Source organism: Quercus lobata, chromosome 4 (genome assembly GCF_001633185.2).
Source record: "Quercus lobata isolate SW786 chromosome 4, ValleyOak3.0 Primary Assembly, whole genome shotgun sequence".
Classification (NCBI taxonomy): domain Eukaryota; kingdom Viridiplantae; phylum Streptophyta; class Magnoliopsida; order Fagales; family Fagaceae; genus Quercus; species Quercus lobata.
Genome location: NC_044907.1, coordinates 54,994,967 through 55,127,456, shown reverse-complemented (window position 1 = coordinate 55,127,456; position 132,490 = coordinate 54,994,967). Strand labels below are relative to the sequence as shown.

Here is a 132,490-nt window from a genome sequence, read left to right as displayed (position 1 = left end):
GGGAAAAATGGCGGGATTAATTTGCGGGTTGATGAATTTTTCATGTTTGAGATTTGTTCCATCAAAAAAAAAAAAAGAAGTTAGATCCCTTTGTTTCTGACGTTAAGGATCACGGCATTCCTAGGCTTATCCCCTTTTCTGTGTTTATAAAAGAGTAAGTTAATGGACTGATGATGTGGCAGCATCTTAAATAATTAATTTTAATTGAGAGGTAAGGATTTAAAGAAATCTTCTTGGTAGAGTATCTTAAAAACTCTAAAAGATCTGAATCCGAGAAGGAGAAGGAAAAGGGAAAGAAAAGAAATTTTCAAATCAGAAAATGAAGTAAGGACATGTGGCACTACAAGGTTTAGTCCCTAACTTTTTTTTTAAAAAAAAAATTTTAGGAACACCTTTCTTTCTTCTTTTAGTCCCTGTCCAATATCCATCATTACTATTTTGACATAATATGGTTAGGGGACTAAATTGATAGGTTTGAAACGCAATGACTAAATTGACACACAACCTAAAAGTTAGAGACCAAACTCATAATTTATTAAGTTTAATATAAGATAAACTATCCGCATTCTCTCCTCTTACACACTCCAGAATCCACAACCTTTCACGATGTTAATGCCATTCAGCCATTGCCATCAGCGTTTTTGAAGTAGCTCTTCCACCTTTTCCTTAATTGATACCATGTGAATATCTTCTTCTTTTGAGGCAATCCTTATGTTAGAAAGTTTTTCCAACTTCCTCATCCCAATGTCACCTTCAATAAATACTGTGGATTCGAAGCAATCCTTGGCCCAAAAATAATGACTATAAAGTTATCAGGGTTGCCACCTTAGTGGAAATGTATGGCTTTCAAAGTTATCGACCCAAGGTCAATATTTATTCACTCTCCTCTTTTGAATGGAGACTGGTTAGGCCTCGTTCGGTTCCCAGATGTGTTGCCTAATGTTCCACATCTAGAGCATTTGTCAATGGGCCCAATGGGGCTATACATTGGATTGCTGTTAGGAAGGCTGTGTAAGAGAAAATTTAGAGTGCAGCGGAAACAAAACAAACATAAACATACCTCCAGTTATAGTTGTTTAAGTTTTTAGAGAAAAATAAGACTCAATATATGATAGTGTATCTATAAATTGTGTCTTCTAGTCTATGGCTTTTACTTCACATATATTCTATTAATGGAGACATGCTATATATAAGCTAGACTAGGGACTCTTTTAAATTAAGATTTGTTCCATAACCTCCTTCCATCAAGGAGTTTAAAACTTGTAACTTCAACGTGTTTATTAACCAAAGGAGTTATACCAATTGAGATATCTTCCAGTTTGTTGTATCTTGTGTTGTGCTCTATCCCATATTTTCATGTTCTTTTTTATATCTCCATAGTAGTTTATATCATTACTCAACTTCCATAATTTTCCTGTCTCCATAATCTTCTTACACCCTCTCCTCTCTTCTAGAGTAGTAGTAGTAGCAGTTGGTATCAGAGCCCTATGATCAGTTTCCACTCCTTTGATTAGTATATTTTGATTATTGTCCTGATTAGTATGCTCTGTGGTGTGCAGTTGCCACATTCTGTGGAACCTCTGTATTAACCACATCAGAACACTGGATTTGATAATCAAGTAGAACACTAAGGAGTTTGTTCTCAAAAGTCCTTAAAGAATTTTATTTACCATAAGTTTCCTTGTGGACGTCTAAGCCTGAAGTTGGTGTTTTAAGTCCTGACAGGTCTTTGGTAAATAGTTCTTTCTATTAGAAACTATCATGGCAAGTTCATCCTTAGAAGTAACTGATACCACTAAATCTGTTTTTGATCTTTCTCTACGAAAATCCACTGCAAATAGGCTAGATTACTTGTATGAAATTTCCCATGTACCTGAAGATAGTAAAATACCAATTACTGATTTTCCTATTGTAAATCCTTATACTGTGTTTGATAAACCCCAAGTCTCTTTCAAAAAATCCATAAAAAAATTGTTAGGTCCCACTCAGTCTTCTACTGTAAAAGAGTATGTTCAAGCCTCTAAGTTTGACCAGTATAATATTCCAGCAAGAGAAACAGAAAATTTCATCACCCTTGCTCTCCCCAGAGAATTTGTGATCCCATGGCAAAAACAAGGTTATACACACCTTCATTTTGGCGCAGTAAGATTGGCTTTGACTTTCCATGGAAGAAAGGGACTCCCTGTAGTCTCAAGAATCTTACTTCTTGATTCCAGATTTCTGGAATATCAAAATGCTGTCATAGGAACGGTTCAAACCACTCTAAATGCGGGAACAATCTTTGTTACTCTCTTTCCAAACTTCAATATGTCTTTAAAAGACTCCCATCTTTGTGATGCTCTTAAAGTTCAAGTCCAAATTACAGGAGCCTCTCAAGTGCAAGATACGTTTGCTGCCACACTTCACTATCAGTTGGCCTATCGGCTGCAGAATCATGCTTTTGATATGGCGGTTCCGGATATAGCCCAATCTAATGATGCATTGTTGATCCAGGTTGATCCAGGAATGACACCCATGTGCACGTTTGTCCCAAGACAACTTACCAAAGATCAGATGGCTTCTCTTTTCCCAGAATCGTGGATTACAAAATATGAGATGCTTCATCAGGCAACCAAACCAATCCAGTCAAAAGACCCTCTCTTCATAAGAAAAGCAAATGGTGAAGTAGAGACGAAATTTCTGACAGAACAATCAGAAAAGAAGGATGTAACGGTCTTCCCAACCCAAATTGCTATGCTTCAACCAGTGTCTTATGTTAAAGAAGATGGTCTCCAGATCAAAGCATTTCGGGAAGATGGAAAGCCTTGCTATGAAGGGAAATCACCCACTGGACACATATGGTGGGATATTTGTGATTGTGCTGATTGTCAAGAAGAAGAAATTTTTGAAGAAGATTATCCCAGGAGAAAGAAAAAATCTTCTCAGCAAAAGCTTAAAGAAAGGTATGAAGCAGGAGACCCAGAAGTTGACCTTCTAGGAGAACCCTCGGGAAAATTTGACTACTATGTTCTTTATCCCAGAACCAGAAGACAAAAATCTCTCTTTCCCTCTCCAAGTAAACAAAATCATGATCAGGACCAGAAATCTCCATTAATCCCATATTACCAAAAAGTCCTTTCCCAAAACCCAAAATACCAATCTCCCCCTACCGTCCTTTCCCAAAACCAAGAACTGTCTCCTTGTTATATGTTTGACCAAGCTTCACCTTCCTACTCCCAGAACTTTCCTCCACTAGAAAGTTTTGACCACCCCCAAGCCAATACCAAACATGTCTGGAAGATTAAAAATCCTGTTGGAACTAATCCAGATGGCACCAAAAAACAGGTCTCTTCAGCAGAAGCAGCTTTGAACTGGCAGGCGGAGAATGCTGTAGCACAAAACAAGGTTCTTTCAAGAATTCTAGATAATCAGCAAAGGATGGCTGAAGCAGTTACTCATACCTTCTCATCCTCTAATTCTCTTATTGAAGATTTGAAGAAGAAAATCAAGGAAGTAGAACAAGAATTGGCAGTCATAGCCTCCACAGTGAAAGACTTGTCTGTTTCCTTTCCACTCATTGGACAAAAGGAAAAAGAGAAAAAACAGTTGCTGGCACAACTCCAATCTATGGAGAACTCACAGAAAGAAGCCACCCAAACTCTCCCAATGCAGGTCCATACATCCTACCAACCTCGGCAATTATTATATAAAGACCTAGCTTTGCCCCTGACCTCATCATTTTTACCAGCCTCCCCTTTTCAAAATCCACAACCTTTAGCCATGACATATCCTAATCCTTTTAGAACAAGTGGAATCTTCCCAAGCATCACAAATACCGCACCATTTCAATTAGACCAACAATCCAGCCCTTAAAATAATCTTTCTAGGAAAACAGATAAAGAACAGATAAACCAATCTCCAAATCCAATTGTTGGTGCTTCTTCTAGACCTCCAGATATGAATATGTTGGCTGTAGACCCTGATCCCCCAAATCCAATTTCTTCATTCCTGAGAACTCTTACTCTTAATGATTCAAGAGAACCTTTGGTGCTTCCAATAATTGAAGATGCTGACCTAGACCTATCTGACCTTGGCCTGGAAAAGGTGTTCATGATGGAAGAGGAACCAAAAGAGGAAGAAGATGATGTTCTTCGTCCTAAGAAACCTCCATCCCCTCCACCGATTTTTCCTCCACCTCCTTTTATTCCAGAATATCAAACAAGGTTGGCCTACTCTCCGACTATAGATTCAAAACACTTGTTCACTTTGGATAATACTCCTCCGTCCAAATGGCATGATGAGATCTTCAGCATGTATTCTTGGTGTATTGTTGAGCTTCAAGCTCCAAATGCTACTATTGCCCAGACCATTGGTAAATTCGTAGCAAGGATTACGGGAAGATTAAGAGAATGGTGGATCAATCTTGGAGAATATAGACAAAGGCAGGCAGCCCAATGCAAAACGTTGGAAGATTTTTTCACCATTGTTCATAACGAATTTCTGGGCTCAGTGACTCATTATACAGAAGTAGCTCGAGAAGAATTTCTCTTGATGAAATGTTGCTCATTTGAAAGGAAAGATTTGGAGAAACATTTTGACAAAATGTCAAGGAGATACTACTCTTTTAATGGTATGGATGATGTTAATGCCAAGCATACTTTTCTCAACTCCCTTCCAGAACCATTAGGAGATGAAACTCTCCGTATGATGAATCTTCAAAAAATAACGTTGCAACAATCCTCCTTGGGAGAAATCTACCAGCATGTGCTGATTGCTTTAGAAAAGCTCTGCAACCAAAGAAAATTCCTTTCCGAAATTGACAAAGTCCATAGCAAGCTAAAAGACAATTGCAAAAGGAAAGACTTGCAAATCAAGTGCTATGAGAAAAATTGTGCTTGTCCACAGAAAAAGAGAAATCATTTCAAGAAATATTTTGGAAAGAAGAGATATTATGCAGGAAAAAAGAAAAACTCTTTTGGGAAGAAGAAATGGAAGTTTCTCAGAAGGAAGCAGTTTAAAGGAAAGACCTCAAAAGTCTGCTTTGTATGCAGAAAACTAGGACATTTTGCAAAAAATTGCCCGAAAAAGGAAAAAGCAGCAAAGCTTCTTGAACAAGCTCAAATCCATGCAGAAGATATTCCTTTCTCTGATGTAGAGTCACTCTTTTCATTGGATGATGATTACTCTCCTCAGGCCTTGGCAGTTCTAGCCTATTCCACTTCAGAAGAAGACTCAGAGCCAGACAGTGAATATGATTCAGAACAAGAAATCCAAGCCATTTTTACATCCCAACCAATTATAGCTCCCTTGACTAACCCAACACCCATAGCTCAAGTACACCTTCTCCTTGATACCTACTCTAGACCTATTCCGGTGATAGCTTTATTTGACACAGGAGCAGCAGCAACAATCCTTCATCCCAAAATTCTGCCTGAAGAATGTTGGCTACCCCATCACCAAATGTTTAGAGCAGCAAATGGAGAAACATTTCTCATAACCTTAAAAAGTAAGCCTATCCTCATCAGAATCTTTCCAACCCTGACCATCAAACACCAAGTTCTTGGATCCCCCCTTACAGGCAGAGACCTTCTCATAGGATTTGATCTTCTTCACCAGATACCAAGTCTCAGATGGTCTTCAAAGGGACTCATGCATAAGCAACACCTTCTCACTTGGACCCAAGTACCCCATTTATTCACAGTTGACCCCTTTGATTCTCTAAAATTCTAGATTATCAAAGACTGTTGTGCAAACAGCCATTCCGAATTTCTACTTAAAAATCCAAACCCCTTGTGGAAAAATCCAAAATTCTTCATATACCTCCCATTCAAGAAAAATGAAGATGTCAACCCCACCAGAGCCAGCCACAGAGGAATGAATTCAGAACACTTAGCTTTGGCCACCCAAGAACTATCCACTCTCCTATCTGAAGGCCTCATTGAACCTACAACTTCTCCTTGGGCATGTGAAGCCTTTTATGTCAATAAGCATGCTGAGCAAGTTCGTGGTAAACTCAGATTGGTAATTAATTACCAGGATCTCAATCACTTTCTTGCAGATGACAAATTTCCTTTGCCAAACAAGAGTGCCCTTTTTCAGCATCTTTCAAATGCAAAAATGTTTTCAAAGTTTGATCTCAAAGCAGGATTTTGGCAATTAGGCATTCATCCAGAAGAAAGATACAAGACGGCTTTTTGCATTCCAGATCACCACTATCAATGGACTGTGATGCCTTTTGGTCTCAAAAATGCTCCCTCTCAATTCCAAAAAGCAATGGTAATGTTATTCCAGCCACTCTTGACCAATGCACTAATTTATGTGGATGATATTCTTTTGTTCTCAAAAGATGAAGAATCCCATGCCAAGTTGCTCGCTGAATTTTACAGTTTAGTAAAATCTCAAGGAATAATGCTTTCAGAAAAGAAAATGGTCATAGGGCAGTCTTCTATAGACTTTTTGGGAGTAAACATTTCAGATGGAAAATATACTTTGCAGCCGCACATAGCTGTCTCTTTGAGTGAATTCCCAGACAAGCTCACAAGTGTCAAGCAGATACAACAGTTTCTTGGAATTGTGAATTACATGTCAGATTTCATTCCAAAAGCCTCCAGATACAGGAACTGTTTGGCCCAGTTGCTAAAGAAATCCCCTCCTGAATGGAACTCTGCTCACACCGAAGCAGTCCAACAATTAAAAAGGTTATCTGAAAAGCTTCCTCCCCTACAGATTCCAGGACCAGGCAAACGAGTATTGCAGACAGATGCAAGTGATGAATATTGGGCAGCGGCTCTTTTTGAAGAAATTGATGGTAAAAGGAGCATTTGTGGCTATAAAAGTGGTGCATTCAAGCCTTCAGAACTTCATTACCATTCTACTTTCAAAGAAATTCTTGCAGTCAAACATGGAATTGAAAAATTCCAGTTCCACCTTCTTGGACATCATTTTTTAGTAGAAATGGACATGTCTTCCTTTCCCAAAATGCTTCAGTTCAAGAGAAAAATGCTCCCACATCCCCAGTTACTCAGATGGTCAAATTGGTTTTCACAATGGTCTTTCCAAGTCAAGCATATCAAAGGAAAAGATAACCTCCTCACTGATTATCTCTCAAGAAAACCTCCAGCCCTTAACACCATGATCCTCTCTCCACCCTTATGTGTATATCCTGTTACAGATTCATCCTCATCCACAAGCCTTCCTCCTAATGATATCCTTAGCATGATTGAAGACCTTCCCTCAGAAATAAAAGACCAGATAAAGACCTTAACTCTTAAAGCTAGAACCCAAAGAATCATTAAAGCCCTCCATGATTACCTCAAAAGGTGCCAACCTCATTTTCTGGCCATCTTCCCTGATATAAACCAGCCATGGAAAACACCTTTTGCCTTTTGGATAACAAATTGGACGGTTGCACATTATCTTTACATGTGGTATTTACTTAATGAATATTACTTGTGCCTCCATTTTGAGCCAGAATTTTATGCATATATTTTCCCACGAGAAAACAGGTATTTTCATAAATTCTGGTTTGAAATTTTGAAGAATGATGCTCATGATGGACAGTGGACAAGGTATCTTACCACAGAACATCCAAGATTTGGAAGAAAGATTACTTCAGCATGTGTGATTGCAAAGCTTAATTCCAAAAATGACATCCGTACAGAAGGAATTTTTCAGCCGGCAGAAATCCATTGGGTAATCAATCCAGATGGCACTCCACATACACATCGAGACCCATCTTGGGTATCCTGTTACCATGCTCTCACAATGACAGAATCCCTAAACAAAGGAATCTTCCCTGAAATAGTACCTATGGACCCAGAAGTGTGTAGACAGCAATGGCCACATGATGATCACTAGGAAATGCACAATCCTCTCATTGGATTTGATGACCCCTATTATCATAACCATGATCCAGATGCCAATATTGAAGAAGATGAAGAATGGTTCCAAGGAAGAGATGGATGGGACTAGTTATCTCTAACACTTAAAAAAAAAAAAAAAAATTCCAGAATCATCTTTAGACGTGGCATCCTTATCCACAACAGTAGCATCCCTGCTCCCTCCTCAGAAACTTATCCAAGGACAGATCACTCCTCCATCCAAAATGGACACTTGTTCATTAGCTCTGAAACCTATCCTGGCATGCACAATTATGGTGATAGCAGAACTCAATCAGGCCCCTACCATCCTGCCACTTGTAGACCAGACATTTCGGCCCCTACTATCTACTGAGACAAATATAGTACATTATCTCTAAGCTTTGTATTCTATAAATAGCACATTTGTAATTCTGTAAAGGCAAGAGTGAAAAAAGAAAGAAATCCCCTAGAAGCCTTGTATGATCACCAGTCCTTGTAAGTCTTTATAAGATGTTCTCCAGAGTCTCCAATGTCTAATGTAAAAAAGTTGTTTAATCTAATAATATCTTCCAGTTTGTTGTATCTTGTGTTGTGCTCTATCCCATATTTTCATGTTCTTTTTTATATCTCCATAGTAGTTTATATCATTACTCAACTTCCATAATTTTCCTGTCTCCATAATCTTCTTACACCCTCTCCTCTCTTCTAGAGTAGTAGTAGTAGCAGTTGGTATCAGTTACTTCTAAGGATGAACTTGCCATGATAGTTTCTAATAGAAAGAACTATTTACCGTAGCAGTTGGTATCAGAGCTTTTCTAAAGCAATCAGCACATGCTGGTAGATTTCTCCCAAGGAGGATTGTTGCAACGTTATTTTTTGAAGATTCATCATACGGAGAGTTTCATCTCCTAATGGTTCTGGAAGGGAGTTGAGAAAAGTATGCTTGGCATTAACATCATCCATACCATTAAAAGAGTAGTATCTCCTTGACATTTTGTCAAAATGTTTCTCCAAATCTTTCCTTTCAAATGAGCAACATTTCATCAAGAGGAATTCTTCTCGAGCTACTTCTGTATAATGAGTCACTGAGCCCAGAAATTCGTTATGAACAATGGTGAAAAAATCTTCCAACGTTTTGCATTGGGCTGCCTGCCTTTGTCTATATTCTCCAAGATTGATCCACCATTCTCTTAATCTTCCCGTAATCCTTGCTACGAATTTACCAATGGTCTGGGCAATAGTAGCATTTGGAGCTTGAAGCTCAGCAATACACCAAGAATACATGCTGAAGATCTCATCATGCCATTTGGATGGAGGAGTATTATCCAAAGTGAACAAGTGTTTTGAATCTATAGTCGGAGAGTAGGCCAACCTTGTTTGATATTCTGGAATAAAAGGAGGTGGAGGAAAAATCGGTGGAGGGGATGGAGGTTTCTTAGGACGAAGAACATCATCTTCTTCCTCTTTTGGTTCCTCTTCCATCATGAACACCTTTTCCAGGCCAAGGTCAGATAGGTCTAGGTCAGCATCTTCAATTATTGGAAGCACCAAAGGTTCTCTTGAATCATTAAGAGTAAGAGTTCTCAGGAATGAAGAAATTGGATTTGGGGGATCAGGGTCTACAGCCAACATATTCATATCTGGAGATCTAGAAGAAGCACCAACAATTGGATCTGGAGATTGGTTTATCTGTTCTTTATCTGTTTTCCTAGAAAGATTATTTTGAGGGCTGGATTGTTGGTCTAGTTGAAATGGTGCGGTATTTGTGATGCTTGGGAAGATTCCACTTGTTCTAAAAGGATTAGGATATGTCATGGCTAAAGGTTGTGGATTTTGAAAAGGGGAGGCTGGTAAAAATGATGAGGTCAGGGGCAAAGCTAGGTCTTTATATAATAATTGCCGAGGTTGGTAGGATGTATGGACCTGCATTGGGAGAGTTTGGGTGGCTTCTTTCTGTGAGTTCTCCATAGATTGGAGTTGTGCCAGCAACTGTTTTTTCTCTTTTTCCTTTTGTCCAATGAGTGGAAAGGAAACAGACAAGTCTTTCACTGTGGAGGCTATAACTGCCAATTCTTGTTCTACTTCCTTGATTTTCTTCTTCAAATCTTCAATAAGAGAATTAGAGGATGAGAAGGTATGAGTAACTGCTTCAGCCATCCTTTGCTGATTATCTAGAATTCCTAAACCATGATGATAATCATATCAATAAATTTTTAAGAGACTTCATATGGCTACTCCCATGTCATTTTGATATTCACTACTTCATATGGCATCATAAAGATCAACCAATCTTAATATTGATCATGTTAATTAAAATAAACCATAATATGATATTTAAAGACAAGATAAGTGTAAGAAACTATAAATACACTAAAAATATCATATATTTTAATGATGTAATGATCAGATTTTCATATATAGTCACACACTTTATAAAATCATTGCACACTATATGCAAGTCAAAAAGGATAAGTTCTGCTAGCCCAAACCATGTTTCATTTCTATAAATAAAAAAATAAAAAAATAAAAAACATAATAATCTATATGCAAGAAGTTATCATGACAGATGTCCACTTTTATGAGAAGCTTAAATTTGAAAAACCAATTATGATCTTCATAGAAACATTTGGCCAATGCCAAATGCAAAAGGAATAATTTTCCATAGATAGTCACCTATATCTGAAAACTATCACATATTAAAGCCATCTAGCCCAAATGATGGTATATGCTATTTCAATGATAAGCTTCAACACTATATTCTATGACCCATGCATGAGATACATGGCATAAAACTTAAAATTATTTCATGCCTCTTAAAACTGAGTTTGCTAACATTGGTTAAAAGGCTAGATTTTGATGGCATAGTTAATTTAGCCGAAAGGTCCCAACACAAAAGAATATGCAATGCAAATACTTTATATCCTTAAATTCATATGTGCATCAAAAATTTAGTCAAATCATAGAAAAACCCATGAATGAAAAATAACTAGATAACATAGCATGAAGGAGGCTCTGATACCAAATGTAAGATAAACTTTAGAGTGCAGTGGAAACAAAACAAACATAAATATACCTTCAACTATAGTTGTTTAAGTGTTTAAAGAAAAAAAAGACTCATTATATGATAGTGTATCTATAAAATGTGTCTTCTAGTTTATGGTCTTTACTTCACATATATCCTTTTGATAGAGACAAGCTATATATATAGGCTAGAGTAGAAACCCTTTTAAATTAAGATTTGTTCCATAACCTTCTTCCATCAAGGAGTTTAAAACTTGTAACTTCAATATGTTTATTAACCTAAGAGTTTATATCAATTGAGAGTTACTTAGAAATTCTTATTCACCATAATGTCTTTCACAAATAAAATCCTTAAAACATGAGTTTTCATTTATCATTTAAATGTGAGCCATATAAAGTTTTCTTAAAATCTTACAGGCTAATGATAACAATTATAATCATTTTGTTTTGGTGTTAGATTTGGGCGACGAGGTCTTCCGCAAAATATTACTGCCAGAACTTCCAACTTATACCCGTGAATCAAATAGGCTGTCTGCTTTTATTTTCGTCTATGGGAATTCCATCGCCTTATTTCATATCAAGTATATGAGTTGCCTTCTCAATATATGGGTAATGAAAGAATATGATGTTGTTTCCTCGTGGACCAGAGCTTTAAGTTTAACTATGACTTATGACTTAGCTTCAAGATACGACATACCGAAGGTAGTACGTTTTACAAGGAGTGGCAAGATTGTGTTGGAAATGGATGGAGGACACTTGGTGTCAGAGGATCTTGAGACCCAGGAGACTAAGGATCTTAAGATTATTGGATATAAGTATAGTTTTGTTGATGCTTATGTTAAGAGTCTCATTTTGCTCGACAAATCTACCGACGGTGTAGTTACATACTAAGAAAAATAAGTAAGATTCATTTCATGCTTTTTTTAATTATTTTTTCCCAATTTTTGTTCTTTATATATACTTGGTGTTGATCATGCATTAGATATGAATATATAATGTTTGATATGGCACTGCTATAAATTCTTATTATTGCTGATTGATTGCCTTAATTAAGGTGCTTTATCTTCCATTCTCAAAAAAAAAAAAAAAAAAAAAAAAAAAAAGAGTTGCTTTATCTTTAGTGTAAATAGCTTATTAAAGTTGTGGTAATTGTTGGTTATATTGAAATGATATTCGAAAACATAGCATGTATGCATAAAATTGTTTATCCTCATTTCAAATTTTCTTTAATATAATCATTTATTACTTATATTAACATAAGTGGTCAATGTTGGCTATCAACTTTGAGCAGTCTTATTTATCGAGTAAAGTTCTTGTTTCCTGTAACTTACAATTTACAATGAATAAATAGATATGCTGGAGTTTTTCTTTGTTGGAAATTTTATAGTGACCTCTTTTAATTTCATGTTTTCACACTCATACTAAATGTTCTTCATATTCTTCTTATATTTTTTATCTAAAAGTTTCTCATTCTGTCAACTATGATGTGATATGCCAAAAGATTTGCTTGTACATTTTAAATCTTCTATTGCCTTAAATGACTAAATTTTACTAAAAAACATTGCCATAGGGTCATGTTCATTGCGAAAGCAACTCACCCGCGAGTATTTGCTTGCTTTGGGTGGTTAAGAATTGAAACTGACCTTTTTATACTCCTCTTCCGGAACTATTTTGTTAGCTTTTCTTATCATAGTTTGAGTTTTTTAGCCCCAATAAAGTTGCTAGGCTTAGATGTATTATTGTGCTGACTCCATTTCATATTATTACTTTTGTTCCCCTTTTCTTAATCTCTTATGAATTTGATAGTATTTTTCATTACACAATGATATGAAGTAGAAGCAAAGGCCAACACCAGTGGAAACAATAAAGAGAAAAACTAGGTAGACATCAACTCAGAACTACCATACTTGCAAAGAATAGAATTTGATTCCATAAAAGCTAACATAAAACCCCAATTCTTGCATAAGATTCTATTTATTGTCGAATGAATGTCTTTGTCCAACCAATTACACAAGGTCCAATGCCAGCCTTTTTTTTTTTCTTTTTTTTTTGGGGGGGGGGGGGTTGGGGGTGTTGAGGGGTGAAACAACAATCATGTTTAATGCCATTTTTCTAGTAGCCATTTTCATGAAGCCCTCTGTTCCATTACAGTTGCAGCAAGTTTGACATTTGTTTGTGGTCACTATTGGTGGTGAAAATAGTCAAATACCACGTTTTGGCAAAATTTGTGGCAAATTAGCACAATTTCAGAAATATTTAGCAATCTACCACTTTTTTAGTACTCGAGTTCAGTGAACTTGAGTTCTTAGTGAGCTGCCAGTGTGGCACTGCTAACCTGGAATTTGTTTAATTAAAAAAAAAAAAAATATATATATATATATATATATGGTACTCGATATTACTGAAATTGAGTATCTTTTTATAGTACTCGAGCTTAGTTCAGTCGAGTACCCCTTCTTCTTCTTTTTTTTTTTTTTTTTTGGAATGGCTTGAATAGTCAAACTTAGTGGCTTGACATTAGCCAACAAACCATTAAATGGCTTGCATGCCCATGTCAGGAAGATGCATGATATTCAAGAAGTTTCATGCGTGAAGAAATGAAAGAGCTTGCATTAAATGTTCTTCATGAATTGTCAAAGAAGATGGCCATAAACAACACCTGACATGCAAACCAAATTCATGCTTCTCTTCTTTGGCCATAAATGCTTGCCAATTTCTTTATTTGACAAGTTTCTTTGACTTGCAAGAGTGAGTTCCTACAGGAGATTAAAAAAATAAAAAATAAAAAAAAAGGTACTCGACTATATGAAGCTCGAGCACTATAAAGAAGTACTCAATTTCAGTAATATCAAGTACCACATTATTTTTTTAATTACACAAATTCCAGGTCAGCAGTGTCACGTTAGCGACTCACTAGAAACTCGAGTTCACTGAACTCAAGTACTATTTAGAACTCGATTTTGTGGACCTTGAGTACTAAAAAAGTGGTAGATTGCTAAATATTTCCGAAACAGTGCTAGTTTGCCACAAATTTTGCCAAAACGTGATATTTGGCTATTTTTGCCCACTATTGGTTATATTGAGGTGATAGTTTAGATCATAACATGTACACTTAAAATTTTTTGTCTTCACTTCAAATTTTCTTTAATATAATCATTTATTACTTATTAAAAAAAAAAGTGGTCAATGTTGGTTATCAACTTTGAGCAAGCTTATTTATCATGCAAAATTCACGTTCCCAGCCACTTATAATTTACAAAGTATATATAGAAGTGCTCAACTTTATCTTTGTTGGCAATTTTATGGTGATCTCTTTTAACATCATGCTTTCACACATACTAAATGTTCTTCTTGCTCTCTTTGTATTATTTATCTAAAAAGTTTCACATTCTCTCAATAATCTATTTATGCAAAGATTTTACTGGTAAACTTCTTACTGGAAAAAAATACTCACATAAGAATCTTATTTAATGCGGAATGAATAATCTTTGGTTAGCTAGCTACACAAGGTCCAATACCTCAATCGTTTTGTTTTTGTTTTTAGAATTTTTTTTTTTTTTTTTTTTTTTTTTTTGAGAGAGAGAGAGAGAGAGAGAGAGAGAGAGGAGGGAGGGTGCTGACGTTAAAGCCACAATCATCTTTTGAGCTCCAAATCACGGAGATACCTGATCTTATGGTTGGCCAAGACCAATCTTCTACTTAAATGATGTGGAAAACTTTGCATGTCAATGTGTTGCAGGTTCACATAACCCTCAAGGACCATAGGTTTGCACTATTGGTACCTTAAGGTGCCATATATCACACTTCTAAAGATTATATGCTTTCATTGGTTTTCCCTTTTTCCTTCTTTGTTACATGGAATATTTTAGTTTTCTAGTTGTTAATGAGGTAGCACTTACAGTACCCTGTGTGTGTATTTGTCATCAAGTTACAACATTTGCCATTTGATTACTAATGTTTTCTGTAAATATTTATATAAGCATTAATTTAGTTTGACAATTCTTCTTGTATGCAAGCATTCAAGAGGTTATGCCTCCATTGTAGTTCACTAATGAATATATTACATTACTTGTAAGGGAAAATTATTGAATTTCATAGATAGTAAGCATCTTTTTAGCCTTTTATTTTTCTGTAATTGAAAACATGTTGAATGTGTTTAGATCATTTACCCTAGTCCCCCATCTCTCTTGGTGCACATGTTCATGTGGTAAAGGCTTGGAATACTTCATCATATTGTACATTTCAAAAACCCACAAATATTTGTATAGGTCAGTTTAGATTTTTTTTTTTTTTTTCTTTCTATATATTTACTACACTAATTGGTGTTACTTTCTCTACTTCTGGTTAAATCACAAACAATAATGCACTTAGAGGTTTTAATTTCTTGCAGGATCTTATGCGATCATGGTTGGTGATGAGTTGTAGTAACAGATTTTAACTTAACAAAAGAAAAGATTTGTAACAAAGCTTTTCTATGGTGTTTTATTTCTTAGTATGGAATTATTTTATTATGTCAAAATGAATTGTAGTTTCTTATGTTAAGATTTATTTTGTAGCTACACCATTCTTATATTAGTATTTCTAGATGATTTTTAGTTTGGTTTTACTGTGTTTTCATAAAGCACTTAATTTTGATTGTCATGCTTGCATTGTGATGTAGATCCTCACAAACAGTGTGTGCGTGTGTTGGGGATATTGATATCCTACCCAATTGTGTTAAATTTCTCCCGATCCATTACGGCTAATATATAATCAACTATTTGACTTAGAGTGAAAATATATACATTTTTTATGGATACTTGAAATTAGGACCATAAACAAGCCAAACTGAGCCATGTATTAAAAATTCAGACTTATTTATTTTATTTTATTTTGAACACGAGCCGAGATTGAGCTCACCAATAAATATGATTATATGTTCAAACTTAGTTCATTTTCTTACTCAAGTTTGTTCACAGGTTATTTGATTAACTTATTATATTCACATATATAGATAAACCATGACCAAATTTTTTTTATCCATTAACAAATCAATAAATTTTTACAACGAATGGACTTATTATATTATTAATAACTTATAAATAATAATTTAATATTATATGAACTTATTTACAAAGTTACACAATTCAATCTCAAATCTATATGTGGGTTCTAATTAACTCAACTAGTAAAGTCTAATAAGAGATTTAGGATTCAATTTCCGTCTACACCAAAAACCAATTGCTTTTTTAGTCTAATTACAAAAAGCACAATCATCAAAAGAGGACTTCATAGATTGAAACTCTATTAAAAAAATCTCAAATCTATCTAAGTATATTTTGAATCTTTGATATTAGTATGCATAAAAATATGGGAGCGGCTCACTTACAATTTCTGTTTCTCCTGTTTCCTCCCATTTTTAAATAGATGAATGACACCTAGCGGACCGACCATCCAAAGGTGTAAAAAAGGCCATGTCAAAAATAGTTTCTCTCTCAATTTGTGCGTTTTTTTCTCTTTCTACAGTTACCCATCCTTCTTTGTAGCTTTCTGGGCTATAGCCCACCTAAATCTCCCTTCTCTCATTTTCCCTCTCTTTCTCTTGTTTTGCCCCCCACCCCCCTCTCTCTCTTAAAAATATTCATTCAGATTTTTATTTATTTTCCTAGAAGGTAGAAGATTTAAAGATTGAAGGTAGTTTTCAAAATTTAAAAATCTCTCAATTTGTCAAGCTGAATATCATTTTAAAACTAGAGAACTAAACACAAGAAGAAGACTAAAAATAATTTGATTTTCACTATCTGAAAAAGAAAAAAATAATAATAAATAAAGAGGCGTGTAGATCTGAAAACTTTAACGATGACTAATTTTAGCAGAGACAGAGATGTGAAATATGACAATCGAAATCTGACAAATTTCGTGGGTAAACTTTTAAGGTATGTTTGGTTGGAGGTGAAATAGAGTGAATGGACAATAAATGAGAGAAAATAAGAGTGAATGTTGTTTGGTAAGGAAAGAAGGTGAGGAAATTTTTTTGTGGGACACAAGCATTTTCCACCCGAGCTCACAAAAGATCCATCTCTTCGAATTAGAGAGAAAACAAGAGTGAAAACACTTGTTGCTGTGGAAAGACAAAATTGCCTCGGCTTTTTAATACTCTCACCTGCCTCCAGCTACTTTCCACAGCTCTCATTCTCTTTGCTTTGCTCTTCAGAGCTCAATAGTAAAGACCCTGACGGAGGTTTGGAAAAAAAATTACAAAATTAAGCATAAATCTCCTTAATTCCCCACCCCCCCCCCCCCCCCCCCAATTTTAAAATCTGACCTCCAAAATGAAAATTTTAAAAATTTTCAACCAGTCTAGAAAACCCCAGAATAATTAAAACGATACAAGTTTACAACAAACCCAAAGCCAACATTACCATATCTTCTATGAAAAAAAAAAAAAACTATATTTGGCCCATGATGAGGTTTGAAACCAAATACAAAACAATAATTTTTTCAAAGTCCAAATACAAAACCCCTCTTCTGAGATTTGAAACCTCAACGACGACAAGCTCACTGGTTTCCAACCTGATTGGAAAATCGGAAACAGAAAACAAGTGATTTTCTTGCAAGCATATGATAGAGCCGTCAATGGTGAGATTTAACTTTTTACCGATGGTTTGGGATTTCGGTTTGGCTAATATTGTGGGTTTTGGCTTTTCAGTTTATGCTGTATTTTCGGTTTGTCGCGGTGATGCTGCATAATTGCAGAGTGATTGGCTTGTCTTTTCAGTTTATGCTGTTTTTTCAGTTTGTCGTGGTGATGCTGCATAATTGCAGAGTGATTGGCTTGGTGATGCTGCACAATTGCCCAGTGAAGAGGAGAGGCAGAGAGGAGGAAATTACTTTTTTTTAGGTCACTATAGTATTTTTTCATGTTGGCGTTTTAATAGTCGGATCAGTTATTTTCCATCTGTTTCTTCTATTTAGAAAAGGGAGGAGATTTTTTTTTTTTTTTTCATCCATTTAAAAATGGGAGGAAACAAGAGATATAAAAACTGAAGATGAGCCCCTCCCTAAAAATATAATATTATATAGTTAAATCAAGCCTCTTGTTAATTATTATTTTTGAGATTGGTTTATTTAATAGTCAAGCCTAAACTTTAGTTTGAATTTGATAAGTTTGCTAAACAAATGAATATAAATGAACTTTTCACGAGCCGAATTCTAACAGTTCATGAACAGATCAAATGAATGGAAACCTATGAAGAGATGCTTCAAATTCTTATATGAATATTAACATTTAAGATATTCTTATTTGAATATTAACATTTAAGATAGTATCAATGTGTTCACCATCAACCCAACAATATCCACGCTAAAAGGCACGGAGTAGTCAACGGGTGCTAATTCCCTACCCTAACTTGATTTTGAAAGGAGGGTAGAAACTAAAAACTAGAATGGCTTCTTGACTCGGCAAGACGGGTGGCCAATTCTTGTTCCTATCTAGAAAAAGAGCAATCATCAGTTTTCTAGTAGCATGATACCCCATTTCATTCTTCTTATTCTATGACCAACTCGTCCATTGGACTTCCTCAGTTCAGTAGATACTCTGATTTTTCTTTTAAATTTGACAACAAAATCAAAGCAAAACAATAAGTGCAAGTGCGAGAAGCATCCATTAATTACACTAAGCTACCTAATTCCCTCATAAAAGAAGCATATAATCCCATGATGCAAGGAGTTGCACATCCAAGCAAAAGATGTTGAATACATTGCCATATACACAAGCACAGTTAATGGTCAACTATCTATACCCAAAACCCATGTCCAGTTCATTACCATACATCCCCTGACCCGGGCCACCAGTGGCAAAAGGCTGAATCTGTTTGGAATTTGACCTGAGCCCCATCTCGAAAAGCCTCTGGATTGCCTCTGGATGATTGCTTCCACCGCCAGCATCAGGAGCTGAAATTCAACAATGAATAAATTAGAAAAAATAAGATAGACATGCAGTCTTTTTTTTTTTTTTTTTTTTTTTTGACAATTAGATAATTGCAATTTGCAACAATGGGGGTGAGGGATCTAAACCCTAGCTCTCCTAATAAATAAGGGCAAGCTATGCCACTAAACTATAAGGCTCTTAGTAAAAGACATGCAATTTCTTGCATAATGCAAACATATATAACAATGATTCAAATGCAGCTGCAGTCTCAAAATTTTTATCATTGCCTTTTTTCTCCTTCCTCTAGGAGCATATCAAAGAACAAAATGGAATGGTATGAATATTTATCTTAAATGGAAATGGACTGGAACAAATATGGTGTATTTTCTCTAGCGTGTTGGGACATAAAAGAAGGAATAGAAGGAAAAGAAACGTACGAGCTAAGCATTATGCTCTTCACCTTTTATTTGCATTTTAACACAGTAAATCAACATTTCACCTCCATTTCAATGAAAGGCGAAAATGGTATTTTGCTGATGGCATCTCTTGGAAAAGAAATCATAAAAAGCTGGTCTAGTTGGCCATCTAAATTGTCACAGTAAGGCCAATGAAGTTGAGAGGACATCAATGATTTCGTGTCCACATTTACCACCATGAATAACTTCACATTTTATTTGAAAAAATTAAATTAAATTAAATTAAATTAATTGTTCATGTTCAGGGAATTTTTTTTTTTTTTTTTTTTTTTTGGAGAATCGTTCAGGGAAAGTTTGATAAAGCGAAATTCTAAGAGGGGTCACACTTTTTTTTGATAGGTACAATATAATTTCAACCTATGGCATCAACTCCATGATAATTTCTCTTTATCATCAGAGGCCAAGACATCAATTGGATTTGGTGTAGACAGAGTTCAAACCCCAAATCTCTTGTTTGACGACAAGAGACTTTACCAGTCCAGGGGTCATACATAATGTGCTAAAATATGGTTTAGGCTGATTGAGAAGTAGAATTTTAGAATCCTACACCAAGAAAACTTTGGGATTCCAAGAGAACCACGTTAACACAATTTGGGCTCAAATGAAACCATTGCAGTGAAATCTACCACAACCCAATCAAATTATATAAGGAAAGCAGTTAGCCATGGTAAAAATTAAAAAGCAAGAAACAACGTGAAAAATCGCATACAAAGAACGATAGAGGAGTGAGAGATTTACCTGGTGGTGGCATTCCAAGACCAGCAAAGTTTGGCTGCCGGTGACTAAAAGGAAAGCCTTGCAGTGGGTTCATTTCAGGCATAAAATTGTTCATCTGATTGTTGACATGAGGAGGCAGAGGTGCACCCCTGTTTGGTGGAGCTGGCATGGGTGAACTCCTGGGAAATCCTTGAAGCAGGTGAGGTGGAGGAAAGTTTCCAGACATGTGCATCTGTTGCAGCATAGGGTGATGACTGGGGGGATCAAGCCCACTCAATCCAGTGCTGGGGTGATGGAAAGGAGGACGAAGCATATTTGCAGGAAATTGACGATTTGGTGGAGGATCATGATGGATGATTCCCTCAGGGGCCATAAATTTCATTTGGGCATTAATATTGGAAGGATGAGAATCTAACTGATGGAACAGCGGTCCCAAATGATTAGAATGAGGAGGGTGAAGCCGTGGAGAAGATGGTTGAACACTCAGACCCTGATAAGGAATATCAGGCTCCCTCAGATCATAAGGGCCACGAAGAAAGGGTTGACCTTCTTGACCTCCCATAAAAGATCTCTCGTCTTTGAAGATAGAATTGAAAGCTAGTTTTTCAGCAATGCCAACTTGAGTGTTTGGGGAGGGTGACACTTCAGTTTTAGCTATATTCCCGGCAGTCGCATACTTTTGAAGGCTCAAAGGATCATTTACCATAATCAAGCTATCCTCTTCAGGAAGCCGAAGATCAACAGGCCCATCAAAGCCACCAAGCTTAGACTTTAAGCCAGTTCGAAGCTGTGATGAATCCAGTTCAGTTTGAGGATCATCAAAACCTAACCATTGCTCTTCAATCATTACCGGTTTGGTTTGCACTCTTTGCTGGGAGGTTAAAACACTGCTTTCATAACTAATTGTATTGGACCCAATTTCATTTGTAGGCATATGGCCATCATCCATGCCAGGAAAAGGGAACTCATGAGGCTCCAAATTATCAACTCTTGCATTCCCAACTGAGCCCCTCTGGACAGAAACAGGTGCTCCAACTGATTGCAGCTCCTTCATAAAAGCAGTCCCAAAGAGTGTTTCAAGAGTCAGAGCCTGCCCTGAATTGGAGGCATTCTTGGTATTTAACTCTTTTGAATCATGAACTGCAGAGTCAAAACTTGCTAAACTTGCTCCTTCATTGTTATGTAGTTTCTCTGAAGATTGGATTTCTAGATTTTGGGATGGTTCAATATCTTTCAGGCTTGTTCCCTTTTGTAACAATGAAAGGAGGTGCTGAGATGCACTATCATCGATTGTAGCTTTTGGCGGCTCAATCTTTTTATCAGGAATGCTCACAACTTGAATAGGTGGCTGCAAAGTTGCGACATTTTCACTAATTTCTGACAACATCGACTGCTCAAGATCTTCACAAGTAATGACAACTGGAACTGCCTGTGGTTTATTCTTGTACAGCTCAGAGTTTTCAACTATGGCCGATGTTACATTTGGTGTTGCATGCCTGTCTGCAGGTTCAGAGCTTTGAAAAGGAATATTAGGTAAAACATGGTCGGTATTCTTCACATCAGAAACCTGCAATCCACCTTTCTCACCACTGACAATCAATGAGAGCAAGTCATTCCGCCTGCTGGAGAGATCATCAACTGGTTTCTTTTCTGCAGCAACATGGAAAGAAAAATCAGAGCTTAACGCATATTATTTAACATAAATCAAAAACCAGTTTTAAGTTGTAACATATCCAAACACTTAAAACCTGAACATTGACACTAGCATACCTTCTTCAAGAAACCAACGAGCAAACTTGGAAGATTGGGTAGCAGGAGGGATCAATGTCTCATCTACTTTACTATCATGATGCTATAAAAAAAACAAATAAATTTATGAGAGAGATACATCAAGGTGAGGACTTTGTAGTCAAAAACAAGAATATGAGCATCCTTCCAAAAAATAGCAACAATTCTACTTTTAGAAGGATATATATATATGTCAACCAAAAAATAGCAACAAATACATTCTCTGGGATAAGAAGTGAAGAACCCATGCAAAGTACAGTTAAAAAAAACTGGCAAACTTGTTCAAGGCAGATAATATAGTCAAAGCTAAAATTCACTTAATAAAATTCATTTCAAATTCACTTGGGACTTAAATTAGAACCAAAAGATGTTCCACCCATTCCAACGGAGTATAATTTTGAATCAATATTCACATGATCCTCTAATTGTAATTTATGCAAGTATTTATCAGCTACTCAACAAATTTTGGTGATGGCAACGCATACCTGTATTCTATAAGTATTATTTTCATGTTAACATGGCATAGTAATATTCAATGAACCACAAATGGATTAGAAATCATCGTTTTATAAAACTACAACCTAATTTTTTATTCACACTCATGAGGGAAACAGATATCGATCAAATATCAGTCAATCAAATTAAGTACACCCATACATCAAATGTCATGGCAACAGCTGAAAGAATGCCAAGGCATGGCAGAAAGAAAATTCTGAATAAATGAAACCTACTCCCCTTGCAAGAGAAATGTATAGGGTGAGGTCATGGATTCAAGACCCACCAGGTGCATAACTTACCAATCAAAAAAATAATTTTATTCATTTAAAAAGCCTGAAAATTTAGTTTAAACAAATATAAGGATTGTATTGATACTGATAGTGTATTAAAATTACAGATATTTTTTCATATTTATCAACATAAAAAGGGCACAGAAGGGGCATTAAGAAAGTTCCATTAGAAACCATGATTACCTCAATGAAACTAGAGGGCCCACCACCAGTTATTGCAGCGCCAAAAATTTTATCTAGGATTGAAGTTGAGTGATTTTGATTGGATTCTCCTACTATTTTATTCCCAGTAACCTTTTCAGCATTAAGATCAATAACTTCACTTTCTGAAGCTTCAACAGCTTCTGAATGATAAGAATTCTTGTACAATTGACCATCCATGTCAGTTGTTTTACTAGATATTGCATTTAGGTTCTTTTCACTCATATTATTTATTGACATATTAGTACTTCCGAGTTGGTGCTCAGTCAAACCCTTTTGTTCAGATGACTGTTTCTCCACTTGATTATCAGAAGTCCCATTTAACACATGGTTACCTTTGGCATGTGCAAGGCTATTCCCAAGTTCAGGATTCACAACCTACAGAAGCAACAGATGCATGTACTATTAATGAGAGGAAAAGCAAAAGATGACATCACATATGATTACATGATTCAATCATGGGTCAACATATATTTGCTATTAAAAAGAAAGAAACAATACACACACACACAAAATATATATATATATATATGCTAAGCCAGCACACACTAAACCTAGCAGACTGGTCAGCAAGTGGAAACTAAACCACATGATATAGCCAGACTTACGACTATTAAATGACACTGTACACAAGTGACAGGCTCATTCCTTAACAAGAATATCACCCTTTCAAAATAAATTTTCTCTTGCATTCTAAACAATACTATACAGGCCCATTCCTTAACAAGAATATCAGCCTCCCAAAAATACATTGTTCCTGCATTCTTAACAATACTATGACCTTTATATTATTACACAGATCTAATTAATGAATTTTCTAGAAAATATCTTTCATGAATATGTTAGAAAACATATAAACAAGCATGGGTGTTCAAGTCATAGCCCAGAGTTCTTCTATGGACACAACAAAATCTCAAAGCATTTTCACAACAAGCTAAGGTGTCAACCCACCATAGGTCGGAATAAAATAAAATAAAATATATATATATATATATATATATATTTACATGTTAGATGTTGTTGTGTCCCTAGACTTTTTCTAGCATATTAGAATGTATTAGGTAGTAGTTCAAAGGCTTACAGGTTTTGAAGCCCATGGCATCACAGATAGGCAAGAGAAGAGAGTGGGCGGAAGAGGAAGAAAAGAGTGATCAGCAAATCAGCAAATGTCCCCTTTCCTTCCTAGAATTTTCTATAACACTCATAATTGGAAAGTGTCAAGTGATCTTGAATTTGCATTTTATCATTACGACAAGGGTTTCCTCTTTTGTGTAATTACTGAATTTAGGTAGAATTACTCGATATTGCTACTGAGTACTGACTTTTCAGCTTCTTCCTGGTGAATTCTCAAACACTACAATATTTCCAATAAACTACAAAAGTCCAAGCACAACAAAAATTTAGGTTTAAACCTTCAATAAAGATGGAACAACACTTCCAAATCAATAGAAAAAGTAAAATGCTTACTAAAACCCCTTTATCATAAAAATATGGCAACTAAATGTTTGGATCAAATTCTTGTGACAAAAAGAAACATGCATTACCAGCCAACTTCAGTATGCACTTTTCTTATTTCCTTTTTCAAATAAATCACTTTTCCATGCATACCAATCAGATTAAAATGAAATATTGTTACCTCCACCGTATGGGGATGAATTACAGACTTTGGTCCAAGATTCCTTTCCACATTTGTGCTTGTAAAACCTGGAGGTACAAGTGGTCTGGCTGCTGGAGTTTGTGGGGGTAAAGAAGATTTTTCAGAATCATTATTTGAGTTTTTTAATATCACAGAGTCACCAGACTCGTTGCTTCTATTCAAAAGTATCTTCTCGTCTTTGGAATCCTCCATCAGTGTGGAAATGTCGAACCCATCTTTACGCTTTTCTGGATTTAACTTCTGCTTTTCTTGAAATGCTTTCTGCTGTTCCTTCCTCATTAACTCAAAGGAAGCTGAAAGGAAAGTCATCAAATTTTAAACTCGCAAACTTAGAAGAAGTAATGTAGTTACTCTCTCTCTCTCACACACACACGAGTTGCCTCTGCCAGTCAATCCGAATTACCTCTTCTCTTTCTTTCCTCTTCTGCTCTGTCCTCACTTGTATCCTCTGAAGAACCAAATGTTTCGTCATTGAATGAGTCATTGCCCTCCCTTCGTGAATGAGGTGCTGCCTGGAGAATTTACAGTAGAAAAAAATCACATCAGGGGGAGGTTCATCTAACATGAATTACAACTGGTCTTTCATTCTTTTTGCATTACATTTACTCTTAAAGGTATATAAAATCATACAGAAGCACTGTAAAAGTGCCGCATGACTCCAAATCCACAACTATAGGCATTATGGTCTGACATTTGCCTACAAATAATAGTCAAGAACATAAATAAATATGATCCTAACCTTATAAGGACGGGGTGGATGATAGGGCTCATTAGTCTTACTGAGCTGGTATTGATCATTAGCTCGTAACTTTGGAGCAGAAACTCCTGCTGCATATCCAGATGGTCTAGGAAAAGAACCACTACCAAGAAGTCCATCATGCTCAGGAACTTGCCAAGATCGCCGGGATTGGTTGCCATAACGCCTCCCAGACTCTGAATGTTGATATGAAATTATGAATAGTAAAAAGATACAACAAAAAAAATATATGACAGTTGCTTATTTCAGACAAACCCACAATCTATCCAGATCTCAGCACTTAAAAAATATTCCGTGAAATTTAATGAGCATTAAATGCGAATGTTATATGCGGTAACAAGGTAGGCATAGATAAAATACACTACTAAATTATAGAATGACATTAAAACATTTGTCATAGATACCTAATTCATTTGTTTTCAAGACATACATATGAAACGCACAGGCATGAAGAAGGGTGTAAACCAGGTTGATTAGGTGACAGACATCAATTGAACACCAAGAAGCATCATTCCCTACTAATCCTCTAGCAGGAAAAGACATCATCAAGGATTCAGAAAGTGCATTGAGCTTATCAAGGTTTCTGATAAGTCTCTCCATAGCAACACATAGGCCATAGTGATGCAGGAAGCCAAGGAAAGATTTGTTTTGATAGATAAAAATTAAAAAAATAATAATAAAAAATAAAAACCCTCATCAAGTACATGGGAGTATACAAGAGGAAAGAGCTCACAAAAACAAAAACAAAACAAGAAAAAACAGAACAGTTAACTAGAACCCAGGGAGTCCATGAAATCGAAGGGTTCTTCGATCAAAGAAGTCATTGAGCATCACTTGTATAAAGACTTCCAACAGCCAAAACTTCAACTTTCATCAGACAGAGCTCCTGGTTCTCAAAGCATCTTGCATTTCGTTCACACCAATGTACTCAATGGAAACACTAATGAAGCTCCCCTGCTGCCTCTCCTCCCACTTTACCCTGCCCAACTCAACAAAATTTCTTTTACTGAACACAGCATCACCCAAGAGACACCGAACAAACAAAATATCATGGACCACAAATCCTGAGCCACCGAATAGTGCAGTAATAAGTTATTCACATCCTCCACACTGCGTTTACACATGAAGCACCATTCTAGGATGATAATAGCCCTATTTCTTAATTGATCGGCTGTCAAAATTATCTCAAGAACCACACACCAAACAAAGAAAGCCACCCTAGGTGGGACAGGAGTTTTCCATATACTCTTCCACTAAATCTGTGGCCCACCCCCCTGCATAAACTTGTAATAACTTTTCGCTAGGAATTCATTTTGCAAAATGAAGGGACCCATATCAATGTCCCCCCCCCCCCAACACCACCTGAATCTTACTGCTGTAATGATCCCCCAATATCTGAGTCACCTCCTCTGCTTCCCAATCTAGCACTGCACAAATGAACAAAGGGTTCCAATAAACCTGGCCCTACCTTACCTCCATGTAATTTGCAATTGTTGCATTTCAATCCCTGGCAATAAGATACAAAGCTGGATACTGATCCTTCTTAGCATCCTCCCCATGCCATACTTCATGCCAAAAGGACTCTAATGCCATCACCTACATCACAACAAATAAAACGAGAAAATCAAACCTACCCTCTGCAGATGTGTTTCAATAAACTCACTCCATGAGACCCCTCACCTCTCCCAAGCAACAAGGGCTGGATCCATATTTCACATCCACCGCCTAACACCATAAAGCCACCTCTTTGATCCATAATGCCACAACCACTTGCCCAAAAAAGCTAGATTGAAAAGACAAAACTCTTAATTCGCAAACCCCCTTGACTAACAAGGGTGCAACAAGATCTCCAAGTCTCCAACCCACTGAATGAAATTTAGGGCTCATTTGGTTTAGGGTTGTCTCAATTTTCATAATTCAGTACTCAGTTTTCATAACTCAAACTCAAAACCCATAACTCATAACCCAAACCCCACTATCACTCAAAAAATCCAACACTTTTGCTTGGTCACAAAACTCAGTCATATATCTCAGTTTTTAACTCCATTTTTTGACAAAATGGGGGACCCACCCATTGACACTACACAGAAGGTTATGGTTGCTACCCGCGTCCCTTTTCTTTTCTACTCTTCATCCTCTCTCATATTCTCCCATCAAAAAACCCATAAAATGCAGAGTAGCCGATACTCCCAAACCCAGCTCCACCACCACCAACGGCAAAAACCCAGAAACCCACACCCACAACCACAACCTCCACCAAAAATTCCGAATGAATCAAAAATCCAAACCCACCAATAGCCCTCAACCAAAACCACAACCTCCACCAAAAAATCCAAACGAATGCACAGAAAACCCACAACCACAAGCTCCACCACAGCCCAAGCCTCAAACCACAACCACAACAAAAAACCCAAACTCAAATCCTTAGATCAAAGACCCAAATCCTTAGATTGGAGACCTAAATCACGAAAATACGAAATTAAGGAGAGAGATGAACCGATCTGGCAAAGGGGAGGAGAGAGGGAGAGAGAAAATGCTCACCAAAACTCAAGAGAGAGAAAATGATCTAGCAAAGGGGAAGAGAGAGAGCTCAAGCCGGAGTGAATGAGGCTGAGCTTGAACCAATCTAGGCTGCTTGAATCGAGAGACTTGATTGAGAGCCATCTCACGGTGGCTCATGGTGGTTTATGGAAGAGCAATGGAGGTTTGGCGAGGAGAGAGCTCTAGGCAGAAGAAAAAATGGTAGGGGAGGAGAGACAACAGGCTGGAGAAAAAGAAATGAGGTCAAACTAATTTTTGGAGAGAGACTTTATGTGATGGGACAAGTCATATGGGAGGGTCCCATTATTTGCTTAATTTTACAAAAATGCCACTGAAACTCAATTCTCAAAAACTGAAAATATCAAAAATTTGTTTTCAGTTTTCATAACTCAAACTCATTTTTTTTTTAGTATTATGGAAATTGAGTTAAGAAATTGATCCAAACAAACAAAGTTGGTGTGGGGCCCACAATTTGGAAAATGAGTGATGAAAACTGAAAATTGGGTGATGAAAACCCATAAACCAAACAGGCTCTTGAACTCCTCACCCATGCAACCCCAAAGGAAATCTCTCTAGAGTATCTCCATTTGATTTGCCACACCCACTGGAAGAGAAAACAAAAACATAAAACAAGTGGGGAGGCTTGATAAAGTACTTTTAATGAGAGTGGTAGAGCCCCCTTTTGACAAATACAATTTCTTCCATCCGGCCAATCTCCATTGCATACAATCTAATATAGGATCCCAAATGGATTTCGTTTTAAAAGCTACTCCTAATGGAAGCCCCAAGTGCTTCAAAGGGAGAGTTTATACTTGACATCCAAGATTACCCACGAAATCATCAATATTCAAAACCTCCCAACTAACACAATTTCAAATTTACCCAGATTTATCCTCAACCTATGACACTGCCTCAAAGCAATTCTGTAGAATTGGCCTCACAGAAAACAAGAGTATCATCTGCATAGAGGACATGAGAAATTACCAAAGATACGCCACTCAAGATATCAACAGAGACCCCGTGTATACAATCTACTGACATTGCTTTTGTAATCATTCTACTCAATACTCCATGACAAAGACAATAAGTGAGAATTTCCCTTGTCTTTGTCATGGAGTATTGAGTAGAATAATTAGTATCCTAGAGCAAGGGAAATTTTATAATTCAAATAAGTGAGAATTCCCAAGTAATTTAAAATTAGGTTTCCTAAGTCAATTAGAATTAGGGTTCCTTACATCAATTAAAACTAGGGTTTAGTAGTCTATAATCTATATTAGCACAATAATATACTCCTATTAAAATGGTTTATTTTGATGATGAACAAAATTTCTCTTGGAATACTCCCATTGGTCTGGTGCTGGTCTGGTGTTGACTCTTAGAGGTTTTTTTTCTTTTTGCTTAGTGTTGACTCCAATCAAGCCTCAATTCCTAGGTTACCTATCCTTTATTTTCTTGCTACATCGTTTTGGTTGTGTCCTACAACACATAGGCACTCACACCTCGCACCTGTCAAAATTCTGTTCAAAAACCTTTGTGAGAGAACTTGTATAGAGAATGATTTGCCACTGTCCCTCCCAATCGCTCAATATGATCACCTAAAACTTTCTTTCTTTTTTGACAAGTCACCCAACATTTTCATTTTACATTACAACTTCAGTAAGTCTAGATACAAAAAGAGGCCAAGTAAATTCTTATGACATCTTAGAGGCTGAGTTTTGAAAAGATGATAAATCTTCAATCAACTGAACACTGCAAGACATGATTAAATTTTAATAACTGATTTTTATCTTTACAACTTCATCTATGTCTATGCTTAGTGTCATATATTTTGTTCACAGCCAATAATAAGCCCGGGAAAAAGAGGGTTGTGGAAAGTTGACATTCAGTCTAAATTAGTCAGGATCCACTACAATACGCATCAGGGAGTCCCCTATTAGTGACATGCTGCATTGAACCCCAAATATAGTGAAAAGTGGGCAATGTTTAGCTAGGGTGTTCCCTTTAAGTGGCACACTACATCGGCCCTCCGGAGTAGTGAAAAATGGGCAAGAGTTCCCACACTTTGATGGACGGGTGTGGTAAAGAAGCTAGTCCAAGAGAATAGGATTCATACAGGCACTTGGAATATAGGTTCTTTAATTAGAAAACTAACGGAAATAGTAGATACAATGATTAGGAAGAGCATAAACATAATATGCCTTCAGGAGACTAAGTGGACTAAGTGGGTAGGTGAGATATCTAGAGAAATTTCACATACAATATATAAAATATGGTACACTGGAAAAGATAAAATTAGAAATTGGGTAGGATAATCATAGATGAAAATCTTAAAAAGGAATTTGTCGAGGTTAGGAGGATTGGGGATAAATTCATGTTTACAAAACTCGACAAGGGTGTATTGACCTAGAGGAAGCATATGATAAGGTCACTACAAAGCTTATGTGGTGGGTTTTGGAAAAGAGATTCTCTAAAATATATTAAGTTGATTAAGGATATGTTAACGAAGTTGTAACTAGTGTGAGAACAAATGAAAGCATCACAAATGAGTTTCCTATCACTGTAGGTTTGCATTAAGGATTAGCATTATGTCTATATCTCTTTGCACTAGTAATGAATGAGCTCACTAAATCAATTCAAGAAGAAGTCTCTTGGTGCATGCTGTTTACTAATATAGTTATCGTGGATGAAACTAGAAATTGAATTAATGCCAAGTTAGAAATTTGGTGAAACGCTCTAGAATCAAAAGGCTTCCGATGAAGTTGGACTAAAACAAAGCACATGAAATGTAATTTTGGTAAAAGTAAAAGCATAGATGAAGGGGTAGTAAGACTCAATGGTTAAGAGGTACTAAAGAGCAAGAGCTTTCAATATCTTGAATCAATAATTCATAAAGATGGAGAGATTGAAGAGGATGTGAATCGTAGGATAAGAGCATGGTGGATGAAGTAGAGAAGTGCATCAAGAGTATTGTGTAATTGTAATATACTTATTAAGTTAGAGATGGGTTCAAGTTACACCTGGTGCAACTCCATAAGAGTTACACCTTTTTTAAACCATTGATTTTCATTAGATCTAATGGTTAAAGAAAGACTAGTGTCATGTCATTAAGTCATTAAATTCTTTTCTAAAAATAAACAAAAAGTTATTAAATTCTTTCACCCTCCACCGTTGTCTTTTCTTTCTCTCTCATCTGCTTGGACCCCATGAACTCCTCCAATGGAAACACATGACTCAGTCCCAAATAGAAGCTCCCCCCACAACCCAAATAAAAAAAAGAAAAAAAAAAAAGCCATCGAATTGCCTTTTTTAATTTCTTAAATTTACTCTACTTTTCCTAACCTTTTTCAATGTTGTAATCCATCAGGTAGTTCGCCAAATAAACAAATGGCCTTCAAATATTTGTCAAATGAATCTAAATAATCATTGTACATGTAATCAATTAGAATGTAATTAGCCTCTTCATCATGTTGGTTACAACCATTGTGGACCATCTTGTTTGTCTAAATTCCTTCCTTCATAATTCCAGACCTGCCTTTAAGAAATTGACTGTTCCTTTACATGCTCTTTTGGGTCTTCAATAAATGCCACTTTATAGGAAAATTAGAGTAAATTTAAGAAACAAGGAATTAGGTACAGGTGTTTAGGTTTTTAGGCTGAAAAGGTTAAGGTGTTATCTAGTTCTCACAGGAACACCATTACAATGTATATATGGAACCTTGGAACACCTTTTTTTTATTTTGGGTTATGGGAGGAAGAGCTTCTATTTGGGACTGTGAGTTATGTGCGACCATCGGTGGAGTTAATGCAAGTCTAGGCAGATGTGAGAGAGAGAGAGAGAGAGAGAGAGAGAGAGAAAAAGAGAGGTGAGAGAGGAGAGTTTAATGACTTTCTGTTTATTTTAGAAAGAGAATTTAATGACTTAATGACATGACACTAGTGTTTTTTTTACAATTAGATCTCATGGAAATCAATGGTTTAAAAAAGGTGTAACTCTTATAGAGTTACACCAGGTGTAACTTGAACCCATCTCATTAAGTTAAAGGAAAAATTTTATAAGACTCCTATAAGACTAACTATGCTCTATGGTACTTAATGTGGTGTTAATAAGAAACATATTCATAAAATGAATGTAGATGAAATGAAAATCTTAAGATGGATAAGTGAAAAAGTACAAAAAGATATGATTCAAAATGAGGAAATTTGCTTAAAAATAATGATATCCCCATTGATGGAAGATAAGGGAGCATCGCTTGAGATCGTTTGGTCATGTTCAAATGAGAGCAAAGAATACATGTCAATTATTCTTGAGTTGATTCAACTTGAGGGAGAGAGAAAAGGTATGATGATAATAATAATAACATTAGTACTAGTAAAAAAAGGACATGTCAATTAAAGAAGTAATTGAGAGTGACTTAGGATATAATAGCATGGCAGAAGTACATGTGGCTGCCTTGATTAATCTGTTGAGGTCCTAAGGGCGGGCCCCAAAAAATTTGGGACTAAAGCTTGCTTATTGTCATTGTATTGTTACCTTTACAAACGTAGCAAGCCTTTTGTCACACTGTATTTAACATGTTAATTGGTAGTTTAGTACACAAGGAAGGAAGCTAAATATAGTTCTAAACCTATCCTTTTCACTAAAATGTTAGAGGAGATTTTCACCGACTCAACCAGACAAATTGTACAACTTAAACCATGGTGATAAAGCACACTTTTTTTTATTGGAGACTTACAAATGTACACAAGTGGTCTTGAACCCACGACCTAATTGTCCATCGCATTCTAATGAGAAGATGAAATACCATTCGAGCTAGAGCTCACTGGCTAAAATACTTTTAAAAGCACCAATATCTTATTGGCTAGTAAAACATACAAGCATGATGGACTCATCAGCCACTTCTCCCACATGTAGTTTTGCAGGTTAAAGCCTACTAACTATTGGTAAGAACCATATACGGAAAGTTATCATGGACACTTGTGCAAAAAATATCTAAATACACACACATATACATAAGAGCAAAAATATACAAGCAGGTCCATGTTGGTACATAACAATTAAAAATCAAAATATTGATTCTCAAAAAAAAAAAAAAAAAAAAAATCAAAATATCAACATAAGCATAAATTAATCTAAAATCTCACCTGACGGGTCCCAATCAGATTGCGAGTCACTATCTTTATCACTCCGTGTAGACGAACGACTTTCCCATCTTCCATGGACACCACGAGAATAACTATTCAAATCCCCTCTGGTAGGTGGCGATGAACCATATTCATTACGCCTGAAACTATTGGCTGACAGGTTGCCAGAGATTCTTTGCCGATCTTGGGAAGAATCCTCAAATTCACTAATTTTTTTTTACAAAAGTATATACATATTAACAACAACGCATAACATGGTGCATAGTTAAATCAGCAGCAATAACGCAGCAATACCAGGCACTGCTAAGCAAACTAAACACAACGTTTTATCTTCATAATTTACAAATTTGGACTATGAAGACATGGATTTTTATTTGCCCATATAAAATAGGCATCTTACCTTAGAATTGATTGGTCAAACGCACTAGGCAACTTTTTGCAAACATCCAATTCACTTAATGAAATTAAAAACTCCCTCGTATAAGTTTTCATCTTCCTACATGTATTAAAACAAATATAATTTGTCAAAGCTCACTAAAAATTAAAAATAAAAAAAAAACAAATGAAATATTCAATAAAGGAAAATTCCACCATTTAAAACTAGATATAGCAAAAAAAATTCATTACTTTTGTGATTCGTGATTCATTTCGACTGGCTGATCCATAGAACTTTGTTCTTCAATCTCCAAGCTCATTTCTGCAAAGTTTGGTACAAACAATTTTCGAATATTCTAACAAAGGCTAAGCAGCGCGCGTTGTCAACCACAGAAAAATTCGCCAACTCTAGTACAATCCCTTGCCCAATAAGCAATACCCAGATATTGTAATCACCATATGAATCACTAAAAGCACTCCCACCTCCACAAAATTTCAATAACCATCTCCATCCAACGCTAATCCAATTCCTAATTCAATATGGCACGCTCACAGGTAAAACCCTTTAAATTAATGCAAGCAAATTGCTAATCCCTGCTCATCTATCACCTTGTTATGGCATTTCCAAGCCTTAACTAATTAAAAATCAGAGTGAAATCCAATCCGCTAGCTCGAAGAGATTGATTTTCTTTTCCTATTTTCTCTTTTCTACGATCTAGCTCAATCTACTCAGAAAACCCAAACGAACCCAAAGATTTAAAAAAAACCCACCTGAACTCCCTCTTTCTAAATTTACGCTATTCCTATCGATCTTCCACAGCCCTAATCCAAGAAATTCAAGCTCAAAACACAGACATGTACACAGAAAATCACTCTTATTTTTCACAAATCAGGAGCTGAATCTTTGCATAATAAAGGAAACGAACCAAGAAAATATTATCGAAAAATATTATCGAAATTCGATCAGATTAGCTCCGGATTATCGTAGAGCGGGTCGAATTCTAGGGTTTCGGTTTAAGCTATAAGCATCGAGATTAGGGTTTTGGTGTACCTGGATCACAAAGCAGAATGAGAGAGAGAGAGAATTACAGTAACGTGTTGTGAAAAGTGAAAATTAGGGTTTCATCTGTGAGTTTTTTTTTTGTTTTTGTTTTGAATCTCTTTCTGTTGGGAGCGATCGATGAGAGAGAGTTTCAGAGTAAGGGCAAAGATGGAGAGAGAAATGAGAGAGAGAGTGGCAGAGAGTTTCAATTCCTCACCCTGTTGCAGGAAAAAAACTTCAAATTGCTCAGAGAAAAAAATAATACTAATTACGCAATGAAGAAAAAGAAAACGCAGTCGCTTGTTTTGTTCGTGAAGAGCACGCTCCTTTTTCTTTTTACATTTTTTTTTTTTTGGTAATAATTCGATTGTTTTTATATTTTTTTTCGTAAACTATTTTAGGTTGAAATGCAAGACATACCTTTTATATTTCACAAAAATTCATTTTAGTTCCTTCATTTTACTTTTGTTCATTTTAATTCTTTAAATTTTAATTTTATACAATTAAATTTTCTCTATCAACTTTTGTTAAATGCTCCTATTAATTGTCTAAATTTTTTTTAAACAAAATTTTAAATTAAAAAATCTAATTAATAATTGAAAAATATTTATATATATATATATATATTTTTTTTTTTTTATGGAATTTAACAAAAATGCCTTAACTGAATAAATTTGAAACTTAAATGATTAAAATGAATGAAAGTAAAGTTAGAAGACTGAAATGAATTATAATAAAATTTAGACGAAAAGTTTTACCGTTTAGTCAATAATTTATGATAGTTAGAAGAGAGAAAATTTGAACAAGACTCTTGACAGCATACTCTTGTTCAACTAACATAACAATACAGTTGTTTCTTCTCCAAAAAAAAACAAAAAAAAAGTACAGTTGTTTATGAACAAGTCAAGCTCAAATTCGAGAAATATAATATTTATATTCATTTATTTAACAGATGAATAAAATTCAATTTTAATTTAAACTCAAATACTAAACGAATTAAAATCAAATATAATAATGTGTTCATAAACAAACTTGCAAGTATAAGGCCCGAATTTTTTTTTAATCATAAGGCTCGGCTTTTTTTTTTTTAGGGAAAAAAAAAAAAAAAAGATTCGTGTGTGGCAGTTATTGTCCCACACCCCACGGTACATTTGGGTAAGCTTAAGGGTACCATCAGCTCGAACCAGAGCTCGAAGACCCTGAATCCACGCACACCCCAAGCTCTATTAGTTTCTAGGATTTACTAGAAATTGCAATTGCAATCATTGTAAGAACTCGAACCTAAGATGTGATGAAACCTCAACAGTCACCTACAGATGTATTGAAGTATGTAATATTATATGTTTATTACATCCATAAAATATACTTTTAGTTTTATATATGGGTGTACACAATTTGATGTGGCTAATTTGGAGGCATGTTTTTTCATTACACAGACCAGGTCACTTTTTCTTTAAGCATGACGATGCTACATTGCACCAATTCAAGGCAGTGTTGAACTCTACTTGGTGTGATTTATAATTTTGGTTTGATGAGTCGATTAGCTTTTCTCTTTAAGCACATATGCATTAATTCATAAATATAGTGTCTGCTTGGCATGATTAATTTTGCCAATTTATTTTACTATTTAGCTTATTTTTGTTACTATTCATCAGTCCCACTACACTTTTTAGTACTATTTATGGATCCCACTACACTTTTTGGTACTATTCATGAGTCTCACTATACTGTTTCAGCTAATTTTTATCTTTATCTATAGTATTTTTAATAAAAAATTTTCAATTTTAATATAATAAACAAATCCCAAATAAATCCATATAGTTTATTAAACATGACGAAATTAACACCGACAAATGCATACATTGATTTTTGTAACATCAAAGCATGAGTCAAATCAAGTTAAATAAAAAAAAATCAACTAATATTTGTAACATCAAACTCATTCGTAAATAGCATTTCTTAAATCTCTATGCGAATGTGCAAACAGTAATTTTGTACAATGCATTTAGTTTGCTCAACTCGCACTGTTCATCAGGGTTTTTTTTTTTTTTTCTTCGTCGGTTTTGTTTGTGCTTTTTTGTCTTTTCTTTTAAATATTTGTTATTTATATGTGCATATACAATTACACCGACTTAACAAATTATTACAATATTTTTATAATTATTTGACAATTTGCACTATTTATTGGCCTTTTTTTTCTCATAGTACACCGGTTTTGCTTGTGCTCTTTTTGTCTTTTCTTTTAAATATTTATATATGCATACACATTTACACTAACACAACACATTCTTACAATATTTTCATAATTATTAAAGTGTCAATTTTTTAAAGGTCAAAATAAAATAATAAAATAAGAAACTAAGAATTACTACCATCTAAAACTCAAAAATATGTGAAGAAAAAATTTTGGATGTTAAAATTTAGTGGAAGTATTTTAGACATTATAAAATAAATATTTTAAGAATCATAAGATTTCATTAGGGTTTATCTGAGAGAATAACAATATGACATATTTGCTATTTTCCAAAATATTAAGGGAAAAATTGCTTGATTTTAAAGTTTAAGGAGTAATGCTATGTCCACAACATTTTCACAATAATTTCACAACAAATTTTATGTGGCAAGGTATTTTTTATGGATAAAAAAGTGATATCAGTAGTAGGCTTAGTTTAAAACCAATAACAACTTGTCATTTAGAATTTGTTCTAAAAATGTTATGGATGTAGCATTTCTCTCAAATAAAATATAAAAAAAAAAAAATCTATTCGATTCGTAAAAATGAAGGTATTGTGAAAATATTGTGATATTTTTTTGTATTCTTAGACTTCTTTTTTAGTATAGTCAAATTGGGTGAGCCAAATATCACAGTTTCACACACAATTTTCTTCTGTTGTCTTTTTGTTTATTTTTTTTTTTAATGCATAATTTTAAAACCAGTAATAATTTTTCACTAAAGATTTGCTATAAAAATGTTGTGGATGTAAAAAAATAAAATAATAATATCAAACTGAGACCTACCATAGTTGTAAATAATAAAAAAATATTGCGAAAATGTTGTTACATTTTGTTGTGTTCCTAGGATTTTTTTTTGTGTGACATTTTGTTGTGTTCCTAGGCTTATTTTTTTGTTTAGTCAAATTTGGTGAGCCAAAATTCATTTTTTTAGGCACAATTTTCTTCGATTGGCTTTTTTTTTTGTTTTTTTTTAATACATGGTTAAAAGTGGTTAGCCAAATTTAAAATCAATATCAATTTACCACTTAGGATTTATTATGAAAATGTTGTTGATGTAACATTACTCTAAAATAAAATAATAAAATATCAGACCAGAACTCACCATAACTAGAAATAAAGGTATTGTAAAAATATCGTAATATTTTGTTGTGTCCCTAGACTTCTTTTTTGGTTTAGTTAATTTGTTGAACCAAAATTCATTGTTTTATACGTAATTTTTTAGGTTGATTTTTTTTAACACATTGTTTCAAGTTATAAATAAATAAAAAATAAACACATTGTTTTACACACATACACACACAAAAATTGACGAAGCAGCACTTTTCTCCTTTATGTTTGAGGTAGTTTCATTCCCCCCAAAACTAAAGTTGAATAATTTCCTCCTTTATATTTTGTAAATGAGCATATACTCCTATTGTTACTTTCTTAATTAAACCCTAAAGAAATTTTATAATTCCTAAAATATTCCATTGTGCAATATCTAAAATACTCCTACTAAATTTTAATGTCCCAAAAAATTTCTTCGTGTATTTTGAATATTATGTGGTAGACTGGTAGTTATGCTTGAAAAGTTAGAATGATGATATATGGTATTCTATTTGTTACCTAGAGAACACTAATTTATTAGGTTTAAATCTTCTAGATTTATAATTTTATCTAATAGAAACTTTGATAACAAATGTCTTTTGTTATTTTGTTCTTTTTTTAATTTCTTTTCCTACTTAAAAGGGTGTTCATTAAAAATAAGTAAACTAAACATTGTAGTTAGACTCATTAAATAAGATGATAAAGAATGAAATATGAATAACAAAATCTTCATTGTATATGGTTACAAGTATTTAATTTGATGAAAATCTTCAAAAAAATTGTAGCATATATCTTCATTCATTGCAAAAAATTTAAATATTGTGGAAAGATGATGACATTCATTATCATTCTTTGTAACATTTTTGATGAGTAGATATTACATTTAGTAAATAGGTTCTAAGAAATTGTCATAGTAAATAGATATTCAAATAGTTATTTTGAATTTAAGTACATGGTTTCATACTTCTTCAACCAAAAAAAAAAAAAAAAAATCTATATTAATTTTCTCCCTGAAGGAGTAGCACGTGTCTTGCACGTGCAACCCACACTAGTATATATAAAAAGAGCCAATTCTTATAGCTACAGTGTTTGGTTTATTCAACTCATCCTGTACTGGCCATTTTTCTTTCTTCCTTTTTTTGTTTTTTGGTAACATCATTAGTTGAACCTTTTTTTATTTTTATAGATATATGAACTATTAGTTACCCGGTTTATATACAATTAGTTAGTAACACAATAAATTGTCACAATATTTTCACAATTATTGAAGTGTTATTTCCATGTAGGTCAAAATAAAATATCATGCTAGAACCAATCGTAACTAAAAATAAAGGTATTATGAAAAAAGATATGATACATCTATAACATTTTTCACAACACTTTCATAACAAATCATAGGTGATAAATTGTTATTGGTTTTTGTAAGAACCAAATTTGAATCCCTAGCCCAAGAGGGTGGATAGACTTAGACCCAAAAAGCTCAATACAATGAATTTGTAGAGAGTGGGTTGGAAAAATGGGTTTTAACGAGTTGGACAACAAATGTAACATGTTTAGAAGACAAGAAAATGAAAATAAATTGATTCAAACTAAAGAAAATCGTCTTCGGTACAGTCCGAGGAGATTTGTTCTTATATATTTCTTTCAAGTGTGATTACAAAGTCAATTCTTGATGGCTACAATGTTTTTCTCTTAATTTTTCCATCTCCCCTGTTTTTAGGGGTCTCTTACATTATATATCTCCCTTTCAATGATCTTGATCCTCCAGTTGTTGACCATCTAGGGCACTACTTGAGTGCTTGTCCCATCGAACACCCCTTTTGACCCTCTGTGAGTTGGGGTAGTCAAGGCAGCACTGTTCAGGGGTCTTCTCCACATAAATGTGACCAAAAAGTTAGCTGCAGAGCATTCAATGCAATGACAGTAGTTTTTCCTTAGATATTTCTGAGCTTCCATCCCTCCTATACGTTCATAACACTCATCCCCATCGGTGGAATTTCCTGGAGGGTCACCTTGAATGATGGGATATACATTTGATATGTGCTTTATTTATCCGAGGAGATGCTTCTCCTCGAACCACCTTCCCCTACTTTTCCACTTGCAACCTACTTATGGGACTCTAAGTTTAACACCTCTACTATTGTTTATTTATTCTCGGACCAACCAACATCCTTGGTCAAGGCCCAACACATAACTTTGGGCCCTTATCCCTATAATAGCCCTTCAAAACTCTGGTTTTTTCCCTTCTATCTGAGGATAAAAAGTGGGGTTTTGATTTTTAAGAGTTTAAGACCATTTATTAATTTGATTTGCACACATGAGACCACCGTTTCATGCGCTTCATAATTATTCCTGACGCTTCGGAGCCCGCGTTGCATCACTAGTTGCTCTAGGCAACGCTTTATTCTCCACATCCTACGATGAGATGTAGATCTAACGGTAGGCGTTTTTTCCTTGAATTTTGAGCGGGATAACTCCCACTCAATTCCACCCTCTATATAAAGTGCCTGAAGGGTTTATTCTCTCTTTGCTTTACAAATCTTCGAGCTCTCAAGAAATTCATAATTCCCAAACCTTCAAAGCTTCCCAAATTTCTAAAGTATCCAAGTCTTTTTTTTGAAAAATTCAATCCTTTAAGAAGTACTAGAAGCAACTAACGTACTCATCCTTGTAAGTTTCCTCTCTTCTAGGTTAATTTCTTCTCGACTGATCTCCTCGGCCTTCTATTCTTTGTTTCTTTCCTTTGAAAATTTCTTTCGCGTCCCTTTAGTTCGCCTAAATGGGTAGGTTCAAGCACCTTGTAGATTCTCTAACTGGTATGGAGGGTTTTAGGGCTAAGTATCACATTTCGCAGGGAGTAACCCTGCAGTATTGTGCTCCAGACCAAATAGTCACAGATAAGAAGGAAGGGGAAGTTGTTATTCCTATGATCGCTTTCATAGAAGGAGGAATGACACTTCCCATGGGTAGGGTGACCCGGGACTACCTAATCAACCACAGGTTAAGTCCTCACCAAAGCACCCTAACCTATTTAGGGTTTTGGGTAGCGTAGATGCTCTTAACGAGCAGATGGGTTTGGGACTCTCGTGGTATGATGTCATTCACATGTACGAGTGCCACAAACTCTCCGACACGGGATATTACCTCAAGTCCCGGTCCACCACCGTTAGATTGGTATCGTATCTTCCTAAGTCCAACAAAGGCATGAAGGATGACTATCTGATCGCCTCCAGGAAATGGCACGACGGTCTTCATTGCCCAACTCGGGAGGGAAAACCAGGTGGGGTACCCTAGGATTAGGTCCCTTGTCAAGGGATTTAGCCCTTTTAATTTTACCACCTTTTCCCTTTAACAATCCATCTTCTTTTGATAATGAGTTTTGTTGGTCTAACCATGATTTCTTTCTCGAATGTTTTTGCAGATAAAAGGCACGTCGCTCCAAGACTTAGCTTGGTTAACGTTCAGGGTCTCAACACAGTACTAAGATCAGAAATATTTATAAGCGAAGACAGGCAACTGCGAGCCATGCACTTAATACTTGATTACGAGCTTCTGTCAAACATATTCCAGGACACGAGTCAGTCATTAAGAGCCGGAGACCCTAGAATCTGCAGAATAGACGTTTCTGTTCTCGGATTTCTTGCTCGTGAAGATATCATGCCAGCTGGGATTCCTCTTGTCCCCATTCTTCCTGCAGCAGTGGCTTCGAGAGAAGAAATCGCCTCCTTGCCCCTATTCCTTGAGGAGGAGATAGACAAGTTTCACCTCAAGGAAGAAGAGGATTAGGGGGCCCAAATAATTCCCATATCAGACGCCGAAGATGAACCTGACAAGTTTTCAGGTGTTTATGCCCCAATTCTCGTCGTAGTCCGTTCGGATAGCTCATTCGAGGGAGAGGAGGACGAAATGGCTTTGAATAAGAGGAAGGGTCTGAGGGACATTATGGCTGGGAAAAACAAGGCGTCCACATTGAAGGAAGTTCCCAAGTCCCAAATTCCTCCCAGTCTCCCCCCTTCTCCCCCCTTCTCCCACAACTGACCTCGGCTTGCTCCCTATCTCAATCTCAAGAAGAAGAGAAAAGATCAGGAGCTAGAGGAAGGGGAGGTGGTGCCTCAGAAGGGGGCTAAACAGCAGAAAACTGCTAAGAACCCCAAGGATAGAAGGGCCACCTCCGCTAATAGTAAGGAGGAGCCCAATGGGGCTGAGGTGCGCATTCTGTAGCACATACGATCTCCTCGGCTAGAGGTAGATGGCGATGTCATTCTTTGGAACTCCTCCATTAGGGGGTTCCAGGGAGGGCATTCTGCCCACATTGTTGAGGCCTTGGAGCAACCCCTTCTCCTGCCCAAGGACATAGATGCTTTGAGACGTGTGAGGCAGCCAGACCTCTTCTTATCCCTAAAAAGGGACCTTGCCATGGTAAGTTTACAATCACATCTTTTAATTAAGTATTAATATGTCTTCCCTCCTTTTTACATGGGGTTGCCTTATTATCTTTGTGTAGATTACCCAAAAGGTCTTTGTGGCTGAAGAATGGGTCAAGGAGGTTCGTAATGATGTTAAGAACGAGGCCCACCTCCACGTCAAGGCTGAAAAGTCCTTGAGGGCCACGAAGCAAAAGTGCAAGGAGCTAGCCTCCAAATTGATTGCCGAGGAGAGGAAAAGGAGGAGTGCTGAGGCCGGACTAAAGAACGCCCAGGTCTAAGCTGAAGACCAATGCAAGCTACTCTATCAGACTGAGATAGAGTTGGCCACCCAAAGGCAGCTGGTCCTGGAGTTGAAGTCAGACTTACAAAAGGCCAAGGAAGCAGCCCAGGCAGAGAAGGAAGCGGCAGAGGCATCAAAGCAAGTGTCCTACCTCCTCGGTATAAAGGAAACTGAGATTAGGCTAGCCGAGGAATTGGTCGAGGTATGTAAGGATTACTGCAAGGTAACATGGGAGGAAGCCCTCAACCTTGCAGGAGTCCCTACGAATTCGAAGTGTTAAAAAAATTAGAACCATTGATATTGGGTGTAATATAAAGTGATGTGTTAAAATAGATAAAGTGAGTTTTTGAGATGCTAAAAGTTAGAAAATTTTAGCTTCACCATTGTGAGTGCTCATACTTGGTCAAAGAGTGGTTAAAGCTCTTAAAAGCTAAAAAAACTATTTTTAGCAACTCATTCCACAAAAAGCATACTACAACAATGGTGTTATTCTTAACAAATTTGGCAAATGAGCTACAATAGACTACCATCTATGGCAGTCTACTTTAGCTCAAAACTTAAAAAATAATAATTTTATATTCCTTTGGTCTTTTGTTCAATTAAAATAACCTCTCTCTCTCTCTTCGTGGTTTGTTTCTCATTCCTCTCTCTCTCTCTCTCACTGGTTTCTCATGGGTTTCGATTTAGGTTGTGGGTCACGGTGGTAATGTGGTGGTGAATGATGCGTTTGGGTCGTGGGTCACAGCGATGGCAAAGATTTGGTGGCGGATCGAATTTGGTGGTGGTTGAGATTTTGTGATGGTGGTGGAAGAGGAAGGTGGCAGGGTTTTGTGATTGTGATGGTGGTTGTTTTGTGATTTGGAAGAGGAAGGTAGTGGTTGGGTTGTAGTTTTGTTTTGTTTTATTTTTTATTTATTTTTTTGGGGTCAATTGTGGTTGCCACTATGGTAGAGCAGAGATGGAGGTGGTTGTGGCTGATTGCTATTGATTTTTGTGGAGGTTGTTTTTATTTTATTTTATTATTTTAATGAGTTGTTTATATTATTATTTTTTTAAAAAAAAAAAACTTTTGATACAGGTTGTATTATAAAGTAAGATGTTATAAAGTAAGATGTTAAAATAGATTAAGTAAGTTTTTGAGTTACTAAAAACAAGTTTCGAATGCTCCATCAACTGTTTCTAGTGCTCCATCAACTGTTTCTAGTCTGATATATGGGATGCTAGCTGAATGTAATGAGTTTAGGAAAGTGTCCTTCTCCCATGTTAAAAGGCAAGGCAATAAGCCTGCTCATTTATTGGCAAAACAAGCTCTTAGCTTGGATAATTTCTTTGCTTGAATTGAAGAGTGTCCTTGTTTTTTAGAACAAGCTCTTGTCCATGATGTATCTGTTTCTTTATCTTCATAAATAAAGTTTTAGTCTTTCTATCCCAAAAAAAAAAAAAAAAAAAAAAGCAAAATTTTTTTGTTACTTTGAGGTGCTCTTAGCATCTAAATGTTCCCATTCTCAACGACAATGTCGTATATATACATACGACTTGTAGCAGAATACCAAAACGTGCAAGTGCTTGTGGATTAAAATTCATCAAGTCAAGCTCCCCTTATCCTCTTCTATTGAGGCCAAAACACAACCACCACCTTCCTTTTCAAAATATTTACACAAAACCCACATCAGGGAACCAAGCATTCAGCATTCTCGTAAATAAACTCCAATTGAAGCCCCCTATCACCACCCCTAAACGCACAAAAGAGAAAAAAACACAGACTCTCACAGACACTGTGAAACAAACCCAACCTCACATCATCATCATCAGTATCACCATGGCGAGTCCTTCTCTCTTAGGCTCCGCGACGTCGTCGTTTCACGGCCAATCCCCACTTTTCAAATCCCCAATGTCAGTACGGGCGGTCCCTAGAAATGGGGCGGTGTTGACGACGGTGAAGTCGGCGGCGGGGGCTGCTGTGCTGGTGGAGAAGTCGGAGGCGGAGAAGCCCAGTCGTCTCAAGGCCACTTACATCGAAAAAATCATTCCCAAGCTCAAGGAAGAGTTCTCCTACCAGAATATCCTCCAGGTAACCCCATTTCTTTTATTAACTTTCTCTATCAAATTCATTGTTTGAATTTCTATTGGGGTTTGAGTTTGGGGCTGAAGAGTGTTATGCTATAATATATGGTTTTTTTTTTTTTAATGGAGAATGGTCTTTTGGTTATATGAGAAAATGTCACAAAATATTTATCAACTGCTGAGATGGCTGGTGCCTAGTAGTGGTTAATGGTAGCTAAAAAAGTAATCTTATAAGAACCATAAAAAATTTAAAAAAAATTAAAAAATGAACTGTTGTGAAAAACGTTGTTTATGTAGCATTACTATATCCATTTGCGCAAACTCAAGAAAGAGGAATTAAATAATTCAACTACATTGGAGTAGATGAGCTTATATATATATATATATATATATATATATATATATTCAGTTTTTTGGGGGTCAGAGTTGCTTGTTTTCTTGGTGGCCAAGGTACACTTTCCATTGAAAAATAAAGGGGGGATTAGTACTTTGGTTGCCTTTTAATTTTAAGTTTGGGTTATGATTCATCTTTTTGGGTTCAGAATAAAGTGTTTTTTCTTGTTCAAATTTGCAATGTAGGTTCCGAAGATTGAGAAGATTGTGGTGAATTGCGGTATTGGGGATGCTCAACAGAACTCAAAGGGTTTGGAAGCGGCAATGAATGATCTGGCACTCATAACAGGGCAGAGGCCAATAAAGACACGGGCGAAAAATGCTATAGCCACGTTCAAGATCAGGGAAGGACAAACACTTGGGATTGCTGTCACACTCAGGGGAAGTGTAAGCATGTTTTGTTCTCTCAATTGCGGTTTTTTTAATTTTTATTTTATTTTATTTTTTATATTATTATTATTTGAGTTAGTTTTAATGATTCCTTCAATTTAGAATTTATGGATTTATTAGTTATTACTAATCGAAAAAAGAATTTCGGGATTTTATTGCTTGCAATGCTTAATAGCTAGAATTAAAGACTTAAGGCTGTTATTTTGAAATATTTGTGCTTCCTGGTGTTTGCGGTTGTAATTGGTAGTAGCAGTAGTAACTTGGGGATGAGATGCCATTGATATGAGTAAATCGTAAATTATCACTTTTGAAGTAAATAGTCTAATAGTTTGGCTAAAAGAAGCAAGTTTTTCCCCTTTGGCATTTGGAAAAGTATTTACAGATTCTTGGAACAATAGAATTTTTGGCTCTCTTTCTCTGCTAAATTACAAACTACACCCTCTAAGTTTGGTCTGTTTTCATTTTCATCTCTACCGTGATTAAAAATAGAAGATCTTGCTCTGCCCATGAGTAAATATTTCATAGTGGACTCAGTTTTTTTTTTTTTCCCAATGTTAGTAATTCGTTCAAATGGTGGTGGTGGTGTTTGCAATGTCATTTGGTGTGGGAACAAGTCATTTGGAGCTTGAGGGCTTCTCAATCTCAACCCCCATACGGCCATACCCATAAATCAAACCACCGAGCTGTTCTCAACAACCCAACCAGCACTTATGGCCAACGTCGCCTCTCTAAGCCAATTGGCCACACAATAAACCCTTAATCACCACCACTGTTGCCAAGGACGCATTCCAATGTGAATTAACCAAACCCAGACCAAACTTACTACCTAACCAATTCACCATTGCCCAAGCTAGATTGTACGTCACTACCCACCTATGTTTCCCAATCAAACCCAAACCAAGTGCTGCCGTTCATATTCACTGTTGTTCGAAGCCACCCACGCCTCCCATCCCAAGCTGTTGATTCAACTCTTGTTTGCCGCACTACCTTGAAGCAATGGAAATAGAGAATGAGAGGAAGTTATGGCAAAGAGACAGAATGAGAGGAAAAGTTCTTTTTTTTTGGGAAACTGAGAGTTAGCAAAATTGCGTTGTTTTGGTGAACTCCACAAATTAGATGGAGGTGGACAAAAGCGCACATTGGAAACAGGATGGAAGTTGAGGGGCTCAATTGAAAAAATTGAAATTATAAAGTTGAAGATGAAAACAAGTCAAACTTGGACAGTGCAATTTATAATTTAGCCTTCTTTGGCGGTTGTTTCTTGCTAAAAGCGTACTGTTGACTTGTGTTATTGGAATTTTTGTTCAAATTCTGGGTATTCATTTCTTCTCATCGCTTCTTTTGAATGTGTGAGATCATGTTGTGCATGCTGCAATCAAAAATCCTGTAATCATCAATTATCTACGTAAATTTGACTCAAGTATACAAAGAAGAAAAATTTACTGAGACAATGGTTATGCTCGTCAATTTGACTTAATTGCTAGAAATTGATGTTCGTTATAGTTTGATTGTCTTTCAGATAGTCTGTATGTGCTTGTTTTCTGGTTCACATGTTTATGTTACATGTAATGGGATTGCTTGTCACAAATCATTCTATTTTTGTAAAATATCAATTATTATGCCTGCCATAATTTACTTACCATCAACTACTAAGTGGTGCATCTTTGTGCCGCAGGATTCCAAAATGTAATTTATAAGTTCCCCACGGTCCAAACTAATTGAATCTTGTGATGTGGATGTTATTTGATTTTGACAGATGATGTACTCATTCCTGGATCGGCTAATTAACTTGGCTTTTCCTAGGACAAGGGATTTTCAAGGTGTAAACCCAAACAGCTTTGATGGGCATGGGAATTATAGCATTGGGATTCGTGAACAGAGTGTATTCCCGGAGATCAGGTATGATGCTCTAGGTAAGCCGAGGGGAATGGATGTTTGTATTGCAACCACAGCTAAAACCGATCAAGAAGCCCAAAGACTTTTAGCTCTCATGGGCATGCCATTTCGAGAGGGTGGTGGTTCAGAAATGGTGCGCAAAAAGAAGCTCAAGGCTCACCATTTTGGTTCAAAATCAAGGGGCAGATCACGGAGATAAATGTTATTTTTTGATTTAAATCTTGTACCATTTTGCTATTTTGTAGCATGTTTGCAAATTATGTCCATAACGATTATGTTAAATGGAAACAATTTGGAGTTGTAAATCGTATTGTACTTGACTTGTTACCCCTTCACAGTGCACTATTTTGGCTTATCCATTGTCTTTCTTTTTATAATGAATATACTTCTTAACCCCAAGGGTTAGTACAATCAATATCTTATGAAGTAAATGTTAATAGTTCGAATATCTCATTTTTCCTATTTTCTATATAAGAACTATTTTAAAAAGTAGAAATAGAAATACTTCTATATAAGAATTGTTTTCTGTTCCTTCTCAAAAAAAAAAAAAAAAAAAAAAAAAAAAGAATCGTTTTCTGTTTATTTATTTATTTATTTTTATCACATTATTTAGAACTTTTGAATGGTTTTGAAGGAAAATTGATTTATGTTTGTTGTTTAAGAAAGTTCAGCATCATACTTCTCGCTACATTCCATTGATCTCAACATGGAAAGTGGGTGGTCCTTTCCTTTGCTTGTTATGTAGGCCTTATACCTAGTGAATGGATAAATTTATTTGGGTAAAATATCATCATTTTACATCCTTAAACTTTCACAAAAGTTTGTTTTTCATCTATAAACTTTGCAAAATGTTCAATTTTCATCTTTCCGTTTATATCTACATAGCCTAACAGAGTGACGATATGTTATCTGACTTGGACTAAACCATTTTATTTAAAAATTTATGGACACATGGGTGATTCGTTGATTAAATATTTTACCCCTCACAACGATTTGTCCCTCCTTTATTCTCACAGCCAACTACACCTTCGCTTCTCTCAGGTCAGATCTCGACGCTGGTCATGGCAACAAAAGCAAGATAAAGTTGTAGTTTGACTTTGGCTTGTTTTGGGTTGGGGCGGTTTTGGGTGCCTAACACCTTCTTAAGATTGTACCTTAACTCCGAGCTCATATCTTTGGTAGTAAGATCAAAAGGTTCTTCCTCGAGAGGACGCTATATGTATAGTTCCTAGGCCATTGCAAAAATTAGGTGGCGACTCCCCCATTGTGTCCACAGGCGTCATATCAATTTTCCTAATGTGTAATTATAGTATCTTATGGCAATGGAGGGCGTAGGATTTCCAGCTTGAGCATTGTAGCTGCTGTGATGTGTTGAAGAGCCTAAGCTGAGTGCTGCTATTATAATAAACTGAATAACTGTTTTGATAAGAGCAAGTGATGGAAGTTATACGACCTATAAGATAAGTTAAGATCAACAAGTGCAGCAACTAATGTCGTGTATTCTATAACAAGTGCAAATTCTAACTCAGCATGTGAGAGATTAGAGTTTGTTAGAATAATGTTAGTAGTTTCAAGCAGTTGGTTACTTGTTAGTAATGAAATATATAAAATGTCTTGTACTATAAATCGAAGATATTAATGAAATAAGTCCAATTTTTTTGTTGTTCTACAATACATTTCCCTCTTCTTACTCTATTCCATATTTCTAAGGAGATTGGTTCCTTTGAAGAACCATTGCTTTCATTAAGAACTAAATATGTTCTTAATAAATTAATCAACTAAAGGATCCTACCACTAGACATTGTATTATGATTGATAGCTTTTTGGACATTGAATAATTTGAATGATTACTTGTCTAGAATCATGCACTTCGACAGATGCCTTATTTATAAATTCAATTGTAATTTTCAATTAGATTTCTTTAAAATAATATTTTAGTTATGGCAAATAGTAAAAAATAGAGGCAAAGGGAGCTATGAGAGAAAAAAGAAGTATTTCTTATAAAAACTGATTATTTACAATAATATTACAATCGTTCAATTTGATTTTTCTAAAATAATATTACAATCGTTCATTCTCACTCTCTAAAAAAATTTAGTTTTTATCCATAATGTTTAAGCATTAACTTCTTCTTAGTCACAAAAGGTCTTGGACAAGTGAACAAATCATCCATTAGACAATTATGCGTAGCAAAAACGAAACAATGTCATAAGACTAAGCATCAACAAATTGCAAAAACATTTAGGCTTGGTCAAATGTTGATCTTAACACCAAAACATATTAAATTAAGATTCATCTAAAAAACACAATAAAAAAAAATGTAATCTAGTTACTGGTTAGCAAATTTTTACTTTGAACAACAATAAAAGTTCTTTCAAACAGTGTAACCAAGTTAAAGTTCAAGACTTTACAGCAAAAAAAAAAAAAAAAAAAAAGGCTCAAGAATAACCATAAAAGGTGTGGGGCCCAATAAATTGTGGCCTTGGCCCATTTATTCATTGGGGCCCAAGGCCCGAGCCAAGGAAGGTTATAGCCCAGGCTCGGTAATACAAGTACGAAATAGTATTAGGACACAGCCGAGAACGATTCAATCCTCGGCATGTCCGAGGTCTCACTGAAAGGAAGGGCAAAAACGGTATAGGAGTAGCTTGGAAAAAATCTAAAAATATCTAAATCAATCGAGAAAGATACGCTGGAAAGTATAACGACCAGGGAAAGCTGCCCTTACTGCCATTCAATACTCTGCACCTGACAGAGCCATACTCTCCAACTTTTACAACCACCCCCAACCACTCTGGATATGGGCTAATGGGACAAGTATCAGTCTGGGAAAAGTCGATCTTACACGTGGACGAAGGATAAGGAACACATGCTAGTATAAAAGGAAAAGTAAGCAATCCAGAGCAGGGGCTGGGAAAAATGGCCAAAAACCAAAGCCTTCCAGCTCACCTCCAAGAGAAAGACTCCTAGGGCGAACACGATTTAATTATGTATGACCACCACGGAAAACCACCGTCTTGTGATTGAGACCTAGCCTTTCAAATCCACGCTCTACAAATGATATTGTTTGGGCCTTTTTACATGCGAACCCAACACTGTTACGGGTCGTTACAAATCGTGTCCTTACAAAAGGAATGAAAAGAAAATTTTTGGAAACCCCTAAATTTTTTTTTTGGTTAGTGATCCTATTTTGTAGAGTTTTTATTTTTTATTTTTTATTTTATATATATATATATTTTATTATTATATATATATAATTTTTATTTTAAAGATCTAATTTATAAGTGGGTAAAACAATTTAAAAATTAACAGGAGAGTGGTTCTATTTTTTAAGCAATGTTTTAATGAAAGTTAAAGTTGTATTTTTACCAGATTGTTCTTTAGTTTTGTCTCTACTTAAACATAAGGGTGTAAAAATATTTTTGAATTAAAAAATAAAGAATCCAAACAATAAAAACCCCTTAAATAATAGTATAGATTATGAATGCTTCTTCAATCTTCTAATCAATTCTAGCAATAAGCCTTAAGTTTTAGCAAACCAAACTATCCAACTTGAAGTCAATACTTCTAAATATGGAAAAAATCTGAAAAAGAAAAATTTAGCCAATTTTGTAAAGAGCAAAATCAGAAAGATAGAAAAGATAATTTTGTTTTAATCCATCCTTCTACTTTACTCCCAAGATTTGTTTTTCTATTTACTTTTCAGTGAAATCAAATCCAAACTTAAATTTCATCCAAAAACCCATTGCATCACCGGTAATATCATATCCAAAATCCCAAAATACAAAAATTGAAACCAATCATTCCATAATTTCATCCCATCCCATCTACAGAGACAAACCCCAAGCCCCAGCATACCATCTCTTCCCTAAACCAAAAAAAAAAAAAAAAAAAAAAAAAAAAAAACCCAAATCTTGACCCATGATAGGCCTCCAAGAAGCTAGCTTTGCTAAATGGAGGAAAAGGCCAATCGGCAATGCCAGACAGTGGCTGTGCCGACGACCCAATCGAAATGTGAGAAAAATGCTAGATTGGACTATGGGAGCATTGAAGAGTGTAATACAGGGGGTAATTTCGACTTTTTATTGGAGTTGGTAATACAGAAACAGCGTATACTTTTCCCAAAGAGAAAAGAATTAAAAAAAAAAAAAACTAATAAAAAAAGTCTTCACAGCAAGTCCTCAAAATCACCGCCGGAGGGCCATTAAGTAATTAAGAGTGCCTAATTACGCCTCTAATCTAATCTAATCTCTAATCCATTTGGTAAGAAATGTATACGAAATCTCTCTGATAAAAAGTGGCGCTAAAACAATCAATCAATCAAGCAGTAAGAATAGAATAGGATAACATAACATCACTATTAAAAGAAGAAAAAATCTACTCTAAAAGGCAAAGTAGCAAGAAAAGAAGAATGTCGAGTATTTACTACTATCATCAGATAGCATTTGGAAGAGTAGCAATGGCCGCTAAACCCTCAGTTTTCAGAGCTGACCATCCCTTCCCTCCCGATCTCTCCACCGACCGTTCCATTTACCCCCGCGGTGGCGGTGGCGGTGGTGGTCCCTCCTCCGCATCTCGCCGCCGCGACCTCGTCTTCGTCGTCAATCCCCGAGGTCTCTCTCTCTCTCTCTCTCTCTCGTGCTTGAATTAATACGTAGTAGTAATTTTGTTGGTTTTGGGGAAATGGATTAGGTGCGAACGGTAGGACGGTTAAGGAATGGAAGAAGTTACTTCCCTATCTCAGGTCCCGCCTCGGTGCACACTGCAACGTGAGTTCCAGTCGTTTTCACTTATACCACATGCTTGATTTTTGTACATACACACCACGTGTATTTGTTCTTTTTCGTTGTCTTCATCAGCTATCATTTCGAAAATTCCAGTAATTTCAAGGTTATGATTATTTTTTAATAAAAATTTTAGAGTGAACCTGTAAAATAATTAGTCACATATATCTATATCTATATCGATATTGATTCAAGTTATTTATTTATTTATGTTTTTATAATTAGTTTTTTTTTTAATCTCATATACAGGCAAATACAAACTTTTAAATCATATTGAAAAGATATGTTGTGGTAATTTTTGTGACACTATAAAGAATGTTAAATGCAGAAATTTTGTAGAGTTTTCTGATGTGAGTTTTGAATTTGTATGGTTTGTAGTGAGCTGAAAATCTATAGATGTCTTGAAAAAGTTAATCAGGATGACGTTGTTGACAGCATATTTGTTCAATCTCAATTGTTTGGCTTGAGATTTGCTTAGGTTGTGTTGATATTTCCATTTTGTGGCCAGATATGCGAATCCTTGACTTCAGGTCCTTCTCATGCAATTGACATAACTAGGGAGGTAGGCATTTGGGGGCCTTTCTTATGTTCCCTACTTAAGGATTGGTCGATACTAATTCTTCTATTGGTAATTTGCTCGTATGCAGGCTATACGGGAGGGTGCCAATGCTGTGGTTGCAGTTGGAGGTGATGGAACCCTTCATGAGGTTCGCAACGTTACATCTACTGAAAACTTATTTATTCATTAACTTGTTTCTCGTAACTCCTCCATGTAGTACATGTGACCATGACTGGAGGGAGATCTAGCTTGGTATTTGATTATAAACAACTTACAAAGATGCATGCCATTAAGAATTTCGGAATTATGTGGACAATGTGCAAACTTGATTTTAAGCAATTTTAGGATGGGGACTTCAGGATAGTCACATTCTTTCATACTAAAAATGCCTATTGAATCTACTAATCTATTTTGGATTGCAATAAGCAGGTTGTTAATGGCTTCTTTTGGGATGGGAAACCTGTTGCTAATCCTGAAGGGGAGCTTATGCATTCAACTGCACTTGGTGTAAGTGATGCCATCAGACCATGGTAGTTTTGATTTAGATTGTGTCTTGTTCTCTCTCTATCTTAGCTGCAAAATTCAGTTGACAGTAATGTGTTGGTCTGACCTGTGAACTGGTTTGCATGGATTTTTCAAGAGAAGATATAATTTTATTGTATCTTTGTACAGCTCATACCCTTAGGGACTGGGTCTGATTTTGCCAGAACGTTTGGATGGTTAGTTCATGGTACTCTGATCTCATTGCTCTTGATTCCATTTTTCCTGTAATTAGACACACACATACACATTACTTGTTCTATCCCATCATAGTATGTATTTCATTCATTCTTTAGGAAAAATGATCCTCATGAAGCTGTTGAACGCTTAGCTAAAGGTAATCTTCAGTTTATTGTGATTCTTCTTTCCTTCTGTCATGCTTGTGTTGATTCAAGAGTTGAGGAGCTTCCACTAACTAATTGTTCCTATACATGCCTAAATTATGTCATTTATATTTTGCTAAGGAAGGTGTTTTTCAGGGTTGAGATCAAGGGTAGATGTTGGGGTTATTAGTGGAGAAAGTGGAGAATCACATTACTTCATAAATGTTGCTGACATTCATTTGTAAGGTTAACTTGATGATTTTCAGATTGAGTGTTAAAGAAGGCATGTTGATCTTAAATATCTCATTATTTTGATCTGTAAAATTTTGCAGGAGTGCAAAGGCAGGCTATTATGCCTCTAATTACAAGAGATTTGGAAATTTGTGCTATGTTCTTGGTTCTTTGCAGGCCTTTATGGGGCACCGTAATGAAGACCTCAGAATCAGGGTTAGCTCAATTCAAAGCTCTCAAGTGTAGCATTTTTTCCTTTTCATTATCATTACACAACTCTGTAGTATTTTAATTAGTACTACAAGTGCTATTTATATAATGTTGTGATAATAGATCAATTTTTGATATTTATGTTGTGAATTGTGATCATAGATCAATGAGGGTGAGTGGAAAGTATATTCCCAAGTGACAGCCCTTTGCATAGGAAATGCTAAATATTTTGGTGGTGGCATGATGATTACACCAAATGCTGATCCTTGTAGTGGAAATTTTGAGGTAGAATAGTTTTCTGGGAATCTATTCTTTAACTTGCTACCTGTTTTGAATAATCAAAATTAAGTGCTTTGCCATTTACTTTGAATTTTTCAAAACTCTCTGTGCAGGTTGTGATTCTTCAGGACTTCAAGTGGTATGACTTTATACTTAAACTACATAGGCTATACATGGGAACCCATTTATCGGTGAAAAATGTATCTTCGAGAAGGTATATTCTTTCTTTTTTTTTTTTTTTGGGATTAGTTATATGGGTTTTTTTTTTGGCTCTTTGCTGTCTCTCTCTCTCTCTCTCTCTCTCTCTCTCTCAATATTTGCACTCTGTTGCCCTTTTTCCCCCTGATTATTTAGTGAATTGTATTGAGTATAGGACTAATAAAATGACAAATATACTTGACAATCTTGACTTGGGGGTAATTTATCAACTCAACTTCATCTCTCATGAAATCTCAAAATGGCATAATGTTGTTGCATCTTGTGTGCTATTGACCGAACTTCCATGTAAATATAAAATTTTATGCAGATGTTACTATGCCAACATCAGCAAATGTTGTCTAAGGTGTTTTTCTTTTACTTTCTATTTGTTTGTGTGTGTGTGTGTGTTTTTTTTGGGGTTGGGGGAAGGAGGATTCATGTATTACTTCAATATGAACTGGTTTTAACAACTCTGCTTGTCATTTTTGGGCCCCCAACTTACTTTTATACTGGCCACCAATTTGGTACATTTATCCCTCTGAAACGAATTGCCTTAAATACTGGGCTGTTTCGGTCATCTTTTTGCATCTAGATCTTTTTGTTTTCTTAGTATATAATGAATATATAAACCTTCATGTTGCCGTGTTTTATCTTTTCATTATTGTTAATGTTAAGAAGCTTGAATAATTATTTTGAATTGAGATGGTTTTTGTTAAGTATTCTGAATTGAGATGGTACGAGTCTATTGAAGAGTTAGATGAAGCTATTTTGAGTTATAAATAAATAAATAAATATATATATATATATATATGTCAAATAGCGGTAATTCTGAAACATTATTAAGGTACTGAATTATTTTGTTTTCCAAGCCAAACTGAAATGCATCCAATATGGTATTTGACTATCTGTAGCCGTGACTCCGATGCCTATATGAATCATACTCTTTTAAGACAATGACTAAACCTTTTGTAATCCTCAACAGCAATATTTTATAGAGCTTTCTGTAAGTTATTCCATCGAACCTATATGATCATCACATAGATTTAGGAACAGCTTATTGTGGTAGGCACTAGGCACTACGCAACAGTTTTTATTTATTTATTTATTTATATGGCTCACCTTCACCTGGCTTATAATTGACACTCATTTACAACTGTTAGTGTCTTTGACTCAAAATGTGCGCCATTTAAACATTCTTGTCTCTGGTGCAGTGTGCATTCCATTGAAGTGGAGGACCTCTCAGGCCGTGGCAGCATATACATTCAATCTGATGGGGAACATTTAGGTTTCCTTCCTAGGAAGATTTGTATTTTACCTTCTGCTATAGAGATGATATGCTGATACGAGGTCTGGAGTACTGTCTAATTAATGCACAAGGTTACTCATCTCATTTGCTTGAAGTGATTCATTTCTCCTGCGAGTCTTTAGATTCCTTTGTCCTTAGATGTATCAGGGGAAAAGCAGATTGAGAGAAACAAACAACTAAACCAAAGGAAAGTAATCTGTGGGAGTCCTTTTGAGGAGAGGGAAAGGAAATCACATGAATGGAATTGATTATAAGAAATCCCTAGCCCAAAAAGAGAAGAATAAAGAAGCAGTTCTAAAATTTTGTCTGTTACCGAAGATACAAACAAAGCAATTTTTCTTTTCGTTTGGATTTGGCAATTCCAAGTGGGTGGCCCAGTAGTTTAGGTTTGGTGCTTGCTTTGACAAATGTTGTGAAATGTAACAATGCCTATGAGGCTATGACATGGCTTCTAGCAGAAACGAGCTGTTCTTGTCACTAGAAATAAATTGCATTTCAATTTTCTCTCCTTTTCATTTTTTTAATCAAATAGCATAGCCGATTATCCTTATTTGCCTAAAATGATTGCTATGAAACTCTGTGGCTCTTGAATATTGTCGAGATGTGTCATGTGTGCTTAGTGAATTGGCGACTAGTGAAAACTCATCATTTGTAGGATTTGGCCAAGTTTATTCGCTTAGAGTTGAGGCAAGAAGTGACTTAAGTAAATATTTAATTTCTATTTGTTAAAAATCACTTTTTTTTTCACCTCTGTTTGGATTGAGAAGTAGACTATGGAAAAAGTGTAATTTTCAACTAACTCTACTTTACTCCCGCTCTTTCCAAACTGATCGTTAAGCAAATGGTAAATAAACTAGCCAAATGCTTAATTGACTTTCTTTTTTTTTGGTTTCAAAATATACGTGGGGTGAAGGGTGTCCATTGAATGGTGAGTGAAAAGGCCGTTGCCTATCTCTAGCAATTTCCTTGCTGAATGTTGCTTGAAAGAAAGTATGATAAATGATGAACCGTTTATTCCATTTTCTAGACATTGCTATCGGTTGCACAAAACCAGAATTCCTTCTATCAACACTGGGTTGAGATCCCATCAAAAAGAAAAGAAAAGAAAAAACATTGGGTTGAGTTGAAATCAACCCCTTTTTTTTTAACGAATTTTACTTAAATCAATCTACTAAACATGATTAAGGGTTCCATTTTTATTTGTGGGCCTAGTTCGTATTTATGCTTACAAATGTTAAGCACTGAAGCCCATCAACTGGACCCTACCTGAGTTTGCCACTTTGCCTGGAGAAATTCTACATTTGGTTTTGTATGGCTGCCATTTTTTGAGGCCTTAAAGATATTTTAAAAGAAACCGCGGGAGAAGACTCCTACATCTAACTCCATTTATCAACTGCCATTCTCTCTCTCTCTGTCTGAAAACATGACAACTGTTCTCTCCTTTGCTTCCATCACTCCCAACCTTAATTCCCACAACCATAGTCTAATTTTCCGACAAAATTATCACCCCAAAATATACAGATTTCGATGCAATAGAGAGAACCCAAGAAGCAATTCTTCTTCTTCTTCTTCTTCTAGTCCAGAATCATCCGAACCTGAGGCTGAGAATGCGCTGCTCAAGGTAGCTTGGTATAGCTCCGAGCTTTTGGGAATTGCTGCTTCATTTTTTCGTTCCCCTTCAAATGTTGAAGCTCCTGAAACAGTTGTTGAGCTTTCTGGAGATGGGTCTGGAGTGGCTGATCGTTCTCTAGTAGTGGAAACCATCAAAGATGATTTTCAAAGATCATATTTCGTCACAGGTTAGAGAAACAAACTCCCATTAGAAAATTCACTGAAACTTTAACCTTTTTTTGAGATTTTGATTTTCATTTGGTGTTGACACAAACATAATGCTCGGATACAACCTTCTGCTGTTTCAGAAGGGTAATCTAGTTCTAACTTTGTTGGCTCACGTTCTTGTTTTCAGATTGAATGCAAATTTATTTAGTCCAATTTGACTGTATTTTGGAACTTTTCTTTACCTTTGCCTCTTATCTAGTATAAGATGCTGTTCTAATTAGTCCAATACTATAACATTGTTAAGTGAAATTTTGTTAGTGAGGAAACTATGTAACCAATTGGTAGCCAACCTTACACGCATGGACACCGGACACCAACACGACACCACAAGGGACATGACGACAGGGTAATTCTTGAAAAATTAGTACATGACACGGTGGGACACGAAGATTAATTAAATATATATTATTTATTTTAGGCTTTTTTATTTTTAAGTTTTCCAAAAAAAAAAAAAAAAAAACTCAAAATCTTTGAAAACATATTCGAAATAAAAGGAATTTTCTAAATAAAAAACTTTTTTTTTTCATTACACATTGAGAACATACATACAAAGTGTTTCCCCTATGATCGTGTCCGACACAGGCTGGAAAATTTGGGGTGTCCATGCTTAGTAGTCAACCAAACTCCAGTTTTTGGTAAGTAACAAAATACTACTGTTTACATAAAGGGAAAGTTAAAAGATGTTTGAACTTAGAAGAAAGACTTGGGATTTCTTCTCTGGTTGTTGAGCAGCTTTAGGATCTACTTGAACGAGCAGATAAACTAGAGTGACATATCCTTTGTGATAAAGTTTTCTTAATGTGTTCTGAGGAAGCCTACAATTGAGCTTTCACTACATAACTGAAGAGGTTTTTGTCAATTCCTTGTCCTGATGTACTTGAAAGTCTTAAACAACCAATCTTTGCCTAGAACTGCAAGCTATAACAATTCTGAGAAATCAAGGTGTTGCAACTCTTGTTTAAGTAAAACCCTAATGGAAGAAGCTTGCACATTTCTCTAACAATCATTTCTGAAGTGAAAAAATCTAGGGGAAAATGTTTTGGAAACTGTTGCTTGCCAAATTTTAAACAAAGTGAAGATTCTTTGAAATCTTTAATCGAATAAATTGCGAAACCCTTTCTTAAATATGTAATCAGTTGGTCACCAAAAGCTAGTTTTCACCATATTATCTAGGTATGAACGAAAATGACATAGCAACCTCCAAATGATTGCACAATGTAGAATTATAGGCACCAAGCAATGTTTTATTCTAACATGGGAAGAGGTTTTGATTGATCAAAAAGAAGAAATCTACTTCAACCGATATGCCCTTAGGCATGACCATACATAACATAGAAATCACACTTGGAAATGGTGGACAATTAGCTAGAGCAGCAAGTGCTGTAGCGAAACTGATTGAAAAAGAGGGGAAATCGGCCACTTTAAAATTACTTTCTGGGGAGGTCCGTTTGATATCCAAAAACTGCTCAGCAACAGTCGGACAAGTGGGTAATGTTGGGGTGAACCAGAAAAGTTTGGGTAGAGCCGGATCTAAATGTTGGCTAGGTAAGCGTCCTGTAGTAAGAGGAGTAGTTATGAACCCTGTAGACCATTCCCATGGGGGTGGTGAAGGGAGGGCCCCAATTGGTAGAATGATGTATGACATGGAGATATTTAACAAAGGCACAATCAGAAGAGTCCTTCTGAGTAATGTCAATAGCATCATTTCTGGACTTCACTTCTGAGATATGTTTCTCATTATCCCTACAAACCTGTACACTTCATAAAATGTATGGATTTTTGACTACATTATATGAGTTTTAAAGCATCCATTTGTAGGGACCTGCATGGATAATTTAGATAAAAACATTGTAGGGGATGTGAAGCGATCAAATTCTGGAACTAACTGAACATTCTCACTTTTCCAATGAATAGGAAACCTTACACTTGATGCTTATGAAGAGGATTGTGAATTTGCGGATCCAGCAGGTTCCTTTAAAGGTCTTCGCCGTTTCAAAAGAAATTGTACAAATTTTGGATCCCTTCTAGAGAAGTCAGATATGAAGCTTATGAAGTGGGAAGACTTTGAGGTGAGTTTTCTAAGTAGATTTCAAGTTTCCTTTATCATTTTAAGTTTCATGGTTAGCCATCTCAGACATTTAAAATTGCTTGGCCTCCAAACTCCACCTTCATTATCTGATTAACAAAACTTGCCAATGACATATTTCTAGTTGTTCCATAAAAGTTTTTTGACATCAAATGCTTTTGTGATTACAGGATAAGGGAATTGGGCATTGGCGATTTAGCTGTATATTGTCATTTCCTTGGAAGCCCATTCTTTCTGGTATGTGATATGCTCTTTTGCATCAAACTGATTCAAGCCAGTGAACTTATTTGGCCCTCTTTTGAGGATTGTTTCTTTTGTCAAAGGCATCATAACATATTCACAAAAATATGAATTTTTTTCCCTTTCCTCTTTTCCCTTTCAACAATTACAGATCTTTAGAAACATGAGTTCTTTTCTTTTCCAGTCAAGTTAAGGGGTGATTAATTATCCACAAACCCTGCTTGTTTCAAACCAAACAGAAAGAAGAAATCATGTCAAATACAAACCTGTTATATTGATTTGAACCCATGTATCTACCTTGCATTCTCTAACTATATTAATCTATTTTGCAGCAACAGGATATACCGAGTATTATTTTGATGTACAATCTGGAAAAGTATGCAGGTAAAGTTCTACAATCTGAGTCATTCCTTTCTATATTTGCTAATCATTGTAGTTTGTTGAGCTATATTTATGGAAATTTTCAGGCATGTGGAGCACTGGAATGTTCCCAAAATGACTTTACTGAAGCAAATTCTGAAGCCTAGCCGGGGTTTATGGCGTAAGAGAAAGGATGCTTGAGGTAGATGATGATGAACCTTATAGCTGACTGGGTTTCAACAAGTGACACACTCCCTAATAATAGATAATTATATGTTGAAAGAAAAAGGTTAAATCAATGTCAATTCTCAACTGTTAGTGGAATCTTCTATTGTGAAAAAAATCTTGCAATAAGTTACAGGCTTACAGCCACAGGCCCACAGTGAAAGTAAAATTTGTTTGACCAGCTATGCTCTTCCAAGCATGATGATTCTATTGCTGTATGTTTTTTCCTTCCATACATGATCAGCATTGGAGAGTTTGTCTTGGAAGTAATAGTTCAACTAGAATTTGTAGGGAAGAGATTATGTTTATTTGTGGATTAATATCCTATTAGTCACAAATCTATGCTTTTAGCATTTTAACTAATTGTAAAATATGAGCTTCAGTGAAGGTCCAAACACTTCATTTCTCTATTTGCTGCTGGGTTATCACTAGTGGACTTGATTTTCTGGAGCATAAAGTTTTTATAATTTTTTGACACATCAGATGTGCCAGATCAATTGCATCTCTTAAAACTGGAGTCTTAGAGGCTCGAGTTCCTTTAGTGAACTTGAGTCTGTAAAGCTCGATATCCCGTTTAACGAAATTGTTTGGTTTTCTGCCACATAAAGAAATTGTTAGGAAAAGGCTGCTAAAGAGCAAAAAATCCTGGTACAATGCCTGCAAAACAGTTACATCAATTGGAGCACAGCTTAGTTTTTGCTTATCATGATTAAATTACCAGATTTAATGGTACAATGCCTCATAAGTGGTAACTGGTATACATTTTACTGCGGCAAAGTACATAGTGAAGGAATTAATCTTATATGCCATTTTTATCAACTGGGAGCTATTTTGCTTATCAACTTGTAATTTGCATTAACCTGCAAAAATCTAAAATACATAATTTAAGCCAGTGACCTTCCAGTGTGCATATCTAATTGTAATCAAAGTATTCACAACTTTGCTGTACGAAACACCAAGCTTAGCCTACAACATCTACTTCCAAAACATAATGTACATGCAAGTTAGACTTTAAGACAACTCAAATGTTATATGACCTAAATCCTAACGGTACATTTGGGTGTGATGCTTGTTGATAAGGGGAATTTTTTGACAAAATAAAAGTTGTTGTTGATCTCCAAAGACTCGTCAGCTCTATTATGCATACTGAAGACTTCACGAAAGATGAAGCCGTCAGTCTCTAAGCTGAAGACTTCACAAAAGATGAAGCCGTCAGTCTCTAAACTGAAGACTTCACGAAAGATGAAGCTGTTAGTCTCTAAGCTGAAGACTTCACGAAAGATGAAGCCGTCAGTCTCTAAGCTGAAGACTTCACCTGTCAGTCTCTAAGCTGAAGACTTCACGAAAGATGAAGCCGTCAGTCTCTAAGCTGAAGACTTCACCTGTCAGTCTCTAAGCTGAAGACTTCACGAAAGATGAAGCCGTCAGTCTCTAAGCTGAAGACTTCACCTGTCAGTCTCTAAGCTGAAGACTTCACGCAAGATGAAGTTGAAGATGAAGCCGTCAGTCTTTAAACTGAAGACTTCACACAAGATGAAGCCGTTAAGCTGACGACTTCATCTTCTAACCTGTTGGCATCTACGCCTAGACGGGGAGAAAGCTGAAGGCAGGAAAGGATCCCACGAGATATGTGTATTAATGAGTGATAAGGATAAATTTACAATATTAGAATCACCAATGAAAAGGGATGAAGCGAATATGGATAAAAATAATGCTTACTCATATAAGGCATAAGCTGACGATTTTAGATAAAGCCATCAGGCATAAGCTGACAGTTACAGGCATAAGCTGACGGTTACATGTAAAACCGTCAGCTTCCATTAGTAGGTGTCAACAAACAAAGTGTAGGGAGTCCGCAAAACGCACCTGAAGGCAAACGCCAATAAGGCTGAAGGATGTAGGGTAAGCTGACGACCCTGATACAAGTTTACTTGTTGCCCATGATTGCATATATAAGGAAATGTCTTACTCTCCACGTTTGACGCTACTTAAAAGGATTCCTATAAGGAAAGGATTTCACTAAATACGCCTAAAGAAGACTCCTATAAGGAAAAGACTTCTAGTCCAAGGAAGAGAGGTCAACCCTCTACTAGTATAAAACGCCCAATACTCTCACCAATCAAGGTACGCATAATTCACCCCAGCTCTGGTACTCTAGAGTTGTGAACAAGAGATTTCTCTAACTTGACTGTCGGAGGGTATTTGGCCGGTACCACACCGGTACTCCTCTTAAGGTCTTCAGCTTTTGCGTTGTGTAGGTTCTTGTCAGGAGCATGTGAGGATTGTGTGGCTCACTGGTGATTTTTTCGGCATCATCACTTGTTGAGTATCAAAAATGTCATTTTTAACACCGAAACACAAAAGAAAAAGAATGGCAGAATGGAAGAGTAAAGAGTGACAAAGCATGTACGTGAAAAACCCTATGAAAGGGATCAAAAACCACCGTGGGACGAAGGATGGAGTATCCTTCTCCCTTAAAAGCTATGCAATATTAAGAAAGTATAAGGTTTACATAGTGTTTCTCTTCCCAAAACCTTACACTTTTCTATTTTTCTTCCTTACCGAGATTTCTCCTTCTGTCCCTCATTTTTGCTCAGCAACATTCTCCTCTTATAGTACGAGAAATGTTGCTGGCTGTACAAGGACATATGTCTTACTCTCATTCCCTTTTATAAACCCTAATATAGCTATCACTAGTACTATTCTGTAGCTGGAAGATAGAGAGAGAAAAACCGTTTCTGTCAAGATGGTAGGCTGAAGGGCGGCTCTATACCAACATGAAGGACAAGTAAAGAGGAGGAGAGGGAAAGCGTGAGGCCTAAGAGTGTTACACGTGTCCTTGGCAGTGGTCCAAACTAGTACTAACCAATGAGAGGTGTCCTACTGCATCTGACCAACAGGGGCTGAATTCTCTCTCATGGTAGAGCTCGGTGTCTATGCCAGATTGCACATTTCTTTTCCTCCAATGGCATTCACGCTATTGGCATGAGCTAAAGGCGTGGCTACCCTCATTGAAGTCCCTGCTTTTGTAACTCAAGGTTGTCCACGTAGAGGGACAAGATGTAACCAAATCGGCATGCTTATTTACATCAGCTTGTGCACTGTACATTAGCCCCCTGACTGTCAATGACATTTTATGACCAAAGTCATTGACAGTCACATCCTTTCAACTTGAATGCTTTTGAAACCATATCTTTTTACCATCAGGATTTGGATATGCGGTGTTCAGGGGTGATGTTAGCCGTTTTGGCATCTCTTCATTTCCCATGCTTGGCAGACAGACATAATGCTTCATAACTCCTGTGTCTTTTCACTGACTTCAATTGGTGGTCTTTAAAAGGAAAACAATCTCCTTCAAAGCCTTCATTATTTTTGCATGCATTTTCTCCCTTTTTTTTCTCTACTTAGTTCTGCCTTTCAAAAGAAAAGAAGAAATGAAGAAAAATGGCAACCAATTATTCCTCTGCTGGTTCCAATCCTCCAAACCATGAACCTAATGCACCTGATCTTAGAGGTGCACCTTTCGAGGGTCCTAACCCTGTCTGTCCTCTTCCTATCCCTACTGCTCCCTTTTTACCACATGTTTTCCCTCATAAGGTAATTTAAGCCTTATCATGGGAAGAGAAAGTTAAGGATGAGGAGGAATACGATTATGAGGACCTTAGGGAGAAGGCTAAGGATGAGGCTTATGATGCCTTCATGGATGAGTTCAATTTGGTCCAAGAAGATGCCTTTATTGATGGCCTCCTAAGGCGAAGGGGCTTCATAGTGGTTCTAACTCTAGCACTAAGGAGTTAGACTCCAAAAATTGCTCTAACTCTGACACTGAAGTGTCAGACCTTAACTATGACTTTCTATGGGAGGGTTTTGATGATGACTCTGATGCCTACAAGCCTCCATCTCGTTGAGCTTTTCGCCTCTAAAGTTGTAGCTTTTTTTTGGTTTAAAGTGTAATATGGCCATACTAAGGGACTTAGGCTGTAGTTTTTTTTTTTTTTTTGGAATGTAAAGGGGGTCACAGGGGCCATTTAATGTAATGAGCCTTTTTTTTTTTTTTTTTTTAAATATATATAAGATGAGTATTTTCTAGTATGTTTTATGTTTATTTTACTTAGTGTGTTTATCTTGTTATTTAAAATAAACTCTCTCTCACAGGGAAACAAACACATAAACATATCAGTTAATAAAAACAAAAGGAAAGGTAAAGTAAAAGAATGAACCTAGTTTTGAAGCATTACGCCGTTTTGCAATTCTTTCTAAGGCAGTTTCTCTAAGAGCGAACCACTTGGGGTCGGGTTACCATCTGGCATTCCCCTTCATTGACACGTCACTTTTCGAATAGGTGGTTCTCTTTCAAAATTTTCCTTTTGAGAGGGAAAATTTCAAACTCATATTTAGGAGAAAACTGTTTCCTTCTTTCATTTAATTTTCAACCCTAAACCTAAAAAATCTACCAAAGTAAATCTTCCATGGATGCCAAACATGCTTTGAGATCTAGTTCTTAAAAAATTGCTGAAACTTTAAACCCCAAGATTAATAAGCCATTATTAGGAAGGGATGAAAATCCTTTGGTAAAAGAGCAATGGGTTATCCCTTCCTATTTTGGGGATAACCTTTTTTATGAAAGTTTTGATTGGGAGTCCCTCCTTTGCTCTGCAGATCCTCTTTACACAGCATGTGGAGAAGCTGATGACCTTTTGACTATAGACTTGGATTTGAAGCATGTTCCTTGGCTTGGTACTTGTAGAGGGGATTTTGCTCCTAGCATTGACGTGGTCTTCAAATCTCATACCTTTGTTTTTAAAGGCTGGAGGAGTTGATGTTGAAGGGTATTGTAGGTGCAACGGGGGGAGTACACCTCGGCCGAGTGGACTGTGGCAGAGAAAAGATGGAGTCACTACCTAAATTAGGTCTAGGAACCAAAAATAGAGTGCCCTTGTGGAATGACTGATCTTTATCAGAGCATGTATCTAGAGTTTAGGTATGGGGATGGAAAGGTATTATCACCCAACCCCACCCGACTCCGACTCATAGGTCGGCCTCTACTCATTGTGTTCCAAATCCTAATCCCATCAAAGGATCCTCTAACATGTTATTCTAAACTCACGCACATTAACATGCAAAATATGGCAAATGTCCCACACTTATCCATAGCATAAAAACCCTACCATTCATCTAGCAAAATACATATCCAAAGGCACAACCATATCACAAAACAGTAGCATCAACAAGGCATTTAATCAAGCATATTCAATCATTCAAACCTAGCATCATGGTATTCATTAATTAAGGAGACTAATTATCATATTCAGAGATGCATGTTCATATTCATATGCATGACTTACCTTCAGTTACCTCGCTACACCATAACACCTTAGTACCTATGCATCAATGCATGTTCAAGTTCTTATGAATGTTCATGTGGCTCAACCAAAACATAAACCCTAATTATTAATTTATCATTCCAAGTATGTGAAACATGTTACTACTAACCCTAATGCTAAACATGTGAAAACTAGACTTAACAAGACCTAAATATGTGATTAAAACTAAATAAAACAAACAAAAAGCAATAACCCTAAATCTGCGTTTCTGGGCATGACTATGCATGCGCATATGAAAGGTATGCATGCATATCCCAACTGTATGCTCTATGTATGCATGCATAGAGCATGTGCAACAAGAGTATAGAGATAGTAGAGCTCAACATTATTTGAATACACAGAAGACGTTGAAGAAAATTTGAAGTTTGAAGAAATGATGTAAAAACAAGGGATTGTGGATCTATATGATTTTGCATATCGATACATATTCTCTTTGAACTAGTTTTGCATGAATCACTTACCATCTTCATTAATTAGTCCAAATATGAATTTAGAATTCAATCATCTCTAGTTAACTTAATCATTGTCCTTGTTTAAACATGCAGACCTCATTTCTCTCACCTTTCTATTCCTGTATTCTCCTCAATTAACTCATCTCTCATGTATAGTTACTTTTCTCCTCATCATGGTTGCCCTAGATTAAAACTAGTCTCATCTTCCCTTGTATGATTGTTCCTTTATCATTCTCATTCATGGATTGCCTCTAGCCTGGAATAAGTTCACCATTTTTTTTGTTTCTCTTCTTCACTTCTTTTCAAGATACCCTAAATTTTGCCTAGGCTACCCTTTCAAGTTTTCAACCTAGCAGGCCTTTTTTCTTTTCTTCTTCTTTTCACAACTAAGGCTAGACTTTTTAAAATTTGTAAGGCTAAACTATCTCAACTGATCAAAGAGGACTTGTGTATGGATCGTAATGAGACTGGGATTCTAAGGTTTAAGAAAGAAAGGGTATTTGAGGCTCAAATTCAATTTTATTTTTAAGGTATCCTAATTGCCAAGGATTACTATTCATCTTGTGCTTGCATTGTTTTCTTCTTTTTCATCAATTTTTCCTTATCCATTTTGATTCTCACTTTCATTTCCTTTTCCTTTCATCTTTTCTTGTATCTCCCCCTTTTCTTTTCTTTTTTTCTTTTTTTCCCCATGCACCTTGTTGGGAAATGATATCTTTCCACTTATAAATCACCCCCACATCCCTCTATCATTCATCCCCGAAATTTGCTTCTAGCATAGGGTTGATCATTTCCAATATTAGAGTATACTCCTAGTGTTAAGGGTAACCCTTTCAAATCATTATATCTTAATAACATGCCCCTAGTGTAAGGGGTAATCCATTGGCATAGGTACATAGAAGGAATTCATCTAGGCTTAATGGGGTTAGCAAGTGAAAATAAACTCTCATTGTAAAAAAGGGTAGTAGAAAGATAGCCTTTTATCCTTTGAACCTTGATTGCTTTGCCTTTTCAAACCTAGGTTAGCCATATTGCTCGTCAAGTTCTCTTTATTGTAATATCATCCATGTAAAAGAATAAGCCATTCCTTTAATTGTTCTTATCTTTGTCTCACTTATGTCTTATGCTTCATGGAGTTCCTCGTCACTCATCCTTCTCTTTCTTGTGTACTCTCTCACTTGATTGAAGTCTTTTTTTTTTTTTTTTTTTTTTAAAAAAAAAAAAATTTCTCTCTATCTCTCACCCTCTTCTCATTTTCATGCTTGCTCTTTATGATTGAATGAACTAAGACAATCTCATCTTTTGATTCCTTATTTGGATTAACCAAAGTTTTAAGTTTAAGGATTCATTCATTTCAAACTAACAAAAAAAGATCACGTGATACTCGTCGTATTTGAATGATCATCTTTATTGAAAGTGAAACAATGATTTGAAAATTTAAAAGAATATGACTTAACAAAATAGCATATGGAAAGACTTAACAACACAACAAGAGAAAGACTCAAATAGACTCGACAAATTAGGAACACGACGTCTAAAAATAGACTCAACAAGATTAAAATGACTCATCCTCTAGCAAAAGGTGTTCTCATGGATCAAATCTCTTAGGCACATCCCTTCATTCATTCTTGCTTGTTTCCACTTACCCATTTCTTGAGATTGTGGCTTGGTGATCACCCATTAATCTATCAAATCTTGAACTTCATACTTCAACCTTAGGTAACTATTTGTCTTATGTCCTATCCTTTGGTGGAAGGCACAATGATCCTTTCTATTCCAATTTGGCGGGATTGGATTTGGAAGAGTACGATCAAGTGGCTTGAGGTGCCCCCCCTTAATCAAGACTACTAGTACTTTTGATAAAGACATTTGAAGATCATCGAACACCCTCTTTTGTAGTCGAGTAAAAACAACATTCACATTGTTGAGAGCACCATCCTTTTCTCCTTCATTGAATTCTTTTTTGGCTTGAAACTTGGCTTCACTTAGGTCCAGTTGTCCGGTATTAATGGCATCTTCAATTCTTATACCACAATCACATAACTCCGCAAAGGAATTGATAGGCGATGATAGAAGCCTATTATTGAATGCTAGAAGCAAGTTCTTGATAATTATGTTAATATGATCCTTTTCATAGGGCCTATTAACCATCCTTGAAGTTTTGTTCTTCTAGCTTATCATGTATTCAGAAAATGTCCCGTTGAACCCTTGCTTAATGGTCTCCAAGTGTCTTAAACATCAATCACGGTGTTGAAGATGAATTGGCCCACAAACAATTCCACGAGATCATTTCACACCTTAGTCTTGCTCGGATCCAAGTTGTAGTACCATCTTGAGGCATTTCCCATGAGAGACATAAGGAAGGCACATAAAGCTTGCTTTTCATCCAATCCCTTCATTCCTATTAAGCTCAAATATTGTCGAATATGTTGCCTTGGATCACCACTTCCATCAAACTTTTTAGCACTAGAAATATTGAGCTTGGGAGGCAATGGTGCCAATGAGGTTGAGCCCAATCCACCCATAGTTTACAAGAAGTCATCCATCCCTTGGGCCTTGCAAAAGACTTGTTGCATCTTTTCCTTCATCATGGTAGTCTCAACGGCTATCTTGTCTATCTTCCCATTCTTGTCATGATTAACTTCATCTTTCTCACCTTCCTTATCTTGTTGGAGTTTCTTCCTTCTTTCTTCTTCCAAACAACCTAGGTGATTTCCCAATTGTGTTAGCATTTCTCCTTGCTTAGCCAACATTTGGATAATCTTCTCAATTGCCTCTTTAGTAGCTCCAACCATGTCTTCTAGTACAATAGTGTCAACTTCCTTTAGGCGACTAGGGGTAGGTGATTGAAACCAAGTGAACATAGGAAGTTCTTTTGAGTAGGGAGTGTTATTGTGCCTAATAAAATTTAATCAAATAAATAATTTTTCCTTGCTTAGCCAACATTTGGGTAATCCTCTCAATTGCCTCATTAGTAGCTCCAGCCATGTCTTCTAGTACAATAGTGTCAACTTCTTTTAGGTGACTAGGGGTAGGTGATCAAAATCAAGTAAACATAGGAAGTTCTTTTGAGTAGGGAGTGTTATTGTGCCTAATAAAATTTAATCAAATAAATATGTGCTCCTAATGTCTTTTAAAATTTTGGACCCAACGTCTTAATCAACCTTTCTTGCTTGCATCAAAATGTGGACTACATGTATGCTCCATTCGTATTCTATGTCTTGTATCATTTCATTATCTTGGACTTAAAAATAGAATGAACTACATCAATCTTTCAAATTTCATGTTTTCCTTATGGTTAAAGCCTAATTACATCATTCACATCTCTCATTCTCTCTCCTTCCCTCATTTGAATCCAAGCCCAACTTTCATTTCTTTTTTTTTTCTTTTTCTTTTTTTTTTTCTTTGGGCTTGGAATCTAGTTACAAGTCACTCATCTCACCCTCTCCTCATCCTCATTTGGGCTTACGCATAGGTTGTTCATGAATTTTGCAAGGTTAGTCCACATATTGTGCTTTATTTGACTTTATGAAAAAAAGGTCTTATCAAGGAATTCAACACAAAAATCAACGCCCCAGTTATAATGCAAGCCCAACGTATTTTGGAAAATTTCTTTCCTCATGAAAAACTTATTTGAACTTGTATTTAAAATGAGCCATAACATTTAGAAGTCCACATATATATATATATATATTTTTTATATATATATATATATATTTTTTTTTTTGAAGAAAAAAGGTAACCAAATTTTATCTCAACACATCAAAGTCTTTTATTTGTCCCATTTCAAAACCGAATGTTCGTTCTCCTCCCTCGTGAGGGCTTGCCCCTAGTTTCAAAAGTTTGATCCACTTTTATCCTTCATTCTCAAATGGGTCTTGCCCCTAATTTGAAGAGTTTGGTCAATTGGTTAAAAAAAAATTCCAGCTTTAATCCTCATTGAGCTCTTGGTGAGCCTATCCATGTCTTTGGATTTTAGGATTTCAAAAGTTTCCAAAGGATGGATGGGTTCACAACTTTTCAATAAAGAGAGCTCTTGATCTTGATCTTGAGCTCTCTTGCTTTTGAAATTTTTTTTTGAATTTTGACCTAAAAGTTAGGGTATGTTATGACTTTATAGCCCAATGTCTTCCTTTAAAGTCTATGGTATACTCATGATCTTGGGCTCTCTTGATTTGAAACTTTTTTTGAATGGGCCCAAAACTTAGGATATATCATGGCTTTGTGGATAATCCTTCATCTTCTTTTTGAATTTTTCTTTTCAAATTTTTTTTTTCATTTTTTAAAATTTTTTTGAAAAATTTTTCCTCAATATTTTTTTTGAAAATTCATCTCTTGAAAAAAAAATATTTACAAAAGATTTAAAAAAAAAAAAATTCTTTTCCTTTAAAAATTTTTCTTTGAAAAACATTTTTTTTCATTGAATTCTTTTTCTCTTTGCAAAAGATTTTTTTTATTTTTTATTTTCACTTCTTAAAAAATTATTTACAAAATATTTTTTTTAGAAAGCTTTTCTTCTTTTCTTGAATTTATTTTTTTTGAATCTTTTTTTTTAGGTCAAATCAAACCAGGGACGGAGCTAGAACTTAGAGTTAGAAGGGACGGCTTTGCTGTTGGTTGTGTGTAGTGACTTCGGTCTTCGACTTTGTTGCTACTTAGTCGTGTAGCTGCTAGTTGTTTAAAATTTTTTAAAGGGTCAAATTGTTTGTTTTAAGTAAAATTGGTTGACTATGCTTTTTTTTAGTTTTACTATTGATAATTTTTGTTGTTGTACTAATTTTTTTGGGCTTGTATATTTCCTTTTTAGATTTTAGACTTATAAATATTTTTTAATGGTCTTTAAAATGTGGAAAATGTTTGAACTACAAACTTTTTTACAGATTGCTGATAATGTAAGTGGTGAGCCTAAATGCGAACCAATAAGAATTTGCTATCTTAACCGTTTATAAAAATGTTATAAAAAATTTGTGACTATAAGAATACTCTTAAAAGAATCAATGATATTTTTAAGAGAGCAAAAGTGTAATTTTCTAAAACAAAATTACTAAAATTAGTACCCATATATTTAATAATATTTAAAAAAAAATTGGGGGGGCAATGGCCCCCCCAAGTCCAACCATGGCTCTGTCCATGAATCAAACAAAGATCAAATACATGCACTTAGGCTTCCCTATGAACAAGATCTAGGGCTACATTATGTGTGGGTAAGGCCATTAATGCTAAAGGGACAAGATCAACAGGTTACTCACAACTAGGTGGGTCATGATTCTAACCTTGGGCCTAAATGGACAGTAGTGAATTGGTGGCAAATTGTTAACATACTTAAAACCCATTATAGGCAATGGCACAGATTATAAGTTGGTGGGATGAACTCTGGAAGATTTTGGCCTGAGTGGAGCCTCCACCTTCCCACTCATCACCAACTATGGTGAAAGGGACAAAGAACCAAGTGAGAGTATGTTCAAAACAATATTTGAAAAGCCTTTGTGAAGATTAGGAGATAGAACACATTGGAGTCAAACTCTCTCCCTAATGGAGTCGCCACTATAGGCGTAATGAAGGAGTATGCCTTAGCTGAGTGACTGTGGCGGAGAAAAATGGAGTCACCACCTAGATTAGGTCTAGGAACTATAAATATAGCGCTATTGTGGAAAGACTAATCTTTACCAAAGCACGTGTTTAGAGTTTAGATATGAGGATAGGAAAGTCTTAGGCACTCACTCTCACCTGACCTGTAGGTCAGCTTGCCTAATTTTGTTCCAAATTCTAATCCTATCAAAGGGTCCTCTAATATATTATTCTAAACTCACACATACTAACAAACATCTAACATCCAGAACATGGAATATGTCCTACACTCATCCATAGTATAAAAACCCTACCATTCATCACACACACATACACACACACATATATCCAAAGACAGTAAGTATATCATAAGGAAAAACATCAACAAGGCATTAAACACTAAGCATATTCAATCATCCGAACCTAGCATCATGGTATTCATCAATCAAAGAGACCAATCATCATATTCAAAGATATATGTTCATATTCATATGCATGACTTACCTTCATTTACCTCACTGCACCTTAACACCTCAGCATTTATGCATCAATGCATGTTCAAGTTTTCATGAATATTCATGTAGTTCAACCAAGACATAAGCCATAATTATTAATTTGTTAATCCAAGCATGTGAAACATGTTTTTCTACTAACCCTAATGCTAAACGTGTGAAAACTAGACTCAACAAGACCTAATCATGTGATTAAAACTAAATAAAACAAACAAAAATCAAGAACCCTAAATCTATGTTTCTAGGCACAAGTATGTGTGCGCATCCCAATTGTATGCATACGTATACTTCAAATATGCGTATGCATGTAAAGAGCATGCGCACACATACATGCCCAGAAACACAGGTTTAAAGCAAGCAACAAAATAACAATCAAATACAACCTAACATGCTTTTAATATATTAATCTAACTCTTCATTCAAAACATGGTGAGACATAACAAAGCAAAACCAAGTAGACTAAAACATATTTCTAAACATGTATAACATACAAATCAATTAAGAACAATAAGAACATAAATTATAAAATATCTAAATTAAGTAAGAACGATGAAAAGAGACTCACCTTATTTGTGGAACACAACTTGGTTGATATTTATAAGTTAAAATTAGGGTTTTTGAGTCTTTTTAATGGTCTTTGAACATACCTAAGGGTCTATGGGCCAGCCCACCTCCAAGCATGATGTTTTGGGCCCTTAAAATGAAGTTTTAAAATCTAGAAATCGAACTGGTCAGTTGGCCCGACTTCAAACGGTCATAACTCACTTAATATAAGTCCAAAATAGGCAAAATTTATGTTTAAATTGAAGCCTAGGATGTCTACTTTCCAATGAAACAAACATCATTCAACGTCTTTGTGAATCAAAATTTATGGTCAAAATAGTGAGAAAAGTCATTTTTCAGCATTATTTTCAAAGTGATTTAAGTACTTTTGAGTTGTAATTACTTTCAAACTATTAAAATAACTTTAATTATCTTTTATATACATGTCAAGCTCATCATTGGAAAATGAGACTAAAGTTTATTAACCGGGTACAAAATGAGGTGTCTACAATAAGCAACCACTTGGTAGGATCTCAGCAGCATCTTTTAGAACTATCTCTTGAACCAACTAGAACTTTAAGTTCTTGGCCCCATCATAGATTTTCATATGGTCTAATCTTGACCCCCTATATGTAACAATTGATTGAAGATTAGCACAACACAAAAAGGGACCTAATTTAATTTTGATATGCCCAATAAAATGGCAAACTAAATGAATTTTCAAAGAATGACATGCGTTCAATGAAAAATCAAATATTTTTAAGAATTAAAATGTCTTTCTAGCACATATCCAAATCTAAGAAGGCACAAATACACTTTTTTCTTGAAAGATTCAAGAAGATATGTTTCACATTTTTTTAATAACTCGCCAAATTCAAGAATGATTTTTGTAACAAAAAACAATCAATTTGAAAAGAATTTTATGGTCTTTAAGTCCTCCAAATCTTTAATTCCAATTAATGAAATTTAGAGCGAGACAAAATATAGTATTGACATATGTAAGACTCATGGGCCTTGAAAGGAAGGCCATAATATATTCTAGCTAGAAGGCTGCTTTATAAAAAGAAGAATTGTTAATGAATGAAGAATAAAGAGCCCAAAGGTGATGAATACATTATTGGCTTATATTTGAGACAAAGGGTTAAAAATCTATAAGCACATTCTAATGAAAGCCTATGAATGTAAGATGAGAGCATTTTTTGCAAATGGACCAAGCCCTATGAAACAAGGGGGTAAGGCTCATGAGAGGGAAGAAAGCGACTTTGTAATTGGACCTTCATTAAAATGAACATAAAGACTTTCTAAGAACACCTAAATAACAAGAGCTTTTGATTGGGACATGGACTCAATGAAAAATGAACTTCTTTTTAGGCACCATTGCAACACCAAGACAAAGTAAGCACATTTCCACTGCAACTTGGATTTGACAAAGCAATGGAAGATGTTTGACTAAGGTTGACATCATACCTCAAGAAGAAATGGCCTCTCCAATTGATGCTGCACTTATGGAAAGGATATACAAGGTGATAGAGACCAAAGCAAGACACTTGAAAAGATGGGATGTCACGTCCCAAACCCAAAATGGTCCAAAGCATGAGAAAAGAACCATCAAGAGAGAAACTGTAGGAGATTTTTCATTTCTTTTCTTTTCCACATGATAAGAATATATAAACTAAAATCTCCACTTTATAAGTCAGAACTCTGTACCACATTTATAAACAATAACTAAAAATCATGTGTCTCCATATGATACATGAATATATTACAAAACTCCAAATGGATTACACATGGTCATAATTTTATCAAGAATAGACAATCTCAACATCAAATATGGGCCTACCACACCTAGGGCTAACAAACCTCTAGTGCCCAACCTCCAATAATATTGATTACAGCCTCGTTGAATATAGCAAGATTGAGTCACCAACCATTTATAGCAAAAGTCTCCCAATTTAACATAGTACTCCAATTACCACCAAATAAAGTAAGCTCCATACCCAATGTATAGCTAATTGATCTGAAAAACTATTAGAGGTGGGATGAGCTAAACCCCAGTAAGTAGCATAATTAATGAAGGTGGGGAAAGCAAGTTTCATGATGATGAACAATTTACAAAACATGTTTTAGTTTGGGAGATTTCTAACTGAGTACTGCAAGATCATTTTCAATAATAATATGACAAGAATGATTAAGTATTGAAACACAAAACTTCTCAAAATAAATACTATGAAACTATATATATTTTAATCTGTGAGCACCAACAATATAATTCTAAAGCCATAATATCTAACATAAAGTAATTTATCACAAATATATCACACGACCACATAGACCGGTCATTGGATCTACCCATTCACAATTAGCATGATATTGTCCACTCTAGTATGTAGTCTCTTGGCCCTATGGGCAACAACCTCACCCATACACAATCAATGAACCTCTTCATCCAATGGGTAGTAGGGAAGAATGCGTCATCCAAAGTGAAAAGACACAAACCTAGATCTGATTTTGTTGTCATAAAGACTACAGAAACCAAATCGGGTGATTACCAGGAAATCACACATGACATAGAGTAAAAATAATGTAATTCTCACAAGTTACATGTACTTTCAAATACATAGTTTATATTTAGGTAGTTTCAGGAAAATCTTAAATAACAAAAACTTCCATAAAGTTTGTGAGGTTTCCAAATTCATATATTGTCAACAAGATTTTCTATCAATTTCCCAAATAATACAAGACAAGATAAGTACCTTTAAATTTTCCAATATACCATAAAATCCATGAATTCCTAATCAAAGATTGAATCAAAGATGCTTATATTTTCCATATCAACAATTCATGCATTTCCACATATGCATTACCAAATATGATACACTTTTCATGTATAATCATATATAGTAGGGTCACAACACAACACTTTTTAAGAAAACATAGTTCCACAAATAATTTTCCAAAATGTGTGACCCAAAAACAACGTTTATGCAATATGGTTATTTTCCAAAAATCCTATTAAAAAGCTACTTACCTCGCAACCTGCAAAAACCTAATTCTCCAAGCTCCAAAGGAGATTAACTAGAACTTAAACAATACCAAGCAAACATATCACGATAAGTATAAAACTTGAAGTTGCGTCTAGCTACAATTTAGGAATTTTCAAATAAGCAATTAATTAGGTAAGCCTAGTATTTAACTTCACCAATAATGTATTTCACTTCCAAAGTTTCTCAACAAATTAATTACAAGGCATAGACTCCCATTATACTCATAAATCATTCAAGGTATTTTCTCTAACATCAAAATCGCAACACTTAATAGGTATTTTCTCCCATTATCTCCCATTATACTCATAAATCAAAAGACCCATGACACCAAAATCATCATATTCTCCAAGACAAACAATTTGAATTTTTAACTAGCTCCGAATAATCAATAAAAATTATATTTACTATTTATTTCACATTAAAAAAGCCAAAACCCCCAAATCTTCACCATTTAGATAGCCATCATTGTAAAAACTATAAATCCACTCATCAAATAAATCCACCAAGACAAAAACTATACATACAAACACTTGAATATCACTTCTAAAGCTCATAAATCACATGGGTATCATTATCAAAGTTTAGACAAAGAAAGCCTCTAGCAAAAGCATATAAGCCCACCAAAAGATTAGGAGTCTTACCTTAAATCAAAAGAGGTGAAGGTGCCTTAGAGATTCCTAAAAAGTTTTCTAGTGATCTTATTGGAAAAATGATGTTGGATATGGTGTTGAGGAGTAGTATTGGTGGAAGAGTGTGAGAGGAGTGTTTGTGTTGTGTTGAGAGAAAATAAAAAAGAAAAGAGAAGCAAAGGAGTGATAACCGGCCAAGAGGGTGAGGGATATTTGTGAGATGTGTGGTGCGGGATAGGGGGGCAGATGGGAGCACATGGGATCTAATAAATTCAAACCTTACTTCCTTTTCTTCTTCTTCTTCTTCTTCTTTTTTTAATTTTTATTTATTTATTTTTTTTTAACTTGGGGCGTTACATTCTTCCTCTCTTATAAATATTTCGTCCTTGAAATTTTACGTATCTTGATCTTGAAAAAAGTTTGGGTATCTTGACAACATATTATCCTCATGCTCCCAAGATGCCTTTTTCACTGAATGATTCTTGCCAAGCACCTTTACCCAAGATTTTGTTCTATTGCGGAGCACCTGTTCTTTTCGATCCAAAATCTCTACCAAAATTTCTTCATATGACAAATTATCTCTAATCTGAAGAGGCTCATAGCTCAATAAGGTTCAGGAATGTATTTCCTTAACATAGACTCAGAAAACATTATGAATTCATGATAGGGCCAGTGGTAGGGCAATTCTATATGCAACTTTGCTTACCCTCTCCAAGATCTCAAAAGGCCCTACAAACCTAGGGCTTCACGTACCCTTTTTGCCAAATCTCATTACTCCTTTTATTGGTGCAACTTGTAGGAAAACTTTATCTCCAATTTCAAGTTCTAAATCCTTCCTTTTAATGACATAATACCTCTCCTGTCTACTTTGGGTTGCTCGTAGTCAATCATGAATTAGATTTACCTTTTCACTTGAATAATTTCTAGCTCTAAGATTTTTTGTTTTCCAAACTCATCCCAACAAATTGGGGATCTACACTTTCTTCCGTACAAAGCCTCATAAGGTGCTGCTCTAATACTTGAATGGTAACTATTATTATAAGCAAACTCCACCAAAGGTAAGTGACTAGCCCAAATCCCCTTAAAATCCAAAACACATGCTCTCAACATATCTTCTAGAGTTTAAATAGTTCTTCTAGACAGTCCATTTGTTTAAGGATGGAAAGTTATACTAAAATCCAATTTAGTACCCAAGGCCTTTTACACACCACCCAAAAAAGAGAAGTAAACCTTGGATCTCTGTCAGAAACAATAGAAGCGGGTACACCATGAAGTCTCACAATCTCATCAACATAGAGTTGAGCTAATTGATCAGGGGAGTAGTTCACCCGAATAGGGAGAAAATGAGCTGATTTTTCATTCTATCAACAATCACCCAAATAGCATCGTGACCTTTAGGAGATCTCAGCAATCCTAAAACAAAATCCATAGTAATTTCTCCTACTTCCATTGGGGAATAGGAAGTAGTTGCAACAACCTAAGGGTCATTGGTGCAACACCTTAACTTGCTGGCAAGTCACTGCTTTACAAAGTGAGTAATCTCTTTTTTCATATTATTCTACCAAAAGTTTTCACAAAGATCATGGTACATCTTTGTGCTACCCGGATGTATTGTATATGGGGAATAGTGCGCTTTCTCTAGAATCTCATTTTTAATCAATGGATCTTTTGGCACATAAAATCTACTCCCAAATCTCAAAACACCATCCTCAGAGATAGAAAATTCAGATTTCTTTCCACTTTGCACCTCGTCCATGGTTTTCTTTAAATGTGAGTCATTGGCCTGTGACAATTTAATTTTTTCTACCAAAGTTGGTTAAACACTTAAACTAGCCAAGTAGGCTTTAGAATGATCCATACCAACCTCAATCTCCATCATTTCAAGATCAAGAATAATATCCTTTTGAGTGCTTAGCAAAGCAACTAAAAAACTTGAAGGCTTTTTACTAAGAGCATCTACCACAACATTAGCTTACCAAAATACCTCTAAAACCTAAAAAATGACCAAAAGACCCTGAAACCTAAAAAAATTATCGAAACACCCCTGAAACCTAAAAATTACCAAATACCTTTGAAACCTAGAAAATTAACGAAATAGCCTCAAAATCTAAAAAATGATCGAAATACCCCAAAACCAAAAAAATGACCAAAATACCCCAAAATCTAAAAAATTATCAAAATACTCCGAAACCTAAAAAATTATCAAAATACCCCCAAAACCTAAAAATTACCAAAATACCTCTAAAACCTAGAAAATTACTGAAATAGCCCTAAAATCTAAATTTACAGAAATACCCCTAAAACCTAAAAATGACAAAAATGCCCTCATAACCTAAAAAATGACCAAAATAAATAATAAATGACATGTATATCATATATATATATATATATTAAATAATTAATATATATATATATATATACACACATCTATCCATGGGGTGAAAAAACCCTAATGTAAAGTAGAATGGGTGAAACAAGATGAGCATTTTTTACCATCCTTAGTTATTAATTTGAATTTTAGGGGTTGTATTGCACATCATCAATTTTAAGGGTCTGTTTGGTTGGGGTGATTATTGGGGGAGAGAAGAGTGGGGAGAAAATGTTATGGGATGGTGTTTGGTTAAGGGGGAAAATATGAGAGAAAATGGTGGAATTTTGTTTGTTTTGAAGTAAAATATATTTTGAAATTTTTTTCCCATTTCAGGTGTTTGTTTGCAAGTAAATATAGTCAAATTTGTAAAATATTTTCCCTTAATTGTAAAATCCTTTATATAAAAAGTTATAAAATGATTTACATTTGAAAATTTGTTTAAACATTTTCCAAAAAAACATAGTGGCTTTCCCTCTCCTATCTGGTCGCTAGGTCACCAGTTTGGTGGCTACAAACAACGCTCTATGAGTAGTGACAGTAGTCCAGTGTTGGTGACTCCACTCCATGATCGATGATGGTGATTTGGTGTTTAGTGACTTCGCCTCACAACTTGTACTAGTGGTTGTGACTCCACTCTAGTGACCAGTGTTGGTAATTCGATGGTTGAAGATGCTACACCGACGATCGATGTCAGTGGTTTGGTGGCTAGAGATGCCGCATTGCAACCAGTGTCGAAGGTTTGGTAACCGAAGACATCATTTTGTTGACTGGTGGCGATCCGGTTGTTGGACCTCTCGCATTAACGTCTTTGGTGTTGAGCTATCGATTTTAGTAGTTTGTTTGAAAAAATTTACTTATCATACCAAATACCTAAAAATATTTTTATTGAAAATGTTTTACATGTAAAATATTTTCCGTTATTTTACTTTAAAATAAAAGGAGTTGTAAGAGTTTTCCCTCCAAGCTCACAATTTGGGGTGATTTTGGAATCTCTTTAATTTGGGAAGAAAATATGGGAATTGAGGGGCTTAAAGGGAAATTACTCATCTACCCCCATCTACTAAAATTTGTGTTTATAAATGGTTTTTGTTTTTATTTTTTATAAAGATTTTTTTAAATGAATATTTTTTCTTATAAACTATTACTATTTTTTTAATATGACAAGTATATGACAGTAAATTTATTTGAACTACATTTTCTTTTTTATAATCTCATTTAATTATTATTTTTTATTATAAAAAAACTTTTTTATCCACCAACTTTTTCAACATTTTCCATCCAGACAAAGTCTAAAATGCCCACAAATGAGTCGGTTCCCAATCCCCTATATTCAGCAAACACGGTTCCGTAAAAGGAAAGCCTTCCTCGCTCTCGCTTTCGCCCTCGCCCTCTCTCAGACTCTGAACCCTGAACCTTAGAAGTCAGTCATGGCGTTTCCGTATATGGAAGCTGTCGTTGGTACTCTATCTCTCCTTCTCCATGTTCATGATCCTTTTTTCCGTTCTCTCTATACGTTTTATAATAATTCGTTCAGTTAGGGATTTGATTTTAGGTTTTTAACTTATTTGTTGATTTTCAAGTCTTTCATTTGCGGTAGTTTATTAGTATTTGGTTTCTTTTAAATGTTCTCTGTGCAAATTATATGAACACAAATATGTTTCATTTTTCAGATATAATTTCAGAGGGTTTTTGTTGTTGTTGACATTTATTTTGCAAACCCTTATTGTTTCAAATTCTGGGTTTACTTGTATTGGGCAATCTCAGCTTGAGCCTTGGGGTGCTGAGAAAATGTATGTGAAGATGGTAAATTTGAATGTAATGGAGTGGTTGTTATTATTATTATTATTAATTTTTTATGCTAAAAATGGTGTGGTTATTATTTTAGATTTGGTAAATGGATAAGTTTTTGCATGTTTTACCCAATGGGCGCGGTCTGATACAACTACTGGGTGTATTGAGAGTGAGTTTTACATGATTTGTTGGCTGAAAAATTGAATAACTAGGATTTGAAGTTAATTTTCCTTTTTAGTCTCCAAGATTTTGTGGCAATTAATGATAATGAATGGTTTAAGAAAAGCAAGTTTAGAAGAAGTTCCAATATGTTAATGTTTTTGTGGCTTCTTAGACTATTAATGACAATTAGATAGATAATTAAAAACTTTGGGCATTTTTTAGATACAATATAGAAATTCTACTTTAGCCTAATCTAAGTGTATATACTTGAACTCTGGCCCTTGCCCTTCCACCCCACAAAAACTTTGTACTTATGCCAAGAGTGCGTGGTGGTAACCTTGGGCTTTTTGAAGATTGAAGGGTAGCACATTGATTGGACTTTGGAGTTATGAACTTGGATAAAGAGAGTTGGTTAAAGGCTATTCATGGTTTAAGGTTTATCAGGCTGCAAGCTCATTAGAGGTCATTGCCTTGAGATATGGGATGAATTGCGACTTTATGAGATTAATTACAGTTTTTACTATCATTTCTTTATCACTATTATTACTTTGTTTTCTCGGTTACATTGTAATTTGGTTGTTGTTTTTCATGTTTCTTTGGAATTGACCTCACCCCATTCCCCAGCATTAAGTGGTTAATTTTTCTGTTAACTTTTGCCCCCTTTCTCTTAATGTTTTCTCAGGTTTCATGATATTAATGTATATCTTTGAAACTTATTTGGATAAGCGACAGCATGCTGCCCTCAAACTGCCAACCCTCCCAAAACCTTTGGAAGGATTGATCAGCCAAGAGAAATTTGAGAAATCTCGAGCTTATAGTCTTGATAAAAGGTTTGTATTAATTCTCTAGATTGTTGTATGGTAGTATTCTATCATCAGGCTTCCATAGTTCCATTTGACATGCTTTTAGATAATGATACCATTCCTGTCTCCCTTATATGGGGTATGGACCATGTGGAAGGATCATAACAGTTGGATTTTTGAGAGGTTAGATTATAGAGCATACAGTTTTAAGTTAATTATTCCTCTCCGAGAGGCTGGATGATTGAAAGCTGGCTGTTCATAGTGCTTCATCTTCTACATCTTATGATTTTCCCTATTGTCTCAATTTCAAATTGTAATTATTTATGTGACTTTCTTGTACACTTCTTTTGTACTTGATTGTCTCATTTTGGTAATATATTTATGTTACTTCACTTAAAAAGACTAGATACTATGCTGATATAGCTATTCCCCTATTGCAATATTTTTACTTTCAGCCACTTCCATTTTGTTCATGAGTTTGTGACCATACTGATGGACTCTGCAATTTTGTTCTATGGAGTTTTACCTTGGTTTTGGAAGGTGAGTTTTTAGATTTTTGTGTTATTCTATGCCTCAGCCTTGCTGTGGTGTAATTATTGTATAACATTTCATTGTGACTGCAGAAATCGGGGGAATTTGTGGTGCTAGTTGGCCTCAATGCAGAGAATGAGATACTACACACCCTTGCATTTTTGGCTGGTGTTATGATTTGGTCACAGGTGAGCTTCTCCCTACTCTAGAACATAGATGAGTATGTGACATTATTGTGGATTAAAAAACTCCACTTGAGTGTATGTATGTAGTGCATTTGAAAATGTCATGATATGTTTAGCTCTATCAAGCATAATCTGATGCTGAACAGATAAATATTATATTTTTAATTTACTTTTCTTGTGATCATGTTGCTAAATTATCTTAACATTTTGTTCATGGACCTTGATTTGGAAGGTCTATTATCATTTGTCTTTTACTAGAGGGACAGATCAGAAAAGTGGCGTGTAAGGTTTTTGCTGGCTGTGAACATTTCCAGAAATCGCCTCTACATGTCATGCTTCTTTATCATTTCAATATGGTTAATTAATTGGGGTGGCAGATGGATGACAAAGTCATGAGCTTCTATAAGTTGCACCACCATGAAGTTATGTGCTTTTACTATATTTCTGTCACTTGGTACTGAGAGTTTGTTTTGGAATGGTTATGCAGATTACTGATTTGCCATTTTCTCTGTACTCAACTTTTGTGATTGAGGCCCGCCATGGTTTCAACAAAGTTTGTATTCTTTTCATATCTCCTTATTGTTTTTGTCTCTTGTTATTTCCTGGTTTCGTGATTCTGTATTTTGGAAATATTTTTCATTTCTGGTACTGGTATGAAACTTTTCTTTGTTTCATTTAGCCTTTTATGCCACTTCTTTTCTGCTTCCTAACATTATTATCATATATTTTACAGCAAACAATATGGTTATTCTTTAGGGACTTATTCAAAGGAATTTGCCTTGCTGTTATACTTGGCCCACCTATTGTTTCTGCTATCATTTTCATAGTACAGGTAAGTTCATGTGCCAATAACTAGAATTCAAAAACCACTAGTTATTTGAAAATTTTAGTAGCAGTTGATTAACTTGATTTGACTATTACTTGTTCTAGAATCTAGAGATCTTACAATAACCTCTGGTCTGTACATGCAATTCTGGCCTCACTAAGGTGATTTTATCTGGTGTATGCAGAAAGGAGGTCCTTACCTAGCAATCTATCTTTGGGGATTTATGTTTGTTCTGTCCATTGTGATGATGACAGTCTACCCTATTCTAATAGCCCCATTATTCAACAAATTCACCCCTGTGAGTAATGCAGATTTTTGTCATTATCCGAATAAATCCAATCATTCCTATGTTATGTTTTGTTTGATGATCTTTGTTTCCTTGGCTATGCTGCAACAAATAGCTCCCAGAAGGGGTGCTCAGGCACAAAATTGAAGAGCTTGCTTCCTCCCTCAAGTTTCCATTGAAGAAGTTGTTTGTTGTTGATGGATCCACAAGGTCAAGTCATAGCAATGTGAGATTTAAATCTTGTACATCTTTTGGGTCTTCACCTATATCTTTTGTTGCACTATATCTTTTATGTTTTATCACTTACTGATTAATGTAAATTTATAATATATGGATACTTTTCTTATAAATACTCTTTTCAGTAATATGTACTAGAGTTGCTTTTTCACTGGTCACCATTTATAAAATGCAATGTTTTCATACTTTTCATGTGTTTTAATCAACTACTGCAAAAAAGTTATATGTACATTTGGCAGAATGGGATCATTATTTTGTATGTGTGCTTCTTATTACCATTCATATATATATATATATATATATTTTTTTTTTTTTCAATACTTGAATTAACTTGTTAACTTAGTGACTGGAATGAAAGTTGTAAAAAAAAAAAAAAAAAGGACCAATGTAGTAAGGGTTGAAGGAACTGTGTATTGAGAATCTCTGGAGTTGAGTTGATCACAGTCAAGATCTGGAGACTGGGTGACATAAAGGAATATGCATACAATGGAGTTTCTCTATATTTTTTCTAGGAAATTATTCATGTTAGCTTAGTTGTTCAAGGTTTTTCCAAAGTATATTTTTATAATGTGGAATGTTATATGGGGGCTATAAATGTTATTGTGCTTTTGGACTAGCTTTTTTATGTAGCTTATTTGCTTACACACAAACCTTTAAAAGCTTCATTTTTTTCTATGTACAACTGTACTTTTGCCTAAATAAGCAAAGAAGTAATTCCAAACCATCTTTAGTTGCCATAGGTAAATATATGGTTTAAGTATTTAGAGCTGCCACTTTGTTAAAAAATGTTGAAAGTTTGGACTGTATCTTAATTTGCACTTCCTAAGATTGAAAAACTCTCTTATGTATCTGTTGCATGCAATTGATGTCTCACAGCTGGTGGGGGACCACACACCTGTGGACCCCACATAATGTGAGACATCCATGGCATGCAATAGATACATCATACATACAATATCACTTCCCTACTATATTAGTTAGGCTGGACTAACACTGGGTAATGCCCTTCATGTATAAGAATAATTATGCAATCTACACCTGCAGGGCTGGAGACACTACTTTGATTGGGAAAATTGAAGTCCTGGGGCTTTTACCCTAAGATATTGCATGGTAGATCTCCTGAAACCCCACAGGACATAGGTTTAGTATGGTATAGTGGGAATATGGCTGAGATATTTACAGCAATCATGTAATATTGATGTTGTAATGGACTTATAAAAAAAAAACATTGATGTTGTAATGGTACGAGGGCAGTTACATTTTTATTTTCTCAAGTTGTGACAACTTTTATAAGGATGGTGAATAAGATTATCTTGTTTACTTTTTGAATACACTTATAATGCTCGTGTATGATTTTTGCCTTTTGTTTCCCCTGCTGAATGGTGATATATGCTGTTGGCTGATTCGTCTTATCAAACATGATGCAGGCCTATATGTATGGATTCTTCAAAAACAAGCGAATTGTTCTTTATGACACATTGATTCAGCAGGTATTTTAGTTGCTCCATGTCCTATGTGCTTCGTTTATCCTTTTTGTCTTGAATTGCTAGTCTTTTTCTTTTAGAACTAGGCAATTTACAAATCTCTCTTTTAATATATACAAATTGCTAAAAGAATCCATTGCTTCTTGAACCAATCAGATGATCTACTTCTCTCTCTTCTTTCTTTGTTATTATTTCTTCATAAGTTTCTTCATTTCAAGTGGATGGAAACTTGCCTCTGTTTCTACTATCTATATATTAAACATATTTTCCAGTGATTTTATTTGATCACTGGCTGCCATGCTTTTATGATAAATTTACTATTCGAATTTGGTTTGACTGCTATTTTCTAATCTTATGATCCTTTAGTAACCATATCTGACCTTATACTTCTGTCCTGGTGAAAGGAAGCACCATCACTTGCACACACAAATGTACCATGGCTCTTAGATGCATTCAGTGGTCTGTTCTCTTGCAAAATGTGGTTATTTATCAACATAGTTTTTCTTCAGCTCTTTTTAATTATGAAAATATCTAATTTAAATTGTGATGTTGCTATATTGTGCTTCACAAATGGATTAAGTGAGATGCATAAATGTGATTATCTACTTGATTTCACGCGCGCGCGCGCGCACACACACCAACATATTCAGCAATGACTTTTGTTGATCTAACAAATTAAACTATCAACAAAAGCTTTTATCTTTAAAACGTATTATAGTAGGGAAAATTAGGAAACTAACGCCTCAGCTGCCATTCAATTATGATATCTTCATGGTGTGGATTAAGGGGAGAAACAAAGCTGGATTTTGTTTTGTTTTTCAATAGTTCAATTTTTGGCTTTGGTAATTGATACAAGTGGTTTCTTTGGAATTTCTGGGGGGGTTGTGATAGGGGGATCCTCTTTCTCCACTTCTTTTTGTTATTATTTATGGAGACTTTAAACAAAATGTTATCGAGGGCTTTGTTTTGGGTAATACTGTTGAGCCTTTCATGATTTCTCGTCTTCTTTTTGTGGAGTGAACTCAAATCGTATTTGGGTTTTGAGATGTATTCTACCATTCTACTTTTTAGCTGTTTCAGCATTAAAGATCAATTTGGGCAAATCTAAGTTAGTGCATAGTGGTGAGGTGGTGGAATTAGCTGGAATTCTTGGATGCAGGAGTGTCATATTTTCCCTTGAAGTATCTGAGTTTACCCTTAGGTTCTCCTTTTAAGTCAAGGGCTATGTGGAATGTAGTAATCGAGAGGGTGCAAAAGAGAGTGGCAAGCTGGATGAAACTTTATTTATCATAAGGTGGAAGTCTTATATTAATTAAGAGTATGTTATCGAGTCTCCCTCCATACTATTTATCATTGTTTTGGATGCTTGTTATTAAAGACAACAGATTGAAAAAAGCTCTAGAATGACTTTTTATGGGGTGGTATTGATTTGAAATTTAAGTTTCATGTAATATATTGGCAGACAGATTACTAGTACATATCGTAGGTATGGGGTTTGGAAGTTGCTGTCATTTAACCAGGCCTGCGTGGGAAGTAGTTATGGCATTTTGTGAAGGAGAGGGTGACAGATAAAAAGTCTGAGACTTAGGGGAGGGTGGTTTTTTTTATGTTGAGTACTTACGGTGTGAGCTTATGGGAACATATTAGAGGTGGATAACATTTTTCTAATTAGGTTCAAAGTAGGAGAGGGAACTAGAACTTGATTCTAGCACAATCTTTGTTTTGGTGACACCTGCTCAAGATACGTGTTTTGATTCCATCAAATAGAGATGCAGTAATGGTAGAATTTATGAATACTCTAATGATTATCTTCTTGAAACCCATTATTTAGGACCGGTAAAAGATTGAGTTAGAATCTTTGGTTTGCTACTTTTATTATTTATATTTTCCTAAATCTACCAGAGGATGACGATAAGTTGATATGGATGGTCTCTTTCAAAAAGTCATAGTTTTGAGGTTAAAAGCTATTAATTAGTTTTGAGATTGGGGTTGATAACTCTTTAATAAGTTTTGAGATTAGGGTTTAGTACCTCCTATATAATTAGATATGGTACTCCTATCATAGGGTAATTATTTTGATGAATGTGGATTTTCATTGAAATTGTCTCCATGGTTTGGTGCCAACTCCAACCAACCCCAAGTGTTGATTTCTAGTGGTTTTCCTTCACTTGGTGCTGAGTCAAAGCAAGTCTAGGTGATGAGTCTTGGGTTCTATCCTTTATTGTCATTTTCATTTTCATTTTTTTGTGCTGAATTGTTCTGGTACACATTATTCAACAGATTTAGCATTGACTTATATTGATCTTATGCGCTATACCATCAGCAAAACCTCCTCCTTGAAATAAATATTATAGAAGGGGAAAATAGGAAACTACACCCCAGCTGTCAATTAGTCAATCAATTATGATATCTGCATGGCATGTCTGCACTCTGTGCTTTATGCTTGCAGTGTCTTCCCTCTTCTAGTAACTATTTTTAATGTTGTCTGGTTATATGTGAAAAGGTTACATCCACCTTTTTTTTTTTTTGTTTCAGTGCAAAAATGATGAGGAAATTGTAGCTGTTATTGCTCATGAGTTGGGGCATTGGAAACTTAACCATACGATGTACTCATTTATTGCTGTGCAGGTATGCTCTTATTTTTAGTTTTGTGAACTAAAATTTTAAAACCTGTTTTTATTGCTAGTTCCTAGCACTCTGTAATCCAATACACATCATGGCATAGGGTAGTGCTGAGGTATTGAAGAGTCTGTAAGTTAGCATTACTTAAAAGAAAAAGGAACTTTGATTGTCAATCATTCAACTTTCACACAGGGGCCTTAGTTCTTTTTGTTTGCCTGGTCTTGTTGTTTCTGGCTTTCTGTTTAGCACCCTTTTTTGGGGATCATTGTAACAGTTTTTACAAAACATAATCCGTTGTTTTTACATGAGTGTTTATGAGGCTTGAATAATTGTTAGACTTATTTCTTCTTGATAATCTGTTTATTTTATTCCTTACAATATTTTATTGTTATTTTTTGCTTATGCCAAGTTCCTTTTGAAGTCTTTTTTTCCTTAACAGCCTTCCCTTGAGATGATATTAGACCTTTGTTTGAGCTCATTTCTAGGAATCCATTTCTGAGATCTGAAATTGAGCCCTTGAAGCCATGATTTTAAAATATTACTGAGAAAATGAGGTTTCCATGGGAAATTGGTGCCTTTTATTTTTATTTTTATTTTTTTCCTAGTTGATACATAGGCTCTTCGCATTGCTCCAATTGTTAGGCATCATCTAGTTGTGGGACTGAAGAATTTGGAGTTATTGTCACTCTTTTTTGTTTACTTCTAACCTCTTTCCAAGTTTAGGTGTTAGTTGTGCCATATACTATATCCACATTCATTTTGGGTTAGGTATGGTGTAATTTTATTTTAGATTAATATATTGAGTCCCACTGTTTGATCACATGTTTTCTCCCTAACACTTCAGCTTCTACCTCTCTGCATAAATAACTTTAAATTCTTATATGGGTGGTCCAAAATTTATAGTCATTATCACACTTCTTATTCACTTTTAACCCATTTACAAATTTAGGCGCTAGTTCCCATACATAGCGCACACACACACACTCACATATATAGCCTAGTGGTAATGGCATCCTTTGTGGTGCCCCATGTCTGTGGTTCAAACCCCAACTACTCTCTTGCCCACTATTTACCTGTAAAAAATATATTTGACCAGCATGACGGATATGGGAAAACATGTAAATGATGGATTTGACAATGCTTAGCCAATAAGGAGGTTCTGGGTAGTGTAACATTAACCAAAGGTTACACCAGGTGCAAATTGAAGATACCATTCCCCCTCCACAGACACTGAGACACACACAAGCATGCACACAAAAACATGCATGTATTCTGAAATAATACTTTTCACTTTCTAAATAACTAATTACATTAAACTTTGTTACCTTGAGGAAGTCCTTTATCTCACATTTTGTTCTACTTTAATCCAGATTCTTACATTTCTGCAATTTGGAGGATATACCCTTGTAAGAAACTCAAGTGATTTGTTTCGAAGTTTTGGGTTTGATACACAGCCTGTGCTCATTGGTCTCATCATATTCCAGGTATTGATTTATGAAAACAATAGGTTGATTTGAAGACTGGCATGTGCCATTTTTGTAGTTTAATAATGAGTATGGGCTGTTGGCTGTTGCGACTTCTCTTCTATGCAGATAGCATGTTAAGTTATGGCACTTCAGATCTACTACTTTGATCTTTATATATGAAATGTTTGCAGTACATGTTTGTTATTTCTGCACCTCTATCTTTGATCAATGCATCATCATGACATTTAAAGGATAGCAAGTAAATTTATGACTTTTTTTTTTTTTAACATTCCAATGAACTTTCTTATTAATATCCTTTTCTGACACTCTGGCATGTCTTTTGGCAGTGGACTCTTTTACCTTTAGAGTTGCATTTTTTTAAAAAAATAAATAAAATAATTGCAGGATGTTTTCAAATAGACTCGAGTACAAACCATGCTTGTTCTTGTGATTTACATGGTGAAAACAAAGGGGTTTAGCATATAAATATTCATATTTAGTTATTCCAATTAGCTGGCTTGGAGTGATAACAGACCCAATGAGCTTATGTTATTTAAATTTTCTAGTTTCTAAATATACACCACCTTCTGCCCTTGCTTGAAGCTCATAATGAAATTGTAATTTCAAATATATATATATATATATATAGGTTTTGTAAGGAGAAAAATAAGCAGTATTAATCTATGTTCACCTGGCTTTGTCGATTGCAGCACACGGTAATACCTCTCCAGCACCTAGTAAGCTTTGCTCTAAATCTTGTGAGCCGATCTTTTGAGTTTCAGGTGATCTATCTTTACTGTGCAGGCTACTTGGTAATTTTTTGCCTCTTCCTTCTCTCATTTGGAAATTAATCCTATTTATTGTATTTTGTTCTGTCTAGGCTGATGGCTTTGCTAAGAAGCTTGGTTATTCTTCTTCACTTCGAGCTGGTCTTGTGAAACTGCAGGTTCCATTGTCTTCCCTCCCTTTTATCTGTCCTATATTTTTCCTGTTGCTCTGAAACAGTGGGGTTCTACCCCTATGATCATGAGACATTTTTGACAGTTAATTTGCAACTTTAATTCTAAATGATTTTTTTTTTTTTTTTTTACTATTAATTTTTTAATTGGTAAGTTATAGACACCTGGTGATTTTTGAACCTACCACCTCTCACCCTCCACCTTACTTTTACTAGAGGAGGTGCCCCCATTTGGGCAAGTGTGTTTGGTAGAGAGGAAAGTGATATGATGGGAGCAGGATGGAAAGAAATCAGAATGATATATTGATATATTCTCTTATTAGGTAGAGTAGACTAGTGGAAGGAAAGGAAAAAAAAAAAAGAGTGATGGTTATTTTTTATTTGGGCCCACCATTTTTAATTTTTTCAAAATAAAGATAAAATGTGTGTATAGGTGGTTTGACAGTGTTATTTATATTTCTTAAAAATAATTCAATACAAGGATATGATAGGGGAATTAAATTCAAGATATACTTTTTATTCTCTTCACCTCTCTATTCCTTCTACTAAACACACTTACAATAGAAAATATTATTCTCTTGTTTCCTTCATTCCATTCTCCCTGTATTTTCTTTCCTCTTACGTTTTTTTATCATTCGTGTCAAGACAAAACCATCATTGACTCCAAAAATTTAGACAAGATTATTGTTAATTTCTTCAATTTTAGTTCTTGTCATGTCATCTATTTTTTCGTATGAGTTTCTGAATTTCTGCTTAGTGACCACTCAGAAAATATAGACAGACTGTTATCCCAGTAATTGATTTGGCTGCCTGCATTGATTTGTCATTTGTAAAATAAGAATTGCACTTCCTATTAGACAATATATAGAATCTCTGCCAGCAGATGTATATAAATCTCCGTAGTATTATTATATATTTGGACGTCAAACAGTGGGGCTGTGGGGGTATTAAATATTCAGTTGACTGCCTGTGTCCATGCCAAGAATTGTCTATGAATCGAATTAGTTTTGTGTTACACTATTACCCTGTTGGGAAAAACCATTTGCATGATTTTTCCCCTTAAAAAAAAAAAAAAAAAAAAAAAGCTTTACTGATCACTGAATAGAGATATATTGTGTTTCAGGAAGAAAATTTGTCAGCTATGAATACTGATCCTTGGTACTCAGCTTATCACTATTCACATCCTCCCCTTGTTGAAAGATTGGCTGCACTTGATGAACAAGATAAGAAAGAAGACTGATGTTGGAAACCTTTGAATCATAAGCACGGTACTTTGAGCTTTAAGAATTGTTCCAGATTGCATACTTATATTACAGGGACCCGGTGTTTTGTGATTCATGTTCTACTGGATGCTCCCTACCCTAAAGAAATTAGCTACCCCTTCCCCCCAAATCTTGAGAAACAACTATTTTTAGGATTCAAACCCCCCCTCCCCCCTCTCCCAACAAAAAAAGAGAGTTTCTGAGTTTTCATATATAGAAATTGTGTGTGTGTGTGTGTGTGTGTTTTTTTTTTTTAAGCTAAATGCTAATTTCTGTTTTCCTATTTCGTAATTTTAAGTATTTTATTCCTTTAAGAAGCTTAGAGTTAAATTAGGAAACGAATGATGTAATCACATCCAACTCTTACCATATGAAAGTACCTTAAATAAGGGTTTCAAAAAAGAAGTTTAAAAAAAAGTACGCTAAATAAGTAGTTGTGAAATGGAAATATGGAATAATCTTTTGATGTCTGATTTATGGTCAACTAAAGTTTAGACCTCTAAAAAAGCTAGTAATATCTTAGGTTCCATTTTGGCATCTTAGGTTCATCTTGAGAAGGTTCTCAAAAAACAAAAAAAAGTACATCTTGAGAATGGAGCTAATTTATATTTTTGCCTTACTGGTATTACTTGACAAATGAGGCCCGTTTCAAATTTCAACTGGATCTCTGATATATATTTAGAAATATTTGTTTTGTCTTGATTTGATCCACAAAGAGAGAGAGAGAGAGAGAGAGAGAGAGAGAGAGGGGGGGGGGGGGGGAGCAAAAAAATCTTGAATTTGTGTGTGGAATTCATATGAATGCTAAAAAGATAAGTGCATTGTTATGCTTGGCAAAATGGAGGGACAGGAAGGAGGAAGAACAAAGGAAACAAGAAAGGAAGTGATGTGATGTGATTTGGAGTGTTTGGTTCTCAAGGGAGGAAAGGAAAAAATTTTGAGATCCTATCCCTCACTCTCTTCTCTCTTATTTTTGCTTTTTTTTTTCCTAATTTGGGAGGAAAGGAAAGGAAAGGAAAGGAAATGGTCCGTGACTCATTTTCCTTACCTTCCCTCTATTTCTTTCAACTAAACAAGGTATGTCTTTGTATTTTTTTCCCCTCAAATCAAACGCAGAAGATCTAAATTATTCGTAACCTACTTAGTACCTGTTATCATGACCTTTCCCACCAAACTCATTTTCTTCCAAGTACCAAATGAAAGCTATAAAAGTGATGCATTATTGCAAGAATCTCAAAAAAATAAAGTTGTAAAAAGGGGTAATCCTCTGCTGATTTTAGCCAAATAATCTTAATCCACAAGCAAGCTTAGTCTTATCTAGTGACGTAATTAAAAGTGAATGGGAATGCTTAAAGCGCAATCCCATTTATAAAGTTCAAGTCCAAATATCATTACAATATACAATTGACAAGAAAGAGAGCAGAAACTTAGGTTTATCACGTCTCTCATAATTCACCCTGGTTGCCCCAATCTTTACGAAAGACCAACCGTCACATTAACATAATAAAACAACAAAATCTTTATAAAATTCCATAATCTATAATGTTCTCTGCCATTTCCTAGAAGGCTTTCCACTATTGGTGTTTTTTTCTTACACCAACAACTTTATGTTATCTTTTAACTTGTCTGGAATCTAAAATGCATTATTATTATTATTATTATAAAAGTTAGCCATTTACAATTTAGCAACTTGCATTGCAACATGCACTAGCGAGTGACAGAGTTGCAAGCATTTTTAGAAAGTCAATTTTAGCAAATCGTCCTTCCCGTGATTACCCCCAGAGTGTTAAATGGGGTCCGACTTCAAGTAATCACGGGGGTTTGAATTCAATTCAATCAATCACCATGCTTTTGTTTTGGAACCTCCCTAGAAATTTCATTCTACGTATGAATTACTTACTATAACCGTCTGATATCAAGAATGTCTTGTGGTGTCCTACATAAATCTACACGGGTCTTATCTTCAAATGGTCATCTTTTGGACCTACATTACCACCATAAACGTTAAAATTAGGTCCAAAGTCCAAACAATTTCGATCAGTCTGAACTCTGAGCTCAATATGTCTAGTACTACACACTTTCACATAACTTAAAACGCATGATAAGTGATAGATTTATATGCAAATGATACAATTTGACAGAAATGTTAACGGATGCCTTTAAGACATTGTTTTAAAATTATTTTTAGAAACATTTTATGAAAAAATGGTAGAGTAATAAATTTTTTTTGACAACTTTTTATATTTCCCATGAAAATATTGTTAAAACTTTTTTAATATGATTTATTAATAATTTTTCTAAAGATACTCATTAATGTGACCCATAATTTAATTATACCTTAGCAAATATGCAAATTGTGTGACTTGTATCAAAGTATTTGGACAAGTGTGTGTCCATAGAAAACTGCTTCAAGCCACTACAATATTCATGATTAAGCTCTAACATTGTGCTCAAGGCACATAAGTTCACTGCAAATTTGGAAAAAAAAATAAATTCCCTAACAGTTACAAAAAGCTATATTAAAGAATTTACAATGTATTCGTAAATTTTAAACCTAAGAAATCAACCTTTTAATTTTATTTAAAATTACAATAATTTTCATCAAATTGAAGATATTCATGGTTTTCAATTTTCAATGTTTAGGGGTTAAAGTGAAATTTAGATTAGTTGTAATGGGTTGAGGGGTTATTTGATAAATTCTCTTCAATTTGCTAAAAAAAAATTAAGAATGTAATGATTATTTGCAATTTGAAGTGAAGTTAGAAGTTGATTACTCGATTTAAAAATTTAGGAGCTCAAATTCACAATGTAAATCAACCTTGTTATTTTTAAGTTCTCTTTTCTTTTTCTAAAAAATATTTATAATTTTTCTTTAAAGAATTGTGCACTTTAACTAAGACCCCACTCTACAAATTCTACATGAATCAAATAAATTTGTGTACTAATGTTTTTCCCCCTAAACACGATGGTGTTTGATTTCACAATCATAATCAGAACAATGTCACTTAAATACCTATAATTTTTTTTTTCTTTCAAACACATAATAAATTATTTATGATTTCCTAGAGCACTTGCAGCAATGGAGCTAAATAGCTATATAGCTATTTTAGCTCCACCAAAACACCAAAAAGAACCATGCAACAGTGGAGCCAAACTTATTTTTTTTTTAACTCCATTGCTACAGTGCACATCTATAGATAGATGTGCACTGTAGCTAAGAGCTAAACAAAAAAAATAATTTTTTACTCCCAGTCGGATTAAAATAATAAAAAGTGTTCTCTCTCTCAGTCACTCCATGCCTCTCTCTCCCTCAGTCACTGAAGCTCTCATCCTCTCTCAAAACTCTCTCAAGCTCTCATCCTCTCTCAGTCACTCTCCTCTCTCATCATCACTCTCTCAAGCTCCCTCATTCATCGCCGCCGGCCTGACCCAGCCATCTCAAGCCGCTCTCAAAACTCTCTCACCGTCACTCTCTTAAGCTTCCTCATTCACCGCCGCCGGCCTGACCCAGCCGTCCCAAGCCGCTGATCGTCTCAAACCCATGTCGTCGATCGCCTTAGACTCACTTCTCTTCCGCCAATCAAACCCACACCGACACTGTCCTCCTCATCGAAGCCCAGCTCTGTGATTGATGATTTTTTATTTTGTTTGTGATTGGTGATTTTGTTTGGTCTGGGTTGAGGAAAAAGATTGGAGATTTTGGGTTTTTTTTTTCCTGTTATGGACTGGTGGTGGTGGTGGTTGTGGGTGTGGCTGATGGTAGAAGTGGTTGTGGTTGTGGTTGGTGCTATAGATGTTTTTTTGGGTAGTGAGATATATTATTTTATTGTAGGGAATATATTATTTTATTGTGTTGAAAGCTAAAATAGATCCACTACTGCAGTATCTGTGTAGGTAAAATAGATAAAGTAACTTTTGGTGGAGCTAAATTACTAAATTTTTAGCCCTATTGTTGTGGATGTTCTTAGAGAATAAATTAATTGTGTTTTAGTGATAAGACATCTATGATATGAGAAATAAAGTAACATGGTGCATGAATACTTGTGTATTTTAAAATAACAACATGGGTACTATTTAATACCGTGGAAGAGAGTTCACGCTTAACATAAAAAAAAGGGGGAAAATCCTCATTACTTTGGAAAAATCTCACCTATACATTTCACAATTCTCAATTTAGTATGGAAAGTCATGGTGTCATATTCAATACAGTACCAAGAAAGACTGTTAGATAGAATATTTTTAGGTGACTCAAATAGCACATATCTTAATAGATTTATAGCAATCTCATCATCATGAGTTTAAAAAAAATATAGTATTTAGTATCTAAAAATCAACTTTATAACATTTAACATATCACTTTACAATACACTTAATATAAAAACTTCTATTTTTTTTACCACTTCATTAAAACTCATGACACTAAGTGCTAAAAAATAATAAAAAATGAGTAGCAACTTGCTACGATAGAGTGTTAGTAATAACATCCTACTGTAGCAAGGTGCTAAAAAATTTGAAATTTAGCACCATTGATATAGGGGCTTTTTTAGTGGTTTTGTTGCTAAAAATAACTTTTAGCATTTATCCCACCTTTAATGAGAATGCTCATGGAAAGTCATACTCATAACAAGGTATTGCATCAATGATCAATTTCATAAGAAGTTGTGATAGTGTTGTTGACTGAATGTAGAAGTGATATTTTTTGTTAACTAATAAATTATGGGAAATGCTAACGAATACCTTTAGGGCATTGATTAATAATCCATTTAAATAAAGTTTTTATAGGAAAAAAAAAAGCAATTAATATTTTGACAACTTTTTTCATTTCCTATAAAAGTGGTGTCAAAACTTTCTTAAAATGAATTGTTAACCAATACTATAAGGGCACTCGTTAGCATGATCCATAAATTATCTAGAAACAATAGAATTAATGTCCTCGTGCATAGATACAAATAAAATACAATGCATAAATTTACACGATTAAAAAACAAGTATACCATAAGGTCGTCCTTATGCGGGTACCGTTAAAATATAGACAATAAAATTTAGATACAATTCTTTAAGTATTGTATTTTAAAAATTTTAATTAAATTTAAAATACATGATTATAGATGATTGTTTATTATTATTATTATGCCAATATATTAATTAGTTTTTGGTGTAGATGGTTACAAACTTTGCCTAAATATTAGTACAAATAGATCTATGCTAGAAAGCCATTTTATAAAAGAGAGGTGAACACATACTAAAAGGAAGGGAAGGCCTGAGATAGGGAGAACACCAAATATGAGAGGGATCAAGCTAGAGCTTGATATTATCTATACAAAAATCCATAGAATCGAAGGCCAAGAACAGGAAGCAAAAAGATTATCCAACAAAATTCAAATATATGGTTGCTAATAATTATTCTTTATTATTAGACAAAGACACCAATTGATTTTTTTGGTATAAGTGAGATTTAAACTTAAGGTGGCATTTGGTTTGGGGAATCCACATTACCCTTTGGCATCAAGATTCTTGGAAATGTAATGCTTGAGAATCTAAAAGCTTGAAAATGTAATTATTCTTGTGAGCGGACAAAAATTGGTCCTCGAGGTCTCCACGGATCACCACTATAATGTCTCACACAACTAATTATAAGTAACAATAGGGAATAAACACACCACAATGGGAAACTCAAGCAGTCGATTTCTTTGGCCACATGTGTTTCAATTTCTACTCAAATGTTACAATAGGAAATTCTTTCGTTCCTGTGGTGTTACACACACTTTCTCTCTATCTTTTTCTTTTAGATTGTTCCCCTTTCTCTTTTTTTTTTTTTTTTTTTCCTTTCACCTAGATCTCCCTTTCATTTGCCTCTCTCCCCCCTTTTATAATGACATTCCTTGCTTTTATCTATACAACTATCTTGTTGCCAACCAGATTCTCAGGGATATTTTCCTTTACTTTATCGGTTTCTTCCCCACCCTTATCCTGGAACTCTGACTTTTGGGAGTTGTTTATATTGTTCAGGCTGTCTTATATGCATTCAATGCAGCAGAGGTTAGGTAAAAACCCCATCATTAATGCGGAGGCAAAAATCTTCAACCTTCTTGCTTGTTCTGGAAGTTTCCAATGGTTCCAGGCATCTCTTGGAATCCATACGTGGATCATTTGTGCACCATTCCTCGGGTAAGGCTAGTTCCTTACTATCTCCACGGGAACGACTTTCCTGCATCACTCTCTTCTTCCGTAGTACTTAGGATGGTATAACTTCCTTTCTTTCACAACCCCTTGTCCCCTAGGCCTTCCTTCCATTATATAGGCTGGGCCCAATTCGTTCCCCGCAACCTAGTTACTTCTTGGACTTAAGGCTTGGATGGAGACTCTTCCACTCCCCATAATTCTTATGTTTAGTTTGGTTAGGGATTTAATAAGATTTCAGTGATATGAAATTCCCATATTTGGTTTATTCTTAGGAATCTTATAGAAATGATTTATATTATCCGAAAATACCATTAGATTTATAAACCTAATATCAAATTACTTTATCAGTATCTTTGTATAAATAAATAACAGCCCTCCAGCACGTCCTCATATAGCGTCCGCCACCATAGCTTTGCATCCCCAGAGAGATACATTGTTGCCATTGTGACTTGGTCGTTATAGGTCATGTTAATGAGTGTCCTTAGGGCAATAGTTAACAATTCATTTTTGAAAAATTTTGAAACTACTTTTATAGGAAATAGAAAAAGCTGGCAAAACATTAAAATGGTTTGTTAACAAGTCAAACCATTAACTATATTGGCAAAACATTCCCCAATAATTGTTTTTTTTTTCCTATAAAAACTTTTCAAAAATAGTTTATTAACAATTATTTTAAGAGCATCCGTTAACATTTTCTAATAAATATTAAGAAAAATAACATTAACTATAAATCAAGTCAAATCTAATAAAACAACGGTCTAACATTTTGTATAATACAGAATTAATAATTTAAAAATCTTGTTCTTCATGGTATATCATGATATCTGTTATAATCCTAGTGTCCCACATGGATTAAGAATAAGCTCAACCATGTGTTTATAAGCTCTTGGGCACCCTTCCCTTACAAGTCAGTTTTCAAGGGTGAGTTCTACTTATTGGTTGTAACATTTGGTATCAAAGCTAATCACCACCCTGATTAATCGAGCGTAGCTCATTGAGTATGAGATCAAATGAGTTGCGACTTTGTAGTCAGATTCTGGAAGGGGCTACCTAGGGGCTAGATTAAAATTACTGATAGTTGAGTGGAGCCACTAAAAAGAGAAAGGGCAACCAATGGGTTAGTGTCGCTAGAATGAGTTATTGTGGACGTCAGTTGCGAAGCGTGGTGGTATGGTATGATCCTAATGCTCCACATTGATTAAGAATAAGTTTAACCAAGTGTTTATTAGTTCTTGGACACCCTCTTCTTACAAGCCCCTTTTCAAGGGTGAGTTCTATCCATGGGTTGTAACAATATCATGTCTTGTCAATAAAATAATTGATTTTCTTATAAAAAAATTCAATCCCAAATTAAAAATATAACTAAAGAAAATATCATATATATATATATATATATAATCCAATAAAAGAATGTGGATATCTATCTTTTTAAAAAGAAATCCATCTTCCTATCAAAGCAGGATGAGCTCTGTAATTTTCTATCAAACAGGTTTATGTCAAGGTATCATTTAACATTCCCGATAATCTTAAAGACTACAATATATTAATTACTATACTATATAAGTTTTTTTTTTTGAGAGGAAATATACTATATAAGTTCTTTATTTAATGCTAAAAACTTTGTTAATTGAAACTTTATTTTTAAGGGAGAAATAAATTCAACATACTAACATCAGTTGTGTGGGGCCAGAAGGTATTTTTCAAAATTAAAATTGAGTAATGATAATGTAATAAACAAACAGAAGTAGCAGCAGCATCTTTTACAGCTACTCCAGCAAGATACAGACAGAAATTTATTATACTCTCCCTACCACAACACTCCCATATCACTTCCATTCCCTCTCTCTCTCTCTCTTCTTCTTATTTTCAGACCATACACCACACACCAATGTCTCCAAACCCATAACCTTCTCATTCATTCTCTTCAGATTCATTCACACATACATAAAAACAAACACACGCACATACATAAACAGAAAACAAAACAAAACAAAGAAAGAGAAAGAAAAAAAAATGTCAGTATACGATGCAGCATTTGTGGACACAGAACTATCAAAACCAACCTCAATCTTCGGCCTGAGACTATGGGTAGTCATAGGAATCTTAGTCGGTTCACTCATCGTCTTAGCTCTCTTCATGCTCTCTCTCTGCATCACCTCTCGCCGCCACCGCCACCGCCACACCAAACCCACTTCCACCGTTGACCCAACAACTCCACCAATCTCCAAAGAAATCCAGGAAATCGTGGCCCACCCAGCTCCGCCTTCCGAGATCCAAATCGAGATCGGGAAGGTGGAACACCGGGTCGTCGTGGTGTCGAGCGGCGAGACTGAAACGACGGCGTCTTCGTTGGGGAACAGTGGGAACATGGTGGGGCCCGAGGTTTCGCACTTGGGTTGGGGAAGATGGTACACACTCAGAGAGCTTGAGGCTGCAACCAATGGGTTGCGTGAAGAGAACGTTATTGGTGAAGGTGGCTATGGGATTGTGTATTCTGGACTTTTGAATGACGGTACTAGAGTCGCCGTTAAAAACCTCTTGAATAACAGGTACCAGAGTCGCCGTTAATATCTACTCTGCAATACGTATTGATTGCTTTCTCTCTCTCTCTCTCTCTCTTTTATTTTTTGAATCTCTTATTTTAAAAGTTGAACTAATTAGAACCCACTTGTCAAAACTGTCTTAATAAACATTTGATAGAGTTTCATCTATATTAACTTAGTTGTTGTAATACATATTTCCATATATAGAGTGATAAATTTAGTTGTTATAATAATTTTATTTTGAATGATGACACCAGAGTGGCCGTTAAAGGAATACAGGTCCTACTTTTATTGATTTTTTTTTTCTATGATGTGTTTACGTTCTTATATACATTATTACATTATTTCTAATATGATTACAATAATAGAAGATACGTGCTACTGTAATTTGTGTTTTTTTTTTGATCTGATGTAGTTTGTGTTTACTGTTTATTTGCTGAGCAGGTGTGAAGTTTTTATATTTTTTACTATAATAGTAGAAATTTTGTTATAAAGTCATTTCTTTATGGTGTTTTGGATTCTTGAAATGAAGAAACTTTATTTAGGTGAAAAAAATAGTTGTGTTAGGTGCAGTTCAGACTTCCAACTTCAGAGGGTGTTTGTAGATCATAATTTTCTTCGCCCCTAATTGCTAGGGGGTAAAAAAAAAAGGAAAGATGAATTCACTCAACTCCATCTGAAAATTGCATTAGAAAGAGTTTAGTGTCAGACTGCCAGTTTTATTTTTGAATTTTTTTTTTCTCTACTTTCTCTTTGGTCTTTTATAATTGAAAATTGTGTTTGAATTTTATTTCCTTTTCTTGTGTTCTCTCAACAACCAAAGAAATTTATTTTCTGTTGGTTGGTTTTATGTGGTAGCCCATTGTTTTCTTGTCTGGTTTTATTCTTCTTTTTATTTTTGGGTCATTCTGTAGTACGCTTTTTTATTTTGTTTGTATCTCCTAATCTTAACAGTTCATCTATTATTATAAAATATATATATATATATATATATTAAATAAGGCAATATCCTAATTGCTATGTTAAGTTTTATACCAAGTTAACTATTGTATATATGCTACATTAAAAAAAAAAGTGTGTACTGTAGAATTCTCCTTTTATTTTTACTTATTTTGGGGTGCAATATTCTTTTCTTGAGAGAGTGAGAATTCGGCTTTAAAGTGGCATGCTTTGGATAAATAAAGTGTAGTCTTCCTTTTTAATCCCCTGTGCACATGGTCAAGCATGAATAACTGATGTTGGCATGAAAGTCTCTAACTTTATTAAGTAAAATTGGACCTTTTCTCTTGATTCATCCTTGCTTTAAAGCATTTTATGATTGGCTACGAGTGTACTCGAATTATCTTTGTTGTTGTTCCTTGACTTTTCCATGTATGTATAATGCATTAGCTTATTAAACTGGTTGATAATCAGGGGTCAAGCTGAGAAGGAATTTAAAGTGGAGGTGGAAGCAATTGGGCGGGTGCGACACAAAAATCTTGTAAGATTACTTGGATACTGTGCTGAGGGTGCATACAGGTATTGCTAATTGTCTGCATAATCAAGCTCAATATTGTGCTTTCTGAATGAGAGCTTAAAGGTGTAACCTCATTTTATTTCTTAGGATGCTTGTGTACGAGTATGTTGACAATGGCAATCTGGACCAATGGCTTCATGGGGATGTTGGGGAAGTCAGCCCTCTAACATGGGAGATCCGTTTGAACATTATATTAGGAACAGCAAAAGGGTACAGTGCAATCTTGTACATTAATTTGTTTTTGTTTGAGGTGGCCAATTAAACTCATGCAGTAATTTTTACTTTTGCAGATTGGCCTATCTTCACGAGGGTCTTGAACCAAAGGTTGTCCATCGAGATGTAAAAGCTAGCAACATACTAATCGATCGCCAGTGGAACCCTAAGGTATCTGATTTTGGGCTTGCTAAGCTCTTGTGTTCCGAGAGGAGTTATGTGACAACTCGCGTGATGGGGACTTTTGGGTAAGTTCATTTCTTTGTTTCAATACAATACATGTATTTCTTTTTGTCAGTTGGTAATTGTTCATTGGATTCGTTTTTAAGTTGTAAAATAACTCTTATTTGTTGGTTTCTGTAGTTATGTTGCACCCGAGTATGCTTGCACGGGAATGCTGAATGAGAAGAGTGACGTTTACAGCTTTGGAATACTTATCATGGAGATAATTTCTGGGAGAAGCCCTGTTGATTATAATCGACCACAAGGAGAGGTTAGTCTTGTATTGTTATTTGGAGGATATTTCTTTGCAGCCTTCCTGTCTTATCTTACCTTCCATTTCTGAGTGTAACAAGTTGAAAATGACTAAAAATGGCAGGTACATTTGGTAGAATGGTTGAAAACCATGGTTGGAAACCGAAAATCTGAGGAAGTAGTTGATCCCAAGCTGCCAGAGATGCCTGCTTCAAAGGCACTTAAACGTGTTCTGCTAGTTGCTCTTCGATGTGTTGATCCCGATGCAAAAAAGAGGCCAAAAATTGGACATGTGATCCACATGCTTGAAGCAGATGACTTACTATTTAGAGAAGTATGTTTTTTTTTTTGGGTGTTGTGGATTTTCTATTATTGATCCAATTTATAACTCTACATTTCTATCGTTACTATGCAGGAACGCAAGATTGGGACAGATTCTTCCCGTTCACATCATGATTTTCAACCAGAGAATAATGCTGTTTCAAAATTAGGCCATAGACAACTTGTTGAAGGGACTTCTGATGAAAGTGAAGGTGATAGTGGTAGGAAGCATCATCAGCCAACTAGGTGGAGATAACACCATTTGAGGGTTGAGTAACAATTAAAAGTTTATCTTTTAGTTTTTGAAGCTTCTTCTTTTCTTTTTAGTTCCCCAAATTTTTTTATCTGTGCCTTCAATTCCAAGTTAACAATAATCTGCATATATTTAATGGGTGGTTTACATATTTTTCTGCCCTGCCTCAAATTGAAATGCTATTGTATCATACAAATTAAAAAGCATTTATTTATCATTCTTATTGGAAATATAATTCATTGATATTTCTGTCTGTAAAACAAGATATGGCTAGCCACTACATCAAATATGTATTCTTTTAGTGTTAACATTATAAAAATCAGTTATGTTTATCTCCAAATTTCAGTTTCATTGTCGCGTTCTAATTCCGCCAGGACATGCTTGGGTTTCCAGGCTTTGTCCCCAGTGCTGCCAGCCCAAATCAATTGAGATGGTTTTGGATGGTGGACCCACTTACCAGCTAGATTAAATCACATCAGTGCCGACTTCAGAATCGGTGGTTCTGTGAAATGGACCCAATACCAGCTAATTCGGTTGAAGCTACTGTGGTTCGCAGCTTCTTATTCACATGGCCTTTCTTGTCCTGGTTCGACCAGCAAGCTGGGCAGCAAAGGTCTAGACTGGGACTGGGGTCAAGGTTTTGCTTTTGTTTTTAGCTGATTCAAAAGATGAAACCAGTACAACTGTCAGTTCTCAAGGCTTTCACAGCCACAAACAAACAAAGCAGGAAAGTGACACAAAAAGACGCTACCATAAAAACAGTAACGCAAAGCCCATTTGCTTATTATGCATGAACTCACATGTTAAATAATCTATACAGACAGTCAAGCATATTGACAAAAAATATAAATTGAGTTTTTAACATTTTATTAGAATATGGTTCTGAGCTCCCAAATCAACCCTGGTGTTCAGAGTGTACATACAAATTTGAGTATCTTTCAACCACCAGTCCCAACCTCCAACTATTTTGTCTTCAAAATTGCCCAGAAAAAAGTTTCTGCAACGTCAGGATTGCATCATCTGACCTGGCCTTTACAAATTGAACAGTGCTATCCTAATCTTTAGTTTAGCACTGCAGGCATGCATACTCACTTGACGTCTCAACAAAAAAAAAAAGATTCTGGCAAATTAATCATATTCGCCATCTATGATACTTTATCTCAAAACATCATGATTATTAATCTAACTAAACTCATACTCAATCCACGGAAAGGTGCAAGTGCATTTTTCATGAAATTTGTGTGTAAAATAAAAATAAAATGCCTTACAACACTCTCTAAATAAAACCTAGCTTTTATTGATTGATTACAATGAACTGAGATAATAGATACAAACTCTGTAAACCAAAATATATACAGTCACCAAGAGGAAAGAAGGAAATCAGTTAGACACTAAAGTCTAAAACAGGTGCTAATGAAATAAACTAATACGGTGCCGTTTCCATGAATTAAATGAATAGTGAAACGGTGCCCTATCTTGTAGGTTGGTGAGTTCTTCATTCTTTTTCAACAATATGTATTCAGAGAGAGAGAGGATTTTGTATATAAATTAATTACTTTTTAATTCTTTTTGGTATGATCATTGTACCAGAGTTTAGTTGAAAATACTGTAACAAAATATTTTTTAAATGTGTAAATAATGCCGTGAGATCTATTTTTAATATTTTTTTCTGAATAAAGTGGTTGTGGGTCTCATGAATAGTGCTCTATGTCTCCTAAAACAGTGAAACGCGTGCATAAAAAAAAAAAGAAAAAAAGAGAGGAAATGCCCATACGCGAAACGCAGACATAGATGCTGAATCCAAACATATATACATAATGATTCAGCCTCTATAGCTTTTAAACTTATTAGGTCTTGTTGAGGCCCTACCTTCTTGCAAAATTTAAAAGCTTTATAAACACATTCTCCAAAGATATATTTGGGCATTCGAATCTTTGACTTCTTTCCTTCATGCGTGAGCTTACATGCTTCAACCCTTTTTTCAAGGCAAGTAGAAAAAAGCTTTCACTCACGGCATCAAGTTTGAAAGGCTTAGAAAGCATGATTGGAAGTAAAGGTGCAGTGGTTGCGGTATATTTAGTAATGTTGTTTTAGTAATGTTATTTAAGTGTTGTAAAAATATGTGTGGATAAAAAAATATTGTGAAAATGCGTATTGTGTTGTTTAAACAATAAAAATTGTTGTTTAAACAACGTTACTAAACAGACCCTGGATCATTAACTTGCACTTCAACAAGCATAACAATATCTAAATCTATCGTCATTACCATAAATTTCCTCATAAAATAAATTGCCATCAATCTTCTACATCTTCTACCGCTTTAGAGAAGTTAAGATCAATAATTAGGACTGTAACATTAATGCCTTAGGTACAACTTACACATAAGAAACATTTGAAATAAAAAATTTAATCTGTAAATGAATCTAAACTTCAGGACAAAATGGGCTTTTGCTCTTTTCCACAAAACTAATTAGCTTTTTGCCCTTCTTCCCAAACTAAATAGGGAAATGCCCCTCTTTTGAAACTCGACTTTTTCAAAATCAAGTTAAATCCTATAGTGACGTTTTTAAGGACCTATAGTGACGTTTTTAAGAACCTATAGTGGCGTTAAAATTGCCTATAACTCGATTTTATGGATATCAAGTTACGAAACGCCACTATAGGTTCTTAAAAACGTCACTATAGGTCCTTAAAAACGTCACTATAGGGTTTAACTCGATTTTGAAAAAGTCGAGTTTCAAAAGAGGGGCATTTCCCTATTTAGTTTGGGAAGAAGGGCAAAAGGCTAATTAGTTTTATGGAAAAGGGCAGAAGCCCATTTTGTCCCTAAACTTCAAATAATTCTTTCTCCCAAAAAAAAAAAAAAAACTTCTAATAATTCTATTCAAATTATTATTTGGGAATGTTGAATTTTAGAAATTTGAGGAGTTTTACTTTGGTTGGCTTCTATTTTAAATAATGCCTTTTGGTTATGGTCACTAGGATTTATAATATTTTTTACGTTAACATTTTTATTTTCACAATAGTTGAGTGCAAAGGTAAGAATGCAATTACATTCAAATGAACATGTGAGAAGGCAATATATACAATTATAGTTAAATTTAAAATAAACCTAATCTTTATATAAAAATTATTTAAAGACTAATCTAACAATTTATCTCATCTTTATCTATTTACCAAAACTAATAACAAAAATACAATTTTAAAATGAGAAAAAGACACGGAAAACAAAAAGGAGAAAGCACGTAACAGTTTCAAGCTAAATCGTTGGTTTTTTTGGAAAGAGCTAGAAATTCATCAGCTTGAGCATCTCCAACAAACTCTTTAAAGCCAATTCCCTCTCTATCTTAGAAAGCAAACCCACAAAAATTAGCTCTAACTGTCTATCTAAAATCCAATAAAGGAAGATTAAACTTCCTTTGCTTTGAGTGTGAGATATAGGCATATAGTTGGTGAGAATTTGAAAAATATAGTAATACGAAATGAATGAAGGAAGATTAAAAATGAATAAAGAAAGATTAAAGAAAAAATGAATAAATAATACTTAAATGGGATAAAGAAAGGATAAGAGATTGTTGGAAATTGTATCCAAAAAGTAGGCTGGCAAAAGTAATTGCTTACTCTCCAAATAGTAAAAAAATTTGAAGAAAATACTCTAAGTGAGACAGTCTGGAAGAGACACCTCTTCAGTTGAACACCAAGCTATAATAAGAGCTCTCTATATATCAAAAATAGCCAATGCAGCAAAGAAATAGAATCTCTCATCTGGAATAGGTCCATTTAACAAAATCTGTTGGCTGGGTGATAAATTTTCACCAGATCAAATTGTAAATAATATGAAGAGCAAAAATGTAATTCCCCATAATAAAACTAGATCACATTGGCAAAGTAACATTTTAGTAAAGAAGATGCAGATTATATTCTTCCTCTAGACCACACAGTGGGCATATAGTATTCTCCACTCGTGAAGTTTTTTGAGAGTCTTTTGTTGGCAATATATCCAAAGCAACATGCACATGCTAGAAAAAAATCTTTAGTATTTTGTGCCATTTGGATTGCCATTATTTTTTTCTGGATTCGTACCTTCATTATTTCATGTGGTATTAGCCATCCAGTAGGCAAATTTCACTGAAAATTCCCGATTTCTATTGCAACTTATACCAACTTATCTTTGCAAGGGAAGATGGGGAAATTGGGTATATGCATGGTTTTAAAAATTGGTATGGTCAAAGAATCAATTTGTGCCTTGATTTCTAGTTCAACCCAAATTTTGACCGGTTTTGGGGCATTTTACCGGACCAAAATGGTGCCCGATTGAACCGGCTGGTCCAGTTTTTAAAATAGTGGGTATATGTTAAAGAACTAGCTATAGCGTGGGGTAGGTGCATCAATTGAATTCCCTTGAAGGTTGGGATTTTAGCAAAGATACCCTAGGGTTTCAATTCTTCTTTGTAGCTCCTTGTGGTTTCTATATCAACCAATTAACCCACGAGACTAAATTTCGTTAGCTTTTATGGATAGAAAAATCACGTGACTATCACATGACTAGTGGCACAAATTAGTTGGTAAATCTTCTTAATGTGGTTATGTGCAAGGTCCTCAAACTCGAAACAAATTGCCTAGTCCGACAGGGTTAACTGTAAACTGGTCATGAAGCCGGTTTTTTATATGCAAGAACCAACTATTTGAAGAAATTGAGTGAACTTCTTGTGCTGCAGTTCAACCCGAAAAACCGTGAGCTAGTTCAACCTGGTCAAAAAATTAACTTTATATATATATATATATATATATATAATGAGAATTGAGTGCAACATGGGGTGTAGAACCTAAGATCTCACCCTCACTTAGGATCCAAGACTAGCATTGTAAGGACAGACCTAGGATTTTGAGTTAAGGGGGACCGGAGTATAAGTTAAAAAAAATCATGAAATTTCAAACAAGCATCTATTTAGTATTAACAAACTATCAGCAAAGACAAATACATAAAACACCATTGTTTCTTACTGCATTAGAACATTTGTATCAGCTCATGCAAATATTTATGTCTATTTTAGCATAATAACCTACTTTTATATATATATATATATATATACATATATATACTTTTCAAAATCCCCTACATCAGATTATTTATTTTATACTACATTTTATCAAAATATTATTTCATTATCAATTTTTTTTTATTATCTCAAATTATCTCTCTCTTCCTCAACCAAATTGGGGGCATTCTGTTATTTTACAACTGATGCAACTACTATTACAATGAAATCAATGTAAAATTGTGGTGGGAGGGGGGGGGGGAAACCACTTGAACTCCTTGTATTTAACTATGACCTATTATTATATTTATTTTATACTTACATAAATTTTAATTTCTCAACTTATTATATCACCTCTCTCTCAATTTATTAAATATTTATTAAAATTTTTTTCTTTGCTAAATTTACTTGTGATTTAAGAATAGTTCATTTGCATGAGAATTTACTAAAATAACTAAAAGTGATTTTTTAAAATTTAATTAAAAGGATTTCTACTTGAAGGATAATTATACATGTTTATTTTCATGTTTATTTATGTTGTATTATTTTCTATTAAACTTATAATATCATGAAAATTTATTTGAAAGTCTATTTCAATTTTTTGTGGATATTTTTAGTCAATTTTGCTAGTACTTACAAATTTAATATACATTTATTTGTATTTTAATTAATTACTAAATTAATTATGATATTATCATGGTTCAACCTTAGTCAAATCTCAGTTTGACCTTAAAAACCTTGAACCTCTCCAATTTTTGTTCTTTGAATGGTTTGGGTTTGAAAACCATGGTTACGTGATGGTTACATAATTTTTTCGTTTATAAGGGTTAACAAAATTTAGTTACATGGGTTAATTTGGCGGATATAGAAACCTTTGAGAGTAATGAGAAAGAATTAAAACCTTAGAGGTGTTTTTGAAACTAACCCAAACCCCTGTGAGGTGATGTGTGTGTGTATTACCGGTCATTAAAAGGATTTAGAAAATTAAATTTTTTATATTAATTAATATATTTTTTAAAATAACACATTACTTTAGAATTCTCACATATTTAATTATTCCAACTAATTTAAGATTACCTTTCAAAAATGTTTTCTCAAAAAAAGAAATTATCCCTAACTTAATGGTTTGTTTGGATTGAGGGGGGAATGAGGGGGAGTGGAGGGGAGTAAAGCAGAGTTGATTGAAAATAGTCTAATTTTGGGCCAAATTTATTTTACTCCCCCTCAATTCAAACGGATCATAAATTTATTGAGTTAGTTGGTACTTGAGGCTAAACAAGTCTACGTTCCCCCACTCCTCGGAGAAAGTATACCATATTTCGGTAATACCAACTCAGCATCTGTTTTGGTATTTCCTACCCAATAAATAAGTGACACCTGTTTCAAAAAACCACATCAGACTACTCTAACAAATTAATCACAATCTTCTATACTATCGGGAAGATAAATTAATTATTTATTGGAGTAGTCTGATGTGATTTTTTGAAACAAGTGTCACTCATTTATTGGGTAGGAATAGGGGTCGGTCCGGGTTGGGTTTGTGTCAAACCCGGAACCGACCCGATGACATTGGGTTTCTGGCAAGAAAACCCGCCGCCGACCCCAAACACCAACGGGTTAGGTCAGATTGGAGTTGTTTGATCAGCGGTCAGATCTAAGCAAAAAAACATCAAATTGTCACTTGATTTTTGCAAAACTCATGAGATTTGAGCAAAAATACACCAAATCGTCGTCGGATTTGAGCAAAACCCATCATATTTTCAACGGATTTGAGCCTTATTTGAGCAAAATCCATTAGATTGTAGCTGCTGGATCTGAGCGTAAACGATGATATCTCGCCAAATCCGGTGGAGATTTCATGGATCTAGCTGAAATCTCGTCGGATCTAAAATATCTCTCCGGAAAATGCTATAAAGCTCGGTCGGTTTGGGTTTCTTTGGGTTTTGGGGAGAAGATCTGAGATCGAACCGCCCAGATCGGATTCTAGAGAAGAAAACCCGCCATTGACCGCTGGAGTAGTAGGGTCGGTCGGTGGTCAGTCCGGGTCCGGTCGGATTTACCGGGTGTGTCGGGCCACCGGTTGAGTTAATACCAAAATAGATGCTGAATTGGTATTACCGAAACATGGTATACTTTCTCCCCCCCGAGGCCAGAAACTAACCATTTTACCTTTGTATCTTTTGCATGTAAGTTATATAAATTGCTCTAAAAAGGTTAAAGTGAGTTTCTTAGAATCTTGCAAAATGGTTCATTTATTTTGCAAAATCTGATTTTTGTGCACTTTAGAGACACATAAGCTATTAGATTGAATTGCTGGTAGTTAGTAGGCTTATATCATGTGGCTTTATTGAACCATACTCGAGCGTTGAATTTCATTGAATTTTCAGAGCATTAGTTAGATACTTTGCAATATATTTTTGGGGTAATTACACTCTCATTCCTTAAGGGTTGTATAAATAACACTTTACCCTAAACTTAAAAGGAAAAAAACACTCCCTTTCTTTGAGATTTGAAAAAAATTTAACACTCCCTCCCTTTTTGTTTATATTAGCAATGAAATATTTTAAATTTTTATAAGAATTTTTTTTTAACCATTGTAAGTAAAAAATAACTAATAAATTTAAAATACAAAATTTATCAAGCACCAAAACTTCCTTAAGGGTTGTATAAATGACACTTTACCCTAAACTTAAAAGGAAAAAAACACTCCCTTTCTTTGAGATTTGAAAAAAATTTAACACTCCCTCCATTTTTGTTTATATTAGCAATGAAATATTTTAAATTTTTATAAGAAAAATTTTTTTTAACCATTGTAAGTAAAAAATAACTAATAAATTTAAAATACAAAATTTATCAAGCACCAAAACACTTGCAACGAAAAATCTCTTCATTACTTGTTGAAAATAAAAATTTACACTTAATATTTTAAAATACACTTTAATTAAAAATTTAAAACAATGAATTTTAACCATAAAATAAGATAATTTTGGAAACCTACTCTTCAGCAGAGGGCAAGTTAGTATACAATATTTTAAATATTAATTTAACAAAATTTGGTCAATTGGATGTCAAGGGGGTAAGTATTTTTTTCCTTTCAAGTTTGGGATGGAATGTCATTTCCCTACACCTTGAGGGAGGGGAGTATAATTACCCCCAAATTTTTTGTGTATCTAAAATTATCCGATTATTAAGAAATTTTTGTCAAATTGAAGAGACAAGTATGCTTTTCCTGGATTCCCTGGTGGCGTGGGATTCTCACATTCTCATGAGAAGTTTGGAGGCAACAATACAAGTTTCAATTCTATCCTTCACCTTTCATCCCTATATAGCTAGACAAAAGTTTCATGTTTGCTTTTTGAAATTTATCTTTCCTTGATTTCTTAATGGACAAAGTTTAGTTACAAAATTAGTTATAGCCTAAGGGCTAAGACTATAATTTAACTCAATATCTTTTTATTGAAGGTGATTTTTGACAAATCTACCATTGGATTTTCATCATATATCCTCCAGGATTACAAAATTTCTAGAAAATTAAAAATTAGTACCTATATCATCAATAAATTGTTTTATTGCAAGTTTTTGTAATTTAAAATTATTCATAAAATATAATCTTATAAATCATATAATAAATAATATCCGATTGACACAAAATTTGACATGTATATTAAGAGTATAAAGAATTTGCAATCTAATAGTTAAATTTTCGAAATATGTGGTAATATTAATGATATTGAGTAAGTGTGTAGGATTAAGCTACAACAAATTTTGTAACTAAATTTTGTCTATTCTTGTGAGGTTTGTGACATTTTATCCAATGGTGCTTATATTAAAGTGGCTTCAAAGGTTCCCAAGATAGAAATATAGGGATTTTATATAGCTGGAGAGAGCCACGACGATTAATTTTCAACCATACCATTTATTGACTTGATAAGGTGATTGGCAATGTTTTATTTGATGTTTTAGCATATATCCTAGGTCACTATATCCCTCATTTGGCTCAAAAATATTGAATGAAAACAAGTGTATCAAAGAAGCGATTATTAATCTGAAAGGTATCTTGGTAAGAAAATTTTTTTTTGGGTAAGAAATTAATGTACAAAAACAGTACAATAAGTAGGTTCCAGTTAGCTTAACTGGTAAAGTCTCTGATGGGTGAATAAGAGATCTGGGATTCAATCCCCGCCTACATCAAAAACTGATTGGTGTTTTAGTGTGGTGATAAAGAGTCATCATCAAGAGCAGATGTCATAGGTTGAAACTCTCTAAAAAAAAAAAAAAAAAAAACAGTACAATGAATTCTTTGGACTTTGGACTTAATTGGATTAATGTTCTATTTTATATTTTCAGCTTGGAAACCCAACTATTATGGATATGGCTAATGACATAATTCGTCAAATTGAGTACCGGTGGAGCCACGGACTAACACTATGTTTGGATGGGTGGATTTTAGGGAGGATGGAAAAATTTGGAGAGAAAATAGGAGAGAAAATGAGAAAGGTTGTTGTTTGGTAAGGAGGGAGGGAGAGGAAAATTTTTGGTGGGGTCCAGGCATTTTCCACCCGGGCCCACCTAAACCTTGTCTCTCCAAAATGGAGAGAAAATAGTGTGGGAGGAGTTTTTATGTATAAATGACAAAATTGCCCACTGCTTTTCTTCTGCCTGCTTTCGTCCAAAATTTTTTTTTTCTTCTGACTAATTTCGTCCCACTGCACTAAATCCTTTAGGCATTATTTTATTATTATTATTATTATTATTATTATTATTATTTTCACTTTATGAGAAAGATGCTTACTCTTTTTCTTTTAATCCTTTTTTCTTTTGATTTTCTGGGCTGTATGTAGTGTTATGTTTTTTCTTTTTTTCTTTTTTTTTTTAATTAGACATGATTTTTTTTCCTGGACATAATTTTTATTGTTTAATAAATTTGGGTGATTGTTTTTTTTTTAATTGCTTGTCATTTTTTAACAAGGGTATATGAGTAAATTTATACAAACTCACTTTTTCCATCCCTCCACTTTTTCACTCCTAACCAAACAAAAAGGAGGGAAATTAAAATCTTTTCTATCCTTCCACTTTTCTATCCTTCCACCATTTTCTATCCTCCCACTTTTCCACCCCTCCAACCAAACACACCCTAATGTTGAAATTAGGAATATTAATAGGTCACACAAGTAAGCTCCTGCTAGTTAACGCCATTTGTTGATTACTTTTTTCTTTTTTTTTTTTTAATTTAATTTTTTTATTGTTGTTGTTGTTGTTGAGTATCGGTGATATTAAAAAGCGGCCACCAATACTAAAAAGTATGCTGTAATGATGGAGGAAAAGCCAAAAAATTTGGCTGTTGAGCTATAGTGCACAGCCAAAGGTGACTGTGCACTGTAGCTAAAAGGTATAAAAAGAAAATTATTAAAAGTTATATTATTTTATTATGTTGGTAGTAGTAGTGGTTATTTATTGTAGTAGATATATTATTTTATTGTGCTGTTTATATTATTTATTATGTTGAAAACTAAAATAAAACCACTGATATTGAGTGTTTTGTAAAGTGAGATGGTAAAATAAATAAAGTAACTTTTTGTGATGCCAAATTACTAAATTTATGACTCCACCAATGTGGATGCCCTAACTTACATGCCTCTCACATTTGCTGGATCGCCAGGGCCTTTCAACTTTCCATCCCTAAGACTACCACCGAACTTGGTGGCAAATTGCACCTTCTCTCTCACCCTTCTCTTCAAAGCTTATAGTCCCATTATATAAAGGGAAGTGTTAATCATCTACTAAAACTATGCCTTTAGAAAAAGAGTGAGTTTTCTCTTTGTACAATATGGAACTCTGTGAAAACAATCGAACCCTATCAAATAAGGAGAGGTAGGAGCTGATCTGGAGTAATAAAAAGATCAAAGAAACACATCATGTTGGCTTTAACCAGCATTTTGATGGATCTATGGGTGCTAATGGGGAGGGAATGGACCATCTGGTACCATTCTTCAAAGATAAGCTAGTGGGAGATATACTGAGTGCTTTCTCGCAAGCTTTAGAACTATCGGAAAGAATGGGGGAGGACCTTGAGGCAGAAATTGAAGGAGGAGAGATCCAGGAGCTTAGAGAAAGCCTTGCAGTGGTAAAAATCCCTAAGCCCATAAAACAACAGATCCGAGCCTAATGGTCGAAGGCTCTAGTTGTGAAGGTGTATGGGAGGACTGTTGGTTTCAACTTTCTCAATGCAAGAATCCTCGCCTTATGGAAACCAACGGGAAGGATTGACTGCATTGACCTCGGAAAGGATTTCTTCCTTATCCAATTCTCGCTTAATGAAGACCATAGTATGGTTCTAAGAAAGGGACCCTGGTTCATTGGATATAAATTCCTCTCCATTAGACCATGGGAACTGAACTTTAAACTTGCGACGGTGGTGGTTTCTTCTGTGGCAATATGGGTCAGATTGAACAAACTACCCATCGAGTATTATAATGCATAGGCTCTCATGATAATTGGTGAAGCCATCGGGAATGTGTTGAGAGTTGACACCTATACAGCCACCGAAGCTAGAGGAAGGTATGCTAGGCTTTGCATCTAAGTCGATATTGAAAACCACTGGTGAATGTTGTCCTCATTGAAAATATTGAGCAACCAGTAATCTGTGAAGGACTTCATAGGTTATGTTTCTTGTGGACGTATTGGTCACTGGAAAGAAGAATGTTTCTATACGCCAAGGAGACCATCCCCCACCTCCGGTAGAAAACCAGGAGCCCTAGCCTGGTGCCAACTTGGAACCTAGTGGAGCTGCGATGGAGAAGGCAAGCAAGAGCTATGACATGGTTACGGAGTCGAAAGAGGACATGTATGGCCCTTGGATGATCGTCACACACAAAAAGAATGGGATCAGTGATGTGTATTGATAATAGCTTAATTTTGCATATTTATATAATTTTTAGAAAGCATTTAATTTATGCATTTTATATTTGGTTTTGGAATAATGCTGAATAATCAATTTTTTGCTTAATTGAATTTTATTGCATGAATTTGTCTTTTGTAGGAAAATGAAATTAAATAAGTTGATTTGTGCAAAGAAGAAAGTTAGTGAACTTTACTTTTACAATGACCATGTGAGCGTTTGGGGAGTGCTTATTCTTGCGTTTTCAGTTCCACGTTTTGTCCCTTCTTTTTTTTTTTTTTTTTTTTTTGCACGTGAACAGTAACCTCACAGGGGTTCACTGTTCATGTACTGTTTACGCATTAAAAATATTAAAAATGGATCTCACGATACTATTCACACATTTAAAAATTATTTTGCTACAGTACTTTCAGTTTTCAGTTTCAGCAACAATAAGCTGAATCCAAACGGACCCCATGATAAAGTTAAAGAATGCTAATCTAATTAAATTTAAGTCCAATTGGAAGAAGTACTCAAAAGAAATTTACACCAAATCTAATTTCAATTCGGATTAGAATTCCAGAGAAGTAGGTTACGGAAGTTTAACGGAATAGACTCAAATAAGTAAAGTATTAAATTTCAAATTAGAAATAAGCAACTTAAATTCAAACTAAATCCCAAGTAAGTTGTAATATATATATATATATATATATATATATATATATATTTTTTTTTTTTTAAATCTTTGGCCTGAAAAAGGAAATGACGACATGAGCCCCAAAATCTGAAAGTGGTGAGAATGAGTAGTTACCCATTGACGGTGCTGACAAAGAACCAAGAGGTGGACGCAATCATCAGAGACACCATCGACAAGGTCCTTGTCCTCCGCTTCGGCCATGCTTCTGATCCTGTTTGCCTTCAACTTGACGACGTTGTATGCCACTTCTCTCTCTCTCTCTCTCTCTCTCTCTCTCTGAGTTTTCATTTATTCTATATATTATGAAGTGGATGAACTCAATTTGTTTTTCTCTATGCAGCTTTCTAAATCGGCTCGGGAGGTGTCCAAATTTGCAAGTGTAGCCCTTGTAGATATCGATTCCAATGAAATTCAAGTTTATGTCAAATATTTTGACACTGCTTTCATACCTTCAACAGTTTTCTTCTTCAATGCTCATCACATGAAAATGGATTCTGGGTACTCTTCCCCCTCTTCTTAATTTTTGATTGTTATTATTTATTTATTGATTTTTAACAAAACACTAGCTCGGATATTTTGATTTCATATACCTATTTGTGTACATGGATATCTTCCAGGAATGCAATTCTGCATCTATTTTGAGAAATTGTACATATGATTACTGTTTTTTGTGTTTGTTGTTTATTATAAAATTATTCCAACAACTGAGCTGGATATTTAAAAAGCCCTTGCTAATATTGCTGACTAGTAGTAGTATTTGTATCATATATAAAGTTTGAACTATAAATTGTGACTTCCTGTAATTAATGTGTGTAATTCGTTTTCTCTTCTTTTTCTTTTTCTTTTTTCTTAAAAATAAAAAAAAAAAAAAATAAAGAGCAGTGCTTTTACGAAGTACCTTCCTTGTACTAGACTAATTTCAATACACATACAATGAAGTAAAATAAAATTAAAGGGAAAATGCTTTTTTCATATTTCATTTTGGTCTTGTTATTTATCTTTTTGTTTGCTTAGACCTGTAAGTTTCTCGTGAAACATGGTGATTAGGCTTCTGGAAGATGAGTGAAACAATTAATTAGATCTCTTGCACTTGAATCTCAAACAAAGTTTGCACCAAGATCTGCTTTTCATTGGCCTTCCACAAACTTGTTACAATTTCATTCCCTAAATTGATTTGCAGTAATTTCTTTTGAACGGCTGTGCAATTTTATTCTTACAATAGTCTCCGTCACATTTTATTTTGGTATGCAATGGGTGAATCTGTGTAGGTATGATAATGTTGTGAGTTTTATCATACATTGCAAATATTTTGATCATGCCCTTGAAGAATGAGAATCCGTTTCTGAACTAAAATTTTAAGCTAAATGTCTTGTATTCTGAAAATGATGTTATGCAGCTAAGAATTTAGGGACTTAAAATCTCAGATTCTTGTGTTAATTTGCTTTGGTTGGCAGGACTGCAGATCACACTAAATGGGTTGGTGCATTTCACAAGAAGCAGGATTTTATTGATGTTGTAGAGGTATGCATAGCTCCTCAGAAACTGAATGGTTTTAAGGCTGTCAGTTATATAAATTGCTAGTCTTGCCATTGGAGTGAATTCATTTTCTTTTTTATGCTTGTGTGAAACTAGTCTGCCATGTTACTGAAACAATTTTAAGCTGCTTCCAATCTCTATTAGCACATGCATAAATGTAATACTTCATAGGTTTTGTTGTGAGTTACTTTACCTTGTCTTATCAATGGTATCTTGGGTGCCGAATCTATGTGGGAAAGACTTTTATTGCTTAAAATGATGAGACAAGGGGAAAACTTTCTTTTCAGCTATAGATATTGGATACTTGAAAATTAAAAGTTGGAGGTGTTTTAGGTTCTAGATTAAGATGAGAAAACTTCATTAACTAAATTGATGAGGCAAGCATCTGCCCTAACAGTTAATATTTGTTATGGCATTGGCATTTGGACAACTGCATAACTCTCTCAATAGAAAAAAATGTGTAATGTAACAAGACAAGAGGTACGTTGCTGTATGGTTGTGGAAAGTCTGGTATATCTTTGGGCAACATTGCAGAATTAGTGGTAGCATTTCTTTCTTCACATCTTTATTTAAAAGTTAAAACTTTGAGGCATAAGCTAAGAAAGTGGAACACTCCCAAAATAATGGACAAACAAAATGTGATGCTAACTAACTTTACTAGGACAAAAAATGTTACTCTTTCGGTTAATGGCAAATCTGGGTCACCTTTAGGAAACATTGCAACTCTATTGTTCTTTATGACAATTTTTTTTTTTCCTTTAAACGATTTGTCATACGGATTTCTTATGTAATACACTCCTTGCTTGCATAAACGATAAAATTTAAATAACTTTCCTCTTGTAAATGACTGGTGCTTCTAGATGTTTGTATAATTCAGGGATGCATAATGTTTTTTTCCTGTCTTAACATTCTTGTAGGCAATATATAGAGGGGCCATGAAAGGCAAGCTGATAGTGAGTTGTCCTCTGCCACTAGAGCGAATACCTAAGTATCAATTGCTATACAAGGATGTATAAAAGGTGAATTAGCCTTACACTCGGTAATCAGACAATCACAAGCTCGTTGCGTGTTGTCCTCTAAAGATGGTTCAGTTAATTTTGTCAACTCATAATTGTCTTTTTTAACTTTTTGCTCTATAAGAAACGAAAGGCTAACAGCAGCACCAAAAACAATTAACAAACCCCCTGACAGCAGAAATCACATTTGGCAGATTGCCAAAAGAGAATAGGGAATTGGAGTTACACTAAGATCCCATTTAGCTAAGGCATTGGCAGCTTTGTTGAAGTTGCGGCGAATCCAACGGAATACAGAGGAGCATCTAGGTGACCTGCATAAATTAACCATATGGTGTACAGCTTCGATGTGAAATCAGAAATACTTGATGAAGCTTTTATGCTATCCTATATGGTGTAAACAGTGGCCTAAAGAATACAAAGTTTATATGCCCCTCTTTTCATAGCAATGTAATTTGTAGAGAGGTTCTTTTGTAGAATGAATTGTTTTATTACATGCGGTTATAATTCTTTTGGGGTCATTTCCTAATCCCTCTGATTTGAACTTCAAAAAACCATGCTTTCAAGTTAGCAACCAAAAAAAAAAGAAAAAAATGCTATCAGCCTCAACCCTAGGCTACATTTGGTTGCAATGAAAATAGGAAGAATGGAAAATGGAGGAGAAAAAATAGAAGAGATTTTGGGTGGAAGAGGTGTTTGGTTGGAGTGATTTTGATGAAGAGAAAATAGTGGGACCTGGCTTTTTTCTCCCCGGGTCCACCATTTTTCAGCTCTCAAAAAGAAAATTAGAGATAAAACAGGGAGAAGAAGTGATTTGATAAAAATGACTTATCTACCCCACTCCTTCCCCCAGGGTAAATTCACATTAACATTCTTTCTTTTTTCATTTTCTTTTTCTTTTTATGGGTTCTTTGCTCCTCACGCTGAATCACTTAAAAAAAAAAAAAAAAAAATTCTTTTTCTGGGTTCTTTGCTGCAAAGTTTACACACTTTTTTTTTCTCTCCTTACTTTGAACCATTTTTTTCTTTTTCTTTTTCCTTTATGAAATAGTTACATAAAGAAGATATGTAATAGGGGTATAATAGTAAATTTTTACAAACTTTATTTTCTGCCTTTCCACTTTTTCACCTTTCAACCAAACACAAATTAGGAAAATTAAAATTTTTTCTTTCCCTTCCACATTTTCTATTCCCTTACTTTCCCATCATCATTTATATGATTAAGTTATTGAATTATTATAGGTTCAAGCAACATAAGTCGATAGCCTCAATCTTATTTGGATTTGCAACCCTTGATGATCATGTGGAGCAAATAACAATTTGAATATTGCCAACGGGAGAAAGAAGATCACATGTTGGAAGCGTTATTAAGAGCCTTTGCAAAACTTGCATCCAAAAGCAGCTACCAAATACAAGGAGTTTAATCAATATTATGACTCCATGTGATTTTAGTAATTTAATTAGATAGCTAAATAATTTTTTGTGCTTGGATTTGTAATGGTTCACCCATATATAAGGAATTAAGTTTTCATAATTAGAATTTTTAATATCTATTTTGGAAATTTAGCAACTATAAATCATAGTTTTGTATGTTCATTTCTCTAATAAAATTAACATGAAACTATGCCACAATCTTGTGGCCCTGCAATTAGTGATATATATATATATATATAGAATAAAAAGCTCAGACTCTTTGTTTTATTCTAATTTTGACACGCAAGTTAATTAAGAATTTTGGTATTACACCTATAATTCTTAGAAGCGTCATTGCTTATAAAATTTATAATATATATAAATTGACAAATGAATGAAACCTGGATATAAAGTAAAGCAGAAATTTAAATAAAAAAAAAAAAAAAAGCATGTAACTTACGTAAAAGAAACTGAATTTAAAGACAAACAAAAATTAGGCATGTTCACCAATACAATTGTAGAGAAAAAAATGAAATTAATTCAAGCATACTCATCCTAGTAAGTAAAAGAAAAACAAAAATAATCTCAAACATGTACATCCAAGCATGTAAAAGAAAACAAAAATTGTCATGTTATTTGTCAACCATGTATTGTAAAGAAAAACATACCATTTAGACATATTGATCATCTAAGCAATTGTGAGGAAAATAAAGAAAAGTTAACTAGACATGTTCATCGTAGCATAATAAAGGAAAATATGAAAAATACCTACATCTAAGCATCATAAAGAAAATCAAAAAATTACTTAGACATGTTTGTTTAAGCATTTAAAGGAAAACTAGTAGTGCTCATCTAAGCATGTGAATCAAAACAAAGAAATACCTAGACAAGTTCATCTAAGCATTAAAAAATAAAAAAAACAAAAAAAACAAACATAGATGTGTGCATCTAAGCATATCACCAAAAATCAGAAAATTTATATGTCACATGTCATAGGATTGAAAAATGTTATCGCATTCATTTCATGTGAAAACATATTGTTATAAAAGAAACTAATTCAAACATATGAAACATGTTAATGTCAAAAAAAATCACCATGTAATTAGAGAAATTTTTTTTTATCATGTAATTAAAGATATAAACATGTAAAAACAGTCAAGTTATTTAGCATGGGCTAGCAAAACAGAGACATGAATATGTAATAATAATTAAAAAAAAAAAAATCAAAAGAGAACATCTTTTTCATCTTTGCATTCTTCGATTAAACTGGAATTTCAAGTGAACATGGTGAAGAAAATAACAATGTGAAATTTTGAAGATCGTTGATTATCATGTCAAACATTCATCTCTCATGTTAACAAAAGATTCATATAAACATTCAAAGAACATAGAGGAACACAATTGATGTTCAAAGAACATAAAGGAGAAAATTAAAAAAATTTGACAAGCAAAATTAGTATGAAAAAAATTAATAATCAAAGCACATGAAAGCAATAACTTTACAAGAAGGAACAATGGAAGCTTAAGGCCTTTCCCAGTGGTTTTCTCCATAGTTTATTAGAAGTATTGGAAGAACAAAGTCAGTATAAAAAATAATTGAAAAACAATATAAATTACATAACTTACAAGCATAAAAATGGGAGAGATCACTAAAGATTTAAGGAGCAAGCAAGTAAATACTAAGCCACAACCAAAGTAGGAACAATGGATTCTTGATGACTTTTTTCTATTGCTTTCTTCCTGGTACTCTAGAGGGAATGAAATGCTACAAGGTGAAAATGGAGAGGGATGTCCTCTATTTATAGTGGGGGTGATAGCTTAGCCTTAAAGCTAAGTTGTTAGCTTACTTTTAAAGCTAGGGATGGGATGGCACTGATTTAGGGTGATCTCAAATTCAAAAAGAACTGATGTCACAGAAACCTGAAAAAAGCACACATGATACTCTCTTGATGGAACAGAAACTAAACTGTTAGTTTCTAGTAGTAAACCTTGAATCTACAAGGAGTTCCTTGAATCCACAAGGTAATAAGTCTGAAAATCTACCAAAAAAAACAATACACAAAAGTCTAATTTTTTATTAATCTCAATAATACTTTGAAAAAAGTTTATAGACTTAAGGGCCTATTTGAGGGCTCTGTAAAACTTGATAGGCAAGAAAATATATTCTAAAATAACTCTTAATTAATAATTAACCATAACATGAACCAAATTTGACCTAAAAAGCATTAAAAGCACCTATAAACAAGGAAATAAATGCCCTAAACCTAAAATAACCAAAAATGCATTAAAAAAAAAAACCAAAATTAATATATCATAAAAATTAAATAGTAGATTCTGTCCTACATTAGACCCCTCCAATTAAAATAAACTCATCATCGAGTTGATAGTCAAAATCGGAAATCTTCCACTCCAAATAAACAAGTACTTTGAATGCTTTAATAACTTTATTTGGTTTTGAAATTTAAATCCTTCATAAAGTGAAGCATAAAATTTCTTCTCATCTACCTTCAATTTATTTGCAACATCAATTAACAAAGGGTTGATAATAAAATTAAAATTTTCTACTCCAAGAAAATCAACATATTGTATGGTCATCTTCAACACATCAATTGAAACTTGGGGATTATGAGCTGCGAACTCATCCTCATATTTGATCTAAATTGAATCTTCAACAATATTCTCAATAATTACCATCTCTTGATTTGTCATTATCCACAATCAACCCAAATTTCTTTTCTTTGACCTCTTTATCAAATTTTTGACAAGTGGTATCTTCAATCTTCAATTCAATAACTTGTTGCAAGTTTTTAACTTTATTAACCACTTCAAAATTTTCTTTAGAAATAAGCCTCAAACCCTTTCCTCTACTTGACACATGGATTTGGATGTGATAGTTTTGATTTTGTGGTTAACCTTTCATGTTTTGAACATATTGCTTTTCATATGAATATACAAATTTATAATCAACACTTGTATAATCTAGCATATCATAATAGTCATTAGGAAACTATAAATCAATTAAAACTCTTTTCATTGTTTGCCAAGAGCAGATTGGATGCTTACCTCGTCGCTTTCTATCGATTTGAATGTCTTCCCACCATTCCTCTACTTCATCGTCTAATTTATTAAATGCAAGCCGCACTTTTTCTTCATCACAAATCTTCCAAAAATTAAAATACTCTTCCAAATCAATAAATCAATCAATAAAATCCAACTTACACATATCTCCATTGAAGAATGGAATATTCTTGTAGTTAGGAATACGTCTTTGAATATATTGATCATTGTTGTTGTGAGATGGTTTCCAAGCAAGAATAGTAGCAATCTTTTGCTAGATTTCACCTATAATTTGCTAACTCTTTTCCCCAAATTGGTGGAACTCAACCCTAGTGTGAATTGTGTCTTCAACATCATTGTTGTAGTTGTGGTAGGTACCGTCATGCTAGTTAACCATCAGACCAAGGTAAGTCAAGACTCTGATATCAATCGATGTAATAGAAGCCTAAAGAAAGCACACACCATTCCTCTACTTCATCGTCCAATTTATTAGATGCAAGCCACACTTTTTCTTCATCACAAATCTTCCAAAAATTAAAATACTCTTACAAATCAAGAAATCAGTCAATAAAATCCAACTGACACATATCTCCATCAAAGAATTGAATTTTCTTGTAGTTAGGACTACGTCTTTGAATATATTGATCATTGTTGTTGTGAGATGATTTCCCAGCAAGAAGAGTAGCAATCTTTTACTGGATTTCGCCTATAATTTGCTGACTCTTTTCACGAAATTGTTGAAACTTAGCCCTAGTGTGAACTGCGTCTTCAACATCATTGTTGTAGTTGTGGTGGTTACTGTCATGCCAGTTAGCCATCAAATCAAGGTAAATCAAGGCTTTAATATCAACTGATGTTATGGAAAACTAAAGAAAGGACACACCATTCCTCTGCTTCATCGTCCAATTTATTAGATGCAAGCCGCACTTTTTCTTTATCACAAATCTTCTAAAAATTAAAATACTCTTCCAAATCAAGAAGCCAGTCAATAAAATCCTACTTACACATATCTCCGTCAAAGAATGGAATTTTCTTAAAGTTAGGAGTGCATTGTTGAATATATTGATCATTGTTATTGCAAGATGATTTCCCAGCAAGAAGAGTAGCAATCTTTTGCTGGATTTCTCCTATAATTTGCTAACTCTTTTCACGAAATTGGTGGAACTCAGCCCTAGTGTGAATTGTGTCTTCAACATCGTTATTGTAGTTGTGGTGGTTACCGTCACGCCGGTCAACCATCAGACCAGGGTAAGTCAAGGCTCTGATACCAACTGATGTTGCGGAAGCCTGAAGAAATCACACATGACGCTCTCTTGATGGAACAGAAATTAAACTGTTAGTTTTCTAGTAGTAAACCTTGAATCTATGAGGGGTTCCTTGAATCCACCAAAGAAAACAATAAATTTTGATTAATCTCAATAATACTCTGAAAAACGTTTACAAACTTAGGGGCCTATTTGAAGGTTCCATAAAACTTCACAGACAAGAAAATATATTCTAAAATAACTCTTAATTAATACCTAACTATAACAAGAACTAAATTTGACCTAAAAAGTATTAAAAGTACCTAAAAATAAGGAAATAAATGTCCTAAACCTAAAATAACGAAAATTACATAAAAATACCAAAATTAATAAATTATAAAAATTAAATAGTAGATTTACATTAAGAGCTTACAGAAGATGTTAATCTTGTGTATTTTCTGCACCTGTTCGGTATTTTAGCCATTACTTTTTGCTCAAAATTCCGATTGACTTGAAATTGGTGTCATTTGAAAGGAATTTGATTGTCTACATATTTACAAAAGATAGAAAAAGACCAAATTCCAATATTTATTAGGCCAAAAATTCAATTCAAAGAGCTGTTGAAAATTGTGATGATTTATATATTTTTTAGGGAAATTCATTAATGCCAATTGGCATTATTTCTTTTGTTGTTAATGCATTGGCATCAATGTTTATATATAAATATATATATATATATATATATATATACACACACATAATTAGACTTTTTCAACGGTTGTTAAAAATTGTTTTGATAATAACTTTTGATTGGGTGGTCTGCATGATACTCGTGACATAACGTTGTGATCGTTTAGACATCAAGATTTGTTTTGGATCACAAATTTGAAAATTCAATGGTCGAAATAATAATTGTGCCCTTGGAGTGTAAAATTACCATTTTTTTCCTGATATTAGTTAAATGTAAGTTATAAAATGGGGTGTCTACAAGCACAACTAAAAAACAAAAGTGACAACATGGTATTACAAATATCAAAGTTTATTATAAGCAATTAAGTCAACCATTTGAATACAATTACGTCAAGTATATCAATAGGCCTTTTTACTTGTGGTCAAAATTTACGCCTTGTTGACTAGGTTATGTAGTCCTCTCTCTAGGATCAAGAGTCCTTTTTGGGGTAACTCCCTCTTAGGAACCTATGATTTTTCTAGCACTCTCATTGGAACCTATGATCAACATATATTAAAGAACAGGATGCTTCCAGATACTCGCAAGTAAAAATTAGTGTTAATGCTTCCAAATCCTTAGAAGAATATTCAAATAGTAAGTTCTCAACATCACAATGTCACAACAAAACAATTCGGCAAAGTAATCATATTCACTAACTATGATACTTTCTCAAAACATCATGATTAGTAATCTACGTGAACTCGATCCATGGAAAGGTATTGATTGCCCATAAATGATTTTTTTTTTTTTTCATGAAATATGTGTATTCTATGAGAGAGATAAATTTTATACAAAATCCAACAAAAGATTGTATTTTGTATCTAAATTTCATTTCAATTCTTTTTGAAATTCTCATTGTACCATTCAGTTAAACACTTGCCAAGAGTAGCCAATTTGCGATGCTTCTCAAATTCTTTAAGGCATAATAATTCATGTCCTTTCTTACATGCTTCAATCCTTTTTTGAAGGCAAGTAGAAAAGCTTTCACCCATGTTATCAAGTTTGAAAGGCTCAGAAAGTATGATTAGAAGTGAAGAGCGATGGAAAGTGGTAGATATTGGATCATTAGCTTGCACTTCAATAAGCATAAGGATAGCTAAATCTAACATTACCACCTTTAATTTTCTAGGAATATTCTTAGTCACGGTCTTCTACCACTTCAGATATGTTTTTGTTTTGAAATTAAGTTCAATTTAATAATTAGGACTAAAACCTTTATACCTTATATACAACTAAAAAATTAGAAACATTTGAAATAAATAATTTAATTTGTAAATTAATTTATTTTAATATTTTTATTTAAATAAGTATTGTTTGAGAACGTTTATTTTTAAAAATTTGAGGACTTTTACTTTGGTTGGCTTCTAAACCACACAACCATGAGCCTCGTGCAAATACGGAGGATCTATGGGTTAGTGGGAGTAACCCAGGGGGAAAGGAACTAGGGCCCACAAATGGAATTGTAGTTCAAGGAATGAGAACAAGAAGAAGGTCTTGAATAAGGCACAAATGGCCCAAGAATGGGTACAATCCAAAAGGGTCTTGAATAGGATTTTTTTGAAGCCCAAAAGAAAGTTAATACAAGGAGCCATAGGAGGATAAGTCCGACATAAGAGGCCAAACCTCTTTGTGGGAGAACCTGGAAAAGAAAAGGATACAACGAAATAGGGTTCCATCCGGGCAGACTTAGAAAATAGGAGCAAATAGAGACCTCCCAAGGACGATTCACAGAATCCCAGGATAGGGAGTACGTCATGCATGATGAAACACCTCGTGGAAAAGGATCACCGACCAATTGCTAAGAGTATTATCATCAGGTTGGCATTTAAGAGTATTATCATCAAGTGTATCAAATGTCAAATATTTGACATTTGACACACCAAACATCAAAAACCAACCTTCATCAGATATCTCAAATCTCAAATTTTTTGACACACAGCTACAGTACTGTCTCATATTTGAGACGGTACGGACAAATGTAGCAAATTTTTTATTATTATTTTATATACTTTTTCTCTCTCCTCCCAACACATATCTCTCTTTCCGCCTGGTTCTCTCTCTCCGTCTGGTTCTCTTTCTCAACTCTCATCTCTGTCGTATCTCTCTTTCCTCAGTCATTCTCAAATGCAAATGCAAACTCAAGGTCTCCCTTAAAAACAAAACACAAAAACTCTCTAAAGATCACTCAAAAACAAAACCGCCGATCAATTTTCTTTGTTGATTTTCCTAATTCCCCATCTCTCTTCGGCACTCCCTCTCAACCTTCGATCTCTCTAACTCTGACCCAAACTCTCATCTCTGTCTAGCCCTCTCTGTTGCTCTTTCACAGCCACGCCGATCTCACCACAGTGACCACCACGCTACGCCGCTGAGCTTCGTGCCCTCCACCATGTCACGCCACGCCGCGCCGTTGAGCTTGCCGTACTATCCACCACGCCACGCCACACTACTGAGCTTGCCGTTCCATCCACCCCCATGCCACCGATCTCTCACAGTGTGAGACATTTCTTATCCTTTTGTTTTCTTATGGTGATTTTTTTTTTTTGGTTGCCGTGGGTTTTATTGTTGTGGCTATTGGTTGATTTTCATGGATTGTGGTGGTGGCTTTTTTTGTTGTTGCCGGTAGGTTGTGAGGTTCAAGCTTATCTACAGGGATTGGAGGTTGGGTTTGTTTGATTTGGGATGGGTTTTGAGGTTTGTGAATGTGGTGGGTTGTGGGTTAGTTGTGGCAGTGGTATTGTAATTTGGTGGTTGTGGTGGCTGTTGGTGTTGTTGGTGTGGCTGTGGTTGTTGTTGTGGTCGTGGTTATTGTTGGTGGTCATTGTTGTGGTAGTGGTGGCTGTGCCGTTGTTGTTGTTGTTGATGAGAGGAGTTAATATATTATTTTAATGTGTTGTAAATATTATTTTAATGTATAGAATTGAAGTATAGAATATCTGATAAATGGTATATTGTAAAATGATGTGCTAAAATGATAAAGTAGGTTTTTGGTGTGTCAAAATGGCATTTTTTATGAGAGAGCTGATGAGAATGCTCTAAGGGGATCAAATGGTCTCATCTAGAAAAAAAAAAAAAAAGAACTTCAAGAAGTGGTAAGATGCCCAATAACTTTGATGAGTTATTCACCCAAAGGGACATCTTTAGCATTTGCATGTAAAAGACTTATGGCCTGTTAGGTCACTTTCACACACAGGAGCCACGCAATGTCATCCTCATTGATGATTCACAAAATCATCAATGCGTTGATTGTCCACATGTGCGCCAATAAGTGTATCTGAAGAACAAAGAAACAAAGAACTTACAGAGAGAACTAGTGGGGTATCGGCCAAAGACCCTCCAAAGGTTAAGTCAGTGATAAAAAAATCTTCAATAACTCCAAAGTGTAAGAGCTAGAAAATTTCACTTAGAGAAGTAGAAACTTGGTGTTTATATAGTGATGTAAAGCTAACCAAGATCCCTTGAATGTAGGATCTATCCTTGTAGAGATGATATGGAGTTAAAGCCCCAAGATCTTAGGGTTTTACTTCCTGTACTGGGATGATATGAATATGTAGTAGGGTCTTTGGGTGTGGTGTGTAAGTTCTTTCCATATAGGGTGATATGACTGGAGAACACGCAAAATGGTATGGGACTAAGTGTACCCACTCGTTGGTATGTATGTTAACCCAACGAGTGCTCTCAAGCTTGACAAAGGAGGCACAAGTGATGTTGCGTGGTCATTGGACTCGAAGGAGATGTTGCCCCGACAGGTGTATTGATCTTGAAGGGTATATTTGTTTCGATGGATGTATTGATCCTGAAGGGTATATTTGTCCTGATAGGTGTATTGATCTTGAAAAGTATATTTTGCCCAACGGGTGTATTAATCCCAAAAGGCATTTCCAACCCGAAGGGTAAATGGACCCAAAGGGCATTCTCAACCTGAAGGGTAAATGGAACCCAAAAGGCATTAGGATAAATGGACCCAAAGAGCATTTCCAACCTTAAGGGTAAATGGAACCTGAAGGGTAAAATGGAACCTGAATGGTAAAATATTCCTTATCGACTACCCCCTATTCTGTGGTCAACGGGATACCCGACGGTTTATGGAATACATCGGTTTACCTTGTACGTAGTGTTTATTTTTAAGCGAATGACCAGGCACCCATCGATGTCCTTGGTTGTCAATCCACCCCTCAGGTAGTACTTGATTTTAATGAGTGACCTGGTACTTGTCAGTGTCCTTAGTCGTCAATCCACCCCGTAGGTAGGAGTTAGTTTTTATGAGAGACCAGGCTCCAGTCAGTGTCCTTGGTCGTCAGCCCACCCTATAAGTCAGACAGTTTGAATAAGTGACTAGGCACCTGTCGGTATCCTTAGTCGTCGTTCCACCCCATAGGTAGGACATTTTGAATAAGTGACTAGGCACCCATCAGTATCCTTGGTCATTGGTCCACCCTATAGGTAGAACAGTAAGTGACCATGCACCTATCAGTGTCCTTGATCATCGGTCCATCCTGTAGGTAAGACAGTTCAAATAAGTGACCAAGCACTCGTCATTATCCTTTGTCATCGATCCACCCCATAGGTAAGACAATTAAAATAAGTGACCTAGGCACCCATTAGTGGTTATGGTCGATAGTTGGAATAAGTGACCAAGCACTCGTTAGTGACCTTGGTCATCGGTTCACCTTGTAAGTAGGATAGTTTGAATAAGCGACCAGGCACCTGTCAGTGTCCTTGGTCGTTGGTTTACCCCATAGATAGTACAGTTTGAATAAGTGACCAAGCACCCATCTGTGTCCTTGGTCGTTGGTCTACCCCTCAGGTAGAACAGTTTGAATAAGTGACCAGGCACCTATTAGTGTCCTTGGTCATCGGTCCTAGCTGATTCTTCTATCGCAATGCATCAGACGAGTGATCCTCTAAGTGTTGTTATGATATCACCAATCAAGTTGGTCTGTTGATTGGAAAAGTTTAATAGGTCGTCTATCAAGAGTGTCTCATCGGTTTAGACGAATTAGTGTTTCGTTATTTTAGGTGATAAGTAGGGTACCTAACCACCTTTTGATACGTGACAACCATCAGGGCAAAATGTGTCGCATGGTGTCAGGGAAGGTACCTGACGACCCTTTGATACGTAGCGACTGTCAAGACGAAGTGTGTCACATGGTGTCAGGGAAGGTACCAATGACCCTTAGGGACTTGATGAGCTCTTAGTGACCGAAGATGCTTTTGATGACCAAAGACTCTTTTGGTGAGGTCATGATACTTTTGGTGACCAAAGACCCTAGGGTGTTAGAGTGTTAAGAGCTCTATTTCTTACCCTTTCCCCCTTCATTCCATGAGCTTTTAGTGTACTCTAAACGACCACCACTTATGCATATCAATGATTTCCTGGGTCAGTTTTTTGGGTTACATTAGTGACTTAATTGGAGGATCATTACTTAAGTCAATTGTTATTGGAGGATCCCTTGGATCATTTGTCACCTTGGTGACTTAGATTGCTCGTCACTCTAGTGACTTGAACCATTCATCACCTTAGTGACGTGGTTCATTCATCACCCTAGTGATATGGTTAGGGGATCACTACTTGAGTCGATTGTCTTTGGAGGGTCCCTTGGATCGTTCGTTACCTTGGTGACTTAGTTAGACAATCTCTACTTGAGTCGATCATCTTTGGAAGATCCATCGGATCATTCATCACCCTATTGACTTCATTCATTCATCACCCAAGTGACTTCATTCGTTCGTCACCCTGGTGGCGCAGAGGATTGCTAACTTGAGTCGATCATTTTTGGAGGATCCCATGGATTATTTGTCACCTTGGTGCCTTGGTTCGACAATCTCTGATCTAACAATCCATGTATGTTTTTAAATGGATAAGAAGGTATAGAAACTTTATTCCTTCGTCTGTTAGGTACCTTCTGGTTTTCGGTTACTAAGGCACTTGTTGGTGGCTTGGTTCGTTCGTTCGTCCCCCTTATAGGTCGAAAGAGTTAGATTTTTTACCAAGGCACTCGTTAGTGGCTTGGATCATCCCTCCGTCCTCTCTATAGGTAAGAAAACTTAGATTTTTTTTACCAAGGCATTCGTGGGTGACTTAGTTCGTCCCTCCACCCTATAGGTAGAAAGAGTTAGATCTTTTACCAAGGCATTCGTTGGTGGCTTGGTTCGTCCATCTGTTCCCCTTATAGGTAGGAAGATTTAGATTTTTTACCATGGCTCTCGTGGGTGACTTGGTTCATCCGTCCACCCTGTAGGTAGGAAGACTTAGATTTTTTACCAAGGCACTCATGGGTGGCTTGGTTCGTTTGTCCACTCTATAAGTAGGAAGACTTAGATTTTTTTACCAAGGCACTCGTGGGTGCCTTAGTTTGTCTGTCAGTCCCCCTGTAGGTAGGAAGACTTAGATTTTTTTTCCAAGACACTCATTGGTGGCTTGGTTCGTTCGTCCATCCCCCTGTAGGTAGGAAGACTTAGATTTTTAACTAAGGCACTCGTGGGTGGCCTGGTTCGTCTATCCACCCCGTAGGTAGGAAGATTTTGATTTTTTACCAAGGCATTCGTTGGTGGCTTGGTTCATCCATCTGTCCCCCTAGTAGGAAGTAAGACTTAGATTTTTTTACGAAGGCACTTATGGGTGGCTTGGTTTGTTCGGCGTTCCTCCTGTAGGTAGGAAGACTCAAGTATTTGTCATTCTCGCTTGGGGATAACTTGCATTTGATCGTCCACCCGAAGGCGACTTTGTTCGTTGTCCTTTTCTCTTGGGGATAACTTTATGTTAGACCATCCACCTATAGGTGAATTTAGTTGTTGTCCTTCCCGCTTGAGGATGACCTTACATTGGACCATCCACCCGTAGGCAAGTTTGGTCATTGTCCTTCCCTCTTGGGGATGATTTTACTTTGGACCGTCCACCTGTGGGTGACTTTAGTTGTCCATCTACCTGTAAGTGACTTTGGTCATTGTCCCTTCCTTTTGGGGATGACTTTACTTTGGACTGTTCACCTATAGGCGACTTTGGTTTTTTGTCCATCTGTAGGCAAGTTTGGTCATTATCCTTCCCTCTTAGAGATGACTTTACTTTGGACTGTCCACCTGTGGGCGACTTTAGTCGTCGGTCCACCCTTGGGCGACTTTGGTTGTTGTCCTTCCCTTTTGGGGATGACTTTACTCTGGACCGTCCACCTTGTGGACTAATGGAGTCGTCACCTAGATTAGGTTTAGAAACCATATTTGGCCAATCACTTACACACATGAATCCACATACCAGATTATGGGTTCGGAGTTTAGGTGCTGTTTAGGAATGTGTTAGGTACCTAAGACTGCCAGGCTTATGGGCTAGCCTCCATTATGTGTTGCTAGGCCATATTTAATTAAAGAATTTATTAAGAGAGCCCTAATCCTTAATCTAAACATTCATCATGCACTTTAAATTATAATAATAATAATAATAATAAAAAACACATACAACATGTTAAAAACATATCACAATATAAAAGGAAATAAATAAAACATAATCAAACAAAATAAATTAAACATGGCAAGTTGACAATTAAATAAAATACATAAGGAAATAATATCAAATAGACTAAACATGGCAAAAATACTAAACAAACATGGAAAATAATTAAATTTAAATAATTAACCAAAAACAGAGTTAAACAGAATCAAAGATTATGTGAAAAATGATTAAAACAAATAAAAACAAGATTTTACCATAATATGGATTTGAGGTGCGTGCGTATACTCAACTATCGTATGCGTGGTTGAACCACACGCACACATACTCGATGATGCAAACACATCTTTTAACACAGCTTCGAAAAATTATATTTTTAGAGATTGAATCAAACAAAGATATAATATGTGAGATCAAACAAGCATGTTAGAAACCATAAAAACTAAACTAGCATAGAACAAAAACACAAAGCATCAACATAAACAAATAAACATGAAACAAAACAAATAATTAAACTAAACTACATAAAATAAACATACATGTTACGCTTTACAAGAAACCAAAATAACAAATCAAGGACAACAAGAATAGATTATAAACAACCTAAAATCATATTAG

At 35.0% G+C, this 132,490-nt stretch overlaps 8 protein-coding genes across 14 annotated transcripts; 7 read left to right on the top strand and 1 right to left on the bottom strand.

The window, feature by feature from the left end:
• Positions 1–18,364: 18,364 nt before the first annotated feature.
• Positions 18,365–34,485, bottom strand: LOC115987310. Its single transcript, XM_031110830.1, has 10 exons — positions 33,463–34,485; positions 33,236–33,331; positions 32,836–33,041; positions 25,135–25,328; positions 24,799–24,907; positions 24,375–24,688; positions 22,721–23,116; positions 21,732–21,813; positions 19,983–21,611; positions 18,365–18,791 (listed from the first exon to the last, which is right to left on the bottom strand). Exons 1-10 carry the CDS (start codon positions 33,528–33,530, stop codon positions 18,631–18,633), a joined length of 3,255 nt encoding a protein of 1,084 aa, XP_030966690.1. The 5' UTR covers positions 33,531–34,485; the 3' UTR covers positions 18,365–18,630.
• A 6,994-nt stretch (positions 34,486–41,479) lies between these two features.
• LOC115985471 (axoneme-associated protein mst101(1)-like) lies at positions 41,480–42,560 on the top strand. Its single transcript, XM_031108413.1, has 5 exons — positions 41,480–41,551; positions 41,642–41,779; positions 41,867–41,992; positions 42,078–42,272; positions 42,339–42,560. The coding sequence occupies exons 1-5, from the start codon at positions 41,480–41,482 to the stop codon at positions 42,558–42,560; spliced, it is 753 nt and encodes a 250-aa protein (XP_030964273.1).
• A 1,411-nt stretch (positions 42,561–43,971) lies between these two features.
• LOC115987109 (50S ribosomal protein L5, chloroplastic) lies at positions 43,972–47,378 on the top strand. The gene is made up of 3 exons (XM_031110575.1): positions 43,972–44,351; positions 44,924–45,124; positions 46,884–47,378. The coding sequence occupies exons 1-3, from the start codon at positions 44,100–44,102 to the stop codon at positions 47,220–47,222; spliced, it is 792 nt and encodes a 263-aa protein (XP_030966435.1). The 5' UTR covers positions 43,972–44,099; the 3' UTR covers positions 47,223–47,378.
• A 3,754-nt stretch (positions 47,379–51,132) lies between these two features.
• Positions 51,133–55,962, top strand: LOC115987659 (sphingoid long-chain bases kinase 2, mitochondrial). Its single transcript, XM_031111250.1, has 12 exons — positions 51,133–51,636; positions 51,716–51,792; positions 52,316–52,369; positions 52,455–52,514; positions 52,796–52,873; positions 53,039–53,085; positions 53,203–53,243; positions 53,386–53,470; positions 53,562–53,676; positions 53,833–53,955; positions 54,063–54,163; positions 55,359–55,962. Exons 1-12 carry the CDS (start codon positions 51,435–51,437, stop codon positions 55,486–55,488), a joined length of 1,113 nt encoding a protein of 370 aa, XP_030967110.1. The 5' UTR covers positions 51,133–51,434; the 3' UTR covers positions 55,489–55,962.
• Positions 55,963–56,776: 814 nt separating this feature from the next.
• On the top strand, positions 56,777–60,613 carry LOC115983391. Its single transcript, XM_031106063.1, has 5 exons — positions 56,777–57,252; positions 59,207–59,361; positions 59,549–59,615; positions 59,951–60,002; positions 60,086–60,613. The coding sequence occupies exons 1-5, from the start codon at positions 56,877–56,879 to the stop codon at positions 60,177–60,179; spliced, it is 744 nt and encodes a 247-aa protein (XP_030961923.1). The 5' UTR covers positions 56,777–56,876; the 3' UTR covers positions 60,180–60,613.
• A 19,406-nt stretch (positions 60,614–80,019) lies between these two features.
• Positions 80,020–91,527, top strand: LOC115987294 (CAAX prenyl protease 1 homolog). The gene is made up of 14 exons (XM_031110818.1): positions 80,020–80,164; positions 81,342–81,489; positions 81,918–82,002; positions 82,086–82,181; positions 82,666–82,731; positions 82,912–83,010; positions 83,189–83,302; positions 83,406–83,516; positions 84,955–85,017; positions 87,547–87,639; positions 89,004–89,117; positions 89,810–89,881; positions 89,980–90,045; positions 91,181–91,527. The coding sequence occupies exons 1-14, from the start codon at positions 80,134–80,136 to the stop codon at positions 91,295–91,297; spliced, it is 1,275 nt and encodes a 424-aa protein (XP_030966678.1). The 5' UTR covers positions 80,020–80,133; the 3' UTR covers positions 91,298–91,527.
• A 7,739-nt stretch (positions 91,528–99,266) lies between these two features.
• On the top strand, positions 99,267–103,658 carry LOC115986944 (probable serine/threonine-protein kinase At1g01540). Of its 3 annotated transcripts, none has more exons than XM_031110379.1 (8): positions 99,267–100,051; positions 101,459–101,563; positions 101,649–101,771; positions 101,852–102,022; positions 102,138–102,267; positions 102,373–102,582; positions 102,664–102,837; positions 103,216–103,658. In XM_031110379.1, the coding sequence occupies exons 1-7, from the start codon at positions 99,516–99,518 to the stop codon at positions 102,823–102,825; spliced, it is 1,437 nt and encodes a 478-aa protein (XP_030966239.1). In that variant the 5' UTR covers positions 99,267–99,515; the 3' UTR covers positions 102,826–102,837; positions 103,216–103,658. The 3 variants fall into 3 exon arrangements, with proteins under 3 accessions (XP_030966239.1, XP_030966238.1, XP_030966237.1); XM_031110378.1 differs by lacking the exon at positions 103,216–103,658 and adding an exon at positions 103,169–103,187; XM_031110377.1 differs by lacking the exon at positions 103,216–103,658 and having other exon boundaries at positions 102,664–103,162.
• An 11,839-nt stretch (positions 103,659–115,497) lies between these two features.
• Positions 115,498–119,528, top strand: LOC115983844 (thioredoxin-like protein 4B). 5 transcript variants are annotated; one of them, XM_031106679.1, is made up of 5 exons: positions 115,498–115,672; positions 115,776–115,933; positions 116,890–116,956; positions 117,889–117,990; positions 119,227–119,528. In XM_031106679.1, exons 1-4 carry the CDS (start codon positions 115,538–115,540, stop codon positions 117,985–117,987), a joined length of 459 nt encoding a protein of 152 aa, XP_030962539.1. In that variant the 5' UTR covers positions 115,498–115,537; the 3' UTR covers positions 117,988–117,990; positions 119,227–119,528. The 5 variants fall into 5 exon arrangements, with proteins under 5 accessions (XP_030962539.1, XP_030962538.1, XP_030962536.1 ...); XM_031106678.1 differs by lacking the exon at positions 119,227–119,528 and adding an exon at positions 118,182–118,505; XM_031106676.1 differs by lacking the exon at positions 119,227–119,528 and adding an exon at positions 118,112–118,505.
• Positions 119,529–132,490: the final 12,962 nt, after the last annotated feature.

Coding starts and splice junctions, on each gene's coding strand:
- LOC115987109 (XM_031110575.1), top strand. CDS start 44,100: ATGGCGAGTCCTTCTCTCTTAGGCTCCGCGACGTCGTCGTTTCACGGC. Junction 44,352..44,923: donor CCTACCAGAATATCCTCCAG/GTAACCCCATTT, acceptor TTTGCAATGTAG/GTTCCGAAGATTGAGAAGAT. Junction 45,125..46,883: donor CTGTCACACTCAGGGGAAGT/GTAAGCATGTTT, acceptor TGATTTTGACAG/ATGATGTACTCATTCCTGGA.
- LOC115983391 (XM_031106063.1), top strand. CDS start 56,877: ATGACAACTGTTCTCTCCTTTGCTTCCATCACTCCCAACCTTAATTCC. Junction 59,616..59,950: donor TTGGAAGCCCATTCTTTCTG/GTATGTGATATG, acceptor TCTATTTTGCAG/CAACAGGATATACCGAGTAT. Junction 60,003..60,085: donor CAATCTGGAAAAGTATGCAG/GTAAAGTTCTAC, acceptor GGAAATTTTCAG/GCATGTGGAGCACTGGAATG.
- LOC115987294 (XM_031110818.1), top strand. CDS start 80,134: ATGGCGTTTCCGTATATGGAAGCTGTCGTTG. Junction 83,011..83,188: donor CTATCATTTTCATAGTACAG/GTAAGTTCATGT, acceptor TGGTGTATGCAG/AAAGGAGGTCCTTACCTAGC. Junction 85,018..87,546: donor ATGACACATTGATTCAGCAG/GTATTTTAGTTG, acceptor TTTTTGTTTCAG/TGCAAAAATGATGAGGAAAT.
- LOC115985471 (XM_031108413.1), top strand. CDS start 41,480: ATGGCTTTGAATAAGAGGAAGGGTCTGAGGGACATTATGGCTGGGAAA. Junction 41,552..41,641: donor AGGCGTCCACATTGAAGGAA/GTTCCCAAGTCC, acceptor CTCAATCTCAAG/AAGAAGAGAAAAGATCAGGA. Junction 42,273..42,338: donor CCGGACTAAAGAACGCCCAG/GTCTAAGCTGAA, acceptor ACCCAAAGGCAG/CTGGTCCTGGAGTTGAAGTC.
- LOC115987659 (XM_031111250.1), top strand. CDS start 51,435: ATGTCGAGTATTTACTACTATCATCAGATAGCATTTGGAAGAGTAGCA. Junction 51,793..52,315: donor GCCTCGGTGCACACTGCAAC/GTGAGTTCCAGT, acceptor TTTTGTGGCCAG/ATATGCGAATCCTTGACTTC. Junction 52,874..53,038: donor TGCATTCAACTGCACTTGGT/GTAAGTGATGCC, acceptor ATCTTTGTACAG/CTCATACCCTTAGGGACTGG.
- LOC115987310 (XM_031110830.1), bottom strand. CDS start 33,530: ATGAGCTTGGAGATTGAAGAACAAAGTTCTATGGATCAGCCAGTCGAA. Junction 33,332..33,462: donor ATGAATCACGAATCACAAAA/GTAATGAATTTT, acceptor TAATACATGTAG/GAAGATGAAAACTTATACGA. Junction 18,792..19,982: donor TCTTGGAATGCCACCACCAG/GTAAATCTCTCA, acceptor GTTGAATTTCAG/CTCCTGATGCTGGCGGTGGA.
- LOC115983844 (XM_031106679.1), top strand. CDS start 115,538: ATGAGTAGTTACCCATTGACGGTGCTGACAAAGAACCAAGAGGTGGAC. Junction 115,673..115,775: donor GCCTTCAACTTGACGACGTT/GTATGCCACTTC, acceptor TTCTCTATGCAG/CTTTCTAAATCGGCTCGGGA. Junction 115,934..116,889: donor CACATGAAAATGGATTCTGG/GTACTCTTCCCC, acceptor TTTGGTTGGCAG/GACTGCAGATCACACTAAAT.
- LOC115986944 (XM_031110379.1), top strand. CDS start 99,516: ATGTCAGTATACGATGCAGCATTTGTGGACACAGAACTATCAAAACCA. Junction 102,023..102,137: donor CGCGTGATGGGGACTTTTGG/GTAAGTTCATTT, acceptor TGGTTTCTGTAG/TTATGTTGCACCCGAGTATG. Junction 102,583..102,663: donor ATGACTTACTATTTAGAGAA/GTATGTTTTTTT, acceptor GTTACTATGCAG/GAACGCAAGATTGGGACAGA.